This window comes from Amborella trichopoda, chromosome 5 (genome assembly GCF_054954075.1).
Source record: "Amborella trichopoda isolate Santa Cruz 75 chromosome 5, AtrichopodaSantaCruz75HAP2 v2.0, whole genome shotgun sequence".
NCBI classification, from domain to species: domain Eukaryota; kingdom Viridiplantae; phylum Streptophyta; class Magnoliopsida; order Amborellales; family Amborellaceae; genus Amborella; species Amborella trichopoda.
The window spans coordinates 45,436,802-45,574,590 of record NC_142340.1 but is presented as its reverse complement, the minus strand read 5'-3'; the positions used below and the strand labels follow the sequence as shown (position 1 = coordinate 45,574,590).

General features: G+C 34.4%; 9 protein-coding genes and 1 long non-coding RNA gene across 62 annotated transcripts; 5 read left to right on the top strand and 5 right to left on the bottom strand.

Moving 5' to 3' along the window:
- The first annotated feature begins 2,621 nt into the window (after positions 1-2,621).
- Positions 2,622-7,644, top strand: TRZ1 (tRNAse Z1). 6 transcript variants are annotated; one of them, XR_016056491.1, is made up of 8 exons: positions 2,622-3,316; positions 4,097-4,259; positions 4,354-4,424; positions 5,115-5,202; positions 5,373-5,486; positions 6,550-6,618; positions 6,788-6,862; positions 7,366-7,644. XR_016056491.1 is itself a non-coding variant. In XM_006842065.4 (8 exons), exons 1-8 carry the CDS (start codon positions 2,855-2,857, stop codon positions 7,438-7,440), a joined length of 1,125 nt encoding a protein of 374 aa, XP_006842128.3. In that variant the 5' UTR covers positions 2,622-2,854; the 3' UTR covers positions 7,441-7,644. The 6 variants fall into 6 exon arrangements, 2 of the variants coding, with proteins under 2 accessions (XP_006842128.3, XP_088724438.1); XM_006842065.4 differs by having other exon boundaries at positions 5,115-5,210; XR_016056493.1 differs by having other exon boundaries at positions 2,628-3,316; positions 4,097-4,255.
- A 3,525-nt stretch (positions 7,645-11,169) lies between these two features.
- LOC18431955 (5-methyltetrahydropteroyltriglutamate--homocysteine methyltransferase) lies at positions 11,170-21,068 on the top strand. 38 transcript variants are annotated; one of them, XR_016056479.1, is made up of 16 exons: positions 11,170-11,285; positions 13,761-14,123; positions 14,245-14,332; positions 14,838-14,965; positions 15,053-15,244; positions 15,342-15,544; positions 16,119-16,282; positions 16,358-16,438; positions 16,585-16,676; positions 16,808-16,974; positions 18,110-18,215; positions 18,383-18,633; positions 18,738-18,810; positions 19,204-19,249; positions 20,019-20,315; positions 20,838-21,068. XR_016056479.1 is itself a non-coding variant. In XM_088868309.1 (15 exons), the coding sequence occupies exons 1-15, from the start codon at positions 11,170-11,172 to the stop codon at positions 20,844-20,846; spliced, it is 2,367 nt and encodes a 788-aa protein (XP_088724435.1). In that variant the 3' UTR covers positions 20,847-21,068. The 38 variants fall into 38 exon arrangements, 6 of the variants coding, with proteins under 6 accessions (XP_088724435.1, XP_088724434.1, XP_011622504.3 ...); XR_016056473.1 differs by having other exon boundaries at positions 20,019-20,383; XR_016056475.1 differs by having other exon boundaries at positions 20,019-20,383; positions 20,835-21,068.
- Positions 21,069-29,344: 8,276 nt separating this feature from the next.
- LOC18431956 (uncharacterized) lies at positions 29,345-40,124 on the bottom strand. The gene is made up of 6 exons (XM_006842067.4): positions 39,938-40,124; positions 39,657-39,851; positions 34,625-34,897; positions 34,309-34,473; positions 29,762-29,845; positions 29,345-29,675 (listed from the first exon to the last, which is right to left on the bottom strand). Exons 1-6 carry the CDS (start codon positions 39,986-39,988, stop codon positions 29,556-29,558), a joined length of 888 nt encoding a protein of 295 aa, XP_006842130.1. The 5' UTR covers positions 39,989-40,124; the 3' UTR covers positions 29,345-29,555.
- Positions 40,125-46,461: 6,337 nt separating this feature from the next.
- On the bottom strand, positions 46,462-64,973 carry LOC18431957 (zinc knuckle (CCHC-type) family protein). 3 transcript variants are annotated; one of them, XM_088868305.1, is made up of 8 exons: positions 64,955-64,973; positions 57,462-57,517; positions 56,785-56,947; positions 56,141-56,229; positions 55,539-55,668; positions 50,450-50,542; positions 49,707-49,809; positions 46,462-49,234 (listed from the first exon to the last, which is right to left on the bottom strand). In XM_088868305.1, the coding sequence occupies exons 4-8, from the start codon at positions 56,224-56,226 to the stop codon at positions 47,085-47,087; spliced, it is 2,562 nt and encodes an 853-aa protein (XP_088724431.1). In that variant the 5' UTR covers positions 56,227-56,229; positions 56,785-56,947; positions 57,462-57,517; positions 64,955-64,973; the 3' UTR covers positions 46,462-47,084. The 3 variants fall into 3 exon arrangements, with proteins under 3 accessions (XP_088724431.1, XP_006842131.3, XP_088724432.1); XM_006842068.4 differs by lacking the exon at positions 64,955-64,973 and adding an exon at positions 60,812-61,130; XM_088868306.1 differs by lacking the exon at positions 64,955-64,973 and adding an exon at positions 60,812-61,130 and having other exon boundaries at positions 56,167-56,229.
- A 2,959-nt stretch (positions 64,974-67,932) lies between these two features.
- On the top strand, positions 67,933-75,047 carry LOC18431958 (B3 domain-containing protein Os11g0197600). Of its 2 annotated transcripts, none has more exons than XM_006842069.4 (4): positions 67,933-68,285; positions 71,312-71,846; positions 72,627-72,877; positions 74,517-75,047. In XM_006842069.4, the coding sequence occupies exons 1-4, from the start codon at positions 68,163-68,165 to the stop codon at positions 74,820-74,822; spliced, it is 1,215 nt and encodes a 404-aa protein (XP_006842132.2). In that variant the 5' UTR covers positions 67,933-68,162; the 3' UTR covers positions 74,823-75,047. The 2 variants fall into 2 exon arrangements, with proteins under 2 accessions (XP_006842132.2, XP_088724430.1); XM_088868304.1 differs by having other exon boundaries at positions 68,280-68,528.
- A 6,444-nt stretch (positions 75,048-81,491) lies between these two features.
- On the top strand, positions 81,492-100,678 carry LOC18431959 (MA3 domain-containing protein). 4 transcript variants are annotated; one of them, XM_088868301.1, is made up of 5 exons: positions 81,499-81,572; positions 86,115-86,345; positions 89,824-90,235; positions 98,264-98,358; positions 98,568-100,678. In XM_088868301.1, exons 3-5 carry the CDS (start codon positions 90,016-90,018, stop codon positions 100,341-100,343), a joined length of 2,091 nt encoding a protein of 696 aa, XP_088724427.1. In that variant the 5' UTR covers positions 81,499-81,572; positions 86,115-86,345; positions 89,824-90,015; the 3' UTR covers positions 100,344-100,678. The 4 variants fall into 4 exon arrangements, with proteins under 4 accessions (XP_006842133.2, XP_088724427.1, XP_088724429.1 ...); XM_006842070.3 differs by lacking the exon at positions 86,115-86,345 and having other exon boundaries at positions 81,492-81,572; XM_088868303.1 differs by lacking the exons at positions 81,499-81,572; positions 86,115-86,345 and adding an exon at positions 89,154-89,434.
- LOC148782149 (uncharacterized) lies at positions 98,539-102,400 on the bottom strand. The gene is made up of 3 exons (XR_016056458.1): positions 102,128-102,400; positions 101,370-101,676; positions 98,539-98,959 (listed from the first exon to the last, which is right to left on the bottom strand). It is a non-coding gene; the product is annotated as an uncharacterized LOC148782149 (long non-coding RNA).
- An 8,505-nt stretch (positions 102,401-110,905) lies between these two features.
- Positions 110,906-116,219, bottom strand: LOC18431960 (uncharacterized). Of its 5 annotated transcripts, none has more exons than XM_088868297.1 (4): positions 115,858-116,219; positions 114,679-114,774; positions 113,250-113,383; positions 110,906-112,571 (listed from the first exon to the last, which is right to left on the bottom strand). In XM_088868297.1, the coding sequence occupies exon 4, from the start codon at positions 112,528-112,530 to the stop codon at positions 111,280-111,282; it is 1,251 nt and encodes a 416-aa protein (XP_088724423.1). In that variant the 5' UTR covers positions 112,531-112,571; positions 113,250-113,383; positions 114,679-114,774; positions 115,858-116,219; the 3' UTR covers positions 110,906-111,279. The 5 variants fall into 5 exon arrangements, with proteins under 5 accessions (XP_088724423.1, XP_088724424.1, XP_088724425.1 ...); XM_088868298.1 differs by having other exon boundaries at positions 114,679-114,711; XM_088868299.1 differs by lacking the exon at positions 115,858-116,219 and adding an exon at positions 115,122-115,280.
- Positions 116,220-118,580: 2,361 nt separating this feature from the next.
- Positions 118,581-118,949, top strand: LOC148782148 (MA3 DOMAIN-CONTAINING TRANSLATION REGULATORY FACTOR 2-like). The gene has a single exon (XM_088866291.1). The coding sequence runs from the start codon at positions 118,581-118,583 to the stop codon at positions 118,947-118,949; it is 369 nt and encodes a 122-aa protein (XP_088722417.1).
- Positions 118,950-128,656: 9,707 nt separating this feature from the next.
- On the bottom strand, positions 128,657-131,399 carry LOC18431963 (uncharacterized). The gene has a single exon (XM_006842074.4). It carries the CDS (start codon positions 131,158-131,160, stop codon positions 129,139-129,141), a length of 2,022 nt encoding a protein of 673 aa, XP_006842137.2. The 5' UTR covers positions 131,161-131,399; the 3' UTR covers positions 128,657-129,138.
- Between the last annotated feature and the right edge of the window lie 6,390 nt (positions 131,400-137,789).

Genomic DNA, 137,789 nt, shown 5'->3' with positions numbered 1-137,789 from the left:
ATATACTATTTTTAAACTTTAAATCCAAACATTGAGAATATGAATTTGTAAAAATGAATAAAATTTTAAAACTAAAAATATTCTTTTGAAATAAATTTCTAAATCATGGTAGAATTTTTTTTCCTTTTTTTTGTTTTTTAGAGAGGACACATCACCACATCCATTTTTAAGATAATCGTCGGATGCCTTAAGGGATGCAAATATAGTTTTGTATCTCCTGACGTATAAACCACCTTATTTTAACTAGTCGAATTACTTGCGTTGCACGTAAAATTAATTGGTAGAAGAGTGGCCAAATATTCAATGACCAAAGAGATCTATCGAGCAATGGTTTGATATTAGAGATCTATTATGTTAAATATTAAAAAGGACAAAAAATCACTTTTCTTAATTATTATTTGTTACCAACGTTTTAAAACCTTTTATTTTAGTGTTAAAACTGTACTTTAATATGGTACTGTTTTTTGTTTTGGTTATCAAAAAGAAAAAATGTGCTTTATATGGGTTGTATGAAAACATTACAAATTTGGACTTGTATAATAAGAATTCTCCAATAACATATTACTTTATATTGTGAAAATCCTTAAGAAATATGTTAATGTGTTATGAAAAATTGAAATCATTTAAAATTTAGAAGTATAAAATATAAAATATTTGATAACAAACTTTTTATTTTAAACTTATGATTTGACATGAAAGTTTAAAAAATGGGAAAGTAAAAGTAGAATGAAAATAAAAAATATAAAAGGAAAATTGCATAAAACCCTAAAAAATGAACTTTTTACATAATTTACCCCCATCCTAACTTTGTTTAGCGAATTTGTCCCCAAAACTATGATTTCTAGCAAACACCCCCGGCTCAAAAAATAAAAATATAAAATATAAAAAAGACTAAAATACCCCTCCCTTACCTCACACGTAGACCATGGCGGTCCGGCACTTATTTTTGGATTAATGAGCGGTCTGATGGAATAGGCGGCCTGGCAGTATACAATTCCCATCAGGTATAATGGATGGGTCGGGCAATATACAATAACGGTCCAGCATAAATGATAGGATCTAGCAATATACAATCACGATCCGGCATAATGGATGGCTCTGGCAATATACAATCACGGTCCGGCGTTTTCTTTATTGGGATTCGAAAATGATTTGTTTTGTATAGGGAGGGTATTTTCATTAAAAAAGAAATGAACTTTTTGTATTGGAGGGTATTTGTTATAAAACTAGATTTTTGAAAAAAATATGCTAAGAAAAATTAGGATGGGGTAAAGTGCCTAGAAAGTTTATTTTTGGGGGTTTTATGCAACCCTCCCAAGTATAAATGATAAGAAATTCAGGCATAAACTATTTTTTAAGCCTAAAAGTACGCATGTTAAATTTTAATTTTTCAAAAAATAGAAAGAAAGAATAAAATTAATGTCCAAATTTTGTCCATTTCCTATATTTGTATTTTACATAACATAATTTTTCTAGTGTTTATTTGATTGTAATAAAAATTAAAGAAGTGAAAATTATTTCAAAGATTGAACAATTTAAGTTCACAATTTCAAAATTTAAGTATTAGAAACTGATTTGGTATTTTAAGTATTTGTTGGTTTTTATAAAATAACAAAAAAAAACAAAAACAATGTGAAAAGCACTCATAAAAATTTCATGAAAGAATTGAAATTCATAATTAAATGATAAATACCTAAAAAAACAAAAAACAAAAAACAAACTACACTCGATCTTGATGAAACATTAGCATTTTTACTGATTCTTCAAAATTATGTTAGTTTATAAAAGTTTTACATGCGATAACAACATTAAGCATCAAACTAAAATTACAAAAATTTCATTAAAAAATAAAAAATAAAAGTTTTGGAACATAAAATGTATTAGCAATTGTCATATCATGTACTCTAAAAAAAATATATTTTCACAATAAAATTGTGAAACAAAAAAAAAAGCATAAATTAGGTGACTGTGAAACTGAAATAAACTAACTACATACGTTCATGTGGCAAGCTTTTTCTAATACAATTTCACATTAAATATTTGAATGAAAAATACAACAACTTATCTCTGACGTTGAATATGATTATGCGCTTCATAGACGTGCAAGAGTACATACACATAAATATAATTACAAAAATATAAATATAAAAAATAATAAAAAATTAATACAAAAAATAGAAAGAAAAAATAAAGAATAATACAAAAATTTACAGGAGACTATACAAACCACACTTATTGTGTAACAAACAATTTTTAAAAAGTGGAAGGAAAATGTTTGATAGGTCTGCAACCCTATCAAAATGAGTAAAGCCTCCTCACCTCAAAACTCGCCAAAAAATTGTCACTCTCTGAAAAACTTTTAAATCGATCATCTCGGCTTTAACTATCATGGTTGTAAAATAAATTATGATTTTAAACCCCAAAAATAGTATATATTATAACACACGGCCTTAACTATCATGGTTGTGAAAATAAATTATGATTTTAAACCCCAAAAATAGTATATATTATAACACACGATGAAGATTGTTCATTTCACCCAAAAAATAAGTGTTCAATGATCAATAAGATCTTTATCATTTATTGAGCTATAATAAGCGGTGTAGATTGATTTCAGGTCCATACCCGATGTATTTTCTAGACAAAGGCTTTACTTCTTTCATGAGTCTTAGGCCTTACAGAAACCACGTCAAAAGGGCAAGCATCCTCAAAATGCTGTGAGGGTAAGATAGAAATATCAAATAGCGGTGTGGTTTCTCGCGGGAAGAACAAAATAATTATCCCCTTTTCCCGCGTTAATAAACCAAGTACTGTAAAATTCCATAATTTTGTTGTTTGATTTTTAGCTGTATCAATGGCGACTGTCAACCTTGAAAAAAATCCTAAAAATTCAGAACTGAGAGGAAGCATGGGCGAGGAAAACCCTAAAATTGCAGAATGCGAAGCTCATGTACATGAAGAGAACCCTATAATTCCAGAGACCAAGGTTCACGTAGATGGAGAAAACCTTAGAATTTCAGAAACCAAGAGCGACGCAGATGGAGAAAACCCTAGAAATATGGAGAACCACGGCATCGAGAAAGAGAAGAGCGCTAGTGTTTCGAGTTCATGCCCTGAAAACGACGCAAAAAACCCTAAAACGAAGAAGCAGAAGCTTGAAATACTGGGGTATTCAATAGAAGGCTTATCAATTGGAGGGCAAGAGACCTGTATAATGTTTCCAAACCTAAAGCTGGCATTTGATATTGGAAGGTGCCCTCAGAGAGCAATTAATCAGGATTTCCTCTTCATTTCCCATGGCCATATGGATCACATAGTCAGTATATAAATTCTAGCTTTCTGTAATTCTTTTTACTATTGTTCACCTTCTTTTGAAGTTTAGCGATGAGATTATGATGAATTGTTAGGATTTCAATTATTCACATGATTGTTGTGCCATTGTTTATCAACAGTTAACCATGTATTTAGTTGTGCATTGTTTGCCAATTGAAGGATAATTTAGCAGGGAGAACTTTATTGAATGGTTTTTTCTGTTTACTATCAATGCATTTATTTATGTCAATTGATGTTTCTGATAAGGATTGTTTAGCATGGGCAACTTAGTTTAATGGGTTTATTAATCCATGAATTGTTGTCATTTAACTGAAAATGTCTGGTTAAGCACGTGTTTGAATTTGAATTTTTTGAAAAATCATATATATGATTTGGGGATGTATCTCTCAAGAATACATTTTCTAGAATGCAAATATTCAGGGAGAACTAACATTACGGGTATTGAGTATTATGGGATTGATGGGGACTAAGTGTTGTTGTCATTTCCTTTTGGGAGTTGAAGCGGATTTTTAATTGAGAGAGGGTGGGAGGGAGGGAGGGAGGGAGGGAGAGCCATCATGTAAATAACTTGTCTTCATTAATCTTGCTTCTTATTAAGATAACTTCCTTTTCATGTAAATAACTTGTCTTCACTACTCTTGCTTCTTATGAAGTGCGCTGCTATATGCTTCGACCAGTGCTTGAATTTGACTTGTTTTCTCTCATTTCTCAAATAATTTGGTCTCTCTCTCCCTCGCTCTCTCTCTTCCCTTGTTAATATCAGGGTGGACTTCCCATGTATGTTGCTACTCGAGGCCTGTATCGTATGAAGCCCCCAACCATCTTTGTCCCGGCATCCATAAAACAACATGTTGAGAAGCTGTTTGAGGTTCATAGAGCGATGGATGATTCAGAACTTAAACACAACCTTATAGGCCTGAAAGTGGGTAATGTCTTGCCTTTTTTCATCGAGCTCAACCCTGAAAATCTTCCTTCATTGATATTTCATTTTTTAACAAATTTTATTATATCAAATTGTAGGGGAAGAGTTTCAGTTTAGAAGGGACCTTATAGTTAGAGCTTTCAAGACCTACCATGTCATACCAAGCCAGGTTAGAATTAGAGGACTGATTTCTTCAAGGTTTATTTTCTTGGAAATTATACTGTATATTTGAATACTGTCAACCATTGTTTTAAAACAGCTTCTTCAAGGTTTATTTTCTTGGAAATTATTTTCTGGGAATTGGTTGGGATTGGACCGGTTCTAGGAAGGTATTGGTTTCGGCACAATTCCCCCCAAAACACACCCTTTCATATTTTCTACTCCCCCCCCCCCCTGCCAAAAAAAAAAAAAGAGGAAAAAATTGCTCCCCATATAAACCCTATTTTGAATTCTTATTATTATTGTTCTGGATTGCTGATTCTGACTCATACAGACCGATGCGGATAGGCGATTTGCCTGTCCGATATGGATATATGAGGTGGACGATCAACCCCACTGAACAGGGTTTCAAAACCCTGATATGAACTTTTGAATAACCATAATCAATTGGCTCATCATTGTCAATTACTGTGATGGACAACAAGGGAGAGAGTTTGGAACCCAGCATAACAAGACAAGACTCCATTTGTGGGTCCCACTCTCTCTCAGTCATCCATTGTTTCCATGGATGATGATGGCCTATTGGACCATGGTGTTTTCATAGTCTGGATTATATTATGCTCTTCCTTTATTAAAATCCCGAGATACTTTTACATGTCCTTCTCATGCTTAAGTTTTGTGTTATTTGAACAAAATGCAGGGTTACATTATTTACTCTGTGAAACAAAAACTGAAGAAGGAGTATGTTGGTCTTTCTGGAAATGACATTAAGAGGTTGAAGTTCTCAGGTGTGGAGGTCTGTCTTGGCTGGCATTTGAGAAATAAACTTGCTAAAAGTAATAGCTGGTGTGATTTTCTATATTAATATGTTTGAAAATAGTAAAGAAAAGAAACGGGAGTTTGTTTCATTTTGTTTCCCCAGGTGGTGGTATTTATGAATTGGGTTTCTGGGTTTCAGATCACAGATACTGTGTTGGCCCCTGAGGTTGCTTTTACAGGAGATACTATGGCTGATTTCATTGTTGATCCAGACAATGTTGACGCGTTAAAAGCAAAGATTCTTGTCATGGAGGTCTTGTTCTCCCTCTGTCATCTTTTTCTTTTGAATGAGTGGAAGTTGCACTAGCAGTGCAACTCAAGGGACCAAACCCTAAGAAACTATTTAAAAGCGAATGATAAGTACTCATTTGGGGAGGGCATTTATTATCACTGTTGTTGTTATTGTTGCTTGATATCCTATTAGTTAATTTATTAATCTCCGTTTCTTGTTATACTGTTTTGTCAGTTTCATTTAGGCTCTGCTATAAGCATGTCTCAATTTCTCAAGACTAGAATTGGTCATGGTGCATATGATTTGAGGGTGTATTGCATGCATAATGTATATTTTCTACAACTAGTTATAGATATGTTGGATGTATTGAACCATAACTATTTTCACCGTAGATACTCATTTCTCTTTCTTAGGATGGTGTATTATTTGAAAACGAAAGGAAAACATGTGTTATGTTTCTTTTTATGGATCAAAAGTGTGAAGGCCTTTCCCTGCGGTGTAAATAGCAGTGAATCAATATTAGTCAAAAAGGGATTGCCGATGCAAATAATACATTTTAGGATGACATAGAGGTATTGTATATTCTCTAAAATAGTTTCACATTTGCCCTCAAGGAAAAATGTTTAGCGGCCCAGGACCGCTTGGAGTTTATGTACATAGCTCTCGATCTTGATAATGCCATGCTCTTTATCTGCATGCATATTTTAATAGGCAAGTGGTTTCAAAGTGGATTCTTTGCCCTCGAGGAGAGAGATTGAGGCTGAGTGGCTTTTCGCCCAATATTTAAGGAGTTTGAGAGATTATCTTCTATCATTTTCAGTGTGTGACTCATATAGGATCCTTGATAAGGGGCATATCATATTGTGAGATAATGGTAGTTCTCCAAATATTGGTTTTGAGCTGTTTCTCTAGTAGGTTTACTGATTCTGTTTTGAATGGGTTTAAACTTATAAAACTTCTCCAATAAATAATTAATGTATCTAACATCTTTCAGAGAACATACTCTGGTTCTTTTTTGATATTGTGTCCTCTATATTTTGGGCCATTATTCTACTTTGCTTTACCCTGATCATTGTTTTTCCAGAGTACCTTTGTTGACAGCATGATGACCGTAGAGCATGCAAGAGAGTATGGTCACACCCATCTCTTTGAGGTGATGAAAATTTATTTTGATGAATACTTTGTTGTTTTTTATTTTTTTTAAGTTGCGGATTTCTATATTGAAATTCTATACTCTTTCTTCACTCTTTTGATGTCGCATTTGAATTCGGGCACTTTTCTCAGTTTCATTTCTTTATGCTTGCAATGAACTATTATTGCAGATAGCAAAACATGCAGATAAGTTTGAGAACCGAGCAATACTGTTGATCCATTTTTCGGCTCGTTACAGACCAGAGGTATGTTTTTTTGCTGCTTAGCAGAAATTATGGAAATGGTAGTGGTTTAAAAATTGGCTTAGAATGTCACCAGTTAAAAAATTTGTAACTCGAGTCATACAATGAGTTTAATGTTCAAAGCAGTCTTTACCATGAGGGAAATTGCCCTCGCACATATGACCATTTCAATGACGTTGTTTCCCTGTTCTTCTTGTCACGGTGGTGTTTGTAGCATGGAACAGCAAAAATCTTCAGTCTGTGTGGGTGTGTGTGTTAGTTTTTGGGTCAATACCTGCCCCTTCTGTGCACCAACACGTACACTTGCATGCAATCACACACCACACACATGAGAGAGAGAGAGGCACAATAAGACGTTAGGTCTACATGTTTGGTTTTTCATGACAAACTTCCAAAGAGTTAGAACCCTTGACTTCCCTCATCCAAACTGGGATGTAGCCTTGGTACTAATAACTGATTGGATGGTTTATTGACTTGGGCCCTAATTTTTCTCTATTTTTCTTCAGGAAATAGAGGCAGCAGTGGCTATGTTGCCTCGAAACTTAGATGGCCGAGTTTTCGCTCTTACAGATGGTTTTTGAATCGAGCTCTCCTAGAACCGTTAATTATTTGTTTTGTTACTTATAGGTTAATTCTCCACTGATGCCAATATTATGTTTTCTTTACGTTATCTCCTTTGTTTTGTTTCTCAATTCTACCATGATTTATACTGGACTACTAACAATCATCTATATGGTTGACTGAGAAATTCCATTTTAAGGGACAATGTTATCGACATTGGATCAGAGCGACAGGTCGAACTGCCTGTCAGGCCTTTGGGTGTTCCAGTCAGATCATCAAACTAAAAATATCATAGAACTAGTCGAAATCAACTATTGACCCATTGGCCATTTGGACTATCCGGGTTTGCCAGATTTGCAAGCCCTTTTCTGTCCCATAATTTGGAATATTCGCCTTAGTTTCAGTTGGATTTTTCAAGTGTTTTTTTTTTTGGGTGCTTCATCTATAATTTCACTTTTCACTCCATTCTCCTACTAAAATGTGATCCCAAGAAACGCGGCTTAGTTTCTCTCTCTACCCTGATTTTTGCCTCTGACTTTTTTAAACAAATTGATTCATTATCGATGGTTTGGTTTGCAGATATATTATCATTCCCTGGCTTGCTAATTATGGTGGTTCAATATTTTTTGACATTTACCTGAGTTTTGGCTAAATTTCCCATGGGAAAACCTTACCTTTTTTTCTTTCTATTCTATTTCATTTAGCAACATTTTTTTTTCAATTTTCTAGCAATTGACTTTTTTCTTTTCGTTTTTTTTTCCTTTCTAATCTTTAACTCAGGCACATGTTCTGTCAAATGAGAGGTTCTATTCCCCTAATTTCGAGCTCAAAAACCATGATACTTGTTAGATAGGTAGTCGTATCCACTGCCTTCGAGCTAAAAAATCTGGTAACAAAATTCAAACCCTTTTGTTCTAAAAAAAGACTTGCAACCTAATATTATTTCGTACTTTCTTTATGATTCTAGTTAGTTCAATAAATTTTATGTATGTATTTTGAGAAAAATAGTATGACCAGTCCAACTTCCAGTTGGATAAGTTTCAACCGGCCTTCCTTATGGTTCATTGGCTGTTCTGATCCTCATAATACTAGTAAATTAGTTATTTATAAATGAATGAGAAATAAGTTATTCCGATCGTGATAATATGAGTAATTCAAAATGGACTCTAGGTGGTTAAGGTGATGAGGTGTTACAACATGATGCCTTGAGTTCCATTTTGTATTTTAGGTCAACTATAAAAAACAAAGGTGGGTAGTTTTTTTGTTGCTTAGATGTCATGAGTTTCATTTAAACCATTCTGTATTTTAGGTTAACTATAAAAAACAAAGGTGGGTAGGTTTTTTGTTGCTTAGATGTCTTGAGTTTCATTTAAACCAATGAGAGAGAATTAAGAAGGAAAGAGAATACTTATTGTAAGTAATGTTTTAAGAGATTTAAGGCCGATTTTGGATGCGTCCTACTATGATTTCTTTCAAAGGGGTCTATGCATGATTGCGGCTTTTTCTTGTTTGTTTTATGGGAAAGCAGGAAACACTATAGCGGCTGGGAAAGCTCGTTCCCAACCTTTCCATGTCTCGGGTAGTTTTTCGTGAACGCACTCACTTATGAAAGTAATTTCTTAAATGACTGAAAGCTCTCTCATGGAGTGAACTCCTTTAAGGTCTTCACAATGACATGCACTTTTGATTGTCTTAAAAAAAAGATATTTTAATGAAAAAGTAACAGAGAGATAATATGAGAAATACTTCAATGGATGAAATTTAGTCTTATCAGGAGTAATACTGTCTTACTTCAATGGATGAAATTTAGTCTTATCAGGAGTAATACTGTCTTATCTGAATTCAATATATTGTGAATAATATTATCTTATTTGGTGTAGAGTATATATTTTGTATTATATATAATATTTTTTAATTATTCAACTTTTTTTTACCATTTTTAGCTTTTTTTAGCTAAGAATATGTAAGTTTCAACAAATTATTGTGAATAAAGAAAAATAAAAGAGCTTTTCAAAAAGAAAAAAGTATTTTTAAAATGACTTATAAGTTTATCTCGGATAATTTAATCAGGAATACTTTCAAATAACAAATAATTCTTTGTTAGGATTGATTTTTAATTGAAATGGTGAATTATCAGTGACAAAGTGTACATCCAACAAGTCATTGCGAGGGATTCTAAAGTATGTCACCTACCCACCCAGCCAAAAAAATAAACGTGAATTAAACTAAATAAATCAAACTATAGAGATTAGCTAATTAAGATTTTAGCCATTTTCTCTAGCCTTCTACAGGTACCAACTAAACATCACAAGTATGGGGCAATTTTTAATTTTTATCCCTCCGTCCAACTTTTTTTTTGGAATAGTCTAATATTTTTGAATATTTATATCTCAGTCTAAATACCAATTGTGGGGCAATTTTTAATTTTTATCCCTATGTCCAATTCTGTTTTGGAATAGTTTAATATTTTTTTAATATTTATATCTCAGACTAAACACTTTAAATTGGTATTCTTAAATATCATTTGAAGGGATAGGCACCTCGTGTGTGACTTTTGTGGTTGACATTTTTTTTTACTTTATAGTTATTTGAAGAAATATTAGTATTGAAAAAATATCAATGTCCCGTAATGTCCGTGGAGTGAAATATTGGTCATTAACGCCTTTTACATTTAAATATTAATGTTATCCGGACTGGCCGGTGAAGTGAAAAGTAGATTCGATTGTTGTCGATTAATTTGGATTCGATTTTCAATAAATAACTAAAAATAAAAGATGCACAAAATTGTTTAATTGATCTGATCTATCAAAACTGATCAACCGTTGATTTTGATTAGTTTTTGACTAATCTGTTGGATTGGACTAAGACACTAATTAGTGGTATGACTAATTAGGCTAGAGGTCCGATATAACTATGCATCATATTCATAGGGCGTTCTAGCAATTTAAGAATTGCTACAAGGGTATTCTAGTCTGACCGTATATAAAAAAGGGAAAAGATAATTCTACACCCTCGAGAGTATACTATTAATTTACTCCCTTAGGTAAAACCTACTTATAATTAGTTTTAGGATTAGAACCAAAGTTTGGGGAAATAACATCTTTAACGCATAGATTTGATCTCAATAAAGAAAATAAAAAATCCTAATAGCAACTGCTAAGCGCTTGAAAAAAATAATGTTTCAAGATTGAATAGAAACTGTCCAATTTATAGAAGGTGATTAAAAAACTTAAAATTTCAAATTTTTTTGGAGAATAATCATCCATGAATTCTAAGGTTGTTACCAAAATTTAAGATTGAAAAAATCCCCTCACCTCAATAAAAAATAAAAAAATCCTAATTGTACCCTCTAAACACTTTTTTTTAGAAAAAGTATCAAGATTGAATAGAAACTATCCAATTTATGAAAAGTGAGATCTAAGTGCTAAAAAACTTATTATTTTTTTTTTTTTTAAGAATAATAATCTAATAACTCTAAAGTTACCAAAATTTAATATTGAAAAAATCCTCTCAAGAGTCAAGATGGTCACCTAACCGAGGGAGTAGAAAGTAAACCATGCTACCGAGAGAGCATACATACGCCCTCATACTAAAAATATAGACACTAGGGGGAGTAATTTTCAAAAAATATGTACTCAAGGGAGTAATGGATGGTTTGCTCCCGCGGGAGCATGAAGTCTTTTTTCATGGCAATTGCGAAATAAAGAGACGGGGTATACGTAGATGCGAAATAAGGAAGCGACGTTTGTATGTTCCCGCCCATGATGTCATGCTTAAAGCCCTCGTTTCTCTCTCTAAAACTCCGTTCTTCTTCTCTCTTCTCCGTTCATGGCTACCTACGTCATCGCCCTGTAAAAATCCACAGGTATTTAAATACATTTATGGCTTCTTATTTGCATATCTCCATGGTTATCGTGCAAATGGTTTGGAATCCATTTGTTCAGTGGTGTTCTAGTGGATTAAGCTTTGCTTATTTGTTGTCTGAAACCTAATTGCTTGTTCTTTAGGGTTTAGGTCCTTTAGGATTTGAGTCCTAGAAATGTAATATTAGGAACTGAATTGGTGAATTTTTTTTGTGAGAAATACTGAATTGGTGAGTTTTAGGGGTAAGGAATTTAAAGTATTGAATCCATGTCATTATCATGGTCTTTCCTGCTCAAGTTTCAAAGCATTTGGCGTTTGCACCCCCATATTCAGTCTGTAAAATAGTCCACTGGTAGTTTAGGTTTTCATGAATTATCATTTATGTTTTCTCCAATATTTATTTTATGAATGGTATGAAATCCCTTCATTTTCTAGTGTTGCTGTTGCTTGATATTTGAAACTCGATTGCTTGTGTTTTAGGTTTAGGCTTATGAATTCTGAGATTCTTGTGATTGAAGAATTGAACTGAATTTGTGAGGTCCAGGGAACTGGTATTTGAAATCTCGAATCCGTGGTGTTTTTACAGTCTTCACTTAGGGGTGGCAATGGACCCGGATCTGACCTGGGACCCGATGACTGAACCTGTCCCGGGTCTGGGTATGGGCCAAAAAATTGGACCTAGCGGGTTGGGTCTAGGTCTAGGTCTGGGTCCGGGTCCGGGTCCAAATATCGGACCGAAACGCTATTCCTGTCCAATCCAGGTCCATGTGGACCCGACCCGGACCCGATATTATTTAAATAATATTTAATATATAATATTTTTAATAATGTTTCATTAATATTTAAAATAAATATAACTATATTTTTTTTAGAATATAATATCTAAGTAATACATGTATATATTTAATGTAATATTTAAATATATATTTTTTTATATTTGGGTCAGGTCCAATCGGTTTCAAGCCCAATCGAGTTTGGTCTGGTCTAGGTTCGATAACTTTTGGTCTTGTTGGGTCTGGGTTCGACCAGACCCAGACCCGACCTAACCCGTTGCCACCCTCATTTTCTTGCATATCAGCTTATTGGGTCACTGTTTTAGTATAGATTGTTTCCATCATGCTTGGCAAATAACAAAAAATTTAAGCTGGTCTACAGGACAGCTGTGAGACCAGCTTTGCGTTTTCGGTTGGAGACATAGAGTTTTGGCCGGTCAAGAAACAATATTATCCTTATGATGTGTGTAGCTGAGATGAGGATGTTGAGATGGATGAGTGGCAAGACAAGGGATATAATTCAAAATAAATAATTAGATAGAACTTAAGTGTGGCTCCAGTGGCAGATAAGATGAGATAAACTAGATTTAGGTGGCTGGCTATGTGCAGCACAAATCCAGTACAACACTTGTTAGGAGGTGCGAGTTAGTTCAAGCTAAAAAAAGGCAAGGGGTTGGCCCAAAAGGACATGCTTGGAAGTAGTGAAAAAAGATATAGGGACTTCTGGCCTCACTGAGGGTATGGTCCTTGATAGAGCAGAATAGCAGACCAGAATTCGTATAGCTGACCCCAAATAGTTGGGAAAGGCTCTGATGATGATACTTTATGTTTTGTAAGTGTAGAAGATTATGCCCTTATTTTTCTATCTTCCACCCAAATTGTTGTGTTTTTTCTAAGAAAGGTGATCCGACGTCTGTTCACTCTATTTTTTAAAAATCGCTTTTAAGGCGTTTATTTTCTGGAGTTTTCACAGCTGAATTCTCATTTTTATGGATTAAACATCTAATGGTCTTAGAAGAGTGAGGACCTTAAACTTTCCTTTAACCCGTACCAAACCTGGGTAAAGGAGGTGGTTGTGTTAAGTAGGTAGCCAATGTAAAACTTTGCCAAAACTTTCAATGAATCCGGAATCTATGAGTGATTAAACATCTAAACTTTCATATTGATTGTATTTGTTGAGTACTTCCTAATACATTAACTGGCAAACAGAGCCTTTGATCCCTTCACTTTTTGTGACCTAAATAGATAGAATCATTAAACAACAACAGAATTAGATTATGTTATTTTCATTGTGTATAATTGTATTTCGTGGATTAGACAGAAGATATGGATTAGACAGACTATCTTTAGATTCCTAGTGTTTCTTTCGTATTTGTGCCAACCGACTGATATATAGGTCTTTAGCACCTTTCTTTGGCATTCCATGTTATTCTGTTATCATCTTAGTGTTTGGAAGAAAACAAGTTGTAATTACAATGCTCCTCTTTTCTTTCGTCTATGTATATATCTTACTTGGGTGGGTCCTTGGATTTCTTTTTCTTTATTGTTAGTCATAATGTTAATATATCGGAAGTTCCTCAAAAAACTATACATACTCCTCTGAATGATGCATGCCTTTAGTATTGTAGCCAGCTTTTTAACCTTAAAGAAACTCTAAAAGTTTCCTTCTGGGTTTTGACCTAACCATGTCTTATTTCAATTAGTTTCATAAGGTCCATGGCTTCTCATGTTGTTGGGTATCCGCGAATTGGACCAAAGAGGGAGCTCAAGTTTGCTCTCGAGTCCTTTTGGGATGGCAGAAGTAGTGCTGAGGATTTGCAGAAGGTTGCAAAAGAGCTGAGGCATTCTATGTGGAAACAAATGTCAGATGTGGGTATAAAATATATACCCTGCAATACATTTTCATACTATGATCATGTCCTAGATACAACTGCAATGCTTGGTGCAGTTCCTCCAAGATATGGATGGATGGGAGGTGAGATTGGTTTTGATGTTTATTTCTTCATGGCCAGAGGGAATGCTACTCTCCCTGCCATGGAAATGACAAAATGGTTTGATACCAACTAGTAAGTGCTCTCTCCATCTCTCTCCACCCCTTCCATGTTTTAAACACAGGAGTATGTTAATGTGCATATTGATGTAACTTTTATACTGATCACTGAACAGAAACTTTGTAATTTGACGCAGTCACTATCTTGTACCGGAATTGGGACCTGACATTAAATTCTCATATTCTTCTCACAAAGCTGTGTCTGAATACAAGGAGGCAAAGGAGGTATTCTATCAGTAATGCCATGGTTTTTTTTTACCAAGGGAAAGTATAACATAATCCCGTGGCTATGAGAAACCTTGGATCATTTTTACCAAGGGAAAGTATAACATAATCCCATGGCTATGAGAAACCTTGGATAATTTTTACCAAGGGAAAGTATAACATAATCCCGTGGCTATGAGAAACCTTGGATCATTTTTACCAAGGGAAAGTATAACATAATCCCGTGGCCATGAGAAACCTTGGATCATTGGGGTCATTTACATCCAATGAACTCATGGATGGTGAAAGGAAGAGAGGGAGTTGGGCCTATCGATGGGATCATGTCTTGTTCTCTCTCTCTCTATCACCATCTGTCATTTCATTGGGTGCTGATGACCCTTGCATGGACTATGATTTTTCAATTAATATATGTTCCCTTTAATTAGGATTTAGGAATTATCTATTGTGTATAGAGCAGTCCTCAGGAAACACTCTGAACAACTTCTTGTTGAATGGTGGTATCTAGCTTGGATTTGAGACTGTTCCAGTACTTGTGGGCCCCGTGTCTTACTTGTTGCTATCAAAACCCACAAAGAGTGTAGACAGACCATTTTCTCTTCTTTCATTGTTGGGGAAGATCATCCCTATTTACAAGTAAGCAATGATTTCAATGATTTTTTTTTCTTCTAGCATTTATCTAGGGGATGTTTGAAATCCTTTATCTGTTTTCTGTTGATATAGGGAGGTTTTGGCTGAACTAAAGGCAGCTGGTGCGAAGTGGGTGCAGTTTGATGAGCCGACGCTCGTGTTAGATCTGGACTCTCACCAACGAAAAGCATTTACTGAGGCCTATACAGAGTTGGAAGAATCATTTTCTGGTTTGAGAGTGGTTGTCGAGACCTACTTTGCTGATGTGCCTGCTGAGGCATACAAGTTAGTTCTCGATCTTGGAACTGCACCACTAAACCTTCTTGTTCACTAATCGATGCCATTTAATGCTATTATTGTTACCTATTTCTTTTGGTCATAGGACTATCATAGCATTGAAGGGTATCTCAGGTATTGGTTTTGATCTGGTGCGTGGAGAAAAGACCCTTGATTTGATCCAAAATGTAGGCTTTCCTTCTGGGAAGTTCCTCATTGCTGGAGTCGTAGATGGTCGGAATATCTGGGCCAGTGATCTCGGAGCATCAATGTCCATTTTAAAAGCTCTAGAAGGAATTGTTGGCAAAGGTATCCAATTTTTTTTTATAGTATTTGTTAGTCAAGTATGCTGTAGAGTTCTCTAATTTCTAAAATATGTGCTTGGTTTAATTTTGGCAATGCTTGGACCAAATAGGAAAGAAAGATGTAACATGGGTGGTAGTCGGATTGGGCTTGAGTGGATGAGATTTGTTTGTTGGGCAAAGAGTTGTTGAATTTGGTAAAGGTGGGTAACAAGATGTTGCCAACTGGAAGTTTGGTGCCATCGTAGAGGATAAATTGGGTTTTCCAAGGGTTGTGTATGGGGAGATTAACAGAACCAACTTCTTAACCACATGTGCTGACTTAGTTCTGCAAGAAACAGTTGGGGCTCATTTCTACCTTTGTCATATAGAATAGAACTTTTCTATGACTACATCCTTACTGACATATGATTATTTTTCAATGGAAGCCATGTGAAGCAATCAGTTCTCTATGCCAATTCGTAAAATTTGCATCGTAAAATTTGTTCATGTTGACCAATCAGCTGATCGGTTAATGTGTCATGAGTTCTTAGACACTCATACTAATGCCGCTGGCCAATATCGTTGATGTTATCGTTCAGAGAAGCTTGTCGTTTCCACTTCCTGCTCTCTTTTGCACACTGCTGTGGACTTGGTAAACGAAACAAAGCTCGATAGTGAGATAAAATCATGGTTAGCATTCGCAGCTCAAAAGATCCTTGAGGTGAGCACTTTAGCGAAGGCTTTGGCTGGCAAAAAAGATGAGGTATGACCACTACCTTACCTTTTGTTCAGAGCTGCTATCTTGCATTGGCTTTTAATGTATGTATGACATTTCCAGGCATTCTTCATGGCAAATGCTGCTGCTATATCATCTAGAAAATCGTCTTCTAGGGTGAACAATGAAGCAGTTAAAATATCGGTAAGTGAGAGAAAGTTCTATGTAGTTTGTTTAATCCTTTATTCTTCTTTCATTGCATAGAAGTCTTAGTAGAAACTCTCTATTAGAATCGTTGGTTTGACCGACGAACTACGTGGGAAAATAGATCTTCTTTCTTTGATTTTCAGCAAGCATCTTTGGAAAGTAACAATTCAGTCCCTTCGGAAAACTTGCCGGTCGCGGATTAGTTCGTTCCGCGCTGCCGGCGGCCTAAACGCAGGTTGATCTCTTTGGTTCCCCTCCCCCTTTCTCATTCCTCCAGAAAGTGATCGTAGTTCTCCTCCATCTCTCTGAACAAACTCTATTTTTGCTATTTGTTACTTTAGTTTTGCAGTCTTCTATGTGCAACAGGCTTTGGCATTAAAGGGCTCTGATCATCACCGAGCCACACCGGTGAGCACCCGACTTGATGTACAGCAAAAAGAGCTTAACCTGCCCATTCTACCAACTACGACAATTGGGTCTTTTCCACAAACCATGGATCTCAGAAGGGTTCGCCGAGAATACAAGGCAAACAAGTGAGTTACTTTAGGACCAGTGGGATCAATCTCGAGTAATTTCAATCCGAGGCATAATCTAGAGAGCTTGGCAAAAAATCCTGTTTTGGTATGTAATCTTTGAGTGGTGGTTGCAGCAAAGTGATTTGAAAGTCCTAACTTCTAAATCTCACTCTCATCTTTAGGAGTCATATGCAATAGACTCTGTAGTTTATTCCCTTCTCAGTTTCCTCTCAAAATTAGTAAGTCATCATTATCAGTGATTTATTCAACCTTAAATATAACCATTACCTTTTATGAGTCTCTTTTCAATATTAAGTACTCGATTTTGCAGCATTAGGTATTTATAACATTTATAGAGTTTTAAATACAGTTCATCTGAGCCTTACCCCAGCTATATGGGGTTGGCTACATGAATCTTGCTCTGCCATTCTGCTGTATCAAGGGCCATACCCTCAATAAGGCCATATATCACCATATATTTTCTCACTACTTCCATCAATGTCCATTTGGGCCTTCCTTTTTCCCTTTTAGAGTCTTCTACTTGAACCAAATTGCACCTCCTAACCGGTGTTATGTTAGGCCTACGCTGCACATCGCTAGCCCTAAGTCTACTTTCTCTTATCTTATCGTCTATTGAAGCCACACCTAAATTTCTCAAATGCATTGATTCTAGATAGAAATATTACCTAAAAATAAAGAACCCAAAGTCCAAAGCCACCACGGCTTTTAGAGACAATTGGGCAAATGATGGTTGTAGTTGGAGAAAGGCCGGCTACTTTTCATGCGGTTTTACTCTCATTCTTCTTTTTTCTTGATATATAATTACAATTGTACCCAGCCTTGCAATGCTTCTATTGCATCATACAGTCAGTGGAACATGGTATTGTTTGGAGAATCTGTTTATCTATATTTAACTGTTGATTGGTTTAGTAGTTCATAGGTGACTGAAAAGCTGGTACCTGGTTCTTCTTCAATTTTATTCTGGCACATCTTGTGAGGTTACTAAATTGTTTGCTATTTGTTGGCTGCTTTCCTTTCTTTTTACCAAATTCTTGGCTGCTATATGCATACCAAATGATGCTTGCATCTTATGAGGTGGTCGAGTAGAATTTATTGGACTATCTTTGTTTAACTGCCTACTTTTTATCATCAGTATCACTGAGGAAGAGTACATGAGGGCCATTAAAGAGGAAATCTGTAAAGTTGTCAAGTTGCAAGAAGACCTTGGTATTGACGTTCTTGTGCATGGAGAGCCAGAGGTACAAGTGCCTGGCCTTCACTCGTTCTCTTTCGAATTTTTTATGAAGTCTCCAATTTCATTTAAGTCAATTATTCTTTCCTGAATAACATTATGTGATAGTTATTGTCCTTATGTCTTCATCAAAAGAGAATATTTACTATCACTATATTGATCAAATGCATGCAGAGGAACGATATGGTGGAGTATTTTGGTGAGCAATTGCATGGCTTTGCATTCACTGTTAATGGCTGGGTTCAGTCCTATGGTTCCCGCTGCGTAAAACCCCCAATCATCTATGGTGATGTAAGTCGCCCAAGGCCAATGACGATTTTCTGGTCCAAAGCTGCACAAAGCATGACTTCTCGTCCTATGAAAGGAATGCTCACTGGACCAGTTACTATTTTAAACTGGTCATTTGTAAGAAATGACCAACCTAGGTTAGTGGTTATCATCTCTCTCTCTCTCTCTCTTCCCCCCTATATGTGTATGAGCTCATGCTTTCTTAGAATTCTTTTTTTCTACTTGTTTCGAATGTTTTCAGGTCAGAAACCTGTTACCAAATTGCCTTGGCCATAAAAAATGAGGTTGAAGATTTAGAGGACGCTGGCATTCAGGTTAAGATCTCTTCATGTGGAATAGACCTAATTTTTCTAGTCTTGTGAAACTTTCAATTCCTTTGCTTCTAAATTCTTTCAGAACCATAATTTAGTTTTGGAATTTGATCCATGAAAAAGAAGGCATAACCTTTGCAACATTTTCATGAATATATACATGCAGAGGAAAGTATGAATTTGTCATAGGAATTACAAATGAATATTCTATTTGCAATCTCTCTCTCTCTCTCTCTCTCTCTTTCTCTCTCTCTCTCTCTGTATGTGTGTGTATATGGTGGATGAGTATAATCATTTAATATAAATAATTTTTGTTATAAATTATATCGTTTAGTAAGTATAATTGTTTTATGTATCATTTAATAGTAGTAGTTGTTGTATGTGCGAATCATCCAGGTGATCCAAATTGATGAAGCTGCCCTACGAGAAGGTTTGCCTCTACGTAAGTCGGAGCAACCCTTTTACCTGGACTGGGCTGTACATGCTTTTAGAATCACCAACTATGGTGTGAAAGACACTACCCAGGTTTTTTTATCCCAATTACTTTTTTTTTTGGTCGATTATATAAAGTCTAAACTGTTTAATCTAGCTTCACACATCCATCACAAATGACAATGCATATTCATGATCACAAATTTTTCTTACAATAAAAAGCAAACAATTAGAAAACTTTTCTCATCGCTGAGAATCCTACTATTTAGAAATGTCTTTTTACTGTATAAATTTGCTTTTATGATGTAATTTTACTTTTTATTGTTACTGCTATTGCTTGGAAATTTAGTGGAGTTATACCATACATGAAAGCTCGTGGGTTTTCTAGGATGATTTTCTTGAAGTCCTGAATTTCGAAAATGACGAGTATTGCAGAAACTACATGCAATGGCATTGGTTTCAATAAATATTATCTAGAAAATGTTCCAAAATCTTAAAACTGCAATTGGTTTTCCTAAATTTGTGAAAGCTAACCTTATTTGCAAAACCGTTTCCTCTTATAATTAGCAACAAAAGCACTTCACCCTTGTCACTAATCGACCATTTTTCAACTGCCTTGCCTGTTCCAATCTGGCTTTGCTAAGCAAACTGATTTGCGAGTTGATCAATGTGAAAATTTCCACAACTCTCTCTCTCAGTTTCGAGAGACATTGCATGAAAAATTATCTATTTGTTTTTCTCTCCGAGCAATTTATCATTTTTATGCACTCCTGCCTTAGATTCACACACACATGTGCTACTCCAACTTCAACGACATAATTCTCTCTATCATGGACATGGATGCTGATGTGATTACAATCGAGAATTCAAGATCCAACGAGAAGCTCTTATCAGTGTTTAGAGAGGGCATCAAGTATGGAGCAGGGATTGGGCCTGGAGTGTATGATATACATTCACCAAGAATCCCAACCACCGAGGAGATAGAGGAGAGGGTTAGAAAGATGTTGGGTGTGCTTGAGCCGAGTATGGTATGGGTGAACCCAGACTGTGGTCTCAAGACCAGGAAGTACTCTGAGGTGATTCCTTCTCTAAGCAACATGGTTGCTGCTACAAAGCTTCTCCGAATTGAACTGGCCGATACCAAGTGATCTCTCTCTCTCTCTCTCTCTCTCTCTTTCTCTCTATCTGATGCACCCACACCAAATGTATACTCTCTCTCTCTCTCTCTCTCAACCAACTAGCCATATCCAAGCTCTCTCTATTTCTCTGTCTCATTTCTCGGATCAATTACGGTGTGGACCCTGATCAGACCCGTGATTGATCCGAGTAGATCCAACCCGGGTCTGGGTATAGATCCAAAAAATTGGACCCGAACTGGGACCCGACTTGACCTGTTGCCACTCCTAGAATAATCTCGATAGAGAAACTTTCCCAAGTAAACTCTCTAGAAACTAAAAACAGCTTATGCCTCAAGATTGAATAGAGAGATTTAAGTGTCAAAAAACCTTAAAATTCAACTTTTTTTCTTTTAAAAATACTTATCTAGTAATTATTATGTGTTTTTCAAAATTTTAGACTAATTTTTTTTTCTACAGCAGGTGTTTTGAGTTGGGGGCATAGTATATGCGCTCAGCATTTAATGGGAATACTCTTGGACAGAATAATTTGTCTGTGCTCTTTTCACGACTTTATCTCCGCACTTTTGACATGATCTTGATTAAATGCTTGTCCTTGTGATAATATTCGTACTGTACACTCATTTACGCACCGTAAGTGCATCTCATATAAATACATGGGAAAGGTTTCTATGCTTTTTCTACAGCACAAAAGTCCTATTATTTTTCTACCATCTAGCTGTCCAATTTTGATCAAGAAAGCTACTCACAGTTTGATTTTAGATCCGACGGCTCAAAGTATTTTATTTTTAGTTTTTTTAATACAAATTGTATGAATATGAAATTTGGTACTTGCCATTTTCTCATTGGGGCACCCCTAAAAAACATTAAAAATAATATTTTGATAAAATATAATGATCAAAATACCCTTTCAAACTTTCAGGGGTATTTTGGTTATTTTATTCTATTGAAATTTTTTTTTTTTTTTTTTTTCGTTAGTGGGAGTTTAATAGAGGGATGAGCGTCCAAAATTTAGTGTCAAAATAGTTTATAGAAAAAAAAGTTAAAATTAAAATAGTATAAAGATGTGACATTGTGATTGGAGCAATTTTAACCCTCCATTTAGAATGGACCGGTGAGGATTGAACTTCTATTCTATAGGGGAAAATTGCCCTAAATGCGTTGTGGACAAATGAATGATATAATCCTATAACTGCATCTAACAACAATGTATTGAAGATAAAATCGATACACAAATGGTCAAGGCAAATCGATGGAAAAGTAAGGAAGTTGAGATATTGGAGGAGATTGGAAAGAAAAGGTAATTGTTTTTCTAAAATTGTGGTTTGAATATGAATTATTGCATATATTTTGAAATTATCTCCATGCAAACAAAAACTAAAACTAAAAGAATCTAAATAAACAATATTGGATTTTTTTCCCCTAAATTATGTACAATTGCATGAGAGATATTATGGATTCTTTGTCCTCTATTTTTTTTAAGGTGAGAATGAGTTTGATTTTTTTTGTATTTTTCCCCAATTACTATACACATTTTTACCACCCTATCACAATTGTGCGAAATCAGAATACAAAGAGAAATAAAATCCTGCTGTCTAGAATGCCATTCGAAGAAGGCTGAACCTTTTTTTAGCATGCGGATCTCCCACCATGATCGGCAACGGGTCTTAAAAAAATATCTAAGGAGATGAAATTTATATATTTGCACCACGTCAAAGTAACGAACATGGTATATAGGTTTTTGAAATAGACTCCATTTTGAGAAATTTGGAAAATTAGATAAATATTTTATTTTTTCCTTTTTTCAAATGGTAAATATTTCTTAGAATATGTGAATCAAACCTATATTTGATAAATATTTGTATGTATCAAACCTATATTTGAATTGAGAAAATGAGATAGGTTTTGAATAAGATAGATTTAGATCCGAAAAAGGTTGGGAATAAATTCTTTCAAAATTTATTCTTTATTTGAAATCAGATAGATTCAGATATAAAAAGGGTTAATAATAAATTCTTTCAAAATTTACTCTTTATTCCTTTGTCGGAGGATCTGCGATTGAGAAAATAACTGTACCCTTTGTTTCTTTGTTAGAGATGCTCCAGAAATCTCTGAAAATAACTTTGTCAGAGGTCTTCCAGAAATGTTGCTAATGAGATAAAAGATTTTGGTGAAAATACTATAGAAATAGTATTGCCTATGTGGCTTTACAACCACAGGTGAACTGAATGACCGGTCAATGGTGGATATTCACAATCGAATTGAATGATGATGGATGTTTACTGAGGTAGAGACTGGTCAATGGTGGATATTCACAATCGAATTGAATGATGATGGATGTTTACTGAGGTAGAGATGGGGAATGGTTAGAGCAATAATGGGGAATTGATCAGCAATAATCTAAACCTCGCTCCCTCTTGCAATTTCTTTTAATTTTTAGAAAAATTACATAAATTTAGTGAAAATAATTGATGAAAATAAAATTGAAATAGTATCCTTTATTACCACAATCGAACGAAATAACCTACTAAATGGTGGATATTTATTGATGAAAATTGTTAAACTCCCAGCTCTCCTCTTGCGATTTTTATTATTTTAAAAAAATTACGTAAATTTATAAGACGAATTGACCTGGTCGACAGTGGATACTTTCTGAAGTGAACTAAGTAACCTGGTCAATAGTGGATATTTACTGAAGTGAAAGATGGGGAATTGTTCAACAATAATTTGTACTCGAGCTATTATTTTTAAAAAAATTACAAAAATTAGACTCGAACTATTATTTTTAAAAATTTACAAGACAGTTGAACTGAATAACCTGATATAGTTGATATTTACAGGGAATTGTCTAATAATAATCTAGACTCCCAGCTCTCTCCCTCTTGCCATTTCTATTATTTTTAAAAAAATTTACCTTACCTAAACCCTATGTGACCGTGTTATTTTTACAAAAATTACATAAACAATTCCTCTTTCATTAGTCTTCCCTTGGTTAATTTTTGGGCACTAGAATTAACTAAAGGTCTTCATCCCTGGGGTAATTTTTGGGTACTAAAATTAACTAAAGACCCGGTTTCTATGCGGCAAAGCCCGCATAGGCCTATTAATTCTATTAAAAAATGTATTTATGAGATGGATTTTTGGACTTCATTTCTAAAGATAAGTAATCTCTATTACAGAGATCATGAATATAAAAAAATAAGTAAATTTTAAAAACTCGAAATAACAATTGTACTGAGTCTAACGACTTAGATGTCATGGATCGATTCATGACCACCCCGTAAGAATAATTTTTTTTCCATTTTCTCTCTTTTCTTTCACAAAAATATGAAAGAGACTTAGATTTTCTCCCTCTTTTCTTTCATAAAAATACAAAAGAGACTGATATATAATCATTTTTATGACTACCCCGTAAGAATAATGTTTTTTTCATTTTCTCCCTCTTTTCTTTTATAAAAATATGAAAAAAACTTCTAGATTTTCTCCCTTTTTTCTTTCATAAAAAAACGAAAGAGACTTATACATAATCATGTTATAGAAAGAGACTCCTAGATTTTCTCCCTCTTTTATTTCATAAAAATACTAAAGAGACTGATATATAATCATTTTTATGACCACCTTGTAAGAATAATTTTTATTTCATTTTCTCCCTCTTTTCTTTTTCAAAAATACGAAAGAGACTCCTAGATTTTCTCCCTCTTATCTTTCATAAAAATACGAAAGAGATTGATACATAATCATGAAGAAAAATTTTTCTTTCATTTTCTCCCTCTTTTCTTTCACAAAAATATGAAAGAGACTTCTAAATTTTCTCCCTCTTTTCTTTAATAAAAATACGAAAGAGACTGATACATAATCATGTTATAAAAAGATATTCCTAGATTTTCTCCCTCTTTTATGTCATAAAAATATGAAAGAGACTGATACATAATCATTTTTATGACCACCCTCTAAGAATAATTTTTCTTTCATTTTTTCCCTCTTTTTTTTCACAAAAATAAGAAAGAGACTCCTAAATTTTCTCCCTCTTTTCTTTCATAAAAATACGAAAGAGATTGATACATAATCATTTTTATGACCACCCCATAAGAATAAGTTTTCTTTCATTTTCTCCCTCTTTTCTTTCACAAAAATATGAAAGAGACTTCTAGATTTTCTCCCTATTTTCTTTCATAAAAAATACGAAAGAGACTTCCCTCTTTTCTTTCACAAAAATATAAAAGAGACTTCTAGATTTTAATTTTCTCTCTCTTTTCTTTCATAAAAATACGAAAGAGACTGATAAATAATCACGTTATAGATAGAGACTCCTAGACTTTCTCCTTCTTTTATTTCATAAAAATATGAAAGAGATTGATATATAATCATTTTTATGACCACCTATAAGAATAATTTTTTTTTTCATTTTCTCTTTCTTTTCTTTCACAAAAATACGGAAGAGACTCATAGATTTTCTTATTCTTTTCTTTCATAAAAATACGAAAAGTCATTGATACATAATCATTTTTATGACCACCCTGTAAGAATAATTTTTTTTCATTTTCTCCGTCTTTTCTTTCACAAAAATATGAAAGAGACTTCTAGATTTTCTCCCTCTGTTGTTTCATAAAAATACGAAAGAGACTGATACATAATCATGACGAATAATTTTTCTTTCATTTTCTCCCTCTTTTCTTTCACAAAAATATGAAAGGGACTTCTAAATTTCCTCTTAAGGGACTTCTAAATTTTCTCTTTCTTTTCTTTCATAAAAATACGAAAGAGATTGATACATATTCATGTTATAGAAAGAGACTCTTAGATTTTCTCCCTCTTTTATTTCATAAAAATACGAAAGAGATTGATACATAATCATTTTTATGACCACCCCATAAGAACAAATTTTCTTTCATTTTTTCCTTTTTTCTTTCACAAAAATACGAAAGAGACTCCTAGATTTTCTCCCTCTTTTCTTTCATAAAAATACGAACGAGATTGATACATAATCATTTTTATGAAGAATAATTTTTCTTTCATTTTCTCCCTAGAGACTGATACATAATCATTTTTATTACACCCTGTAAGAATAATTTTTCTTTCATTTTCTCCCTAGAGATTGATACATAATCATTTTTATGACCATCCCGTAAGAATAATTTTTCTTTCATTTTCCCCCTAGAGTTTGATACATAAGAATAATTGTTCTTTCATTTTCTCCCTAGAGACTGATACATAATCATTTTTATGACCATCCGTTAGAATAATTTTTCATTTTTATGACCACCCCAGAAGAATAATTTTTCTTATACATAATCATTTTTATGACCACCCGTAAGAATATTTTTTCTTTCATTTTCTCCACCCCGTAAGAATAATTTTTCATTTTTTTGACCACCCTGTTTTCTGTCCTTTTCTCCCTCCCGTAAAATTATAATCATTTTTATGACCAGAATAATTTATAATTTTTATAACCAGAACAATTTATAATTTTTCTTTCATTTCACCGCAACAACCTCCTTCGAGCGCCTGCCTGCCATCCACGCGCATCAATGCTACAACCAGTGAACAATTTCTACTTACGTTGGCTTCGATGTGGGATTATCGGCTACGTGGTCTTAAGAAGTTAAAGCAATAAATATATATATATATATATATATATATATATACTTTTTTTTATATAAAAGTACAAAAATACGCTAGAGTGGTATGGTGAATAGCTCTTTCATTTCCTAAGTTTGAACCCTCTCGAAAAAAATATAAAATAAAAAAGTTGTCAAAAAAAATATAAAATAAAAAAAGCTTTTTTTAAAAAAGAAGTTATAAAAATAAACAGCATTGGATTTTTTGTCAAAAAAAAATTATAAAAATATAAAAAAAAGTTACAAAAAAAAGAAGTTATAAAATATATATATATATATATATCTTGAACAAAAAAAAGTTATACAAATAAAAAAAGTTATCTTGACAAAATAAAAATTATAACAAAAGTTATATTGAAAAAAAAATAAAATTTATGACAAAAAATTAATTTGTCAAAAAATAAAAGTTACTTTAGCAAAAAAAATAAAAGTTATTTTGACAAAAAAGTTACATTGACAAAAAAATAAAAGTTATGACAAAATGAAATAGTTTATAATTTTTTTTTTTTATTTTTAAGATTTAATCTTTTTTAAGATTAATTATATATTTATTTATTTTATTATGATATACAAATATAAAGTACATATAATATTTAATTAGATATAATTACAAAAATAAAATCTTATACAATAATTTACAAAAATTAATATAATTATATGAAATTGTTGTTTGTTTATGTGAATAACTTAAGTATAATTATGTTAATTTTTTGTCAATATAATTATTTTTATATATACTAACTTATTTTTAAATTATATGGAAGTTTTTTACTAATATTGTTAAATTATTTTGATTTAATATTATAATATTATATTATAATTAATAGTTATAATTAGGGATTTAAAAAACAATGAGTCAACTCGGTGGTGGTAATTACATTATACGATAAAAAATGAAAAAATTATAAATAATAATAATTGGCTGCTCATCACCCCTATCTTCAACCAAAAAAATCTAAATTTATCTACCCAAATAAACATAAAAATTCTATTAGGCTATTATATCACGAGATTATTTTATTATATGTTTAATAATTAATTAAGTAGTTAACTTATAGTAAAAATTAGTACTAGCTCATAGGATATTAAAAAAACAAAAATAATACTAATTCAAGTTTATTGAATATTAGAAAAATTAGTGTAGAGGATATTTTAAGAGAGAAAAATAACCCTAACTCATACCACTTTAGAATTTATTTCTACATTGATAACTAAATCTTTTATTTTTTATTTTTTAATTTATTTGCATTATAAATTATGTGATATACTATTTTTACTTCCAATTGTCAATAATACATTTTAAATTAAATTATATTATAAGATATTTTGGATTTTTTATTATTTGTATAATAAAATAAACTATAAAATATAAACCAACAATTTCAATTTTAGTATATAATACTATAGTTAGGTCGTAATAATTTGGGTTTTTTTTAGCGGAGTAGGGTTTTCCGCCAATTCAAGATTTTGGTGGTCATTTTTTCATCGATTTAATCCATTATTTATTATAGTCCAGTATAATTATATACTCCATCCATGATAGTTCTATTATTTTTTTTGTGATGTAAATTTAATAGTTAACATAAGTTCATACAGGAAAAGAACATCTCAATATTCGTATATTGATGAACAAAATAAAAGTTAATAATGTAGTACCCTCATTTTTTATTGGATTCTTTAAAAAAACATTTATATTGAATTTTGATAATTTTTTTAGATTTTTTTAAGTCTTAATCCGACCGATTCCTGATACGGATCGCAGAGTCACCGATCCGGATGGATTTTTTAAGTGCCCGATCCGGGACACCGATCCGTTTTTCAATTAACCACTCCAAGTCTCAAACTAACCTCCATTAATAAAGTAAAAAAAATAAAAATAATAATAAACTAGGGCACCATTTAGGGTCGAGTGTTCTCATAATGCATATGGAAACTGGGTTAGAGAAACAATGCGACATGATAAAACCACTGTTTTATCACGAAACAAGCCCTCCATTTACTAACTTAGATGTATCAGCAAGAAATTCAAGAACTAAATGCAAAATAAATTTCTCTAATTTTTAGTTTTGATTTATTTTGATTTCATTCTTAGATAAACATTTTAAATATAAAATGTATCGTTTTTTTATGAATTTTATTATTATTTTTGTTCTGTCTCCTTATATTTATACATGCATGGCATATTAATCGACTAGTATTTGCAATTCATAAGAAATTCACTGGCAGATAAAAAGCATACACCTCTTACAGAACTTGAAATTACAAACATAAGTTGGATAGACAATACCATATGCATTTAGTTAAAAGCATCAATCACCGACTGAATTTATAGCGGTTTCTATACTTCTTGTTGCCAAAATAGTATTCCATGTTTGAGCCGAGAAAGAAATTGTTGCCAAAATAGTATTCAATGTTTGAGCTGAGAAAGAAAAAGACATATCTACTTAGGAAGATTCGAAAAGCTAAGCAACTCGCTTGGATCATTTCCTTCAGTCACATGAGGCATATCAGGGAAAGGTTTCATTAGGCACATCAGGACCGTGTGATCTACATCTTACACTTCAGAGTAGTTTATTTTTAATATTTTTTCTACCTATTATATGAAAATAAAATTGGGTACATGTCATCGGGGCACACCTAAGTACAATATTTTAAAAATATTTTCAATGAAAATAAAATTACCAAAATACCCCTAAAGTTTTAAGAGCATTTTGATCATTTCATTTTATTGAGAATATTTTTCCTATATTTTTCTCCAGGTGTGAGTTTAAGAGATGAGTAGATGCCCAAAATTTGGTATCAAAATGTTCCGTAGAAAAAATTTAAAAATAAAATAGTATAGAAGCATGAGATTGTGATTTAGGTCCTCTCAGACATACATTAGAAATGCATGGTTGGATAGGGGGAAATACATAAATTTATGTCCAGTATAGAAAGCTTACCCATCACAGAAACCCAGTCAAACACTGTATCCTTGATATTTTATTGAGATACAATATATGTTTCTTTAGACAACTGTGAAGAGATAATATCACGCCCACAATAAATCTGAATTAATTAGGAAAAGTAATCTGGCGCTTTGAAATCATCTTTTCCTATGGAGCATTTGCATCCTCCCAATACAAGCATTAGAAAAAGGCTGCAACTATTAACTCTGTTATGTGTGGTGTAAATTACTGATCTCTAGAGCTTTCATAGAGCAGGTCATAAAACTGAGTCCGGACGGTAACTCCAGTTAGGCTCCAGTTAGACAACTTCAATAATCTACCTAAGGAACCTGTCCCAGCTTAGTGTCTAATATTCCAATGCCAAATGTAGCTAAATCAAGGTAACATGTATCAAAAGAATCCATTGAAAAATGAAGTCTCATATTATTGTCACATTATTGGAAAAAGCAAATCATCATTCCTTAAAGCAAATCATCCATTCCTTACACTGAAATAATTGCTGCCAAGTAGCACACAGATAATGTTTACCAGGTCATCATAGTTATCAATATACCAAGCTATCCGCTGCCTTAGCCTTCTTTATTGAATTGATCAAAAGGGTAAGATGCTGATAGTCAATATGCACCATGGTCTAAAAGTATCCCCTTCATTATTGTCACCGAGTGCCCTAGTAGCTTTACCCGGTTTTCAACTTTGTCATAAACAAGACACAGATTCCCACCACGCTCTGAAGCCTGGCAGTAGACAAAATGTTATTCAATAATGTGATCGGGTCATATGAAAAACACAGAAGAAATGCAGAATAGTAAGTTCTATGTACCTGGAAAGCATTCAGGATGTTCTTCTGAAGCTTTGACTCCCAATACGGTGCCAATGCACAATGAGCGCTTCCAGTAACAGGATCCTGTGGAAGAAAAATGATTCAAAAAGCTGGAGCTTAAACAGATTTGTTAAAGGTGCATGATGTGGGACTTTTACAAACCAAAGCCTATAAGTACAAACCACACAAAGTTCACAAGAAGAAAATTGGAATCATTGTAGTTATGGTCTGATCCTTCAATTGATGATTGATATTTTCCCTTGGGCATATGCTGATTTGCAAGCAGTGATTGTTATAGAGATTTCACCCCTGGGTGCATCATTGTCATAATGGTTGTTTATGTTTAACTCGTTCTTTGTTGTCTCATGGGCATGTATTTTGTATTGTTCCTTGCCATTGCCCTGATCCATCTAGTTTTTAATCATTACCTGTTGGATATATTTTATATTATACATAGTTGCCATTTAGGATTGACTCTTTTATTTAAAACATTTCCCGCTAAATTAGTTTTACCCTAAACTTTGGTGGCAATGACATCAGCTGTGTCTTGGTGTTTGGCTCTGTGATAGAGTTTTGTGAATTACTGACTCAGATTAACAATAGATTGCCACCTTTTGATGAACAATCCAAAAGGGTACTAGCCTCATTCTCAATACACGGTGATCAGCATTTTTTACCTGAAATTTGGACTGGTAGTATAGCCTATAGTGGGTCTGCTAACTATAAATGAAAAATAACCACAATTAGAAAATTCAAATGAAAGAGTACAAGACTTTTCACTCCTCACCTGATAGCACTTCTCTTTATCAAGCGACCTGCGGCCCACCACAAGTACACTCCCTTCCCCCCCTTCACCACTCTTTTGGACCACAATGATGTAATATTGTAATAACTGTTAGTGGCAAACACAACTTTTGAGGGCCACTTGTGCATTCTGCTTTTATTTTGGATATTATAAAGTTGACCTTCATAAGAAAAAGATCATCATCTGTGTTCACCTCCTCGAACTGGGATAGTACTTCTCTTTATCATTGAGAAAGACCTGCAGTCCACCTCAAGTACCCTCCCCCTAGCACCACTCTTTTGGACCCCAATGATATAATATTGTAATAACTATTAGCGGCAAACACAACTTGTGAGGGCCAGTTGTTGTGCTGATTTTATTTTGGATATTATAAAGTTGACCTTCCTTATAAAAAAAAGATCATCATCAGAGCTTGCTGCTCGAACGAGGACAGTCAACCGGCTATGGGCCAGTTCCGAGTAACTATGGTTAACCGGTTTGACTCGGAAAAGAAGTACACACTATTTTACCACGAAAACATACATTAGGGCTTTGCCTTAATTCTTATATTATAACATTGTTCAACAAGATTTTGAGAACAAAAAAAATACTAGATGAATGGAGAAAAAATATTGCGGTCCCTGCTTACAAAAATAAAAGAGAGACAAACTTATGAGCCACACTATGAAAATGTGGAAGAGACTGAATGAGCAACAACTAAGACACAAAACAAGTGTATCATAAAATCAGTTTGGGTTTATGCTAGGAGGTTAAACATTGAGGCTATTTTTCTACGAAGGCAATTGATGGAGAAGTCTAGGGAGAAGAGAAAAGATCTCCATGTGGTCTTTATTAATCTAGAAAAAATCATATAATAGGGTACCTAGAGATATAATTTAGTGGGTGCTGAAAAAAGAAAAGAGTCTTAAGAGGATATAATTGACATGGTTAGGTATATGTACAAGGAAGCAATAACAAATATGAAGATAACTAGTGGAGAGAAGTGAGTTTCAATGACAACTGGCCTACATCAGGGATCAATGTTGAGCCCATACCTTTTTGCTTTGGTTATTGACGAGTTAACTAAACCACTATAAGATGAGGTCATGTAGTGTATTTTGTCTGCAGATGACAGCTTTGATTAAGGAGACTAGAGACGACATATATGTGAAGTTAGAATTTTGGAGGGCTGCTTTATGATCTAAAGGTTTTAAAATTAGGATAATATGATTATAAAATAAAGTTAATAATAATAGGAGTATAAACAAGGAATTAGTTAATATTGACGACCAAAAAATATCTAAAAGAGTTTACTTTCAATATCTTATGTCGACAACCCATGAGAAAGGAGAGATTGTGGCTCATAGAATTAAAGCTAGGTAGACAAAATTGAGATGTGCTCCTAGAGTTTTATGTGATCATTGTATATCAATGAAACTTAAGGGGAAGTTTTATAGGATGGCTATAAGATCAATCATGCTTTATGGGACGGAATGCAGTGCGGTCAAGAAATATATCCATAGAATGAGTGTAGCTAAGATGAGGATGTTCGGATAAATGAGTGACAAAATAAGGAAGGACAGAATTTTACATGAATATATTCAAGGGAACCTAATGGTAGCTCCAATAGGAGATAAAATGAGGGAAAGTAAATTTAGGTGGTTTGATCATCAGCTGATCAACTTAGAACAACACCGGTTAGAGGGGGTGATTTGGTTCAAATGGAGCATTCTAAAAGGGCAAGCAAAAGACCCCAAAGGATATGGATAGAAATAGTGAGAAAAAATATGGTGATTTATCGTCAAATTGAGGGTATGGACCTTGATAGAGTGGAATGGCAGAATATAATTTGTGTAGCCGATCCCAAATAGTCAGGATAAGGCTTGGATAATGATAATGATGATGATGATAACATATGCAATGTTATATATTGAGTATGGACAAATTCTCCTTATACATTGCAACAAGTGACTTTACACTATATAAACCACTTATTTCTTTCTTTTTCTTCAAATCAAAAATAGATGAGTTGAGTGAATCCAAAATCCAAAGGAGGATCATGGGCAAAGGTAAAGATGCTAGAGTAAGAGTTATTTTGTAATGTACCAGTTGTACTCGAAATGGTGCTAATGCGAAGAAGGAATCACTGGGCATTTCCAAATATATTACTGCAAAGAATCAACACAATACACCTAGTCGATTGGAATTGAAGAAATTATAGATGCATTCTAACAAAAACAACAGACATGATAGTTATGCAATATTCGTCCACTCGATACATAACATACACATGAACAAGACTATTGATTGTGAAATGTACAAAAAAAAAGGTCCTCACTAATAGTCAATTCTCTTCAAGAACTTTAAGATGACTTTTTAAATGATAGTCCCAAATTTTCAAAGATTTCGAATGCAAATTTTATCCCTTTTTTTTCTCCCCTTACCTTTTTTGAGGAATTAAAAGAAAAATGCTTAGACTGCATTCTTTTAGGCAGTCTTTTTCCACATGAGAAAATGAGAAACACACACTCTCACTTTTAGACATGAAGCAAGAATCTAATGCCAAAATATAACCACTGATGATATGTGAAGAAATTTAGTATTTCAAGGGAATGTATATAAATGATTTTTATAGAGGGAGAACACTATTGAAATAATTGTTTGTCCCCAGCTTATTTAACCAACAACAGAATTATAAATTCTTTAAGAGATTAAGAACATGTTCCAAAATTGCTCTAGTTCAGAATGCTTTAATAAGAAACTTCGGAAAATAGCCCTATTCCCCATGCAAAGTATGCTTAGCTAAAATACGCATCAAAGAAATTTCAAAGTTGAGGAGAAACTCTGCTACTCATTTTAAAGGATTTCAGAAACTTTTTTAAATGTTTAAAAAATGTATATGATAATAAGTATGTCAAAACTTCGAAAGAAAATGACATGCCCAAGATGTACCATCTTGGGAAGAAAATGGCATGCCCCAAATGTGCTATAGGACAAGATGCATGATCAGGTATAATAATTCTAGAAGGCACATAATCTGGAAGCAAATCAGAGACAACACATTAACCTTTTACAACATAATTCATTACCACTACCTAGGAACCAAAGACTGGCAAGACTTCGAAGCGATAGACAAGTTGGAGAATAATAACTCCAGCAGTCTACAAAAAAATACCAGCAAAATTCAGAGAGACAACAATAAAACAGAGTAAGTGACTAGCTACAATCCATTATACTAGTGAGCAGTATATGATAAACAATATCAACCAACACTTGCAATAGTGACATATAGCATTGAGAAACATAGCAAAGACCAACTATAAAATCACACATGCCATTCTTGTTTGTGCTTTACTAACAGCAGTACCAATGATCCAAATAATTTTTTAGCATTTTGCTTGCGATTTGGATATGATGAAGCATTGAAACCTATACACCAGATAATAAAGGTCAATCTTGAAACTTTCAATCAAATGCAATTAACTAATAATATTCAGAAAAATTTATCAGTGCCATTGGGTATCACTGCTAATTTAATCATTCTGAAGTTCAACCTTCTGCTTCTATTATCTGAAATTGAAATACAACACATTTCATCTCAACTTCATTGAAAACCTTTTGTTATATCATGCATCCAGCTAGTATTTCCATCCAAAAAACATAGTCACATGGCTCAATCACCAAAAAAGAGGTTGATTCAATCAATCCTTGAAAAAATAAGGCATCTTCTTTTCTATTAATCAAGACTAAAAATTTCAATTACCTCTAAAACACCAGCCTTAGGACAGAAAAATCTGGATGTCATATCAAGTTTATTGTCATGGCCTCCAGCAGCTGTCACAGTAAGACCTCCGTTGCCATGAAAATCTAGCATTTTATCAAAGCGGGGCTGCAACCTTTTCACCTCCTCGTTACTAGAAAGCTCAACCTTTGACAAATAGAAAAAAAAAAAATGCAATTTTTAAACAATCGAGAATGGATGCAGGATAAAATTCCCTCAAATATATTATAAGCGGAGAAGCCTTCAGCATATGGAACACGAAAAGCTCTCTTTTGTGCAGAGGGGTGCATGAAATTACCACATAACCACCTGACATGGGCTTCCCGGACCACACCATCTCTACATCACCAAGTGCGCTCTTCAACTTCTCCACATCCTCTGCATCACATTCTAACAGTGGAACCACTGGAAAGTCAAGTTCTATCATATCTGGAGACCCTGCGCCATCTCTAGCCTTCTTGGCTGTCAAAATCCCAGATTTTGTGTGGAATTTGATGATCTCGGTGTCAACAAACCCGTACGTGAAGAGAAAATGGGCCGATGCCAATGTCGCATGCCCACACAAATCATACTGCTGCAAAGTTAGAAATATAGAGGACCCAAATGGCAAATACTACTCATTTGAAAAACAAATCAAATGAAACTCAAACATACACATGGCCCACATTATTTCCATTGACCCAAAGTGAAAGCAATTCAGACTGTATAAACTAACATCCCGGTATCAATTTGTATTAGTACAATCAGAATGTACAAGGATAGTGAAAATCAAACAGAAAACATGATAAATTCAATCAAATGTGACAAAATACAATATTAATTAATTCCTCTATCATAAGGTGTAATTTATTGTATGAGGTGCCAAACAAGTTATCATGATCCCTCATAGAAAGCAATGAGTTCAATTGAATTTCTTTACAAAGTAAAGTTGAGTGTTGAAGGGGCTCTCTCTCTCTCTCTCCCCCTACCTCTCTCTCTACATATATATAGATATATGGTGGAGTGATTTCTTCTCACTGTTCATTATGAAATTACACTTCTAAAAAACCATGTTTGTGGCGTTTGTGTCACCCCCAAAATTTGCATAGGCTCTAAAAAACCATGTTTGTGGAATTTGTGTCACCCCAAAATTTGCATAGGCACCCCCGTCATCCCAACAATTATTGCTCAAAAAGTAAAATTCTGTAATGATGATTGGGTTACTGGAGAAGCATCACGGCCCTTTAAACACCGTGATGCCTTTCTTGACGATCACGATATTTTAAATATTGTGATGGTTATGAGCATATTATAACTTTAAAATCATCACAGTCTATAAAATTCCATGATATTTTCCTTGTACATCACAACCTTTGAAACACCATGATGTCTCCCTTGACCACCACAGTATTATAAACATTGTGATCATTATGAACGTGCCGAAACTTTAAAATCATCACAGTCTGTAGAGTGTCGTGATGTTTTTCTTGTACATCTCATGTGAATTAGCCCATTATTAGACCACGGCCTTGCACCATGCATGCCCACGTGCCTCAGTGAGGCTCGCACGAGCCAAGACACAACACATGGTGCATCGCCATTTTGCCCTCTTCATCAATCTTTTGATTCCCCTGAATATGATATACAGGAGCAACTCCTCTTTCAACAGCAAGAACAATCATTGCCTGGTGGTGGTATGTGTGTACCAAAACCGAAAGAACCAAAAAACCATGTTTGTGGAATTTATGTCACCCCAAAATTTTCATAGGCACCCCTTCATCCCAACAATTAATGGTAAACAAATAAAACACCGTAATGATTATTGGGTTATTGAAGAAGCCTCACGACCTTTTTAACACCGTGATGCCTCCCTTGACCATCACGGTATTTTAACCACTGTGATGGTTATGAGCGTATTGAAACTTTAAAATCATCACAGTCTGTAAAATGCCATGATGCTTTCCTTCTACGTCACGGCCTTTGAAACACTATGATATCTCCCTTGACCACTGTGATATTTTAAACAATGTGATTGTTATGAGTATACTGAAACTTTAAAATCATCACGGTCTGTAGAATGGCGTGGCTGTGGCTCAGTGATAGGTTAATTCACATGGAATATATAAGAAAAACAACACGACACTTTACAGACCATGACTATTTTCAAGTTCTGGTACGCTCATAACCATCACGGTGTTTAAAACTGTGATGGTCAAGGGAAGCATCATGATATTTCAACAGCCGTGATGTAAAAGAAAATCATCACGACACTCTACAGAGATGATTTTAAAGAATATGCTTATAACCATCAATGTTAAAAACACTGTGATGGTCGAGGGACGCATAACGGTGTTTAACAGGCCGTGATGCTCTACAAGCTCTAGCAATCCAATAATCATTACGATGTTTAAAATTCCATCACGATTCTAGGTCGACCATGGTGCCTTCACAAATCTAAGACTACCATAAAGGGTATTTTTGTTAAAAGATTAAAATAATGGAGAAAAAGGGCATGGATGAGGTTTTTGAAAATTTGGGGTTTATTTCTAACAATCTAAAACTATATATTTTTGATAATTTCCCTTTAAATATTTATTACTTGGACCATTTTCCTTGAGCACCAGCAAATATTTATAACAAAGATGGATCAATCCAAGAACACATGACAAGCAAGAGATTGTAGATCAAAGTCATAAGTAATAAGATTGACATTGCATTCCATGTGCAATATGAGAAAAAAAATTTCATGGACAAAAATTGCATGATCTGTTGATGCTGTTACTAACGCAACCACAGCTTGACATTGCCAAAGTGAGTTCTGAAAAAGATGATGATGAAGAAGAGGAAAGAGGTGAAATTTTCCAAAAAGATGAATAAGAGAAATGTGAGAAGGCTGAACTCCCTTGAGAGAGAAGGAAAAGGGGGAGTGAGAGAGCAGAACTAAAAAGAGATAGATTGCAAAAGAAATTGAGATATACAATTGTTGGATTTGGTGCTATCCAAAATCACCCACATATGGAAATCCCATATTTTGTGGGATTGATTGAGATCAATCCATATTTTGTGGGATTGAGATATTCCTATATTTTTTGGATTTATATTTCTTTTAAGAACCTTATCAATATCAATATCAAACCCACAAAATATGGGAATATCTCAATCCCACAAAATATAGATTAATATCAATCAATCTCACAAAATATGGGATTTCCATATGTGGGTGATTTTGGATAGCACCAAATCCAACGATCTCCACCTTGATATTAATATCACTTGCTCACCATGCCAACATCAAGTGGATAGCTTCACGGATTTTTCATCTTTTGCCAAACAAATTTCTTCATCATTCTTGCTGAAAAATTCATGCTTGTCATCATATTTTTCCACCTTGAACCTTGCCTTTGAAACCTTTATTGCCTTACTGAAAACCCAAACCACGGCTCTGATACCACTTGTTGTGCGTGGAAGCTCAAAACCCGAAGGGTTGATTTTTTGGCAAATAAAGTACGAGAAAAAGAATCGACAAAAAAAAAACAATCAACAAAAATAAAGCAGGAAATAAATAACATAAAAAGAACACCAAAAATTACGTGGTTCGTCACAATTGTGACTACATCCACAGGCGAAGGCGATCGATGTTTTAAACTAAATCAAAAAAAGAAAATTACAAGGCAACTAAATATTAACAAATCTCCACCTTAGCTTGAATTCCAAAAGAAATTCTCATCGACTGTCTTCTCCACACGCGCCTCCACAGGCGCTTACTTGGGCAGCACATTAGTCAAGTCCAAGCATAGCTTGAACTTTTGTAATGGAACTGTCAACATATCTGCAACATTCTTCTTAATGTCAATCTTTAGTAACAAGAAATCACCTTCAGCTATGATCTCACGAATAAAATGGTATCTGACATCAATGTGCTTCGTCCTTGCGTGATACACAAAGTTCTTCGCCAAATGCATTGCACTCTGACTGTCACAATAAGTGACAGTCCCATCCTGTCGTAAGCCCAAATCGCTTACAAGCCCTCTAAACCAAATGACTTCTTTTACTGCCTCAGTAACAGCCATGTATTGTGCTTCAATCGTAGACAAGGCAACAACGGTTTGTAGCATCGACCTCCAACTAATCGGAGCTCCTCCAAATGTAAACAAATAACCTGTAATAGATTTCCTACAGTCTAAATCACCTCCAAAGTCAGCATCAACATAACCAACAACCTTGTCGCCAAACTTGCTATCTCTATCAAACATCAGACCCACATCTGATGTACCCTTTAGGTTACGCATAATCCATTTTCCCATATATTAATGCTCCTTTCCTGGATTAGCAATATACTTGCTAACAACACTAACGGCATGAGAAATATCTGGACTCATTGCAGGTGCTATCCAAAATCACCCACATATGGAAATAGAAATAAAAAAAGATTGAGATTAATCCATATTTTGTGGGATTGAGATATTCCCGTATTTGTGGGATTGATATTGATATTGATAAGATTCCAAAAAGAAATAAAAATCCAAAAAGATTATGACTCTTGGATTTATCTCTTTGTCTTTTAAGATATATGTTATATCAATAGGAAGTTTCCAATTGTGGATTCTTAATTATATATATGGGATAAAAATGTAGAAAATTTGTGTGCCCAATTTGAGTTACCATAGGAATGGTAGTTCATCTAGAGAGAGAGGGAGGTAGAGCCTCTTGTGCATAAAATGCGATTTCCTTCTAGATACAATTTCTTTCTAGATGCGATTTTCTCCTTTGAACAAGAAAATTGTGATGGGGACTCTTTTGGACTTTCAAAAATTGAAAGGCTTGTTTCTTGAGAAACGGTTCTCATAGAGATTTTGGATTGTTTCCCCTTTGAGTGTGATAAAATCTTGTTTGCTTTCAAAGTTGTTCTCTTCCTTGGCTTAGTTATGGAATAAAAATAAAAGATCAACCGTTGTTCTCTTCCTTGGCTTAGTTATGGAATAAAAATAAAAGATCAACCGTGGTGCCATTTGTGTTCTTGTTGTAGGTGTTTCATGCTTTTCGTCTCATACCTTATTTATCAAAATATTAACCCATCGGGTTTAGAGTGGTATCAAAGTGCTACAACATAACCCATCAAAAAACAAAAGGATGATGAAGAAAACGAAGAGGCAATAAATATAGATGTAACTGCATAATTCAGAGCCAAAGAAGAGAATTAAAAGAGAAGCCTTCAATAATGCCCAGCTCTCTCTATCGATTTAGCTTATAAGGAGGTTTGCGTCGTCCCTAGGCAAATTCAAACAGAGTTATTAACCTGTTACTCATTCTCAGTATCCTCAATATATAATTGGTGAAGGGTTACAATTTACCTCAACTTTTGGGGTGAACCATCGAAGACTGAATTCATTATTTGCAGCGACATCAGGGATCTTCAGGAGGAAAGCGGTCTCAGAGAGATTGAATTCCCTGGCGACAAGCTGCATCCACTTGTCTGACTTTTTCTCGGTCAGATAACACACAGCGGCCGGATTTCCCCCAAATGGACGATCACTGAAGGCATTGATCTGAGACAAACAGACAGCGTATGAGAGTCTCAGAATCGGTGGCGGAACAAAGGGAAAGAAATCAGAGAAATAAACAGAGGACGCACCTGTGCATATTTGGTCCCGGGTTCATCAGAAAGCCATGGGCCGCTGTCCATCTCCAAAGACTCTGCTAATCTCTATGTCCGGTACGTGGGATGGGCAGACTGTACGGCTGCTGCTGCATTTATAGCGACGGAGAATTCAATACTGGATGGTAACACGGCATGGCCAGACTGTGCTGCTGCATGGCGTGGCATGGCCAGACTGTGCTGCTGCGTTTATAGCAATGGAGAATTCAATAAATGAGCGACGGCGGCGCCGGCGGCTGCTTTGTTGTTTTCCTTAAAAATAAAGTTTTAAATGCGCTTTTTTTATAATAGGATTTAAATCAGGCCAAAATATCGTATTTTTTTTACCAATAATTTTTTTGAAAGAAACTTTTTTTTTCTTGTTTTGTGTATTGCGATTATTGCTACTCCCATGCTTTCGAAAAAAAGAAAATTTATTTCAGTTAAAAAACCAAAAATATAAATTTTTATCTCGATTGTGTTCCTTAAAGCTACAGTTGCAGATGGAAAATATGAATTTTTTTCCCCTTTTTTTTAAACTTACACGAATAAATGTAGATTTCAATTGTTATTATGAAAAATCGTTGTGTAAATAAAATATTGTTTATAATAAATCATTTGTAAAGTAAATAATTATGTAAAAAAAAATATAAACATGCATATTTATGTGATTATTTATGAAAATCGTTTTTATAAAACTATTGTTGAGCCAAATAATCAATATTTTGTTTTTGATTATATGATAATAAAGAAAAACAATATAGATAAACCTACCAGAGCAAGCAATTGTATGGACAGGATTAGTTCCCCAAACGCAATATGTTGTTTTCTTAAGAAAATAAAAAACCCTATTCCTTTTGTCTCTCTAACAATCAATTAAGGCCTCTTTACGGTATACTTCAAACTTTCTCTCAAACAACATCCCAAATTAAAAAAAAAAAACCTCTTCAAAAATTCCCAAATCAACATCTCGTCTTTCTTTTTTCTCTCTAAAAACCAATAAAATAATCAATAAAATAAGAAAAAAACCCTCTTCAAGATATTCCAAATCAATATTCCTTCTCTCTCTCTAAAAATCAATAAAATCAGTTAGAACCTCTTCCATTAAGGTTTGTTAAGCTGATTACATCTTACTTCTTCCTTCTTCTCTCTTTATAAACCCTAATGGCTATGAGCACAGGCTTCCTTCGTCTCGCTCTAAACCGTAAATATAGAGATGTGAAACCCAAATTTCTATGAGGCTCTTATAAAACTTAATCATTGTTATGGACTCACCATAGTCACCATACTATAGTTAAATCATTGTAAGAGAAAACAAAAATCGTGTAGTTATTTTGGTTCTACTAAGCAAGTGTGATGTTTAAGTAATTAAGGAATAAATTTATATAGTATATTTGTCACCATACGATAGTTAAAGCATTTAATAAATAAATTTATATAGTATATTTGTTTTTGGTATGTAATAAGTAAGTGTGTTATTTCTTAAAGATTTAATGGGTAGATTTATATCGTACATTTTGTTTGGTATATACTAGTTAATTATATATTTAATATTGAATGAGAGTCGTGATGCATCTAAATTAATTAACTTAATTATATTAGTCTAATAAATTTTTGATGGATGAATTAGTTATTGATGGCTTTGATATACCTTTTATTTTTTAAAATTTTAAAATTTATAATATTACAAATTTATTCGATTTTTTTACTCCGAGTTTTTAGCCTAATCCGATATATTAGTGATATTTTTATATGAAGTATTTTTTCCGAGCTATATAATTTACTCGATTTTTTCATCCGACTTTTTTAAATAAAAACGATTTGTTTTCGATTTTATGGTGAGCCGATTTATTGAAAGTCCCCACTTGCTAACTATGCTTGTAAATAAAAGGTCTCCAACTTTTCTATCTTATAACCCCTAAACCCTTTTGAGCATAAATTTTTTATCCAAAAAATACTAAAATGACACCCTATCTAAACTTTTCTTCTCCGTTAATGTCAATCTTTCTAACCACTCTCACTCTCTCACATAAGGTCTCTCTCTCAAAACTCCATCTCTCTATCTCGCTCTCTTGCGAAAACTAGAGAAGCTCTCTCTCTCTCAAGTGATGTTTCAATTACAGAAACGTGTCCAACGGGTTCGACCCACATCCAATCCGTTGCCATCCCTGTATCCCGGCCCATGTCTGATCCCCCGCCCATATCCAATCTATCGTCATCACTCTATCTAGTGTTTGAGATATTTCATGAGGCCATATCTAATAGGAAAAAGTTTATATAATAATACAACTTTATAACGTAGAACTACAAATGTTTCTAAAAAATCCATCGGAAAAGGTAGTTTTAAGGTTGAAAAACCCTTTGATTTATCATCATACATCGAGATGTATGACCAAGAAAAATAAAAAGATTTTGAGTCTAAAAAATAGTGCATTTTACAACATATCATCTTCAAGATTTTCATATGTTTATAGATCTACTTGATTTTAACTATTTTTAAATTTAAAATTTTATAATTAGTTATAAAAATGAATTTTGAGATAATCCTAAGAATATTTTATATCAAAATTATATAGCATGATAAAATTTGAAGGTGCACTTTTACCTCTAGAGCTAGAGCTACGGATGCATCATATGCCAACTATACCCTATCTATTATCCCATCCGTTGTCACCACTAGATATATCCAGTGGTGGAGATATTTCATCAGACCATATCTAATATCTCATCCGTTGTCATCACTATATATAGTGGTTGAGATATTTCATGAAGTCATATCTAATAGCTAAATATTTATCTCATTTTATTTTTTATTTAAATAATAATTTTATTTGTTTTATGTAATTACATATAAAAAATAAACCTAAAGCTGAAATTTAAGATTAATTTAATTTTAAAAAAAATTATAAGAAAAAATATACTTTAATTTTCTAAATCTTGGCTACACCTTTTTTTTTTTTGAAAAAATTACAAAACCCTTTAAAAAATACACTATTCACTCAACGTACCTCCACCTAAATTTCTCCTCACACTTTTTTCCCCTCAACAAGTTTTCTTTACAAAACCCCAAAAGTAAAAAGATATAATTTTTTGGACAAAAATGACGTTATCGTACAATAAAAATTCAATTGGCAGTCCCAAGTTGCCTATTACCGGAGTGAAAAACAACAACGCCAGACCGCTTTGAAATGACTGCCGGAGCATACTGTCACACCGCCTGAGCAATGTGCTCCAAAAGAGTATTGTCAGAGCGCATGTAGATATTGCTAGAGCGCATGTAAAAATCGTCGGAGTGACGTACTAAACCCCCGAATCAAAGTGGCTTACTATCGGAGGGGCTGATCTGACTGTCGGAGCACTCTGGCTCCAAAAGCTTGTCTGCCAAAGTGTGTTTCTATGGTGCTGGAGTACGTGGGAAAAGCTTGAGGTGCATAGAGAAAGGGTATGAAGACAAAAGGGTATTTTTTTACCCTTTTTAACTCTTTTTTTTTTTTTTTCGGGTTGGGAGGTATTTACGAAGATAATTTGTTGGAAGAAACAGATGAGAGAGAAAGTCCGAAGGTGGTAAGTTGAGTGAATAATATATTTCGAGAAGTTTTTATAATTTTTTTTATTTTTAATATATATATATATTATTATATTTATTTATTTATTTTTACCAAAAAAAAAACTTTTATGGCCGGTAATAAAGACAAAATGCATCGTTACGGTACATCAGTACAGTGATGACTTCCGGACCACTCAAAGGAATACCATGGTACTGAAAGGCCGTGATATTCTTCAAAAACCCCTTTCTTCCTTGTTTTGCCGGTTTAGGGTCTCCATTCTTCTTCTCTGGCGCTGAATTTCTCAGGGGCTCTTACTCTCTGAAGCAAAATTTCTCATGGCCTTCTGATTTTTCGATAGATTCAATTTTAACAACACCATTTTTATTTCCTCCCTCTATGGGTTCGATTTTCCTCAAACTTTGATGGGTTTCAAAGTCTTTGATGGTCAATAGAACCCCCTATTTCCTCTGGTTTATTACTTCCTTCCTCGTTCGAGCAATTTTTGTCTTTGAAATTTTTTGCTCTGGTCATTGAAGAACCCCTCCTGAGAAGCACGGAGACTCTCATACATGCATAGGCATTTTCCATCCCCATTCTTTTGCCTGAGAAACACCATTTTTTCTTTGCAGGAGAGAGATTGGGATCGAATTTCCCTTTGAGGAGTCATCCTCGGGAGATGGTATCGTATTTTATGAGGGAGAGATGGTATTTAGGTTTTTTACCGTACTTTTAGTGCATGTGCAAATCAATATGTGAAAGACATTTATGAAGTTTAATTAGTATTAAGATAATTCGAGTACCGTTATATTAAAAGATAATTTTTACGATATTTTAAATAGAGTATAAAGTGTGTTAACTATTACGGTATTTTAAATATTGTAATTATTTTTTGCTAACCAATACTTTAAGTACCGTAATTATTTTTTGCTAATCATTATAGTACTTTATGTATATAATTATTTTTTGCGATAATATACGACAATTATGAAAGTTATTTTGATTACAAATGCTGAAAATTGAAGAAAAATAGTGTAAACAAAGTTTATGGAAGTTCGAGTTTTTTTTTTAGATAGATAAAAATTAATTTAGTACAATAATTTCCCAATTTTTAAACAAAATAAAAATAAAAAACAAATTCATTTTTAGCGCTTGGGTAAGGCTGGTTGCGTCCACAGCAAAGAGGCTTATACCACCCCGTTTGATTGAATTGACTCGTTTACTTTGTTAATGTAAAATTTGCCAAACTCAATCAATGGCAAACCCCTAGAAATAATACCTCAAATATTTATTTCTCAGTTCTCAAACTATGACTTCTTTTTCAAACTGTAGTTTCACACTGTAGACACCAACAACTTGGAAACCTCTATCTCCATATCCAACAATTGAATTCACATAGCCCCCTGATGACCTTTCTCTTGCAGGTTAGTTGGATCCAGAGTCCGAGTCACCCGGTTCAATTCAGGCGAGTCTTGAGTCAGGCTGGGTATATATATATATATACAAAGAAATTGCTCATCCGATTTAAAAAGAAAAAAATGGTTTGATAGGGTTGCAGCTTTATAAATATAATAAGTAAAGACTCACCTTATAACTCATTGAAAATTGTAATTCAATCATTATAAAAATTAGGAATTCAAGCTCTAAAAATAATGTATATCGTAACCATTTCGCCCTAAAATTAAGTGTCCATAGACCCGCACGATTTGTACAATTTTTTGAGTTTCAAATTTCATTGTCAGTGTTAGAAATTGATTTTAGAGCCATCATGAAAATTTCCGTTGCCGAAAGTGCTTTCTAAATGAGGATTTGAGGTGAAGCTTTATTTTGTTTTCGTAAAAGCAGAAATGTCATCCTTAAAAACTTGCCAACTCTAGCAACTCTAGGCGAGTCTCAAGATTTCACCTCAAGATTCTCCAAGCCACTGATCCAAGGGACTCGGATGAGTCCAAAGATGAGTTGGCCAATTTTTTTATCAAAGGCTTGAACCCAAGCCCCTTGAATCCCTTCTTATGCAAAACCATGAACAGGTGCTTAAAATTTTAGGAAGCAATTGTCCATGGCTCAGTTTTTATCAGTTTTGCTGATGGACCTTGCTAAATCCCCTTGCCCAAGTTTGAATCCATTAAGCAGTGAAATTTGTACCCCTTGCCCAAGTTTGAATCCATTAAGCAGTGAAATGTGGTACATGGAAGTTACCAAATCTATGGTGTCTCCCATATCTTTTTGGCAGAAGTCTTCGGGTCTTCGCCCTAGACCCAAGTGAATTGAACTTCTAAGCATCCGCTTCTGTTAGATTCGGCCTCTTGTGCCAAAGCTTTGGCCTTTTTGACTGAAGCACAAAATTGTCTTTCAAGAAGTTTAAAAGACAATTCCATGCTTTGGCCTGCTTCGGTATGATTCAACCTCTTCAGCCGTATAGAATTCTCTTTTTTACTTAATGCTTTTTATTTTCAAAATTTTTATTATTTTAATATATTTTTATATCAAATATATACTTTGAAGGGTGTAGTTTCTATAAGTTGCAACCAATCCAATTAAAGCACACCTCCAATTTTTTTGTAATTTTGGTGTAAATTTTTTTTAAGATTATTTGAAAACTTATTTTCATATCCAATTACAAAATTTTAAACTCCCAAAACAGCTAAAATCAAATAGATCTATAAATATATGAAAATCTTGAAAATGGACGGTCTAGATAATGGATTGCAAGATGCACTGTTTTTGGGACTCAAAACCCTTTTTTTTTTTCTTTTTCATATTCATACGTCTCAATGTTGAGATGATTAATTAGAGGGTCTTTTTATATTAAAACAATATTTTCCAATGGATTTTTGAGGTGCATCTTTAATTCTACATTTTAAGGTTGCAACCATATATAAACTTTTTCCTTTAAAAATTCCAAAGTCTTCCTCCGAATCGGCCGAAACACCGAATTGCTTTGTTTTTCCGACCAAACCAAAGAAGACTTCAAAGTGAATCTAAACAACACTGACAATAATACTGCTAATAAGTTTGCTACATGAAGTGAATCATACTGCTAATAAGTTTGCTACATGAAGTGAATCTAAACAACACTGACAATAATACTGCTAATAAGTTGCTACATGAAGTGAATCTAAACAACACTGACAATAATACTGCTAATAAGTTTGCTACATGAGTACACAGGAACTACGAGTTTTCTAGAAGTCACCCCATTACCCATCCGATTTTTCTTGCGAATGTTCAGAAGAAAAATGATGTGACTTTATTTGTTTACTCTCAACCAAATAAATAACTATGATAAATAACTGAATTAATTAGTGATAATAATATCAAAGGGCGATCATACAACCTCAACCAGTTTTTGAACTTGGTCTTGTTGGGGAATCATGAGCTTCAAGCAAACACATCTTGGAAGAATCAGCCAAGCATTTCAATCTAGAGTTCTTCTAAATCACCAGCTCCAATTCCAATCATGAGTTCCCCCCTAATCACCAGTTCACTTTCTCTCTCTACTACATGTACCAAGTTTAATCCTAGGTTCCCCCTGATTACCAGTTCCACTTTTCTCTCTCCAGGGCATGTCCTAAAATTGGGCCCACTGTCAACATGTCCTACAATGATCGCCTATGACCTCTTTTCATAGAGTGAACTGATCCACTGGGCTCAGCCTCCCCGCAATCCCTTTTAGCCCCTCTCTCTGTACGACATGTCCTACTATTGTGTCCACTCTCACCACATATGCTACAATTGTAATCCCTATGACCTGTTTCCTCCTGTTGAACAGAATCACTTGATCGGCCACTTTCGACGTTTTTTCCTCTAGGACATGTCCTACTATTATGCCCACTCTCACCACATATACTACAATTGTACTCCCCATCAACACTTTCAACTTCTCTAACTCTAGGACATGTCCTTCTATTATGCCCAGTCTCACCACATATACTACAATTATATTCGCCATCACCCCTTTTAATCTCTTCCCCTTTAGGGCATGTTCTCCTGTTATGCCCAGTCTCACCACAAATACTACAATTGTACTCCCCATCACCCCCTTTAGCACCTGGCCCTCTAGGACATGTCCTCCGATTATGTCCGACCTCACCACAGATACTACAGGTATACTCCCCATCACCTCCTCCTTCCTCTCCCCCTTTAGGACATGTTCTACTGTTATGCCCACTTTCACCACAAATGCTACAATTGTACTCCCCATCACCCCCTTCAATGTCTTTCTCTTTAGGACATGTCCTGCGGTTATGCCCAGTCTCGCCACAAATGCTACAGTTGTACTCCCCATCACCCCCTTCACCCTGTCTCTCTTTTGGACACGTTCTACTATTATGCCCGGTCTCACCACAAATGCTACAGTTGTACTCCCCATCACCTGTCTGAACTCCTTGTCCTCTAGGACATGTCCTACTATTATGCCCACTCTCCCCACAAATACTACAATTATACTCCCCATCGCCTCCTTCCTTCCCTCTCCCTCTAGGACATGTTCTACTATTATGCCCGGTCTCACCACAAATGCTACAGTTGTACTCACCATCACCCACTTCCCCCTCTCTCCCCTTAGGACATGTTCGACTATTATGCCCTGTCTCACCACAGATGCTGCAATTGTACTCCCCGTCAACCCCTTCATTTTCTCGTACTCTGGGACATGTCCTACTATTATGACCACTTTCACCACATATACTACAATTGTACTCCCCGTCACCCCCTTCAATGCCTCGCCCTTTAGGACATGTCCGGCGATTATGTCCAGTCTCACCACAAATGCTACAATTGTACTCCCCATCACCCTCTTCATCATCTCCACTTCTAGAACTCATAGAATTATGACTGCTCACACCCCTTTCATTATCTTCCCCTCTAGGACATGTTCGACTATTATGCCCTGTCTCACCACAAATGCTACAATTGTACTCCCCATCACCCCCTTCATTTGCTTGTCCTCTAGGACATGTTCTACTATTATGCCCACTCTGGCCACAGATACTACAATTGTACTCCCCATCACCTCCTTCCCCTTCCTCCTCTCTCCCTTTAGGACATGTTCTACTATTGTGCCCACTCTCACCACAAATGCTACAATTGTACCCCCCGTCACCCCCTTCATCCTCTTGCCTTTTAGGACATGTTCTACTATTATGCCTGCTTTCACCACATATACTACAACTGTACTCCCCATCACCCTCCCCAACATCTCGTACTCTAGGACATGTCCTACTATTATGTCCACTCTGACCACAAATGCTACAATTGTACTCCCCATCACCCCCTTCTTCATCTCCTCCTCTATAACTTGCCGTGCCGTTATGCCTGCTCTCACCCCCTTCATCATCTCGCCCTCTAGGACATGTCCTGCTATTATGCCCAGTCTCACCACAAATGCTACAATTGTACTCCCCATCACCTCCTACATCTTGTCCCCTGGGACAAGTCCTACTGTTATGCCCACTCTCACCACATTTACTACAATTGTACTCCCGATCGCCCACTTCAGTCTCTCTCCCCCTAGGACATGTTCTACTATTATGCCCGGACTCACCACAAATGCTACAATTATACTCCTCGTTACCTGCTTCCTGGGGGTGAAGCGCTGCCCTCAGTTTCCCACATGTTTTCCTGTTGTGTCCCCGATCCCCACATAGGCTACACCTGTACCTGAAATCCTCCGACCGGCCCTTCAAAGAGGGACAATAATGCCTTCTATGCCCTTCCTTTCCGCAGATTTTACAGTAAAATTTTGCATCTGCATCAATGTCAAAACTGTTTTAGTCCTAGGCATCAACGTCTGTGCATGTGTGCAATTGTGCCATTTGCTTGCATTATTGGCATCGTTTTAGTCAAACATTCTCAAAAAAAAAAAAGAGCATTGTTTTAGTCTAATGCACCCTCCCTCCCTCTATCTCTGCGCACATGAATGTCATGTATGAAGAAATACTGGTGGGAAAATCTCTCAAAGGTGATATGGAGCTCTACTATTATCAGGATTGTTGATCGAGTGTAGCACAAAGAGACCATATGGACACTGTTTGTGAGATAGGAGGGATTGTGGCAGGAGGGTGTTTTTTGTTTTGTTTTGTTTTTGTTTTTTTTTTTTTTGGGAGGGGGGAGGAGGGGGGCACTAGATCTTGAACACATGAGAGATCAAAGTTAACTTAGCATTAACAATGAAATGAATTGGATGGATCATATCAATTTAGGAGAAGTGATTTACTTACTTTTCATGGCAATGCTCCTCTTGAGGCGGTTCTCCGGATTGCTAAAGAACACTTTCAAAGTTTCAGATGCCCGCTTCCTTGCCGCAGCAGTCCCCTTTGCCCTCTGACGAAGAAGTGTAGATTTGTGATGATGGAAAACACAGCTACTGATATAGTATGCCAACCATAAGTCAAGACATTTACATGCACTATCATTTCCTAAAGCAAAAATCAGTTTCTTGGTTTTCTTGGTCTAGGGCATTCTTTGCTAAAGGTTTTCTCAGTGTAGGGCATTTCTTCACTGAGGATTCTTTATACTTCTTGAAGAAAACTCAGGGTTTCAAACATAAATACACCGTAACATTTTCATAGAAACAGTAAAAGTGTAAATAACACCTATACATGTAAAGGATTTTTTTAATTATTTTATTTATATGGATTTTTTTAGAATTTATTCCTTTAAATGTTGATCTACTTCCATGATTCGATGATTGATCTTCTCTAATAAAATTGGTAGAAATTAACTTATTTAAAAGAAAACAAGTTACAGTAGTCTTAAAAATGGCCACATACATATACAAGAATTTTTTAAGTGGATCTCTTTTAGATTATTTTCCTTTTCTTTTTAACCACTTCGTTCTATTGGCTGGTTGGACAGGTTTGAGTACAAAGTATCCTTTTCTATTGGATAGCTAGTCCACTTTTGCCATTGGTTTTGAACTAACATATTGCACCTCAAGACAAACCAAACTTTCTCATCAAACCTTAATTGCAGCTATTCTTTGAGCACGTAGAATCGGATCTCGGTGAAGATTCTTCATTCTTTTGCTAAATATTCCCGTTTTCTCATTAAGAATCTGCAAGAATGGTAGTTTACAATGCTTACAAAACCAAAGCTCATATGAAAAGGTAAGATTACAATCTTGATACATGGTCAAACAAACTTAGCTTGCAGTTCAGAAATGTAAGCACTACAAATAAAGAAATATATATGAATAACATAAAGAGAAAATAAAAAAACCACTCTGTAAGAGGTGTACATATCAGAACTACGTTCGACTTACCTTTCTTTCACCTTCAGGCCTCCATTTAGAGGCTCCTCGTTAATGGTGTTCTCCTTATGGAGGCTCATTCACCATGGAGAGGCACTTCACTAAAGTGCCAACTTATTTCATATGCATTATAAAGAGGCATTTACTAAAATTGCCTTTAATATTAATAAATAAGTAAATGTTTGTTTAATCCTTTAAAATTTCTTTAGATATTTAATATTTTAGATAACTACTTTTCAATCAATAATAGTTAATTTGAGTTTACTTAATGTTCATAGGCTATTGATAAAATAAAATCAAATACTTTTTAAGAACCATCTCTTTTCATATTCAATAAAAGCATTCTAGTTGTTTTAAATTTTGTTAGACATCTCAATTTTTATCTTTTTTGAAAAAACTTAGACAAATATTCTTTAATTAAAAAAAGGTTTCAATAGTCATTCAAGTGAAAAAATCATCATCATCCAAGCCTTATCCCAATTATTTGGTCTAATAAGAGTGAGGACCTTAAACTTTCCCTTTACCCATCCCAAGCTTGGATAAAGGAGGTGAGTTGTGTTAATAAAACTTGGTCACATCTTATCTTATCATTCAAGTAAAAAAATATTCAATTAAAAACATAGGGCATTTTTAAGTAAAATAACCTATGTAGTCTATGTAGTATGGGAATGGCACTCTACAAAAGTGTCCTCCCTTGACGAATGGGCTTTGTGAGGAGATCATCATCAATTAGGGACCACCTATATGGAGAATAATGGGCTTTGTGAGGAGATCATCATCTATTAGGGACCTCCTATAAGGAGACTCTAAGGTGAAAAAGAAGTCATACAAGAAAGCTTCCTCACCTAAAGAAATAATATCATATAGAAGCACAAGGATTCATGAAAAGATGTGGCAAAGTTTTACAGTTGCCCACCTAACACAACCTTCCTCCTATACCCAGGCTTGGGACTGATATGACCATCATGGGACCGGCCAAGGCAGACTTATATAGAAGCACAGGGCAAGGCATAAAAGAGGAGGCCTCTCATCCAAGGAAGATATAACTACTACATCTACATCTTACTTGACCTTTTGCACCTTGGACCTTCATCATGAGAATGACAAGAGTTGCCTAAGTGTGAAATTAGGTTCCATAGATAGAGGGACAACAAAAATGTAGAGAAGTGCAAGGAATAAAAGAAAAGCTCACTCATCCAACCAAAATTAAAAATGTGGCTGCCACATGGGTGCATCTCCCTTTCTCTTTGAACCATAGGGAGCGAGAGCAGATGCCTAAGTGCAACACTAGGCTCCTCATTACAACTAAACATAATGCCCCATGCAAGATTTAAACAAATTTAAGGAAGAACCATGTAAAACACCAACAAGGTAATCTATGCCACACTATAACTATTGTTAATGGTACTCCAATTCATGTATACAATCTGCTTTCACCAATGTTACAAGGATGTGGACACAAGAATCTGTCTTAACAAGGATTCAAAGAATCTGACTCACCCATATTTGTCAAGTCTAGTATGACATGTGTGCACAGCACATATGTGTTTATATATATATGGAAAATGATCTTGCAAGCCGGTGGGCTTACAGGTAAAAATAAGCCCAACGGCTCAGATTGAATCTGGGCCGATCTGACGGTCACGACCTTATTTTGTATTTTAATTTTAATTTTTTTTCTACAAATCCAAATAACTTGAAATTTTAGGCGTGTGTTCTTCAAAAATAGGATAATCTAATAAAAATATCAAAAAAATAATTTACATGAAATAAATTGACCAAAATACCCCTGAAAAGTTTCAGGGGTATTTTGGTCATTTTCTTGAATTATTTTTTTGATATTTTTATTAGGTGCACCTTGATGAGAAGAACACACACCGAAAATTTCAAGTTATTTGGATTTGTATAAAAAAAATTAAAATTTGAACACGAAATGAGGTCGTGACCGTCAGATCGGCCCAGATTCAATCTGAGCCGTTGGGCGTATTTTTACCTGTAAGCCCACCGGCTTATATATATATATGTGTTAGGGGACTTCTACACATGGAGTATTTCTTTAATGTACTTGACATTTTTTACCATTTATTTACCTTGCTTTGTAATAAAAAATTACTCAAGCAAGGGCATTTTTGGCCATTAAAAGGGGTAGAATAGATATTTCTATACAAACTAGTGGTAAATAATGTTGCATGTGAGTGATGTCACACCTTATATGGATGATGTCATTATCCAATCTTGTTGATAAATGCATTTGTTTTATTCAATAATTTCTACTTTATCTTAAATTAATTACCTAAAATACCCTAAACAAAAAACTACTACGTTGTAGAGTAAGGATATCAATTGTCCAAAAATGTTGAGTACATTAAGGAAATACTCCATGCGTAGAAATACCACAAAATAATAAATATATATATATATATCCAAATATGTTGAGTACATTAAGAAAATACTCCATGCGTAGAAATACCACAACATAATAAATATATATATATATATATAGAGAGAGAGAGAGAGAGAGAGAAACACATAGAGATAATTATATAATTATATAATTTATGATGTTTTAATAATAAAAATAACTTCAAAAAAAAACATGTTGGGTCCAAATCAACAACACACATATCCCTACACATGTCTTACAAAATGCACACACATCTTACAAAGTGGAAACATGGGCTTACAAGACAGATTTCGTGTGCCTTGCTCGTTCAACCTGTAGACTAAAGTATCCACAATGCAAACGCGCTGTGTGGCACACTTAGAGAAGCAAAATTTCCAGAAATGCATGTAGAAGTAGCATTGGATTTCTAGTGTCCGTATGCATCTCTTAAGTGTGAACGGGTCACATTCTCCTAAACATGCACGACATGCATGTGGTTGTTATGTAGGTTCTTACCAATGGATGTTAGAGATTAATTGGAGTGAGATCCACAATAAGATTGACCTAGGTAGATTTAGTTTCTTTAACCTCCAACCATGTGTCAATTGGAATGGAAAGAAACTGTAGATTGGAGTAAATACATATCGTAGTTCATCAGATTGTGATATACTTGGCCCACCTGCAAATGGTAATATTGACCTTGGAATATGGATGAACTTGTGTTCGACATAACACCAGAGAAATAGACAACATACAAAAGATGCACATATTCAGTTTTTTTCTTTCGGACGAGGCAACGTGCTCACTATTTCTTCTTTTCTTTGAGAAAAAATATGCCCGTTTCTTATGAAGGTTGTTTTCCAAAACCACAACATGTCCTGCCACCCCCTTCCCTCCACCATCTCCTCAGGCGAATTTTTTTTTCCAAAATTGCTTGGATGCAATCATTAATCAGGATGCAAATCTTGTAATCTTTATATAATACTAAGAAATTATCAAAAAAGGAAATAAAAAACCAATTTGGATGGGAATAATACCAATTTAGTAATTCATCCACATGATTTAAATCTCATACGACTCTGACAATGGCAGAGAGGTTGGAGAAATCAGGTTACATCATTCCAAAAACCATAAATATGCATACAACTTCTGAGATATCTCCATAATGTATCAAATAAATGCAAACTAACAGAAAGGAAGCAAGAAATCAAAACTATAAAGACAGACGACCACAGAAAAAAAAGTTAAAGTACCACTCACAAGAACATGACTGAATTGACATAAACAGAAAAATGCTAAAAACTAAAAACTAACAGAAACACATGCAAAGCCTTGCCCTCTAAGAGATTAAACAAGAAAATCAGATATCCATCTCTCAACCCAGAAAATGTACATGTTGGACTAAGAGAGACTTCCTGAATATAACTTCTTGCTCTCTTATCCCCAATCATGACTGATCAGATGCACAATAATCAATGTGAAATAGGGATTGACAACACTATGCATTAAAAGGTATTCTTATACGTATTTCATCATTCTCAGAATTATCTTTAATTTCATTTTTCTTGAGAAAAAATTTTCCTTGAATGGCAACATATGTTTACAAGAGAATTGCAAGTAGGTTACTACGTGTGATAAATATAAATTATGACAATATAAAAACTAAGTCTACAAAAGCTTAAATTAAAATTTTTATAAGAATACTCTTTTGTTTTGATTATAATTTTCTTTTCTTTTTTATTTTCTCCAAGGGATTCTCTTAAGAAATGTCAAATGAAAAGCCAAAATTTGAGAAATCTCCCATAACGATCAACTCATTTAAGAACTCTTGAGAATGAGAATCCCTGCGGCCATAACAAGAACATGAACAAGCATACGAGACAAGACTCATGCTGGAACATGTATGGGCTACCCTGTGGCCATAACAAGAATACAAACAACTATACGAGACAAGACTGATGCTGGAACAAATATGGACTATGGACTTTAATAACTTAACAGGTACACCATCTGTACAGATGGGGGAGGTCTGGAATGACGAATTTTTGGCTTTATAAACCAGATAACATCCAAACAGAATGCAACAGTTAGCCAACATATTGTTCTAAATCAGCAATAATTTTACTTTAAGTACAAACTACAACTCTATGAAACAGTTATAGAAGCCCCAAGAGAATCACCATGCATTCAATTCATAATAAGCTGTATTGTTTCCCAACAATGTATTTAAGTGGAAGACTAATCCATATCACATAAGACAGAGGGAGATCTAGTAAAAAAGAACAATCCACACAGTGCAGTTTTATACTATTTAAAAATACAAATAATTGAAGAGATAAGCTTATACAAATCAGCAACAATTTCTGCATTTTATGTAGCATAAGTGGACATAAGAAAGTTCTAAGAGATTTGACTAACTTTTAGAGACCGCCTGATCTTCTGCCTAACTTCTGGTGATAGTGATGCGTACACACGTTTTGATCTTGTCTTGGCTAATTTGATATCAAGATTGTCAACCTCATCATCTTCCTTGACTTTCAGGGGAGAACTGCACATTGATATGATTAGAATTAGTGCGTAAGAAAACAAGGATTCATGTCAGGACTCGTTAGGGTCCCAAGCCCCAGTCAGGTTTGACAGAATCGGGTGAGTTTGTCAGAATCTCAACCAAGTCCAAATGGAAAACAAAATTAAATTTGGGAACCAGCCAGACACAAGCAATTCCCATACGTTAGGTTCTGGGCTCAGTAGCATGCCGAGCCCAAGTGACTCAGGTCAGTCCTCTCAAACTCGCCCAAGTCTTCAATCGCCGATTAGAGTTCAAAAAGACAATTCCTATTTCGAACCATGATTAAAAATAATAAGAATAAAAAAAAAGGCTATAGATATACTGTTTGCAAATAAAAAAATAAAGAATATCAGATGATTAAAAAAATAAGAATAAAAAAAAAGGCACTAGATATATTGTTTGCAAATAAAAAAACACAGAATATCAAATCAGAATTTTGGTGAAACCAAACCTGGAACGTGCTTTTTCCCATGGTACCTCATCAATTGACTCTTCCCATATCACACGGTCCCCAGAGCAGTGCAGGCATGTTCTCATTCCCTGTTTTCATTGGATTTTGGTAAGTAGAAACAGACGTAATAGTTATAAAGTATAAATGTAAGCACCTGTTAGAAATAAGGTGCATCCCTTTATCCAATTTGTGAAGTCTTAAACACACCAATGTGCTGCTATCTAGGATGTACTTATAAGTATGCAACTTGGGTAACTTCATATTCAGTGTGGACATCATTTCAATCTTGATTCATATATTAGCAGATATTAGTTCTGAAAATTGTATTTTATGAAAAACTAAGGAAATAGAGAGAAAATGGAAAAAGAAAAAAGGAATTAGACTAACATTTTTTCCTTTGGTTCTAGCCACAAACACAAGAAGTTTCTTTGGCAATAAATTCTGAAGTCTGTTCAGAGGAGATGGATTTTAAGATTGGTCCATGACACTCAAAATCTGATAGAGGATATCTAATTTTAAAATCCATTTAAATCCAATATTTCTTAAGCAGACATTTTTATTTATTAGAAAGAATTTAAAGCATTTGAATATAGAAAGAATTATTCAAAAACAGATATATAGAAAGGATTAAAAGCATAGTATACCTTGCCATTGCACTGTGAGCAACCCAACCTAGACCGGTCGATTCCACAAGCTGAACATGGTGTATAACCCCTACCCCTACAGTTAGGGCAGGGCAATTCCCTCACATATTGTCCGTTGGGTCCAAACCAGGACCTTGGTTCAGGTGTAATGAGGGTAATACTCCTAAAATGACAGTCAGAACAATTGTGAATAGACAAAAAATGCCTCATATCCTACATAAGCATTTAGAACTATATGTTAAGCATAAATTGCCAAAAGGAACGGTTTTTTCATCATAAATTTTAACCAGAAATCACCTCAATTGAGAAAAAGAGTTCAATTAAATATTAGAAAGTAGTTACCAAATTTGACAATAGTTAAGATTTGCAAGTAATATTAAACCCACAAAAGGTAAAATAGAAGTATGGGGTGTATGAAGCACTGTCGTGCATTATAATGAGGAAAGCCAAGAAACTCATGATAGATTAGTGATATCTTTTCTGTGTTCTTTTTTTTTTTCTTTCTTCTTCTTCTGTTTTTCTTTTTTTTTTTTCTTGAGAAATACATTAGTGATGTCAATTGTTAAAAATTCACCTTTAGCTGACATGTATAATTTGTACTTCACTGAAACATGAGCATGACTTAATTTCTTGGGATTTAAATGAATTTTCTACTGAGAGGACAATAGAAGTTAAACCTGGCTGGTGGATCTCCTTCAAGCCCAAGAAGCTCCTCAGAAGGATTATAGTCAAGCTGCAAACCCATGGTAAAAAATATAAGAGGGCATAAGTACTAAAACCTCCAACTGATTTAACAAATTAGTACAGCTCAAAAGTCCATCTCGACCAGAGTATTGTTGCAAATGATGACAGTATTCTTGTACAAAATGTAAGTTTTGTTTATGAGTATTTATTTTGATAGTTGAGTTCTATGTATGAGTAGGTACGCACAATTAAACCAATAATTATAAAAATATAAAAAATGCCTAGCACCCATTGACATATGAGTACAAATAATTCCTGAAGGGATGCTTCAGCAATTTGATAAAATCCAACTGTCAAGATACATGTAAATGTATAAGTAGGAGGATGCATCTAATGGACAGTAACCCACAGTCCAATGGACTACCGAAAACCTTAGCCCATTGAGCTCCCATCCATCAGTCAAAACCCCAATGTACAATGGGCTGTCACAGGCCATAGGACCATAGTATACTTTCCTTTCATTTAATCCGGACAGTTAACACTCATAAATTCATCAAATAATATTCTAGTAACATCAATTTATCACAATTTTTTAGGCTTCCCATTATTATCCCAATAATAACACGTGTGCAATCTAAAAGCAAAATTATTAATTTGAATTTGAAAAGAAACATGTTACTTACCTAATATGGCTCTAAAATCTCAATAATTTGAACAGTTATAGAAACTGTACATTCATGTATAACTGTGAATTTATACATGAATTTACAGTTTCTATAACTGTGAACAGTTATGGATGAATTCACAGTTTCTATAACTGTTCACAAATAAGACAAATGTGAAGCAATAAGCGAGGAATTCATGATCGATAGTAAGTCAAAGATATTAAGATGGATAGTAACTTTTTGATATTTTTATTTAGATATACATTATAAATTATTGTCAGCTTTGTTCAAAAAGAAAATAAACAAACAACTTATTGTGAACTGAATTTATCAATTTAAAAATTTTAACATATCTATATTCTTTATTTTGTATCATTTAAATTCATAATTACTAACCTTAATAAATATTCACTCCATGATAAATAGGATGAAGTTTTGGTGCCTCAGTCCCTTAGCTAACACACCTGCTTAGCTAACACACCTGCTTATATCTGTCCCCTTCCAAAATCCTTCTCACATATGGATTTAGGTTCAAAAACTTCAGGGGATAATCTCACCACCAAATAATATTTGAAAGCGATATATTTTGACCTTTTTCTTGCACTGTTCAGTTTACTCTGATCTAAGATGGATATGTATTTTCAATGATTTAGGACAATCAAGGTGGACTCATGAGTTCAAAGATGCATATAGACTGTTCCTAACAATTTAGATATTTTATATACTAATTTAGTACTTTAAATTCCTGGTATTTATTCAATAAGTACCCAATAAGAAGAACAACACCAAGCCAGGCTAGTTTGTTTGCACTATTTCAGACAAACTTCAATGGTTCAAACCGATGACCTCCCTCATCCAAACCGATATATTTATACCAGGCAAAAACCTAATGGACAAAGGATAAAGACAACAATATATGGGTTAAACTACCCACCAATATGTTGAAAATATGGCCTATCAGGTCCTTTTATCAAGGGAATTTATTTTTCAATAATGGTACAAAAGTCATATTGAATAGTATATGTGAAATCCCATGTGGTTGACACGAATTACTAGGATCTACTGGAGGAAAAATCTAGTGTCACTAGAGGGAAAACCAAGTGACGTGTTTGGATTCTTTGTAAAAATTATTATTTTTTTATTATAGCTGAACAAAATTATTTAATTTCTAAATATCTTTTATCAAGTTGTAGAAATGCTTGGATGACATCCTATTATGAGAGTCATTAGCGCACTAATGACATGTTTAACTCATTGCATAGGATTAACAGTTTGGTGACAACTTGTTAATCCTAATTGGCTGCACTTAAGGAAATTAAGGCAAGAGTTATACTTGGATCTCAACTCCTATAGACCATGTGAGAGTTACAAAATATGATTATCTATAAAAAGTGGTTAACCCCTCTAGAAAAGAAAGAGAATGATAGAAAAAATGTGAAGAGATTCACCAAGAGGACTCTTAAGGTAGCATGTCACCGGATGGCTTGATCTATAGGTTTTGGTATGAAACCTTAAGTCCCTCGTGTGATTTAAGGACAGATCCGAGTAAGTTATTTATTTATTTTATTAATTTTTATTATTGGGACTAACATAATATCATCTGGATAGTAATAATTCTCACTACACAACACCATAAAAAATTTGTTGTTAGAAAAAGCTTGTAATTCTTCTTTGTCAAAAAAAAAAAAACTTGTAATTCTTAGACAGGGAAAATGGAAACTAAGACTAAAAAATAGTATATGAAAACACTGGAAAGAGTGAGCACAAAAATTAATCCCAAAAAGTACATGCTAATAGCATTTATACATAGAAAGGTGTGTAACTTAACAAGATCCATATTCATTTTGGGGTTATTTCAAATGCTGCATTCTATTGCTAAGATTTCACATATAAAAAAGGATGGGTTTCTATGAGTCAGCCGACTCATACTGTACATAGACGGGCCCCCACTTAACCATATCCTAAAAATGGATTTTTAATCCAAAATTTTAGAGATCCATGATCTAGGTTGGTGATGAATATGAAAATAAAATAAAATTTTCAATATTTAAAATGTGTTTTTTTTAAATAAAATTTCTACACCATCTAAATTCATTTTAGCCTTTTTTACAACATCCATCTTAGAGATGGACGTAATAATAACTTTTCTTATAAAAAATCATCAATATATCAAGTTTCTTATTCAGAAATCAAATGCATACAAAACAATTTAACCAATATATCAACCTTCTTATACAAGAATCACATGCATGTAGACATAGTTCACAGCGAGTGTCAGAATCTCGGCTCCGGCTTGGGAGTCTGTCCCTGCCCGCTCCGAGTGACTCAGGTGAATCAGAGTGGACTCGCCTGAGTAGTGTAGGAGCCCTAAAAATGCTAATTAAAATAAAAATTTGCTAAAGTAATAATTAGGGGAAAAAAAAGCAAGTGTAATTATAAAAAAATTTAAAAGCTTAAAAAAAAAAAAAAAAAAAAGGGAAAAAACTCTATAGAAGATGGAATTTCAAAAAAAAAAGAAAGAAAAGAGATACACATGAGAGAGATAGTGAGAGGGAGAAAGACATCATCCCACAATTACCCCTACATTCAGAGAAACTCAGGCAAAAATGAGAGAGAGAGTATTCACAAGTTTACTGCATGTCATTCCTACGGAGGGAGCAGAAAGGAAACCACGGTACCTGGTTTTTCTTTGGCAAAAAAACCGAGCCATCGTTAAGTGGGGAGGGGTTGCACCAAGAGATTATGCCCATTCTTCTGTTACAAGCCCTTAAGAAAACCCAAAATGTATCTCTCTTCAACTTCCTCTGATGAACCCATGTCCATAAATTAAGAGTAATCGAGCGAGGGACAGAAATAACCAGAGCTGAAGCCATGAATTGACCGGTTCCTATAAATAAGAAGTCGTGGACTGATTATTAGAGACAGAAAATAAATGGAGAGAGAGAGATTGTTATGTTACAGAGAGCGACATGGGGTTCTCAGACCAAGAGAGAGAATATTGGTTGGGTTTGAGAGGAGAGAGAAAATGAAATGTTAGAGAGAGGTTTCAAGAAGGGAGTATGTGGCTCTGCAGGGCGACACGACTGCCATTCTCTCATCTTCGTGTATAAATGGGTCTTTGGGCCCACAAAATTTCTCTCTCTAGGCTCGCCTGGTTGGATAAGGAGAATTTAGTGAGAGAAACACTGCATAAGTATGCCTAGAGAGAGAAACAAATAGCTTCTCACTCTCCACCTGATTGGCTAGTCGAGGCGGGAGGCGCGCATAATCTCTCTCCCTCTGGATGGATAACTCAGATTTAGTGAGAGAAAAGAAACACTGTAATAACATGTAAATAGAGAGAAAAACAATGCTAGAGAGAGAAACATTCTCTCCATTGATGGCTTTTTGGATAAAATGAGCGGGAAGACTCTGTACGGGCTCTTCTCTCTTTATGAAAATGGAAAATCTCTCTCTAAATTACACAAGAGGGAAAGCATGCTACGTTCTCCCTACAACATAGAATTTAATTGAGGTTAAGATTGCCTCAATCACAATATCACATCTTATACTATTTTTTTTTTAAATATAAATTATTTTGACATCCAATTTTGCACCTCCATTCCACTATTAAACTCGCACTATAGAAAAGTAAAAAAAAATATATTTTTAATAAAATAAATAACCAAAATACTTTTGAAAGTTTTAAGAGAAATTTTGATTATTGTTTTTTTATCGAAAAATTATTGTTAATATTTTTTATAGGTGTGTCCCAATGAGAAGATGGTACGTACCGAATTTCATATTCATACAATTTGTATTAAAAAAATAAAATACTTTGAGACGTTGTATCTAAGATCAAATGGTAAGTAGCTCTCTTAATAAAATATGGACGGCTGAATGGTAAGGGGAAGATAAAACTTCTATATTGTAGGGGGAACATACAAAGCTTTCCCTAAATAATAATATCTCTCCAAAAAGACACTAAAAAATCTCTCAACATTTATTTTTATTTTTTTTAGAGTACAAATTGAGCCTAGATTCCGGGTTGTAATTCAGCAAGCCTTTACCAATTAAGCCCGGGCTCTCTATAAATCTCTTGCTCTAGCACCCCAAGACTCTCTTCCTCTAAGCTGAAAAATCTCTCAAAACCTCAATCTAGGGGTGCCAATGGGCTGGGCCAGCTTTGCCCGGTCGAATCCAGTCCGATTGGCCCAACCCTAAAAAATAGAGTCTATGACCATAGTACCACAAATACCAGCCTACCACAAATACCAGCCTAATTCGACTCAACCTAGTTTTCTTTTTTTTTCTTACTTTTTATTTGTGTTTGGCCAAGCACGGCCCTATAAAAACAAAGGTCAAGCCAGGGCCAAAGCTAGCCCTGACCAAGCCCTGCCTATTGCCACCCTTATCTCTCTCTCGAATGAACCGCACATTCGAGTTAAAACTTTCTCTCTCTAAACCACCGTTAGAAAAGTTATCTCTTTATTGCAAAATCTCTCTATCATTTCATATGGTCTCATGGGGGAGTAATAAAAGTGGTAATATTTGTCAAAAAAAATTAAAAAATTAAAAAAAAAACAATAAAACATGTTTAATTCATGATATATGAATGGAGTACATAGACCACAACTTTTGGGAATCAAAGGTGGGGAAGCGTCCGATATTTCTTCTTCACTCATTAATTTAGGCACAAAAACAACGAGCCCTTTGTTTTTTTGTGGATCATTGTATATAGTGAAAAATAAACAATAACTCGTTTTGGTGGGTGTTTTCTTGTGGACGATGCTTATATGGTGAATAAATATATTTTATGCCTAAAATTTTACAATTTTTTTTTTGTAAAAGTACAAATTAAATATTATTTTACGCAACATCATGAAAAAATCACATCTGTCGATTCAGATCAAACGGATGGAACAGGAGTCACATATAATTTACACGTGGCAGCCGACTCCCAGTCCAATAACTAGTTTGGATCCAACCCATTTTCAATTCCGATTGGTGATCCAGTTCGAGAACCACGAGGTTTTAAATCACTATATGCTTTAAAACACCAGCAATTATTCAAGACCCATATTGGTTGGGTAGATAATCCACCCTACAGAAATGTGTCGGAACTTTAGGGAAAAAAACATTGGTTTTAGCTGCATTAATATCCTAAAAAAAAACAATAAACTTTAACGATCATATGGATACATAGATTGATCATATATTACAATATAATACATATGCTTACTTAAAAAATGTAAATATATCGAATATAGTCAACTCTAAAATCACAAAAAAGAAAACAGTTGACTTAATAGATAACAATGATGAAAATACCAAAAAAAAAAAAAAAAACATAGGCTCTAGTCTACAATAAAAACAAGTTGACTTTATGGATCACAGGATTACATACAGTACCATCCCATAGTGTAGCAGACATGCTTAGTTAAAATCCATAAAATGTCAAAAAACATCAAATCTAGTCTACTTAAAAAACCCTAATAAAGGTCCCCAAAAAAACTGGTAGTCTTTATGTATCACATTAACACATTGGTCTTCCTGAAAATTTAATAAATATGAGCAATTAGAGTCAGGAAAATCTCAATGCATCTAATCTAATCTACAATAAAATCTCTAAAGCAAGTGGTTTTCATGGATCACATGAATGCATGTACTGGTCATCCTAAAATTTAATAGATATGCTAACTAATTTTCAAAATATCTAAAAATATTGAATACAGTATGCATTAGAAGTCCCAAAAAGCAAGCTATCTTTGTGAATCACTTGATTACATAGTCAAACTAGCATTCAATAAATATGCCTTGCTAAAAATCTAATAAAATATTGACTTTTAATGCAAACATAACATTTCCTCAAAAAAGCATGGAACATAAGCTACAATAAGAAGTTATTTGTTTTTTTTCTATTGTAAACAATCTACATTATTGAATGTGTGAACTCAATAATATTTTTATATTTATTCAACCCAATATTTTTTGTTGGAGAGAGTCAGGTCGTAAACATGGATCAACAACATCACGTCTCATAAATTCTTACAAGCCACATGATCATTATCATTGTAAGTAACACATATCATCATCCAACTTGAATAAACAATTGAGGATGCTATACTTCAAACTTTAAATAAGCAAGTCATGATTCATTCTGTAAAAAAATTTGACAGACCCCCAAATCAGGTTTGTCAAGACTCGTACCATAAAAAAAACCCCAAACAAAATCCTGATTCATTTTGTGAAATGGTTTTGAGCTCATGAAATTTTTTATACCATAAACAAGCATCACTCATCCAAAAAACCCAAAAAAACATATCTATGCTTATAGTTTTGTTGTTTTGTGTAATAAATTCAAGCACTAAAAAACCGATACCCCAAATGTGGCCAAAAATTATGTGAGATACCAATTTCTAAATAAATTTCTACGCTTATAATTTTGTTGTTTTGCGTAAGACATTCAAGCACTGAAAAATTAAAACCTCCAAATGTGGCCCAAAATTCTGTGAGATACCAATTTCTAAAAATAATTATATGATCATAGTTTTGTTGGTTTGTATACGACATTCAACCACTGAAAAACCAAAACCCCCCCAAATATGACCAAAAATTTTGTGATTGATTAATTTGTACAGATCATAAGCAAGCATCACTCAGCCATAAACAAGCATCACTAAAATGGCACCACTCATCCATAAGACAGCATCAATAAAATGACATCACTTATCCATAAGCAACCATGGTAAAATGGCATCCATAAGAAACATCAGCAAAACTGTAAACTGGCCGTGGTAAAATGGGATCCATAAGAAGCATAAGTAAAATGACATCCATACCTGAAATGGCGTGCTTCAGATTTCACAGAGAGGGGCGTGCTTCCAATGAGAGAGAGAGGGGGGCGGGCGTGCTTCAGAATCACAGAGAGGGGTGCGATGAGAGAGAGAGAGGCGCGTACTTAAACTAGAGAGAGAGAGAGAGAGAGACCGTTTTGAGTGTAGTTGGTGGCTCTGAGTAAGAAGTTTGTCTTGGGGCAAGCTGCAGGGAAAGTTAGAGAGAGAGATAGGGCACAGAGGGCAGAGACGGGGCTAGCTTGCTTCGAGTTCACACAGAGGGGCGGGGGCGCGATGAGAGAGAGAGGCGTGTGCTTCAACGAGAGACAGAGAGACCATTTTGAGTGTAGTTGGTGGGGGCAAGCTGCAGAAGATGCTATCGAGGAGAGAGAAGCTTTTTGAAGTGGACCGTCCATTTGAGGGGCGCGATCAGAACCGTTGGCGTAAATCGCCCATTCTAACTGGTAACCGCCTGCTTCAATCGCTTAACTCGAAGCCCGCCACTGGCTTTTGATGATCGTCCAGGTATTTAAAAATACAATTTAAAAAATTTATACAACTTTAAAAAATAAGGGATTTTGTTTGTAATGTATTTTTAATATTTATCATCATTATAACAAATATTATAAATTGTTTTGGCTATTAATATTTATTTTTACATTTTGCCATATTTTAAAAAAATTAAAAAATACCTTTGAGCCCAAATCGATAATTTAAAATTCGTTTTTTTTTCATTAATTTTCAACTTCATTTGGATGTGCTTTGTTAAATCATTATTTAAATATATTTTTCATATTTTAGTATATTTTTATTTTTTTGTAACACTCTTTTGACCGCCTTGGGACTTGCCTGGTTATAATGGTTGGACCAGCCGGTTTACCGATTAGGCCGGTTGAACCGCTTCCAAGCCCATGTCCATTAACCATTCCGATATTATTTTTCCAACAATGATATATAGGAGAATCTAAGGTCGGACCACTTGCTGCGAGCTATAGTAAACGCTCAATGGTCCTTTTGAATTTTAGTTTATCAAATGATTGTAATTACAATTCGTATTTGAATTTTAATTTTTTTACAAATTTAAATCACTTGAAATTTGGAGTGTATACCTCTTCCAAGACCATGTCCATTAACCATTCCAATTTTATTTTTTCAACAATGATATATAGGAGAATCTAAGGTCGGACCACTTGCTGCGAGCTATAGTAAACGCCCAACAGTCCTATTGAATTTTAGTCGATCGAATGATTGTAATTACAAGTCGTATTTGAATTTTAATTTTTTTACAAATTTAAATCACTTGAAATTTGGAGTGTATATTGTTTAAAAATAGGAGAATCAAATAAAATATCAAAAAAATAATTCATTAAAAATAAATTAACCAAAATACCTCTGAAAAAATTAGAAGTATTTTGGTCAATTTATATTTTAATATTATTTTAATTTTTTATGAAAAAAGTTAATATAGTGCTAAGATTCTAAACAATCAAATTAGAGCCCACCTCAAAAATTTAACTATAAGATGTTGTTTTGATGCCTAAATATCATCAAATTTATCATCTCGATATCAAGATGCATGGGCATAAAAAAAAAAAATAGATTTCAAGTTTTGGAAATAGTATATCTTGTAACGCGTTTTGTGATCGTCAATTTTCAAGTTTTCATATATTTGCTTAATCTACACTATTTTTTAAGCTTTGAAATTTATAATTAAAGATAAAAATGTATTTTAAGGCCATCACAAAAATTTCCAGTATTGAAACCACATTCTCGCCACTATTTAAAGGTGTGCTTTACTTTGATTGTTTAGAGCCTCGGTTCTAGACAAACCCATCCTATTTTTTTTAAGGTGCGTATTGATGAGAAGAGTGGAACGTCCCAAATTTAATGTGATTTGAATTTATAAAAAAATTATTAAAATTACATTATAAAATATAGTTGTGACCACCAGATCAGTCAAGATTCAATTTAGGCTGTTAGACTTACATTATTTCATAAGCCTATAGGTTGATAATATTTTTTCCATTTATATATATACATATATATATGAGTAATGATCCTATAGGACTTTCCCCCATTCATATGTGTAGGACCCAAAATAATCACTATTAAAGTTGATACGGATCTCTATAAAAGTTATCACATGGATATAAGACTTGGTTTTTAAATAGATCCGTGCCAAATTTAATGGTGATCATTTGAGGTCCTATACACATAAGTTGGAAAGGGTCTTATAGGATCATTTTTTTTTTTCCTCTCTATATATATAGAATAATGATCCAATGAGACCCTTCCATACCCATATGTGTAGTAGGACTTCAAATGATCACCATTAAATTTGGTATAAAAATTTAAAAAAGTTATCACATAAGTGTGAGATTTGACTTTTTTAAAAATATATAACAAATTTAATGATGATCTTTGAGATCCTGCACATAGGTGTCAGAGGGTCTCATAGGATCATTACTTTTATATATATATATATATATATATATATATATTTGAAACTTGTTTAATGTCTTGTTAAGCCCGCTGTCGGCTCCAAATCCCTATCCTATAAACCCTATTTTTAATTTTTATTTTGATTTATTTATTTTTTAACAATTTTTAGATCATTGATTTAAGTTGATTCAAACCTGATTTGGATCATCGATCTAACGATTCGACACACAAATTTGAAGGTGAACAATCAACTTCACCAATCAAGATTTTGAAACACTAAAAATTTACATACTGCTCTTTTCCCTCCCTCTACTGCGACTCTGACAAGTGGAGTACGTATCACCAATGCTGTGAAAAATGGAGGCTCCAAACCTTCAAATTTTAAATTTGCAGTGCCCCTTTTTCACGATTTTGTGTAAAGAAAAGGCGCGGGAAAGGCAATATTTTTCCATCTGAGTCTTATCCAACAATGACAACAAGACCCTCACCTTCCAAATGGCCAAATAGCAATAACAGTCGTATAGAACTTCTTAGGCATTTAGGAAAAGTAAAGGGTTTCTCACATTTTTATGCCCCTATATCTTTCTCACTCCTCAGGACCACTCTACTCCAAAAGTTGAACTTTCTTACTAAAGCGGAGTATCTACTCTCTCTCTCTTGTCTTATTCCCGCCACTCTGTTGATTCTCATTTCCTCTCTCTCTCTCTCAAGAGTTAGGTCATATTCATCTTTTCATTTTCTTAGACCTTGATCCCCATTTATCTGATCAGTCATGGAGGATGATAGGACCTGTCTAAAATGTGAATTGCACTGTCACAAACAAGACCCCTTTCAAGAGTGCAGAACTAGGCCTCATTTTCTAGTAGCTTTGGTGGGTAACTTCTCAAATGTGCTGGTAAGCTTTTCTCTCTCATTCAAGAAATACCCCCCATAGTTTTTCTTCCTTGTGTGATAAAATTTTCAGTCAGGGTTGCTATGGTGTATATGAATTAGTCCATCTCATTCATCCAAGAAATACCCATTTTTCCCTATATCAACTAGTCCATCTTACTCATCTGAGAAATACCTATTTTTCTAATAACTTTTTTTTCGCTGTTATAAATTTAGAGTACATGGTTCCATCTTAGAGAAAAAGAAGGTATTGGTCATGGTTGATATGCTGCACGTTTATTAATATTTCTCACTCATCTCACTCTCCCCGGCAATACCCATTTTAACTTTTTGATCAGTGTTTTGAATTTGGAATAACTGGTTTCATCTATTAAAGGGAAAAATAGAGTTTTAGTGTATGGTATATATTTATCTGACTTTCTAACTCATCCAAGCACTACCTATTTGTTTATTATATGGTTTTTCATTCACAAAGGGGAATTCAAAGGAAAGGTTTTTTGAGTAATTTTTTTTGACGCATTTTCATTCACAGTGAAAAAGGGCGACCGTTTTTATCTATCAATAGAAAGAAAAGTCTGAGTATGGTAACTGGTAAAAAAAAAAGTCTGAGTACGGTACGGTGCAATTTTTTTGGCATATTTCATCTCCCAAGCAATATACATTGTTCTTTTACAATTTGTCAGTCACCAACTGAGGTTTTGGCTTAAATGGTTTCATTTCTGAGATTTTAGAGATGTGTGTGCGCTTGTGTGTGTGTGTGTGGGTGTGTCCAAGCATGCGTGTATGCATGTGTGCTTGTGTGTATGTGTTCAAGCATTAATAATTCAGGTATGTCTTTTGTCATTGTGTAAAATTATCTCATGCCATTTCTTCTTTAGATTTTCCTAGATACAAAGTTTAACTTCCTATAACAGTACAAAGCCATTTTTAGTTTACTATGTTTTCCTTTGGATGAATGTGTATTGTCTCCATCTTTGTTATTAGTATTTAAATTCCAAAATTTTTGAGCTAATGGGTACTCATTATTTATCTATTAACTCAACATGATTATAATCAGGGCCATTTCCACTCTAGGCCAATAGCATGTATTTAAGACCACATTCTATCAAGTATAGGGATCATCGGAGGCATTTCCCTAAAAAATCATCTATATGCTATAGTGAAGCAACTGTCAAACTCATGAAGAAATTGTAAAATTGGTTCCTTTTGTGGTGGATGCAAGAATTTCATTTTGGGATATATCTCTACCGAACACATAGCTTGAAACATTGACCCTTTAATATGCAAGAATCAATGAGCCAGTGATCATTTCAAACATCGTTGCTTGGATAGTTATCTGACCTATATGCTTAATTTGGAAGAACAAGATAAATTGACCTATATGCTTAATTTGGAAGAGCAAGATAAATTGACCTATGTGCTTAATTTGGAAGAACAAGATAAATTGACCTATTTGTTAGCTTTGCACCGACTTATTTACTTAACCATTTGAAGGTCATCCAGCATATGTGCTGATCAATGCTTTGGATTTGGGATACAAGTTTAAAAGATGCTTATACAAGTTGGAAAAAATTGACACGATTTCTATTGTTCTATTGGGATTGTTAGTGAAAATGAAATTTGGCATTCAATTACAAGTTTGTAACAATCTTTACTGTATTTGAATTTGATAACTGTATAGTGCTTATTTAGTTCTTAATTTGTTACCATTTTTGCCATATCTACTTCACTGAGCCCATCTGGAAGTGAAAGAAAACAACTCTCATTTTTCAACTCTATTGTTATTGTGATATGATGGGTTAACATTTTGATACATTTTTGCAATGTATTTTGTAATTTTTTTTTAGCAATTTATAATGGAGTGTGTATAGCATAGTGTTTTAGAAACTGATAGTTTAGATTGGGAATTGTTGATTCTGACTGTGAATTGGTTGGACTGACTTGGTTCCTTGTCAGACCACATTGGTTTGGTTCCCTTGGAGTCTCCCAGTTTCGTTTGGGAATTGGGTGCATCTGTTAGGGAACCTTGCGATTAGACTGGTCTGATTGTTAGGTTCGCACACTTTTCTTATTTATTTAATTATTATTTTCCCTTTTTTTTTGTGTTTTTTGTTTTTTTTCATTTTCTCGTTTTAGTTTTTGTGATTGATCTGTACACTAGAGAATTGGTATGAGTCGCCGATCTGGATTGGTGATTTGTTGTTGCAGACCAGATTTTCAGATGTACGGTTCACCTTGTTGATCCAGGTTTTAAACAACTGGTATAGCATGCTCTTACTAGAGCACACTGTACAATTACTTTCTTGGGCTAAAGAGCTACTTAGGAGGACTTTTTTGACCTAAAATTTTTGGCATCCTTTTTAGAGTCGTTGCAAATATTTCAATAAAAGATTTTGATTTCCTAAACATTTGGATTTGGCTGTGCCAATCTTGGACTTTCTTTGTTCCATTGAAGGGCATTTTTTCTTTTCAGGCACATAAAGAGTGTGTTTTAATTTCTCTGAGGTTAGTTACCGAAAAGCAATCAAACTTTCCAAATTTAGTAAATAATGCTGGTTTTTTCTTGTGTTGCTGTGCATAGATTTTGCAAGGTAAGTCTTTATTGCATTGGACTGTATTCAGTGACCAAGTTACAAGCAACAAATGGATTCCCTTGTCCACAGTTAGAATTTATTCATTAGGTGAAGTATGCTATATAACTTATATTCCCATGGACTTTGATAATTGCCTTCCATGGTGGTTGTGATAGTTCCATGAATAGGTGAATGATGATGGAAATTGACGCCCACTGTTGGGGTTGTATGGTGATATGGTTCGTCCCCCCCTTCTCTCTTTAGTCCTATTCAACATTTGTTTGGAAATTTATTACACAATAAACTATCCTTTTATGTAAGGATTATATTATACTTCCCCATTTGTAATTCTTGTTTATATGAGGATGGACTTACAATTTAATTCAGTTATTGGGGTTTGCGTTATATTGTGTTGTTGTTGCCAAGCTTACAAAGATTGATTCTAATGTAATTGTAGGCTTTGCCACTGGAGTTGAATGCACATATCAAAGAAGAAATATCTGAAAATGCAATTTTGGTGAGTCCTAGTGGCAAAATTTGGCTTGTGGGTTTGAACAAAACAAAAGATTGTGCCTTTTTACAAAAGGGATGGAGTGATTTTGTCAAAGGTCACTCCTTGGAGAAGGGAGAACATTTAGTCTTGAGATATGATGGTGGTTTGCGGTTTGCCGTAAAAATTTTTGATACCAATGGGTGCCATAGAGGAGAGGCGGTGCATAAGGCAATTGAACAATCTATTAATGTTTCTGAAAGTAAGAGTCGTAAAATTCTCTCTACAATGAAATGCCTTGTAAAAAGGAAGTCTTCTCCAAATGAAGAGGAGGAGCAAGAGCAGGGGATAGATATTTGTATAGAGGGCAAGATCAATGCCTGTGAAGAGTCGTCCAAAGAGAATCACCATGAAGAAAACACATTGATGATTTCTCACTCTTCGTTGCACAAAATATCTTGCCAAGATACCGATGCTCAAAATAGAAGCATTATTTTATCAGGTAATCCCTTGTAGTATTATTTTCAGTTACTTCTGTCATATGCAATGAACAAAAATTCGGCTGCCTTGTTGCCTAGGCAGCCTGGCCGACAAACCGTTGAGGTGTAGGCGAGCATGTCTAAGGTGGGTACGTCTAGGTGCCTACCTAGTGCCATCTGTTAAAAAATAAAATAAAAGGTCAAATCCATCCATACAAGAATAAGGCCTCCAAGTGCTACCCCACTCTCTCTCTCTCTCTCTCTCTCTTGTCCATGTGTTACCTCTACTTATGAGAAGAAGAAGATGGACTCAAGTGTGTGATGCACGGCCTCTCTCTCTCTCTCTCTCTTTCTCTTATACACACATGAAGATACACATGGACCCATATGCTCCCTCTTTACATGAAAGAAGAAGAAAAAGAAGAAGAAGATCTCCAAGTGTTTGATGTGAGATGCCTCTCTCTCACAGACTCTCTCTCTCTTGGCATATCCTTCAAGTGTTTGAGACCTCTCTCTCACAAATACAGATCCAAAAGAAAAAAATAAAGAAGAAAAAGAGGATGATCTTAAAGAATTTTATGCAAAACCTCATGCACACATACATGTGTATGCACATACACACACTAAACACACATTCACAAAACACACTCACAAAACAACATGTAGCCCCCACCCCAACCCCCTTCCTTTAGGGCCACCCAAGCATCTAGGTGCCTAGGCACATCCTCCTTCTTGAGCAATTGTTCGTATGAATAGCTTATAAATGTCCAGATTTGGCAAATTTCATTGGAAAATGGTTGCAGATAAAGAAGTAGTGCCTTCACGTACCAACTATTATACTCCAAAGAAAAAATATTATACTCCAAAGAAAAAAGAACGGATGACAAAGGTAGGGAGTGATACTTCCAAAAATAGGTATTTTGTGTCTAATCGAAGAATGGTGACACAAGATGAAAGGGAGCGAGCAGTTAAAGCAGCCAACTTGTTTGAATCGAGCAGTCCATACTTTATAATGGTTATGAAGACCTCTCATGTCTATAAAGGATTTCTCCTGGTAAGAGTCCAATATCCAACCCATTATGAGATTATTGGCATATCTAGAAACATTATCAGTAGTGTTTACTTATGTAATGAGATGGATCCGAAAGTTATGCGGAGCTTACATGCATGATGTTCTTCCAATTGTTTTTATAAATTGATTCATGTGTTCACAGATAAGACTTCAATTGCATTGTTGCTTAGTTGATCATTTTGTATAATTTGTCCTCCCTATGGTGGAGTCAAAAGTTCTATGTGTGCATGTGCATGCCTTTTTGTGCATGTGCAGCATGTGTATGCATTTATATACAGAGTGAGAATTCTAAGTGAGAGGAAATTGGGGGACTGGGAGCCCCTGTTTTTATCTATAGTTTTGTGTGTGATCTTTTGCATCCAAACAAATGGGCAGCATATATCGCTGCAGCCCTATCTCAGCAATTAAGGCTGAAGCTTTATCAAAACTATGTTGCTATAATTTTCATATTCTACTTCTTTATTTGTTTTCCACTGGTAAAAGGTTCAAGCATGACAGAGTACTTTGCAGAAAGAAATTGTTGTGTAAGGGCTGGTGTCGGTGTGTTCCTTTTTTAATTAGTCTAGTTTTTATGCTGTGCTTGCTTGAAATAGGAAAAGGTGCTTGCTTTGCTCCAGCATTCATGAGTAAATCCTCTGCTTACTTGAATGCCATTTTCCCCTGCCTGCCTGTCTGCTTGGAATAGAAAGCATCTCCTTTTTCTCACATACAATTACCCCAGCCATCAATAGAGTTATGCGATGCTTCCAAACTGGCCCCAGAATTGATATCAAAATTTCCTTCACTCGAGCTTGTTGCTGATTGTAAGCCTTTGACTAATCTTCATCTTGCACTGTGATTTCATTCCATTTTTTTTTTTCCGGGAAAAATGTTTATTTAAGGGTGAGGTTCTCAACAAGAAAATGAAGGCACACCCCAAAAATTCACTAGAAGAGGTTGTTTTGATGCCCAAAAATCCTCAACTCTATCATCTCAATCTCAAGATGTATGGACATGAGAAAAAAATGATTTTAAGTCTTGGAAATAGTGCATCTTGTAATGCATTTTTTGGACCATCAATTTTCAAGATATTCAAGTGTTTATAGATCTGTTTGATCTACACTAATTTTGAAGCTTTAAATTTTATAATCAGAGATAAAAATAAATTTTCAGGCCATCATAAAGTTTATCTTTTGACTCTATTTGAAGGTGAGCCTTACTTTGATTGTTTAGGGCCTCAGCCTTATACAAGCCACCACCAACCCCTCCCCTCTCCTTTTTTCTTTCCCCAATGGAATCTAACTGTTCATGCTCTGTATGTTAGTTTAATTAGGTTACTGAGCAATGGGTGATTTATAATCGTTAGACTATGATATGCACATCATTTGTGGGGCATATAATACACAAAATGAAGCATATGCTGTCCACTTTAACGATGTAAGGTTAAAGGCAAACAATAGTTCCTGGATGAAAGTTTGTCATGGGAACTGTGGTGCATATTGATCATTTGTTTTTTAACAGATGGTGGACTCCCTGCTTATGATACTTTACTCCATACACAGGACTGTATTGTATGGTTGACATTTATCTTTTTTTGCTATTTGAACTGATAAATGAGGCATCAACTCATGTATTCATGCAGAATATTCCTTTGGATTTTGTAAAGAAACATCTTCCAGATGAAAAACCAGCCATGGATCTTCTCGACCCAAGTGGGAAAAAGTGGAAAGTGAAGTACATTGTCTCAGGTGGATTTCGAGGTGGACTGAGTGGTGGGTGGGGTGCTGTTTCTTTGGGAAATAATTTGGAGGAAGGAGATGCGTGTGTATTCGAGCTCAAAGGGGATAATCTCATGGTACTTCACATATTTAGAGTGGTTGAAGAGATTGTGCCACTTACTAAGTATCCAGCATCAACATCAGAACGAAAAAGGAAATTATGGGCCTAAAATTTCTTGCTTCTTTTAATTATGAAGCAAGTGAAAGCTTTGTCTTCTGAGAGCTGGTAACAGACTTGGGCTTTTCCATTAACTTTATTTGCAGCTTGGTATTGAGAATTTGCTTCAACTTTGATGAAATGATGTCTTAGTTTGATTTGTTGCAATTAGTTTGTCTTTTTTAGTCTTCCTCTTTGCTTGTATTTCTGGGAATAAAAAAAAATGTTACAATTCACATCTGATTTTGTGATCAGTTGTGCCTTTGAAATGTCTGAATTTAAATTAGTGTATGTGTGTTGCTCATAGAAAGGTGTCTTATGACTTAGGCATTGACACCAAGTATGATGCTTAATACTGTTGAAAGTGTCTAATTTGGCCTAGAAAGCCAGTATGGAAATACATATTGTTTTTGTTGTTATTATCATTATTGTTATTATTATTTTATGATAAATAATAGAATTTTAATGTATGTAATAAGTAATTCATATTTGATACATTTAAACGTGGTTGGTGCAACAGCAGCAGATTGTATGGGCTTGGTACAATGTCTTTGGTTTAGACCTTGTTCTTCTCTCTAAAAGGGATTGAGATCTAGCACTCGGGCCTGGATCTATTTAAGTTCTTGAGCTCGAGTCATTTGTTCTGACTTGGGTGAGTCTCGATTTTGAAGTTAGATTTATCATTTTTAACGAATAATATGGAGCTTAGGGTGAAACTTTGTCTCCAGGATTGTGAGGCTAACTCATGTGGTCTCAAGTCTTTAATCACTTGCATTTAGTGTTTGGAATTGTTGACACAATGTTCAAGTGTTGACATGCCAGCAACATAAAAATTGAGATGGCTATTTAACATATTATAAGGTTATTCATTATTTCCAGTAGAAAAACTTGTGCACTAATGGTTTGTAGGAGAAAACTCGATCCAGCTAGAGTCCCAAGTGTTGGCATGCTAGCGGCAGCAAAAATGAGGTGTCTAGGATACATATTTCAAAATAATTCATAATTTTCACTAAAAAGGGATGGCCATTGAAAGACTGAAAATGTTGGATTAAGCAACTCAAAAATAATCTAGGGTATAAAATCTATTTTTATGGAAATATATATAATAAGCTATTTATTTTTCATACAAGAAAGTCAAAATCATTATTGATTATTGAATGTGAAATTGGGTAGTTGTGGATGTGCCATTGATTGGACACAATGTTTGCAATAAAATTTTGGGAATTTTGTGAAACACTTCAATTTATTGGATTTTACATTCAGTCCTAAAATTGATTTTTACTTCCTTGTATAAAAAATAAATGGCCTTATAATTTACAATCCCTTTTTTATTGTAAATTTTTTTTAAAGTTATTTGATCTCAAATAGTTAAGAAAAGACTAGATAAGACTTCGATGATGGTGATAATTATATAGAGTAGTGTGTGAATCTAAAATGTATTCCAATATTAAAAAAGAAAAAGAAAAATCTTACTAAGTGGGTCTTCTATTTGAGAGATTAAGTGTATGGTATGCTCCAACTTGAGTATACTATTCATGCCAGGATCATTGGAGTGGCATTTTCACTTATCCGAGTCATGTACAATGGCCTTCAAAATCTCACTGCCCATGCAGAAGTCCTTGTGCTAAAAAAACAATATATGCTATCTTTGACTGGCCATGTAAACATTACCCAAAATTAGCTAGATATAATCACGCGTAGAAACATTCAAATAAGTAAATATTGTATACCATAAACATTTGAGAAGCAATATTTTAGTGGGGAATTTATCAGATTATTCATGAAAGATTAACAATTTAACACTTTATCCATATTTTTTAATTTAATTTCAGAAGACCCATGAAATAACACATGGTCTTGAGTTGGAATAGTTTTAAAGGGTAAATTTTTAAGGGAAAATATCCTATTTTTAGTTTCAGTAATGATTTTATAGGACCATCCCCCACTCAGGTATGTAGGATACCAAAAGATTACCATTAAAGTTGCACAGATCTCTAAAAAAGTCATCACATGGGTGTGGGACTCGACTTTTTTATAAATTTGTGCCAAATTTAATAGTGATCTTTTAAGGTTTTACATACATAGGTGGGGGAGGGTCCTATAGGATAATTCTCTTTTAGTTTTCATATATCAATAGATTCAAAGATTCAAAATATATCTCTTAACTCCTTGATTAACTTTACATACTTTTAATTATTATTTTTAGCTTTAACTAATATAAAAAAGGCATGCTTTTTCTAACGTGATAAATTTCTCTCTAACATTCGCTCTTTTTGTCTCTCTAATGGGGGAGAGAGAGAGTGAGAGACACAGGGGGAGAGAGAATGAGAAAATAGGTAGAGAGAGATTTAGGGACAAATCATGTGAAGAGAGAGAAAGATGGTGTTTAGAAAATATATGTTTTTCTTACATATATTTGGGGCAAAAAAATAAGTTTAAGGGGATAAAGTTAGTTTAGGAGGTCTAAAGATATAAAACTTCGAATTTTTATGACTCGAGATATGTTTTGAAACTTTGAGTCTATTTAGATATAAAACTTAAAAATAGAGAGTATGAAGATTGGGTTTAAAGTGCATTAGTATATCTGCATGAGTTCATATTGATTTTATGTGGAGATGGGGTTTAAAGTGCTTCCTAAAATCATTGAAAAACATTTTTATTACTTCCATGAATTTGCATCTTGAAAAATGATGCTTACCTTAAAATGCATGAGTTCAACAAAAAAGTTTGAAATGGACCATTTTTTTGGGTCTGAAATCACTTTTGCAATCCAGTTTGATTGGGGTGGTGGGGATTATCCACCTAGTAAATTTTTGTCCAAAATCCATCTCATAGTTGAGACACTAAATAGGTGTTTTAACAAATAAATTGAAAATGGGGTTCTTCCTTTGAATTCATTCAAATGTGGTTCGCTTCCAAAATTCCATCGGAAAGAAGATTATAGACACATCCACAGCTCAAAAATAGTAAAAATTCAACAGTTTGCAAAAAATCGAGATGAATGTTGATAAATGTCCAAGACCTAAGGGTAAACTTTAAAATAGTCTTTTCAGCCTTATTGGGCAGTTCAATTGGGAAGGGATCCCTTACTTGTTAAGGTGCCATGTGATTCTTTGCTACCTTGATCACATAGCCGTATATTCTAAAGGAAAGGTATACAAAGAGACCACTTAGTTTTAATACAAGGAGGTTATAATCACTCTTGTCTATCAAATTTCGAATTGGTTAGCTGTGAGTGCCATTGGCTAGACTCATCGTTTCAAAATAATTTTTCGAACTTTGTGACATTCCCCAAGTCGTCTAGTTTGACATGTAATAGCTAGTAGCCATTGTGGTATCCTTGTAACAAAGATAAATGTTCTCATAGTCTACAACCCTTTCTTTAAAATGGTCCATTATTTGTCTATTTCTATAATTCAAAATCCATTTACAAATTGGTCATAATCACTCTCATATTTCAAATGGGTTAGTTGCGTAACTAGCTAGATTTAATGTGTAAAATGAATTTTTTGAACTATGTAATATAACCAAAGCTATCCAATTTGATATCTAATGGCTACTAACAGTTGTAATTTACTTGTAACAAAGATAAATATTTTCATAGGGTACAATCCCTTCTTTAAAATGGTCCATTACTTGCCTATTTCTATATTTCAAAATCCATTTTTCATTTCTCCAAATTAATGACAGTTTTAGTTCAACCACTACAACTATGGTTTTCTAGAAGTGTGGTTGCATTCTACTATGATACAACCGTTACATAAAATCACTACCGTTATATATATATATATATATATATATATATATATATATATATATATATATATATGAAAGATGCTAGGGTGAGCTCACTAGCTCACAGGAAAAAATGAGCCCAATGGCCCAAATTGAATTTGGGCTGATCTGACGATCATGGATGTCTGATAGTGTTTGACTTTTAATTTTTTTTTATACAAATCTAAATCAATTGAAATTTGGAGCATATGTATATAAAAAATAGGTGAATCTTCTAAAAATATAAAAAAATATTTTATTTTAAATTGACCAAGATACCCCCAAAAATTTTTGGGGGTATTTTCGTCAATTGTATTTTAACGAATTATTATTTTTATATTTTTATTTGGTGATGCTTGATGAGAAGAACGCACGCCTAAAATCTCAAATGATTTGGATATGTAGAAAAAAAAAATTAAAATTCAATCATTACCAGACATTCGTGTTCGTCAGATCGGCCCAGCTTCAATCTGGGCTGTTGCGCCTATATTATTTCATGAGCTAGTGGGCTCACCTATATATATATATATATATATATATATATATATATATATATATATATATATATATATATATATATATATATATATATATATACCACAACCATGGTTTAGAACTGAGGCTCTAAACAATCAAATTGGAGCCCACCACAAAAATTTTCAATAGAATAGGTTGTTTTGATGCCAAATATCCTCAAATTGATAAGCTCGACATCAAGATGAGAAAAAAATGGATTTCAAGTTTTGGAAATTGTGTATTTTATAACACATTTTTTGATAGTCACTTTTCAAGCTTTTCAAGATTTCGTAGTTCTGTCGAACTACACTATTTTTGAAGCTTTAAACTTTATAACTAAAGATAAAAATATATTTTAAGGCTATCATAAAGATTTGCAGACTTGAAATCACATTTCCCGACTCTAATTTGATTGTTTAGAGCCTAGGCTCTTTACAAACCACACCCTATAAGGTGAGTGGTATTTTGTAAGTCTATGTAATATGTGAACATTATATTATAGAAGTTAGGCACATCATAAAACTCCAATGGAAAAGGTTGTTTTAAGATTAGAAAATCCCCTAATCAATAATCTTGACAGGGCGATGCGTGGGGTGCAAAGGGTGGTTGCATATGTTTGGACCATCCATTTTCAAGAGTTTCACATGTTTATAGATAGGAAAATTGTTTCATGCGGGTTGAACCACATGACTACATATACGGTCCAAAAAATGTAAAGCATCCATTTTTAAGATGTATGCAAGTAGGTGTTCCATCTATAAACAATGGAAACTAACGGTCCAAATGTTTTCTTATTAGAATTATTATTTCTAGTTTTTTAAATTTACTTATTTTTCCATATTCATGATATCCATGTTAGATATTACACTTCTTTAAAAATTAAATAAAAAAATCCATCTCAAAAATAAATTTATCAATAGGCCCATATTTCTACATATGCAAGCTTGTCCGTATAGAAACCGGGTCCTCGTAGATATGCTTGATAGACGTCATTTTTTGAAATTTTAAATTTCATGGTGAAGATAGGTATTCAAGTCTTCATAAGGTTTCTGCGTTAGAATCTGATAAAGTTTGGAGGCATACTGTACTTTGATTTTTTTAGGTGTATGCCATATATAAATTGTAGAAAAATTATTTTCTACTTTGTCATTTATAATTTATAGTATATTTTATATCTTTGATCGTAGATAATTTAAATTGATACTCATTCGTCCAATTATAATTTGAGCATATATGTCCTACAAAAGCATAGAGCATATCTATTTCCCAGGAATAAAGGCCTACTTGGGAGATTTTTTTAATAAAAAAATTTGGGATCAACGCAATAAATGAATATTTTCAAAAAATAACTATAATTATTAATTAAAAATAACGAGAGTGATTGTAATATTTTAGTCAATTATAATTATAAATTATATTATTATAAATATAATTATATAATAATAATAATATTATTAAAAAAATATATTCCACATTAATTTTCTTATTTCTGGAGATACTTTTGGTTGACATTATAAATGTGATCAATATGTGTACATAAAAAATAATAATTATACTTATAAATGATATTAAATATAGTTTTATTAGTGATAGATACAACAATTATGTCATAGAATTTTAACTCAATAACATCAATCTATTGTTTTGTGTTCTTCACACTAATCTATTTTAATAATATATGAATAACTATATAATATAAATTTATTTTTATAAGTAATAAATATTACTATAACTGAATTAATAATCATAATAATATTCTTTTTATGTTACTTTAATTTGATATATTAAAATTTTATGTGTTATTTAACATAATATATAAATAATTTATGTATTTCACTAATTTACGTCTATTCAATCAAATAGTAGCTAAGTCATTGTTGTTTGTTTAAGAAAAATATTTTCTCCCTCTTTCGCTATAAAAAACATTCTCTCTCTTTCGCTTTTCTCGTACATTGGTGAAAAACTATATTATTTTTATTTTATTATGGAATTTAGTTTAGTTTTTGTTTCATTTTAAATTTTGTAAATTTATTTTTCTTATAAAATATAATTATAAAAACATTACATGCATGATATTTTAATAATACCTGGAATGTAGGTGCATTGTACTAGTCCCAAATAAAGCAATGAAAAATTGACCCTTAGGGACACTTTCGTCTTTCTAAAAATATGGGTTTTGTCAATTTGTCAGGGGTATTTAAGACCATTTCCCAGCCTTTATTTAGAGCCTGTTTAAGTGGAGTTAGATGGTTATCAGATCTGCTACATGACGTGGAAAAGTGACACGGTCAATCCTCACAACTTACACGTGTCTGTCTTCCCTCCCAAATTGACACGTGCCATTCCCTCTGAACACCTCTGAGAAAAGCAAAGGTATAAAAATGAAGTATTTGATTTCATTTGAGTTTGGGTCTTTCTCTTTATTTAGAGAGAGAGAAAAGGGGAAAAAGGGAAATATTTTCTTCTTTCACAGGTATGAATGAACTGTGAATTTTATGTGCTTGAATTTTTATGTTTCAGTTTCTTAGTGTTTGTTTCTGTATATTATGAGTCATTATTGCTGTTGAGTTGTTTTATTGATCTGGTTTTTATTTGTGTGGTGAGATATCAAGTTGAAGTGGATGCATTGGTTAAGTAGAATATTTTTCTTTGAATTTCCTTTTCTGAAATCCTTTTTCCTCCCATTTTTACTCTTTGTTACTACCAAATGTTAGTAAGGAGCGGTAATGTTCATTTTTAGATCACTTGTGAGGGATTTTTATTCGATATTGAAGCCCCTTGTTTTTCTTCTAGTTTCGAATTTTATTTCTCTTGATTTTTACCTAAATTTGTTGATTTTTTAGTAGTACTATATTTTGTGTTAATTGTTACATAAATTTGTTTAGGTTTAGTTGGTCTGGTTCCTTGTGTTTTGTTTATGTATTTAATCTATTTGGTTTGATTGTGTTTCGAAAATGATGATTTTCTTGTATAACACAGTTAAAAGAAAGCATATTTCTTATTATTATTGTTATTATTTATACTCTTTTATATATATATTACCGAAAATTGATCTTTGTTTAGCATTTTCTTGTTTGATTGTCTTTATCTATGTGCATGTGTGTGTTTTTTTTTTTCTTTGTTTTTGGGTTAGATTTGAATGAGGAACAAATTGTAAGGTTTGAACCCTGAAAACCATCGTACAAATCAGATTTGGCACCGCTGGAGAAGATTCAAAGGCCATGTTGAGATGTTCTACAAATTGTTATGGGCTTTTTTAGTGAGATCTTTTGTTTTATTCTAATTTTGACATGGTTTTTTGCGAGATTGTGATTTATGCCCATATACCAGTTAATCGTGGATGTTGCCAAATTTTGAACAAAATGAGTTTTTATTTATTTATTATAATTTAGTGCTCTATTTATTTGTGTTGTTTGCCATTTAACCTAAGTATATTTTATTTATTAAATATATAAATTTGATTTATTGTGTGAATCAGAAAAAAAAAATAAAAAATCATTTGGCTTGAGTGATTGTGGTCGAGTAATTTGAATAATGACAATAGTATTTTCTAATTGTCGTGGTTTTATACCAAGTGGTCATAGATCTCTAGACACTGTCAAATTTTAAACACCTTTTTAAAATCGTAAGTAACAAAATGAGTTTTTTTTTTATTTACTGTAGTTTTGTACTATATTTTTTTTGTGTTGTGTGTCATTTAACTTAATTATATTTTATTTAATAAATTTATAAATTTAATTATACTATATATTAAGCAAGGGGAAAGGTTTCTATGCTTCCCCTACAACATAGAAGTTCTATCCTCTCCCTACCATCCAGCCGTTCAATTTTGATCAAGAGAGCCACTCATCGTTTGATCTTAGATCCGACGTTTCAAAGTATTTTATTTTTAATTTTGTTAATACAAAATTTCTGAATTTGAAATTTGGTACGTACCATCTTCTCATTGGGGTGCACCTATAAAAAATATTAACAATAATTTTTTGATAAAAATTAATGACCAAAATACCCCTTGAAATTTTCAGGGGTATTTTTGGTCATTTTATTTTTATTTGAAAATAATTTTTTTTTAATATTTTTTGTTAGTGCGAGTTTGATAGATGAATGGACGTCCAAATTTTGGTGTCAAAATAGTTTATAGAAAAAAAATTAAAGATAAAATAGTGTAGAGACATGACATTGTGATTGAGAGATTCTTAGCCCTCCATTCAGAATGGACGATTGGATAAGGGCAGGATGGAACTTCTATGCCGTAGGGGGAAGCATAGAAAGCTTGCACCCTTAAGCAAGAAGGCAACCTGCGGTATTTTTTTTGATACATGTCCCTCTCTCTTTCTTCTCCTTTCTCTCATCTCCCACTCGAGGCCCTCTCTCTCTCTCTTTCTTTCCACACACCTCTCTCTTTTTGTCTCTAAGCTTTCTTACAATATCTACCTTCTTTCCCTTTTAAAGTCTATCTTTGTATTTTCTATCTTAATTTTGCTTTATTCTAATTTTGATTTTGTTTTTTATATGTTGTGATTTATGCCAATATACCAGTTAATCTAGATCTCTGGACGCTGTCAAATTTTGAAAACCCTTTTAAAATTGTAGGTAACAAAATGAGTTTTTTTTTTTTTTTATTGTAGTTTGGTGCTATATTTATTTGTGTCGTTTGCCATTTAGCCTAATTATGTTTCATTTATTAAATAAGTAAATTTGATTTATTATGTGAATAAAAAATACAAAAGAAATATCATTTAGCTTGAGCAATTGTGGTTGAGTAATTTGAATAATGACAATAGTATGTTTTAATTGGTTTGGTTTTATACTAATTAGTAAGAGATCTGTGGATGTTGTCAAATTTTAAACATATTTTTAAAATGTTAAGTAACAAAACGAGTTTATTTATTTGTTTATTGTGGTTTGGTACTATATTTTTTTGTGTTGTTTGCTATTTAACCTCATTATATTTTATTTAATAAACTTATAAAATTAATTTATTGTGTGATTCAGAAATAAAGAAAAATATCATTTGATTTGAATAATTGTGATTGATTAATTTCAATAATGATAATAATACTTTCAAATTGTTGTATTTATTTTCATAACTATAGTATTGTATACAATTAATAATTAATTATAATAATATAATGACATTTACATAAATAATATATTAGCATAGTTCATTATTAATAACAAATTATATATAATATATTATAATGAAAACTTATATTCATAATAATTAACATGATTATATGATATTAATATGCATAAATTTTAAGTTATTGAAGATTATAATATTTTCTATTTATTTAAAAAATTATTATTATATATTATAATTTCATTAAAGGAGACTACGATAGTTATGTTGTATTATTAATAAATTATAATGGCATGAATTTATTGATATTAAATAAGTTTTTTTCTACTTTATATCAATTAATAATATTTGTCAATAAAAATTAACATGGTGATGATTAATAAATTTGATTATATTAATTATAATTCATAACTGTTATAATATTTGTAACAAACACTAAGCATAATTATTAATTAAAAATAGCAGGAGTATGATTGTAATATTTTACTAAATATTAAACCTATTACAACAATAATTATAATTATAGATTGTATTATTAGAAATGTAATTATGCAATAATAATAATATATAAATTAATAATATTTGTCAATAATAATTAACATGGTGATGATTAATCAATTTGATTTTATTAATTATAATTCATAACTATTATAATATTCATAACAAAAAATAAGTATAATTATTAATTAAAAATGGCAACAATGATTGTAATATATTATTAAATATTATACTTATTACACATATTTTTATAATTATAGATTATATTCTGATAAATATAATTATATATTAATAATAAGATTATTATAAAAATATATTCCACATTAATTTTTTTATTTCCTGAGATACTTTTGGTCGACTTTATAAATGTGATTTGTATGTGTACATGAATAATAATAGCCTTGCTCTAGACAATCAAATTAGAGCTCACCTTCAAATAGTGTCGAGAAATGCGGTTTCAATACTAAAAATCTTTGTGATAGCCTTAAAATTAATTTTAATATTTAATTATAAAAATTCAAAGCTTAACAAATAGTATAGATCGAGCAGATCCATGAAAACTTTAAAACCTTAAAAATAGGCGGTCCAAAAATACGTTACAAGATGCACCATTTCTAAAACTTCAAATCCATTTTTTTCTCATGTCCATGCATCTTGATGTTGAGATGATCAACTTGAGGCTATTTAGGCATCAAAACAATCTCTTCTAGAGAAATTTTTGAGGTGGGCTCTAATTTGATTGTTTAGATCCTCGGCTCTACATAAACTTTTTCTATAATAATTATACTTTGATAATTGGAAAATATATAATAATTCATTTGGTCTAATGATATTAAATATAGTTTTATTAGTCATAGATACAACTATTATGTTATAGAATTTTAATTAAATAATATTAATCTATTGTTTTGGGTTTTTCATATTAATCTATTTTAATAATTTATGAATAAATATATAATATAAATTTATTTTTATAAGTAAGAAATATTACTGTAATTGAATTAACAATAATAATAATAATATGTCTATGTTACTTAATTTGATATATCAAAATTTTATGTGTTATTTAACATAATACATAAATAATTTTTTCATTTCGCTAAATTTATGTCTATTCAATCAAATAGTATTTGGTGTTTGTTTAAGAAAAGTATTTTATCTCTCTTTCGTTATAAAAAATATTTCATCTCTCTTTCGCTTTTTTCCTACATAGGTGAGAAACTATTATTTTTATTTAAGTGTGGAATTCACTTTAAGTTTTATTTCATTTTAGATTTTATAAATTTATTTTTGATAAATATAATTAAAAAAATTACATGCATAACATTTTAATAACACCGGAACACAGGTGCACTCTACTAGTACCAAATAAAGCTATGAAGAATTGGCCACTTTCATTTTTTTCTAAAAATATGGGTTTTGTTAATTTGTCAGGGGTATTTGAGATCATTTCCCAGCCTATATTTAGAACCTGTTTAAACAGAGTTAGCAAGTTATCAGATCTCCCTGATGATGTGGACACGCGACACGGTGTCTCCTCACAACTTACATGTGTCTTCCCTCTGAAACTGTCACGTGCCATTGCCTCTGTTTTAGTTTGGGTCTTTCTCTTCAGTTATAGAGAGAGAAGAAGAAGAGAGAGAGAGGGATTTTCTTCTTTCACTGGTATGAATGAAGTGTGAATTTTGTGTGCTTGAATTTTTATGTGATACTTCCATGTCAAGCCTGAAATTTCAGTTTCTCAGTGTTTGTTGCTGTATGTTATGAGCCATTATTATGAGTTATTATTGTTGTTGAGTTGTTTTATTCATCTGGTGTTTATTTGTGTGGTGGGATATCATGTTGAAGTGGATGCATTGGTTAGGTCCAATATTTTTTCTTTGAATTTCTTTTATAAAATCATTTTTCCTCCCATTTTTACTCTTTATTACTACCAAATGTTAGTGAGTGGTGGTAATGTTGATTTGTACATCACTTGTGAGGGATTTTTATTCAATATTGAGTCCCCTTTTTTTTTTTTTTTTTTTTTTTGTAGTTTTGAATTTTATTTCTCTTGATTTTTACATAAATTTGTTGAGTTTTCAGCAGTGATCAAGGTTTAATTGGTTTGGTTGCTTGTTGTGTTTTGTTTATGTATTTAATCTATTTGGATTGGTTGTATTTCCAAAATAATTATTTTCTTACATCTCACTGTAATATGAAGGCTTCCTTATTATTATTATTGTTATTATTTATACTCTCTCTCTCCCTATATATATATATATATATATATATATATAGTTGTGAATGGTGGATTTATTAATTCTGATATCTATTTTAAAAAAAAAAGTTGTTTTTTTTGGAACAATTTTGTAAATATTAATATAAGACAACATATCATTATCTTCTACATAAGGGGTAAAATTGAAATTTTAACTAAAGAACAAAGAAACTTTATAAATAAAGTTCCAAGGCACTAACTTCCAAAATACTATTGTCCTCTTGTAAAAATTGTAAATTTGCCATTGCTTAATGGTAAATTTACCTATTTAAATAAATTTTTAATAAAAAATAATAATTGTTTTGATAAATACACCCATCACAACCTTTTCTAACTTGAACGTTTGTATTTTGAGGGGTTGTTAACTCTAGACAAACCCATATATATATATATATATATATATATATATATATATATATATATATATATATATATATATATATATATATATATATATATATATATATATATATATATATATATATGCTGAGCAAGAACGAGGAGTTCCACGATTAGTCATTAACTATAAACCCCTCAATAAAATCTTACAATGGATTAGATATCCCATTCCAAATAAAAAAGACTTACTCGATAGACTTTTACATGTTGTAATCTTCTCTAAATTCGATTTAAAATCTGGCTTTTGGTAAATCCAAATAAAAGAAGAAGATAAATATAAAACTGCATTTAATGTCCCTTTTGGACAATATGAATGGAACGTTATGCCTTTTGGTCTTAAAAATGCTCCACTCGCTGACCGCTACAGTAAACGTCAATAGCTCAGATTGAATCTTGGTCGATCTGACGGTCACGTCCTCATTTCGTGTTTGAATTTTAATTTTTTTTTCTTCTACAAATCCAAATCACTAGAAATTTAGACATATGTTTTTCTCATCAAGGCATACCTAATAAAAATATAAAAAAATTAATTCGTGAAAAAAAATTGATCAAAATACCTCGAAACATTTCGAATGTATTTTGGTTAATTTATTTCATGTAAAATATTCTTTTGATATTTTTCGTAGATTCACCTATTTTTGAAGAACACACGCCTAAAATTTCAAGTGATTTAGATTTGTAGAAAAAAATTAAAATTCAAATACTACCGGACATCCGTGGTCGTGCTGTGGGTGTTTACTACATGATCATATATATATATATATATATGGAAGATACTACAAAATGCCTATATGCGAAAATAAACAGTGTTTTCGTGTACCCTCATCAATATCCAAACTTCATCGCACAGTCACAATTGTTCGGTGGTGTTTCAATTTTTTTTTTTTTTACTAATCGGAATGATATGAAAATTGGATTGCGTGTATATTTTTGTGAGGCGCACCTAATAAAAATATGAAAAATTAATTCGTAAAATATAAATCGACCAAAATACCTCTGTAAATTTCGGAGGTATTTTGATCAATTTATATTTTCTTATTTTTTTAGGTGCGCCTCACTAAGATGTATGCACGTTCCAAATTTCAAATAATTTGGATCTGTTGAAAATAAAAATGAAAAATGAAACACTATCAGACATCTGTGACCGTGCGATGAAGTTTGGACGATAATGAGGGTAGGCGAAAATGAACAATGAAATCACTGTTCATTTTCGCCTATAGACGTTGGGAAGAGGTTTTATATATATATATATATATATATATATATATATATATATATATAGTTGTGTGTGTGTTGTGTATTGTACGTCTCTTTTCTTGACGGTATGACACAAATTTCATAATTTGAACGTTTTGTACCTCTCTTTTCTTGACAGTTTGACACGAATTTCATAATTTGAACGCCGCATAACCCAAAAGAATTTCCCTTAATATGCATATATTGAAATTTTTCGTGTTTCGCTATTTTGTTTTTAGCATATAGACACTCTCGTTTGCTTTATTATTTTTCAAGATCTCATCATAAATGCAGTATGCATGATTTGAAGAAAAGGGTTTTTCTTGATTTATCATTTTGATCCAATTTTTATCTCACCCACCTCTCTCGTGTTGTTTCTAAGATCCCTTTAGATTATCTCCCTATCGATTGTTTTCTAATGTTTTGGATAATTATTTTAAACCTTGGACTCTGTTCGGGAGACACAATAGTCCCGAGCCCAAGTCCCAATATTTTTTTTATTTCGAAACGGTAGTCTGTGATGTCTGAGTAACTTGGTTGAGTATGAGACTAATTTGCCAAGTTTTAGATTGATTTTCATGTTTTGAATTGATCGAAGCCTCCTTTTAATTCAACATTTCTTTGTATAATAGTATCTTGTCTTTCCAAGAGAAACAATTGAAATCACACCTATATTAAGAACATAAATATGAACCTCCCAGCGCTTGGATCCTATTTCTTGTCATGACAGGCCATGGATTTTCAACTGCTAAGAAAAGTTAGCTTTTTAACTGCTAAGAAAAGTTAGCTAGTCAGAACTTCTCAATCCGTCAAGAAAGGATAAGATCAAGGGCTAGAACGATATTTCTTCATTCTCAGTGTAGGGATGTGAGGATAATTCTCGGCTAATATAATTTTGTATTTTTTTTTTACCTAAAATAGATCTTTGTTTATCATTTTCTTGTTTGATTGTCCTTATTTATGTGCATATGTCTGCATGTGTGTTTTCCTTTCTTTGTTTTTGGGGTGAGGTTTGAATGCGGAACAAATTGAAGGTTCAAACCCTGAAAACTCTCGTACAAACCAGATGTGGCACCTCTAGAGAAGATTCAAAGGCCGTGGGACACCTTTAATTGTATTTTATGTCATGTGGAGCGGCTTGTTGAGATGCTCTATAAATGGTTAATGGGAGTTTTTAGTGAGATCTTTAATAGTTTTCTTTCTATAGTTTTTTCCATTTTACTGATTTGGGTTTCTTGTTGTATGAAGCCATGTTCGACATAGTTTCTCTCGATGAATTCTAGTTGCTTGCAAGAATATATCGATTTCAAATCATCGAATGCGTGATGAAAGAGTTGGCCTCATTCTCATTTTGGAATCTCTAGAGCCTATTTTGTTTGGGAGCTTACATTAGCTCTGGTTTTTGGCCATATATGAGCAAATAAACTTCACAAGTGTTCAATGGAGTACAATGATGGGAAACTTTCAGAAGAGCATCGTGAATTGTTCAGGTCTGCAACTGAGAGTGTGGATCCAACATCTGTTTCTCCATTAGAGGTCATCACATCACCGAGAACACCAAGGACCCCAAGATCACCTGTCAAACATGGATCCAACAAAGGTAGTCCAATAAAGCATGAGCGGCACTCGCATACTGGAAGAGATGGTCGACCAAAAAAAGGTATAACTTCTCGTTTTTGTTTTGATCAGACTATGTCCTTATTTTTTATACATGATTGTTTGATTCACTTGCTTTCTTATGTTTCTTGTCTAGATAAAGTAATCTATGGTGGCCAAGCCTGGCTATGGACATGCCCATGAGTTATTTGGTTATGTTTTATGTGAAAAATGTGTTTTATGTGAAAAAAGTGTTTTAAGAGTTCCATAGATGTAATTCTTCTTTTTAGGCAGGCGTGCGCTTACTTCATGGCTTTAATGAATTTCTTCTTGAAATTAATGGATGTTTTGAAATGTGAAAACTTATTTGGTGGAGTCCAGTCACTATTTTTGAGTTATAGCTTGCAGAGCCGACTCAGGACCTGTGTGATCGGCTAGGACCGGATCTTGGTCAGGCTCGAGCCAGTAACTTGGAACTCGTCGCACCCTTTTTTGGCCCTCCTTTGTCAATTTTTCGTTGAGTTGACCAACTCTTGTTCAGACTTGGGGTCGGGATTCCATGAAGTCCCTAGTGGAGTCTGGTTTCCTAAACACTGAGTTATATATTACGTGATTTAATACTGTTTTAATGTTAAAATTATCGTGTGTTTCCAAGTTTATAGGATTACTAAGCTGATAACAAGTTAGGAAACATCTATCTATAACCACCACATACAAGTAAACTTAATACAAGTTGATTTCTATTAAATAAAGGAAAATCAAGATGCTTGGGCGAATTCAGGAAAAAATTAAAATGCCCACTAGCACCTGCACTGCTGTAGTCCAACAAAGAAAGATCTCCCTGGAAGATTGAAGAAATTCGTTATTACATTTGATGATTTCAAACTGTTTATTTTAGGCATATACAACCATCTTCCACTTGTCCCTGCAACTATGCACATTTTACATTGATACATAATTCATGTGATGTTGTGTTTACAAAAATGCATCTTTTAGATTTACAGAGAACTTAAAAAAAAAAGAAAGAAAGAAAGAAAAAGTATATCACTAGGAGGGTTTTCAGTCCTATGACCCTAATAGTTTGGAGATCTCAACCCGGCGCTTTGATTTGCAAGTTAAAGTCCTTTGTTACCTATCAAAAAGGGAAATCGGTTACAATTACCGACGAAGTCCCAGCCCATATCTGGATTTTCATTTGTTCTTGTATTAGTAACTGTAACTCATAATCAGAGATCATAGACTATTGGTTATGTTGAAATTTTGTTAATTTTCCATGACTCTACAACCGTCTTTCATCCTCGGAGAGATGATCGAAAAGGAAACGAAACTTGGGCCAAAGAGATTTGGAAAAACCAGAACTCCAGTGCAAACAACTCTCCAATGGCTCTTTCCTATTCTCATTCCCCTCAGAAGGAGCTATTCTCGCCCTGAGAACCACTCGCAACTTTTGGTTTCGAGGGACCTCAGTTCATTTGTCCAGGTTGACCGCTAACTTGGGGGCCTTTGACCGGCAAAAGGTTTGGCTCACGGTCTCCTTTGAGCCAAACCTCTATCCCTCTACACGCTTGGTGCCTTGACACCTTCAAGGCCATTGGTAACTCTTGTGGGTTCTTTGCGGTTGTTCATTAGAAGTCCATGAAAAATCTGCCTCTAGGCACTCTACTGCTCATCGTTGACATGCTTGAACCGAATCACAATCCTCCATTCCGTTGCTGGAATTCGCGTGAGCTTACTTCCAGGTCCTCCTTTCCTGGCCTTCTGGCTCACCGCCCGCTCTTAGGTTCATCGCTTCGGGAAACAATTCAAGACTGTCAACTACTCCCATTAATCAGGAGCAGTGGAAGCATGTTGTCAAGAGAAGGCCAAGACGCGTACAGAGCCGATGAAACAATCGCCACCCCCTCCCAAAGGCTACCCACCTGCGCGCCACCCAGGTCTGCCTCCTCCACCCCACCACCCCCTCCCACACTACCATCTCGCACCATCCAAGGAGTCTCGCACTGTCCAAGGAGATGTAGTGCCGATTCCTAGAGACACTCGACACCTGTCCCCCTCCCACACCTACTACCACCACCTGTCAACATACTTCGTCCTTCTATCTCTCCTTCTCCCCTTCCCCCAATACTCTTCAGGACAATTCCCTTCTCCCTGTACTTCAATGCACCATCCCACCCTCGCTCTCTGCCCATGCCACCAGTCCTCGTGTCTTCTCAACACAAGCCACACCTACATACACAGCCCAGGCTCGACATTCCCACTTCATCATGCATTTCCCCTGGCCTACCTCGGAGGTTACCCCACCGCAACAGCCACCCAACTTGCTTGATCTTTTCCTCTCATCTTGTTTTGCTGGACCCGGCCTTCGGCTCCATCATCATCTTTGCTCATAGATTTCCTGGAAGAAGTAGAAGCATCACCTGAAGGTGACACAACACCATCTCCTTCCCCATAGAAGGTGGACACTACACTGGCGGACATAGAGGGTATCCTGGTTGCTAATTTAATCTCAGCCCCCCAGGTTATTATAAGCTACACTGCAGATCCCCTCAATGATGACCCTATTATCATCTCTGTCCCCATCCCTGCTGGCCTGCCTCCGCCCAACTTTATCCTCCTCTCTCCACCACCTCCTCTTTCACAGAATGCAACCTCACCCTTTATCCTCTTGGGATCTCCTTTTCTCACCCCTGCTTTTCCCCTACCCCCTTTTCTCACCACCCCAGTAAGCCCCTCTTCATTTCTTCACCCTACTGATGCCATTGACACCATTTGTCCCCCCTTTCTGCCACTCCTACCTTCGATGCCATTGACACCATTTGTCCCCCTTTCTGCCACTCCTACCTTCGCTCCTTCACCACCTGCCGCATTGTTTATCCCTGGGAATACCCCTCCTCCAGCAGGCCCTTGCCCCAACCCTACTTTCTCTCCCTCTCTTGCATCCCCATCAACTCCCGACCTTCACATACCCACACTCAACCCACCCCGGTCTAGTTTGGTTGAAAAAGGAACAACCCTTATCCTCCCTCATATATACTGGCAGATTCATCAAGGCTGAAATTGCTTGTGGTATTTTACAGGTTGTCTTCTATGGGGCTGCCGGGTTTACCTTCTCTTGCAACTGTCTCGGCTTCATCTTCTCACTCTCTTCTCCTGGGCTGTCGGGTTTACCTTCTCTTGCGATCGTCTCGGCTTCATCTTCTCACTCTCTTCTCCTGTTTGTCGACACAATAGGGGACCCTATCTCGCCATCGTCAGTGAACTCAGACTACGTCAACGGCATTCTGGACGTCATGAAAGTAATGGCCTTCCCCCATTCAGGACAAGATGCCCAATTCCATGAACACTTCTTGGCTGGTGTTCAGTCGCGTTTTTTGGGTAAGCAAGAAAGGAAGCCGAGAACTCACTCTCGTGGTCTTGGCCAGGACCAGAAAAAGTAGATGCCCAATTCCATGAATACTTCTTGGCTGGTGTTCAGTCGCGTTTTTTGGGTAAGCAAGAAAGGAAGCCGAGAACTTGGCAGTGAGAGATCCATGTTTCAAACAAACAGGCCCACAATTTTGGCCCTCACTGAAACTAAGTCACCCCATCCTACCCTATTCCAAGTTAGGCAGGTATGGGGACGCCAACCTTGTCAGTGGTCTCTTTACTTGCGGAAGGGGCATCGGGTGGCATTTGGGTCGTCTGGGACCCCACTGCTCATTCCCTAACCTCCTCTCACATTGCGAGTGTTTCGGTGACCTTACTTTTGTTAAGGATATCCGATGGCTTGCTTTGGAAGTTCATAGCCATTTACGAGCCCAATCAAGACACTCTAAGGCACCGTCTTTGGGATGAGCTCAACATCGCTACCTCCCTCCCACACCCCATTTGGTGCTTAGGAGGGGACCTCAATGTCACAAGATGGTCCTTCGAGAGGAATTCTTCCTCTACGATCACTCCAGCTATGTCGGCCTTCTCAAACTTCGTTAGCCTTAACAACCTCCTTGACCTACCCACTGAAGGATAACAATATACGTGGTCCAACCACTCCACCACCCCATCCCTCTCTAGACTCGACAGGTTTTTGGTCTCTATAAACTAGGACTCCTCCTTCCACGGGACCCACTCTTTAGCCTTACCCAAGCCCACCTCCAATCATTGTCCCCTCCTCCTGGACACCAACCTTGCTTAGAGAGGTGCAAAACCTTTTAGGTTCGAACTTGTTTGGTTGGAAGAACCCACTGTAGCCTCGCTATTCCCTGTCTAGTGGCAAGATTTGTCAGCCTTGGTCCAAGGCTAGGCTGGTTTCAGAATTTAATGCAAACTTCAACTGCTCAAGACTTGCCTCAAATCTTGGAGTACAAGCTTCCCGAGGTTCCTCGGCCCCCTTAAAAGAGCCACCCTTGAAGCCATCCATGCTCTCGACATCACTGAGGAATCCAGGAACTTACCAGAATCATAATTCCTTCATAGAATCGAACTAACAACTCTTTACCAATCCCAACTGAAGCAAGAAGAAATATTCTGGCATCAACGATCCAGAATAAAATGGTTGAATGTTGGGGACCTCAACACAGGCTTCTTCTAGGGAACAGCCAACTGCAGGTGCAAAGATAACACCATCTCGCACCTATTAGTGGAAGATCACCTTATAGACCAACCACTTGATGTCGAGCACTACATCCTAGTCTACTTCAAAAACCTCTTCTCCACTCCGGCAGGGCCCAGAACTCCCATGGGGGATCTATCTTTTTTGGTCTTACGACCTGAAAAAGCCTCCTGCCCCGAAAGACCATTTTTCGAGCATGAATCTTGTTTGCCCAGTTAGACTCTGACAGAGCTCTAGTGACTGACGGATACCCCATTGCCCTATTCACACAATTTTGGGAAGTCTTCCGACATGATTTTCTAGCCATGTTCGAAGAATTCTTTTCCAGGGGAGTTATCCATCGAGCGCTGAATGCCACTTTTATAACTCTCATTCCCAAGGTTGAACGAGCAACCCACCTCAAAGACTTCCGACCTATTAGTCTGGTCAATTCTACTTATAAAGTCGTAGCCAAGGCTTTATGCTCCCTGACTTAAGTCGTATCCTTGGTAATCCCCCCCCCCCCCCCCCTCAAAGTGCATTAATTAAAGATCATCAAATCCTTGATGATGCTTTGGTGGCTCATGAATGCATTTATTCTAGACACCTTAATAGGGAACCCATAATTTTCGTAAAGCTTGATTGGAAGAAAGCTTACGATCACGTGGATTGGGACATCCTTGAAGAAACCCAATCTAGAATGGGATTCGGTTCGAGATGGAGATCTTGGATGAAGGCCTGCTACTCTCATCCACACTTCTCCATTCTCGTCAATGGTTCCCCTAAGAGATTCTTTCCATCTACCAGTGGCCTTCGTCAAGGAGACCCCCTCTCCCCTTTTCTCTTTACAATCTTAGCCAAAGTTTTCAATCTATCTATCTCAAGAATGTATTTGGTTGGCCTATTATATAGGTTCAAAGTTGGTCACCAAGGGCTAACAGTCTCACATCTCCAATATGCGGATGACACCTTGGTTTTTTGCAATGCTGATTCAGAAGATGTGGGAAATCTATTATTGTTTCTTAGATGTTTTGAGTTTGTAACGGGATTCAAGGTTAATTTTGACAAAACCAAAATGCTGGGATTAATATCGATTAGATCTCCCTCAACTCTTTCGCTGACAGTTGGGGATGTGTGACAGATACTCTTTTGTAGCCTACCTCTCTGCTTGGGAAAGCCTAAAAAGAGACCTTGGTCTCACATAATCGACAAGGTAAACCGTAGGTTAGCCGGATGGAAAGGTCGATTCCTCTCTCTGGGAGGCAAACTGGCCCTCATTAAAGTCGCCCTTGCTAATATACCAGTTTACCCAATGTCCTTCTTCCACATGCCGGTAGTCGTTAGCGTAAGATTAGAACAATTGATGAGAAGGTTTTTTTGATATGGGAATGCCTCCTCCGACAAATTTCATCTTATATTCTGGGATATACTCTTCCTGTCCAAAAAATTGGGGGGATTAGGGAAATCCTGGGATAAACTCTTGTCTATCCAAAAAATTGGGGGGCTTAGGGATAAAAAATCTTAAGAAGCAAAATGTGGCACTCATAGGCAAAGGGAGCTAGCGCCTGGCCACCCAAAGGGACCAACTGTGGAACACTATCCTTCATCATAAATATCGAATACCCATCATATCGCGAGTCCTGACTTCAAGCCCAACCAGAGATCTTCTGGAATATGGCGATCCATTTGTGCTGCTCACCATCACTTCCAGTCTCGCATAAGGTTTTATCTCAGACAAGGGGAATCACATCCTCTTCTGGTAAGACCTTTAGCTTGGACACACTCCCCTCAAGGACATATTCGCAGACCTGTATTCTCTATCTTGTACACAATAGGCTATTGTTGAAGATGAGATGGTCCTAGTGGGGTCTTCAAGATCTTGGAACTGCGTGTTTCGAAGAGCTCTTAATGACTTGGAAGTTGAACTTCAGGCCATCAATCTTGCAAACAGTGGTGCAGACAGAATCATTTGGTCCTCCTCAGCCTCCGGGAGCTTCTCGGTACCCTCATTCTGTCGTAGTCTTTCACAAGTTTCAACTACTTCTACAACACCTTCCACTTCAATTTCTCAGGCTTGGGTCTCCATACCCCCCCCCCCAAAAAGTCTAGATTTTTATGTGGCTAGCACTCTATCAAAAAGTGCTAACAGTTAATCAAATATAGCGCAGGGGCATTCCACTCCCCAACCGATGTCTCTTGTGTATGGCTGCCGAAGAAACAAATGGCCACCTACTAAATTGTCCCTTTGCTCATAATCTCTGAGGGGGCATTCTCCAACTTTTTGACATTCAATGGGTCACACTTGAGCATGTCCCATCCATTCTATCATATGTTCAGCCCTTTCCTTGGCGTCTATCATATGTTCAGCCCTTTCCTTGGCTTTAACCTAGGTTTCTCCTTTGGAAATCCAGGGTGGCAGCTACCATTTGGGCTCTATTGATCGAGAGAAACAATAGAGTATTTAGGGGTGAATACTTCACGTGAAACAAAATTTTCACTAGGCTAAAATCCACAATTGTCTTTTGGGCAACAAACCAACACGGTTTTAAAGGAGTCACCACTATGGCTTTCTTTCAGGATTGGTTTGCAATCCTAAAACACAATTGCAAATGACCAGCTCATGCTTCTTGTTGGATTCCCCCATTGCCATACCATTCAAACTGAACTTCAATGGATGCTCCCTTGGGAATCCAGGTCCTTCGAAAGTGGGAGCCATAGTAAGAAACTATTTAGGTAACACAGTAGCTTCGTCTTCCAGTTACATCGGGCACACCAATTCGGTGGTAGCCGAGGCCCACGCCCTCTTGGAAGGACTAAAGCTACTTCAAACTCTAAGCCCACACGCAATTGTGATAGAGGGCGATTCACAAAATACTATTATGTGGGCCCAAAGAATACCCTCTTCACCTCCAACCTGGACCCAAGCACACATCTTTGATCACATTCATTACTTGTGTAGGGGTATGGACGTCTCATGGAAGCATACCTGGAGGGTAGGAAGCAGACGCCCTAGCTAAAGAAGCGGCTTTGCGAGAGGAATTTTAGCAATCTACGTGTTTGCCTAGCTGGGAATTTTGGACCACTTTCTTTTATTAGTTGCGGTTTGCACACTGTTACCATCTTCTAGAAGGATTTTGGCCTTCTTTTTTGGTTCTCTTTCCCTTGAGCACCCAACTCTGTGGTCTGCCTAGGTTTTTGTACTCTTCCTTTCACTCAATTTAAGGCTAACTTTCTAAACAAACTTTCAACATTATGTTTTATTGACGTTCCTTGTAAAGATTTATGAGAAATTTATCAAAACTCCCATAATAGATTAACTATTTAACATTTTAACCTTTTGCAACTATTCCATGTCATAATCATGTGGCTTTTGATGGTATTTTGAAATTAAATCAAAACACGTGCAAAATATAAATAGTTTGCATCTCATGGTTACTTTGATAATTTTCCAAACATTTACTGATAAAAGATCGAATTGATTAGTAGATACATGGTATTAAATGCAATGACATATTTTGCTTGCAGGTGGCTCAGGTGGTAAAGGCATATGGGGAGGTTTATTGGAGATTGATGATGATCATGTCCTCGATCGAAATGATCCAAACTATAATAGCAGTGAGGTAGTCACGAAAGCATTCATACCTCTCATTTGCTACTGCATTAATTCGTGTATGACACGCATAGTAGTTGGTAGACATTTTTAACTTCTAAGTACCTGTCCTGTCGATTTGTCTATTGCAAGCAAATGTTGCAGGTTAAAAGCAGGTTCATGTCTGTTCAATTTGTTTAAACTTCTTCACTTTAACAAAACCTTCCTTTTTTATTTCAGGAAAATAGCCAACCCAATGAGATTAAAAAACATTCCCCTGCTTTCGAAGAGTTCAGAGCAAAAACCAGACTGATTATTGAGGAATACTTCATCACTGATGATATTTCCTCGTCTGCCAATGAACTAAGAGACCTCGGCCTTCCATGCTATCACTACTATTTTGTCAAGAAGCTCGTCTCCATGGCTATGGATAGGCACAATAGAGAGAAGGAAATGGCAGCTCTCCTCTTATCCTCTCTCTATGTCGATGTTATTGAAGCACCCCAAGTTTATCGAGGCTTTGGAAAACTAGTCAAAGCCACTGATGACTTAGCAGTAGACATACCTGATGCTATAGATATCCTCGCTCTCTTCATTGCTCGAGCTGTTGTTGATGATATTCTCCCTCCTGCCTTCTTGAACAAACAAGTTACCACTCTCCCGAAAGACTCGAAAGGAATTCAAGTAATAAAGAGAGCGGAGAAGAACTACTTATCGGCCCCTCTTCATGCTGAAGTTATTGAAAGGAGGTGGGGAGGAAGCAAAAGCAAGACAGTAGAGGATGCCAAGTCTAAAATAAACGATCTTCTTGTTGAGTACATAGCAAGTGGTGATAAGGTAGAGGCATGTAGATGCATTAAAGACCTTAAAATGCCATTTTTCCATCATGAAATTGTTAAAAGGGCTTTAATCTTAGCGATGGAAAGGAGAACAGCAGAGTATGCTTTGCTAGATTTATTAAAGGAGGCCTCTGAAGAGGGAGTGATAAACTCTAGTCAAGTATTGAAAGGGTTTGAGCGGCTTATCGATACGGTAGATGACTTATCACTTGATATTCTTAGTGCAAGGGATATGCTTCAATTACTTATTTCCAAGGCAGCCTCAGAGGGGTGGCTCTGTGCATCTTTGCTGAAGTCTCTCTCTCCTCGACCAAATGGGTTTCTCGAAGAAGGCGATGCAAGGGCCTTCAAGTCAAAGGCAAACTTGATAATTCAAGAGTATTTCTTGTCAGGAGATGTGGCCGAAGTGGCTGAGAGGCTCGAATCCGAGAACCTCCTCTCCCCTTGCTTTAAGGTCATATTTGTAAAGAGGTTGATTTCACTGGCAATGGATAGAAAGAATAGAGAAAAGGAGATGGCCTCAGTATTATTATCTTCGCTAAATTTTCCTTCAGACGATGTGGTAAATGGCTTTGTCAATCTGATTGAGGCGGCCGAGGACACCTCATTGGACATCCCAATTGTGGTCGAGGATTTGGCACTATTTTTAGCGAGAGCAATGGTAGACGAGGCCATAGCTCCGCTAAATTTAGAGGAGATTGAGTCACAAGTGAAGCCCAACTCGATTGGGTCTAAAGTTATTCGAATGACTCGAGCCATGCTTGGGGCGCGGCTCTCAGGTGAGAGAATATTAAGGTGTTGGGGTGGAGATGGTAGTGGAAGCAATGGTCGAGATATAGAAGAAGTCAAGGGGAAAATTGGGAAACTACTCGAGGAATATGATTCGGGAGGAGGCGTAGGCGAGGCTTGTCGATGCATAAGAGAAGTAGGTATGCCATTTTTTCACCACGAAGTGGTGAAAAAGTCGTTGGTTATGGCAATGGAGAGGAAGAGTGAGAGACCATTGAGGTTGCTTGAAGAGTGCTTTGCAGTGGGGTTGATATCGAGTTATCAGATGGCGAAGGGGTTTGCAAGAGTGGCTGAGGGCCTTGAGGATTTGGCATTGGATGTGCCCGATGTGGGCCATGAGTTTGCGAGTTGCGTAGAGAGGGCCAAGGCTGCCGGGTGGTTGAACTAGTCATTTGGGGTCGACCGTGACGACCCCAATGGGCCTTGTGTCCCAGCATAGAGAGAGCAGAGCATGTTGCTGTGCCTATGCAGCAACAGGCTTTGCTCATGGGAGTTCATGACCAATTTCATGGATATGGTTCTTATTAGGTCTCTTATCTTTTGCACTTTTTCTCTTTTTCTCCTCCTTGGGCCTTAGTTCTTTTCTATTTTTATTTATTTATTTTAACCACGAGGAGAAAACAATCTCAAGGGTGATGACACTGATGAGCAATGTACTATTTATATCCACTTGGGCCAAAGTTTGGTGCTGTTCTTATGATTAATTGCTCCCTAGATGTTAAATGGTGGAGTATTTTTGTTGTTTTTGGTGTATTTTATTGGGATTAATTTCAATACTCTTGTATTGAGAGAGTACATGGGCCGAAAGCAGTTTAACTGGCCTAATTGGTACACTACCGACTGATTCAACTGTCCTAACCGGACAAATTCCGGAGGGTCAAAAAATTGTTAAAAAAATAAAAAGATGTAAAAAAATTCTAATAAAATATAAAAACATATAAAAAATGATTAAAACAAAACACATTCAAATGAAATTGAAAATTAATGAAAAAAATAGATTTTAAAAATGAATATTAATGATCAAAATATTTACCATAATATAAAATATATTAAAAAATATATTACAAATCAAATTCTTTATTTTTTTTAAGCTCAACTTCTTTTAGAGAGCTCAAATTCTTTTAGAGCTGTTGTGTGTATGAGAGAGAACCACGGTAATGATGAGGTAGAGAGAGCAATGTTTAAAAAAACTATCTAATGCTTGCCTAGGCGGCCTGAACCAAAAATCTGCCAACCTAAATTGGCACGGGCGGAGTACATGGGCGGGCGCTACACGTGCGCCCGCCCGCCCACTCTGCGGGCCTAGAGAGCAGCTGCATTAGACTGAAGACCTCATCAATTTTGAAATCATATCAGGCAAATAAGTGAGGCCAATAGCAATTGATGTGAATAACCAGGGGGTAAAATATCTTACCAGTTAGGCTAATCACTCGTGATAGAGATTAAGGCTTTCACTTGTGAGCTAAGAAAAGCACATGCATTGCATTGGCCTCATAGCATATTTTCGTGAGAAAACGGTCTTAACAGAAGGCTTTTCAGATTGCCCGCTTTTGCTGCTTCGTGAATTTTTTTAGCACTCATGATCTCAGAATTATGATCGACCAAACTGTTACCTTTCTCACCATAGCTTCATCATCTGGGCTGAAGGTTTTGGAATATTTCATTAGAATTTGGGGTATTCTGATGAAGCATTTAGGGTTTTGGGGGGGCCTTTGTGATCACTGGTTAAAGACATGGTTGAGGAGAATGGCAGTAAGAAAATTAACCCAAGTGAAAAAGTAGTCTTTGCAACGAGACCCAAACCCTGCCTCGAGAAAAAAAAATTGCAAAACAAACGCTCTCGTACACCAAGTCAAATAAAACCTCAAGAAAAAAATTGCAAATTTGTTTTTTTCCATTTCTAAAAAATTGTCTCTTTACAAAAACAACCCTAATTTCCAAACTTCAATAAAAAGCAGGTTTCTTATTGAAAACTAGAATACTAAGAAGCTTGAGTTATCTTCAAAAATTAGGGTGTTTGAAATAGAAAACAACTGACCCATTTGAATCTTCAAAAATTAGGGTGTGGGTGTTTGAAATAGAAAACAACTGACCCAATAGAATATAAAGATATTCAGATCAGAACTCTGAAATTTAAGAAGAAGAATATGATGATTTTTGAGAAATTCGTACCTTTTCTGTTTCAAATAGGAACGGTGAGAGAGAAATGCGAGTATAGCTGGCAGAAAATTTGGGGGTTTCCATGCTTTTCTTTCCCTCTATAACCGTTGAAAAGACATGACAGAGACGCGTCAGTTAGGGTTTTTCTTCTCTCCCCTTTCAGCCTTCTGGAGCAAGTCTTAGAAGCCCAATTTTAGGATGCAATATCAGCCTTTTCTCAGCACAAATTTCATTGATGTATATACTCATGCCAATGTTTTGAAATTCGGATGATCAGTCCCTACTTGAATTGATAGAAATCCCCAATATAGTCACATTTAACTGATTCATAGGCGTGAAAAATCCACATTAAATTGAAAAAAAAATTATCAAATTACTCATGAGTGACGAGGCATTTAAAACTTTTTATATATATATATATATATATATATGATTCAATTTGAAAATACCCATAAAAAAAAAATTGTATACTATATAAAGAAGTCATATCATTCTTAGGCATGGATGTATACTATATAACGAACTCATATCACTCTTAGGCATAGATGTGAAATCCTACTGATTAAAGTGAATAATAATAATTGGTAGATTTTATTTTGAACTTGTGCCCAGTGAATAACACATCTCATTATTCTGATTTTATATGGAAGGTTAATAATAATTATTACATCATGATGTTAGAAGTAAATGGTCTTATTGTATACATTTGTATTTATATATAAACTAATTACTTTTCATGTTGGTTCTTTGTGATAGAATTTTACTATAGCACGCTATAACCTCACAATAGTAAAATAGAAGCTAAAAAATTTATTTGATAGATTTCCACTATTGATCACTATCACCTCTCAATAGTCAAATAGTAAATAGAATGTAGAAAATTAAAAAAAAGGTTAAAAAAAGAAGAAAGAAAGAAAAAAAAGACAAAATATCATCATCAAAAGAACTTAAACTTTTCTTTAATTCGTCCCAAGCCCCTGGATAAAGGAGGTGGGTTGTGTTAAATATATAGCCAACTTAAAATTTTGTCAAAATGTTTTATGAATCCTGAAAAGAATCCGCAAAAGACATAACATACTTTGCGAGTTTATTGTATATTTAAATAAAAAGAGCACCAATGCTGGGTAGGATAAATAAAAAATAAAATATGAGGAATGAGCATCAATGCTGGGTAGGATAAAGAAAACTAAATATTTAGTTTGGAGTTGTAAGAATTAAGGACTGGTTAGATAAAGGAAAAACTATACTCCTGTGATGAAAATAGCTGGAAAAAGAATATGGAGTATAAAAAATCAACATTAACATGCACCTAAAAAATCTATCGTAAAAGGCTGTTTTGAAGTTGGAAAACCTTCTAATTGATTATCTCGACATCGAGATGTAGGAATATGAAAAAAAAACAAATCTTGAGTCTAAAAAATATTGCAACTTGCAACACATTATTTGATTTCTATTTTCAAGATTGATATATATTTATAAATATGCTTGATTTGAAACTTATGGAGTTTAAAATTTTATAATCAATAATAAAAATAGATTTTCATAGCATTCAACACAAAATTGCATCTCATGACAAAATATGGGTGTGCACCTTAATTTGATTATTTAAGGTTGCAACCATATGCAAACCACACCATTATATAATCCATGCAAAAAGAATACTTTTTCTTTGACAAAAAATAAATTCTATTAAACTTGATCCAGATGTATGCAACTCAAATGCAAATAAATGTAGCTCATATGCTTGAGTAAAGCCCAACCAAAGCAGTAGCAACATATTGAAATCCTAAGTTGTCAGTTGTATTTAAATACTGTTTCCCAAATAATATCTAAATGATAAGTGGAATAACAAATTTTTTGAGTATTAGACGGCTAAGGGTATCTAAATTTAGTGGAATAACAAGTTTTTTTAGTGTATTAGGCGGCTCAGAGTATGCATTTTCATACAGAAAGTCTAAATAAAATTTCTAGCACTTTAAGCATGGTAAATGGCACACCCCATGGTAATTGGCAAGCGATTGTGAACTTTTTGTACCGACTGCAAATCATCTTATTGCACACTTTCCATTAAGAATTACTATCTACTTAAGAATTTATTCATAAACCATAAAAACTTGCCAAATACATTTTTTTTGGTTGGTTCCAAATATTTAATGTGTACAGCCTGTTAGGATGATTGATAGTAAAGAATATAACAATGTATGATCATGAGAATGGGGCCAGGATTGTGGTCATGGTACCATCGTGCCCTACTTGAAGGTCATTGCTTCTTTTCTCACTGATGCATTAAAAAATTTGACTATTTCCAAAAACAGATAGGGCTTGTAAGCCCATTGGTCTACCCAAAAAAACATGTAATCCCCATTGATCTACCCAAAAAAATCTCACTAATGTATTAAAAAATCTAACTATTTCAAAAAATGGATAGGGGCATTTAATCCCCCATTGATCTACCAAAAATAAATTGTAATCCCCTGATTTACCCAAAAAAAAAAAAAAAAAGAGAAGTATGACCATGAAAGAAAATACATGGGTTAAAACATGCAATGCACGTTTGAGCTGTTTGTTCAAAATATAGGTTCGATGCATTTCTAAAGCTTTTTTTTTTCAAAATAAAAATTTAGAACAAATTTAAGACGTCTTCACTTTTACATATGTAAAGATGATATATCATCATAATATTTGAGGTCGGCTACATAAATCCTAATTAGTCATTTTGCTCTATTAAATATTATATTCTCAGTGATGCCAAAAGTCTCCATATCTCTTCGGATTACTTGTGAACAGATATGAAAATATGATATACTCAAACTTATCTTATTTACAATTCAGAACCAACACCCCTCTAATTCTAAAATCCAATAAAATAAAAGGGAATTATCGTATGGATACTATTTTTATTTTTATTTTTAAAAAAATGATCTAAAAAGGTGAACCGCATAAAATTCGAACAATTTTTTGGATAGTTAAATGAAGATGAGTTTCTATACTTATGGTAGAAAAAACTGGGGAAAATATCTCATTATCCTTTCTTTTTTACTTATATATCTCTAGAGACCCAATGATTGAAAATATTAAAGGTCTCCATCTTTTCTATCTTACAGTACACTGTACTCATTTTACCATGAATTTTTGACCCAAAAAAACACTAAAATGACACCCTCTCCTAAAAAATTTTCTTTTCCATTAACATTTTTATCTCTCTAAAAATATATTTCATTCCACCCCGTCTTCAAATCCCTCTTTAGGGGTGGCAATGGGTTGAGTCAGGTGTGGGTCCAGCCAGACTCGGACCCGAACCCGAAAAATGATATGGGACCTGGACCCGGACCCAGACCCAATCCAAAAAATAAGATATCCATATATTTAACTATATTTAAATATATGAGATCCAAAAAATATTACTGGACTTGGACCCGAATCCGATCGGACTTGACTTGGACCCATACCTAAATAGTGTTCGGATCCAAGATTTCGATATGGACCCAACCCGTTAGGTCAAACTCAGACCGGGTCTCGAGTCCCAAGTCAGGTTCAAGTCTATTGCCACCACTACGGTTGGGTCCAATTTTTAGACCCATGCCTCGACTCAGACCGGGTCTACCCCTCGGGTCCCAAGTCGGGTTCAGGTCTATTGCCACCACTACCTCTTATGATCTTATTTTTATCCCAATAAATACCGTTTCCCGCCCTTTCCTCTCCTTATGAACCCTCTCTTCTCTCTCTTCATTCTCGTCCTCCCTTCGTCAAAGAGAGATCGAAAATGCATAGCCAATCTAATGAGACTTGAGAAAACAATATTCCTGTAACATTCGACAATAAATAGGGAAAATTACTGTACCGAGGCTGGCTCGGCTGGGTAGCCTGTGTCGTGTGTACAACTCGAGACATTTTAAAAACAAAATCAAAAAATAAAAGAATGGTAAAAATAAAAATATGTTTTATAAAAAATTTTCACTTGATTCGGATGTATTGGCAAAGATTGATGTGTGTTTTTTTTTTTTTTCCCATAATCACATTTTATATTTTTTTCTTGAATTCTTTTTAAAATATCCCATAATATAAATTGGGATTTTCTTAAATCCATGTTTCTCTACTCTCTTTTTTTAACTTTATTTTAACTTTTTAAAGGTGAATTTAGGTCTGAACTTACTTTTAATACCTATTTCTTATTTTTCAATTTTTTTTTAAAATTCTACGTGTTCTCTTTTTTTTTCTTTTTTTTTTCCTGTGATCTCTTTTTTTTAAAACTAACTTAACTCCTTTTATCTTGCATATGGTCAGAGAAAATGCAATGCATAAAAAAAAATTGTGAAACTCATTTATCCAATGTAGCACTAATCACCCTGATCCAATGTAGCACTAATCACTTTCAACAACATTGAGCATATAATTCTAAACACAACTACAAACCAATAGGAAATAACATTGAACATCATACTTCAAAACACCACTATAAACTACCAATAAGAAATATGATTTATGAGTAACTAGCATCAAACTACCAATAAGATATATATGATTTATGAGTAATTAGCATTAAGTTACGTATGATCTGATTTTACCATTGCTTAAAAAGAGTTCTAAAAATAGTATTAAGTTGCATTGCATGTGATTTTTTACCCTCCTCTCAATGAGTAATTAGCATTAAATTACCTATGATCTAATTTTACCATCCCTAATTAGTTTAAAAAGAGTTCTAAAAATAGTATTAAGTTGCTTATCTTTTACCTCCTCTCAATTACTTTTAATTCTTTTAATAGAACCTTGTATGATACATTCCCCTTTTTTCTGTTTTTTTATTTTATTTTATTTATAATTTCCTATCTTTTTTAGGAAATTTCACTCCTCTTAACTAATTAAGGTTTGGTTTATTGTATTAAAGGGTATCGAAATTTCACTCCTCTAACTAATTAAGGTCTGGTTTATTGTATTGAAGGGTATCATGATGATTCGACATACGTATCATCATCAAAAGTGATAGTTCCACCTTTTACTTAGACTAGATCTTGGAAGGTCTAGTGATAGTTCTACCATATACTGCCTCAGCCAAAACACAAAAAAATTAAAAGTTCAAAAATTAGATAATTCACTACTAAATAAAAAAAAGGTAAAAGAAAAAAGAAGAAGCTAAAAGTAAAAAGAAAATAAGAAAGAAAAATAAATGGAAAAAAAATAGTAATATATCCATAATATAATTCTAATCAAATTATATTATTTGCAATTAAACACAAATCAATACCTTCTCATAAATCTCCTATAATCAGCCTACCCCAATGTCAAGTTGGAAGAAAATAATCCAAGTAGAAGGTAGCATTAGGAAAATAGCAAATGGTTATTTAAAAAATGAAAATAGCAAACGAAATACGGTTAAGCAAGCATAAGCATGTTAATATGAAGGAGACCCAATCACAATAAAAGCATCTACTCATGCATGTGTGATTTCCAATCACAAATCAAAGCATTGGGTTCATGCAACAAATTGTTCCTTGCATTTTGGGGGACGTATTTCTACATTTGCGTCCCCATGGGATAAAGCATTCATGTTAGAGTAATGATTTCATGTAACCATTGTTTAGTAATGTGATAGCATCAACCTATGCAACCATTGTTTAGTAACATGATAGCATCAACCTTTACATTTGCGTTCCATGGCATAAAGCATTCATTAATGATTTCATGTAACCATTGTTTAGTAATATGACAGCAGCAACCTTAAAAAAAACCATCTTAGAATCATTTGTTTGATCCAAATTTTGAAATACACACTCTTTTCATTCTAATAAACAATTGCAAAAAATAATAATTGAAATCATAACCTAGAAAGTACTTTATTATCATTTGATAAACAATGTTGAACAAAAAAAAAATGATTTTGAATTTATAAAATTTAAGATATTGAAATTCACAAAATGAATGGTCTAGATACGTTTTTGAAGGGGACTCATTTTGACCATATCGAAAGTCCAAAATGAACTTTTTGTTTTTTGAGGATTGATTATTGAAATGAAGAGAGTGTGTATGTAAAATTTGGAATCATAGAAATACCACAAACATGGCTTTCTAGAAATGTCCTTACATTACAATCGTTGCATTAGATCATTGCTTTTAGATATATATATATTCATCTTTTTTCTTTCCTTAAGAGTTCACGGTGTACAGTGAACGAACAGAGTGAGGTCAAACGTACTTCGTTAGCAACAACGGGAAGGAACTGGTGCTAGTCTAGCTAGTAAAATAGCTTCTAACATATCCCTGTGTGGAAACAAAATATATAGTAAATCTTACTGAGCAGCAATAATGAATAGTAATATAGGTAGAATGAAAACCATCAATTTTTATCATAGTTCAAAATACATAGCACTATATGAATTTTTATATCTTTTCTAAATATCGGATCATAATGAAATTTTAAACTTGTATACTAAAAAATAAGGTGCACAATTAAAAAATATATAAAAATTATTTTTCAAAATATAAAATGGCCAAAATATCTTTGAAAAATGACAGGGATAATTTGATCATTTTAAAATATTGAAAATAATTTTTTTAATTTTTATATGATGTGCAAAAGTGATAGGTATATACACCCAAAATTTCATTGTAATCAAATTTTTTTTAAAAAAATTAAAATTCATATAGTGATATGCATTCTAAACCACATAAATCTTGGATCTATACCCAGATCCAAATAGGGTATGAAATCCAAGGATTCAGGTAAATTGTCAACCCTAGCCAAGGAGATCAAACAACCAGATTCACTAAAATTGAGAATGCTCATGGTTGCAAGAAGTCGAAATACTAATGGCAGTAAAAAATGAAAATCCTAGAAGACACTTTTTTTTTTTTTAGAGTAAAGTACTAAAGTCTTCAATATCTCAAGGCAACAACATAAGCTTCTAATGGCAAGGCAAGAATATTTTAGATAAAATAAAAGGCTTTGGGTTGCCTTACGATGCCAAATAGCCAATGAGCATGGTTAAAGCCTATAGCATGGAAACCTCACCATGAAGAGGTTTGGATTGATCATGTTCCATCATTGCTCATGAAAGTAAATAGAAAGAAAAGAAGCATTAGAATATGCATGATACTGTTTTTTGAGGCCAAAATACGCAAAACAAGGCCGAGTCAGGAAATCAGGGATTCATGAAAAACAATACAAAGTTACAAGGCAAAAGAACATAAGTTTGAGAAATAATAAGCCATGAATTTCATGTAAGCATATGAACAACATAGCATACGACATCAAGTGGGTGAAAGATTCAGATTCCCACGCACATTAACAAAATAGATTTTGATTTTACCAAGGTTTAAACGTTCAGATCAATGACCCGGATCACCCATCTTGAAAACTGGTCCAATTCGGTGGAACAATAATCCGCCTAAGTGAACCGGCCAATAATAATTAAAAAAATTGAAAAATTTTAAAAATAAAAGTGGGGTAGAGGGAACCGGCTGGTTCCTAATATTCAACAAGAAATGGATTGGCCCCTCCGGTTCCCGATTAGGATTGGCCAGTTATGATCCGGATCACCATTTTTTAAACCCTGTATTTTACATTAGGAATAGGTAGAATTTTGTCAACAGCCACAAAACAACAAACCGTCAGCAAATGAATCGTAAGGCAAAGGGTCAAAAGTAGAGCCTGCGATCCTTATGTACTCGGTGAGGGTGGGGTATACCTCTCGGGGAGAGACGGGTGAAGTTGTTACAAGGTAGCCGTAGGGGAACCAGTGGTTGGATTGAATCCTCTCCCTGACCGAAGCGAGAACTGCTATCATACAGTCTGCTAAATAATTCAAGTGTGCTCCTTGCGGAATCTCGCTTTACGCTTAACACAACCCAGGATAAGCTTCCATCCAGTCACGCTTAGAGAGCAACATGATCAATGGGGCAGATTATAGAAAACCATTTGGAATGAAGAACCCCTAAAATATGCTTATGAATGAAGAGAAGATTGCTGTATCAATAGAGCAGATTATATAAAACCGTTTGGAATGAAGAACCCCTAAAATATTCCTATGAGTGAAGAGAAGATTGCTGTGTGTCGCTGCTTTCTGAAGAAAACTAATCATAAGACCTTCACACAAATAAAACATTCCTTTTGGATGGCCTCTTGGCTGAGTGGTTCAGGCATAAAGGGTAAGAACTATAGTCCAAGTTTTAAATCCAAAACTACACCAAAATTAAAAGAATTAAACAGAAAGTGTAGAATCACTGAATAAAGAAAAGACCATTCAATCATTCACATTGATCATCATTTCCCAGAAATATGGTAAATTCGTTAGTGTCGTCCATTATACACAACAATAAATAAAAATTTAGCTCCACAAAAGCTATAACATCCAAATCAAGAAGCATCTCGAGTAGGCCATTGTTCTTTATCAAGCAAACAGGATCTAGGTAAACATGCCATATTAATAACTGAAAGTAAAGCCACTAATTTCCTGAGATATAAAGTAACCGGTATAATGTTTGTTCTGTCACCAAAAATACTTGGAATTCAAAACCAAACTCACCAAATTTAAAACACTCAAAGATAATGAAAAGAGAACAAGACCAGATTGATTATGCTATTTTGACAAATGGAACAAGATAACTCATTACAATCAAGAAAACTAAAGGAGAAACAAAAGACAATAGAACGTAAAATAATACATCTGAAAAAGATTAGCTCGATTTTGCGAGTAATATTAGACTATCATTTTTGCAAGTTGGAGAGGGAGAGAGAGAGATGGGGTAAGCTACATTAGAGACTGTGAGAGAAGAAATCGATGGGTAGCAGCTACATTGGAAAGAGAGAGAACCTCATCAATTAAAAAATCTTATCAGGCCAATAAGAGAGAGGCCCAACCTCATCAATTAAAAAATCTTATCAGGCAAATAAGAGAGAGGCCCACAGGGTAAAATATCACCCCAGTTAGGCTAACAGACTTGGCTAATATCCACTGCAAATAAGGCTAACAAGTTTCTCTTCATCCTCATGTATCACATTTAAAAATCTACTCAATCATCAGAAAGAGAGAGATAAAATTACAGAGCGGCGTCTAAAAGCTTACCTGCTCAGAATTTTATAGAGCGAGTGAGTATGATCAAAACAGAATCCAAACCCAAAACCTCAATACAAAATCACTTTCTCTATCTTGGGTTAGAACCTTAATTCATCATGATTCGCACCTCAAACTCTCCAGCAAATTCGAGACTGAGCATGACACATTGCCTTCAGATACTAAAGGCATTACCGTCTCCTGTATCGATCTCAATTCTTCATGAAACACCGTATCCAAAACCAAATATGAGTAATGCTCATCCAAAACCACCCCCAAAACCTTAATAATTGATTCAAGGGAAGGAACCCATTTGCAAGCTTCGAACTCTGAACCAGATTCTGGAGACCATGGCACAAGACCTGGAAATCTCGAATATTTTTTTACCCATTTGCGAGTGTACCTTATCAATCTGTATAACTGCACAGATTGCAGTTTTGATATAGCATACGATAGAACAAGGCCTTCGAGAGAAGGGGAAAAGAGAAAATGAAGGCAAGTTTCAAATGCAGAGAACCCGTCATAGGCCATGGCAAGAAGTAAAGCTGCATCGTCTTGAACTGAATTGGTATTGTGGGTTTTGAGAAAAGAATCAGAGGTTTTATGGTCTTGAACTGAATTGGCATTGTGGATTTTGAGATAAAAATCAGAGGTTTTATGGGGAAGTGATTGGGCTGCTTTATCAATGGCCCAGAGGGCCTGGTTTTCCCAATTCTTTCTAACACTGTTGATGCTCAAATCATGGTCATTTTTGGGGGATAAAAAGTAGTTCAAGATCATGGCAATCTCCGAATGCCCCAAGTCTGGTGTGTGCCTGATAATTTGGCAAAGGAGGTCACCTCTCTCGGCATCAACGAGCTTTCGAACCAAATTGTAATGAGATATACCTCTAATAAACCCTAGAAAAATAATAGCTTCCATCAATTCCCAATGTTCTAATCGAACACAACATTCTGAGATTAAGGCTTTCACTTGTGAGCTAAGAAAAGGGCATGCATTCCTCAGCATTATAAGAGTTTTCTCATCTCCTGGTTGAATATCACTGACCTTACAACAGATTTTCGTGATTTTCGTGAGAAAACGGTCTAATGACTTGGTGAACATCTTTATGTCGAATAGAAGGCTTTTCAGATTGCGCTTTTGCTGCTTCGTGAATTTTTTTTCAGCACTCATGATCTCAGAATTATGATCATTGATTGACCAACCTGTTACCTTTCTCACCATAGGTTCATCATCTGAATCTGGATTTTCAGGCTTAAGGTTTTGGAATATTTCACTAGAATTTAGAGTTATGGGGTATTCTGATGAAGTATTTAGTATTTTGGGGTGGTCTTCTGCTGCCTTCGTGATCACTTGGAGTAAAGACATTGTTGAAGAAAAGGGCAGTAGGAAAAAATATCCTAAATATCCTGTAACAAGCACCCAAACCCTAATTTAGAGTAGTGCAAATATCCTCTACGACAAACACCCAAACCCTAATTTAGTGTTAGAGAAAACACTCTGTAAAATAAAACCTCGAGAAAAAAATTGCAAATTTGTTTTTTTCCATTTTGCATCTTTCTCTACTAAAAGAACCTTAATTTCCAAACTTTAAGGCCTATTTGATAACTGGAAGCAACTTCATAAACTGTAAAATTAGAAGTTCCTGAAGAACTATGAACTTAAGAAGTTCCTAGTTTCTGTGTTTGATAACCTCCCGGGGAAGTTAAAAAGTTCCTAGTCGGGAAGTTAAAAAAGTTAAAAAAGTTCCTGGTTTCTGTGTTTGATAACTTAGGAAGTTAAGAAGTTCCTGGTTTCTGTGTTGGATAACCTCCTGAGAAGTTAAAGAAGAACTGTATTGGATTAGATGGATTAGAGAAAGACTGGTTTTCATCCCATTGGGGAGAGTTACATTTTTCATATGTCCACCACGATAAAAATTCCTATTGGTTTCCAAACCGGACTATTGTCCTTACCAAAAGAAATGTCCTTACCAAAAGGAATGGTTTTTTCATATGTCCACCGCGATAAAAATGAATATTGGTTTCCAAACCGGCCTATAGTCCTTACCAAAAGAAATGGTATAGAAGCCAGGGTACAGTCCTTACCAAAACAAATGGTATAGAAGCCAAGCCAAAAGAAATGGTATAGAAACCACGGTATGGTTTAGAGGCCAAGTTTGTAAGTTTGTGAATATATGAATTCCTCTGCCCAGTTCTTGTGCCACTTCTATAAGTTTGGCCTGAAATTGTACACAAAATAGCGATAATATAATTATTAGATATGCAAAATGGTAAGTGAATGTGCAAAAGTGAAAGCAATGCAATTGACCAGTTCATCATGCGTGCAATTGCACAAAAATCAGCATACAAATGAACAATATAAGAGCCAACACCCCATTGCAGAATTCAACCACAAGTACCATTCTTCCAACATGAAGAGGGTACAAACCATCTCAAGAAAATGGAGAAAGAATCGAAGATCATACTGTTACATATACATATACATGGGCTCCAAATTTGAAATCGAAGTTCATACTGTTACATATACATGGGCTCCAAATCGAAGATCATACTGTTACATATACATAATGACTTATATTGTAAGCTGCAGACAACAATAAATAGGTTTAACATTAAAAGAAATTAATGGAAAAAAAAAAACACCAGATGCAAGAATGTAATGGAACAATAGTATAATAAATTTACTATCAAACCCTATGAACTATAAAATGTAGGTAAATAACCTCAGAAAATCTAAAATCCAAAAAGATATCACAAATTAGATGGTTTAAGTGACCTATATGCATCAAAACAAAAAAGTTAGGTGATCAAGAAAAAGGCTTCAGGGCATCAATTTTTGGCCCCCGAGATGCATGCGATGACTATAGCCTTTCTTCTCTGAAAATGAGCTTTTCACAGACTAGATTCCACTGAAAAAAATTCAATTCCAATGTCATGGAACTTGATAGATGTGAATGTGATTAGTCTAAATAAGCTTTAAAATGGATATCAATTGTTTTGCTTTGTTTTAGTTATAGGCAGGCCAAAACCGTCATATAGTAGCCATGTTTTGGAACAAATTCCCCTGAATCAATCGGGCCATATCATAGTTGAAGAAATCGCATTTCTGACTTTCTTGTGTACAGAACATCTGTTTAAATGACAATTGAACTTAAATTTCAGTAAATAAACCCTGAAATGATTTAGTATAAAGATACACAGAAGGAATCCAAACATAAAAAAACCCTTTTCTTCTTTAAATGAGCAGTTTCATCAAAATTAAGAACAAAAATTGAAAGGAGCTAGGTTCTCCTTCCATGAAGGTATTTTCTCACCCATTTTTTAGCAACAAAACAAACAAAAAATCCAAGTATTGGAAGAAAATGAGGCCTGGCAAGGAAAATTACACAGTGAAACAATCAAATTAGTTCAAAAACATGCAATGAACTATAACCAAAAATTTCAAAGCAACATGAGAAGCAAGATGATCAACTCACATAAAAATAAGAAATTACCAAAGCAGGAAAGCAATCACCTTGCCACCAAAGGGCATAAAACCTAAAGAGCCCTAAAATGCCAAAGACAAAATTCCAGGTCAGCACTCTATACTGCAGAACGTGCATGGAAAGTGCTGAAATCCATCAAAAAAACACAATTGAGAAACCAGAATTTCTAGGGCAAAAAGTAAGGCAGAGGGATAAAACAAAAAACAAAAACCAAAAACAGAACCAGCAAAAAAAGAGAAAGCGAGAGAGTTCTTCCACTGATCTTAACAGAGGAAACATAAAAAAAAAATCTAAGTCACTGGAGCAAGCTTCTTCTGGCACAAGCGGTGTGAGCAAATGGAAACCATGAGAGAGAAAGAGAGATTTTAGAGAGAAAGGAGCAAGCGCATTTAATGGGTTAATGGGGGCATGAGAGAGAAAGAGAGATTTTAAAGAGAGAGGAGCGTGGGCATTTAATGGGGGGAAGCGTTACTTTGTATCGCTGGGTTTCTCAGCGGTGAAGATGGGAAGCTGCGAAGAGAGGGCTGCTCAGCTCAGCGGCGACGAAGAGAAAAGAGGCTAGGGTTATCGAAGGGGAGGAAGTTACGGACTTCCTATTTTAGTTTCCAACTTTTTTTTTACAAAAGGGCGTAGGAAGATCAACAGTAAACTAAAGTTTTTATTTGGACTTCTCAATTTTTATTGAACTGAAAGTTGAGAAGTTCTCACCTTCCAGAAGCCATTTTATATTATCAAACACGTAGCGAGCAGGTTTCTAACCAGAAGCCACTTCCTATTATCAAACACGCCCTAATAAAGAACACTTCCTATTATCAAACACGCCTTAATAGAGAAAACTTCCTATTATCAAACACACCCTAATAGAGAACACTTCTTATTATCAAACACACCCAGGTTTCGTACTGAAAACTTGAAAACTAATCCTCCCTGATAAGAAACAGGTTTTGAAAACTAGAATACTAATCACTAGAATACTGAAAGATGAAGCATGAGTAAGTGGAATACTAATCCTCCCTAATAGGGGGTTTTGAAAGAAAACTTGGAAACTAGAATACTTTCGATAAGGGGTTTTGAAGGAAAACTTGAAAACCAGAATACTTTCGATAGAAAGAGAAGAGACCAACAACTGACCCAATAGAATATACAGCTATTCAGATCAAAACTCAAATTTATGAAGAAGAATAGGATGATTTTTGAGAAATTCGTACCTTCTTTCTGGATCTAGTCAAAACCCTAATTTCTCAGTCTCTGTTAAGGCCTGTGAAGCTGGTGGTGGTATTGGACTCCGTTGCTGTCCTTTTTAGGTCTGAGTTCGACAACAACATAGCTGATCTACCTCGAAGTTTTTCTCTCTTCTTCAAGATCGCTTCAAACCTCAAGGCTTTAACGTCAAGGCTTTTGCGTCGAAATTAGAGGGAAAAAGGTTTCCCCTGCTCTGTGCTTAGCTTGGGCTAACTGCGTCAGCTGTAGGGTGTTTCCCTGCTCTGGCTTAGCTTTCTAGGGTGTTTCCCCTGCTATGGGCTTAGCTTGGGCTAACTGCATCAATTCTAGGGTTTTTCTCTTAAGGAATGAGGAGTAGCAGAGATTACGAAGTAACAAAAAGTGAGGTTATGATCTTTTGAAGGCGAAAAAACAGGTGTGGTTTCTATAATGTTGCAACCTTAAACAATCCAATTAAGGCGCACCTCTAAATTTTACAGACTTAGTATTATTTCAAAATCTATTTTCATATCTAATTATAAAATTTTAAATTTTAAAAATGGTTAAAATCAAATAGTTCTATAAACATATGAAAATCTTGAAAATAGACGGTATAGATAATATGCTACAAAATGCACTATTTCTAAGACTTCAAATCTTTTTCTTTTTTCATATTCATACATTTTGTTGTCGATAAGATCAATTACATGGTTTTTCCATATTAAAACAACCTTTTCAAATGGATTTTTAAGTTGCATCTATAATTCTACATTTTAAAGTTGCAACCTTATATAATCTTTTTCCAAAAAAAAAAAAAAACCTAGTTCGATTTACTCAACCGTGGTAAGTTGAAAAAAAGAAATCAATGTGGCCCGTATGTAATTTTTCCAAAATTATATTAAAGAAAAAATGTTTTATTTAGTTAGTTGAATCGATTAAAACTAGCCATTTCAATTTACGAAAAACCGATCAAATATGTATTTAGAGCAGTTTCTTGATCAAATATTTATTTGGAGTAGTTTCTTTACCAAATCTAGTTTCCACCTTGGACCTAATTGGTCAAGACAGTAGTTGAAGGTCCAACTAGTTAGACCACCAACTCGGTCATGTCTTAATAAGTATGCTAAAAAAGATGAAACAAAAAAATTTATATAGAATTGACTTGATATTATTAAAGTAAGGTGGACATCAAAAATCCTATAGAAGAGTGTTTCGGTATTGGAGAACTCTGTGATTCATATTGTGAGATGTACAAGCATGAAGAAAAACATTCCAAAAGTTAAAAAAATGGTGCATCTTGTGACAAGTTATTTAAAACTGAACTTCGATAGATGTTCCCTCGGGGATCCAGATCCTACGGGAGTGGGAGTCATAGTAAGAGACTATTTAGGCAACTTCCAATTACATTGGCCACACCAATTCGGTGGTAGCCGAGGGCCATGCCCTCTTGGAAGGACTAAAGCCACTTCAAAGCCGAGGGCCACGTCCTCTTGGAAGGACAAAAGCCACTTCAAACTCTCAGCCCATACGCAATTGTGATAGAGGGCGACTCACATAATACTATTATGTGGGCCCAAAGAATACCCTCTTTACCTTCACCCTGGATCAAACGCATATCTTTGAGCACATTCATTACCTGTGCAAGGATATGGACGTCTCATGGAATTTTACCTGGAGCGAGGGCAACAAGGAAGCAGACGACCTAGCTAAAGAAGCGGCTTTACGAGAGAAATTTTAGCAATCTACATTTTCCCTAGCTAGGAATTTTGGAGTACTTTCTTTTATTAGTTACTGTTTGCACACTGTAACCTTCTTCTAGAAGGATTTTGGTCTTCTTTTTTGGTTCTCTTTCCCTAGAGCACCCAACTCTGTGGTCTCTCTAGGTTTTTGTACTCTTCCTTTCACTCAATTTAAGGTTAAGATTATCAAAAAAACTTTCAATATTATTTTTTGTTCACCTTCCTTGTAAAGATTTATGGGAAATTTATCAAAACTCCCATAAGAGATTAACTATTTAGCATTTTAACCTTTGGCACCTATTCCATGTCTGGCTTTTGATGTGTATTTTGAAATTAAATCAAAATATATGCACAAAATATAAATAGTTTGCATGTGTATTTTGAAATTAAATCAAAACATATGCGCAAAACATAAATAGTTTGTATCTCATAGTTATTTTGATAATTTTCCAAATAAAAGATAGGATTTGATTAGTAGACACATGGTATTAAGTGCAATGACATATTTTGCTTACAGGTGGCTCAGGTGGTAAAGGCATATGGGGAGGTTTATTGGAGATTGATGATGATCATGTCCTCGATCGAAATGATCCAAACTATGATAGCAGTGAGGTAGTCACGAAAGCATTCATACCTCTCATTTGCTACTGCATTAATTCGTGTATGATAGGCATAGTAGTTGGTAGACATTTTTAACTTCTAAGCTCCTATCCTGTTGATTTGTCTATTGCAAGACAATGTAGCATGGTAAAAGCAGGTTTATGTCAGTTCAATTTGTTTAAACTTCTTCACTTCAATAAAACCTTTCCTTTTTTATTTCAGAAAAATAGCCAACCCAATGGGATTAAAAAACATTCCCCTAGTTCAGAGCAAAAACCAGACTGATTATTGACCAATACTTCCTCACTGATGATATTTCCTCATCAGCCAATGAATTAAGAGACCTCGGCCTTCCATGCTATCGCTACTATTTTCTCAAGAAGCTTGTCTCGATGGCTATGGATAGACACGATAGAGAGAAGGAAATGGCAGCTCTCCTCTTATCCTCTCTCAATGCCGATGTTAATGAAGCACCCCAAGTTTATCGAGGCTTTGGAAAACTAGTGGAAGCCACTGATCACTTATCAATAGACATACCTGATGCTATAAATATCCTCACTCTCTTCATTGCTGGATCGGTTGTTGATGATATTCTCCCTCCTGCCTTCATGAACAAACAAGTTACCATTCTCCCGGAAGACTCGAAAGGAATTCAAGTGATAAAGAGAGCCGAGAAGAACTACTTATCGGCCCCTCTTCATGCTGAAGTTATTGAAAGGAGGTGGGGAGGAAGCAAAAACAGGAACAGTAGAGGATGCTAAGTCCAAAATAATCGATCTTCTTGTTGAGTACATAGCAAGTGGTGGTAAGGTTGTAGATGCATTAAAGACCTTAAAATGCCATTTTTCCATCATGAAATTGCTAATTCTAGTCAAGTTTTGAAAGGGTTGGAGCGGCTTATCGATATGGTAGACGACTTATTACTTTGATATCCGAACATGCTTCAATTACTTATTTACAAGGCAGCCTCAGAGGGGTGGCTCTTTGCATCTTTGCTCAAGGATCTCTCCTCGACCAAATATTTTGGGTGGCTCTTTGCATCTTTGCTCAAATCTCTTTCCTCGACCAAATGGGTTTTTTGAAGAAGGAGATGCATGGGCCTTCAAGTAAAAGGCAAACTTGATAATTCAAGAGTATTTCTTGTTAGAAGACGTTGCTGAAGTGACTCAGAGGCTAACCTCCTCTCCCCTTGCTTTAACGCCATCTTTCTAAAGAGGTTGATTTCACTGGCAAAACCCCTCAAGTATATTTCATATCCCGCTAGAGCAAGTCTCGAAATTTGTATATACTCATGCCGAAATTCGAATATATATACTTATGCCGAAATTTGGATTGGTGGCTAGATCAGTCACTACGTGAATTGATTGAGATTCCCAATCTAGTCACATTTAACTAATTCATAGGTGTGAAAATCGGGCCAAAAAAATTGAAAGAAAATTTATCAAATTACTCAAGAGTGATGAACCATTTAAAGCTAGGGAAAATATCTCATGGACCCCATTTTCAACTTGCATTTCTTCTTGAACCCAAATTTTCAAACCCTATCTTCTAACCTCTCAAATAATTTATCTATTTTTATCTCAACTTTAACCCAAACAAATTAAAAAAGACATATTTTTTTAACTCTCTTTCTTCTCACGGGTTTCACACTATTTCCTCATGTTTTTCTCTCTCTAGATTGTCCAGGAGCTCACCGGAAACCTTGCATTGTGGCGACAATCTTCATCAAAAACCTCTCTCTAGGTAGGCTAAAAACCCAATCGGTAATGGTGGCTGTTGCAGGTTGCTCTGTTGTTTCTTCGAGGACCAACACTGTGGAAAATCAATTGTTTCATGGATTGAGATCTCAGATGAAGGGATTCAACCTCTCATCCTCAGCTATAGCAATAACAAGAACCTCGCCTTCATCTTTAAAAGAAGCTTCCGTGGTTCATGGTACTGATAGGCCTGAGGTGAAGAAGGTATTGACGGAAGGTGATGCTAGATCTTCGCTAGTTTTGGAGGATGAAGTGATGAGGCCTCTGAATTTTCAAGATTATTTGGAAAGATACAGGGACTTCACAAAAAATGGTGATGACCCCCCTCACTGGTTGACTCCATTAGAGTGTGTCGCAGTTGGGGACTAGTCGTTTACTTGTGGCAGTAGCTGCTGGCATCGAATCTTTCATAAAGGCAAGGTCGGATAATGGTTTGGGGGAGAGGGTACGCTGGGAGATAAGACATACCCGCTTTATTAGCCAGAGAGGCTTTTTCGGATCCACGGGGTACTGAAGCTGGAATGGATCGAGATGGGTATATAATATTCAACAAAACTCCACTATCCCTACTGGAAAGAAAGTGGGATGGCGCCGAACTGCTTCTTCATGAGCAGGGCCATTTCTGGGGACTCGAACAGAACCACCCACCGACAATGCAAGCTATTCCTCACTACCGGCCTACAGCAGCTTCCTCATTAGCGGTAAGGGAAGGTGAGGCTGGCGATCCATGAGCTAGTCGCATGGCTCCCTTCAAATCCCGATCAAAATTCCTGCCAAATGGTGGCTGGCCAAAAAGATTCAGTCTATGAAACCCTAAATCGGAAATTTGTGGGTTCTCCCTGTAAATCCCGATCAAGATTCTGGCCAAAATGGTGGCCGGCCAAAAAGATTCAGTCTGTGAAACCCTAAACCAAAAATTTGTGGGTTCTCCCTGTAAATTCCGATCAAGATTTCTGCCAAAATGGTGGTTGTCCAAAAATATTGAAATTTGTGGGTTCTCCTTGCAAATCCTGGTCAAGATTCCGGCCAAAATGGTTGCCAGCCAAAAAGATTGAAATTTATGGGTTCTCCTTGCAAATTTCGGTCAAGATTTCGGCCAAATGGTGGCCGGCCAAAAATGGTTTATAGCGAGCAGGTGAGGGGGGAGATAGAGAGAGAGAGGGGTTTGGGAGGTTGATGGGAGAAAGAGAAAGGGATCACGTTAAGAGAGAGAGGGGTTTAGAAATCAAGTCTTTTTTAGGTTTGTTTGGGATAAAAAAATTAATAAAAAATGAATAAAATATGATCAAGGAGTCAGGAAATATAATAGTGTGACTTCTATGTAGTAAGATAGGTTTTGCAACTTTAGGTCAATGGAAAAATAAAGTTGAAAATGGAGTTTATGGAGATATGTTCCCTTAAAGCTATATATATATATATATATATATCTTTTGATTCAATTTCAAAATACCTCACTCTTAGGCATAAATGTGAAATTCTACCAATTAAAGTGAATAACAATAGGGAAAGGTTTTTATGCTTTCCCTACAACATAGAAGTTCTATCCCCCGCCTATCATCCAGCGGTCCAATTTTGATCATGAGAGCCACTCACCGTTTGATCTTAGATCCGATGTTTCATAGTATTTTATTTTTAATTTTTTTTATACAAATTGGATGATTATGAAATTTGGTACGTGCCATTTTCTCATTGGGGCGCACCTATAAAAAATATTAAAAATGATTTTTCAATAAAATATAATAACCAAAATACCCCTTGAATCTTTTAGGTGTATTTTGGTCATTTTATTTTATTGAAAATATTTTTTTATATTTTTCACTAGTGCGAGTTTAATAGAAGAATGGACGTCCAAAATTTGGTGTCAAAATAGTTTATAGAAAAAAAAATTAAAAATAAAATAGTGTAAAGACTGGCATTGTGATTGGGACAATCTTAGCCCTCCATTTAGAATGGACGGTTGAATAAGGGGAGGATAGAACTACTATGCTTTAGGGGAGGCATAGAAAGCTTGCCCATAACAATATTCAAGAGATTTTATTTTCAAATATCGAAGGTTAATAAGAATTGTGACATCCTAGAAGTAAATGGTCTTATTGTATACATGTCTATTTGTATACAAACTATCACCTCTTAATAGTAAAACAGAAGGTAAAAATTTTATTTGAAAGATTTCCACCATTAATCACTATCACCTCTCAATAGTCAAATAGAATATAGAAAATTAAAAAGAAGTTTAAAAAAAAAAAGATAAAATATCATGATCATCATTAGAGGACCTTAAACTTTTTTTAATTCGTCCCAAGCCTCTGGATAAAAGAAGTGAGTTGTGTTAGATAGAAAGTGAAAGTAAAATTTTGTCAAACTGAATACTGAATAGAATCAGAAAAAGAGATATGCTATGCGAGGTTATTGTATATTTAAATAATAAACTAAAAAGAGATATACTATATGAGGTTATTGTATATTTAAATAACAAATTATGCAAAGCCGCTGAGTGAGAGTTCAATAGTTGAAAATTTCAGTTACAGTCAATGAGGGACAGTATTTGAGCATGTTATGCTCTATGAATCTTCATGCATTAGAAAGAATACGAGGAATACCACTGTATGAGAAGAATACGAGGAATTTGAGCATCATGCTGGGTAGGATAAAGAAAAATAAATATTTAGCTTGGAGTTGTAAGAATTAAAAAAAAACTATATTCCTGTGATGAAAATAGGAGGATCCACTGGAAAAAAAAATATGGTGTATAAAAAATCAACATTTCATTTTGGAGTGTAAAGTAAATTACATAAGGAAAAAATTATACGAGATTGCAACCTTAAAATATATAATTAACGTGTACCTAAAAAATCTATCGTAAAAGGCTGTTTTGAAGTTGGGAGACCCTCTAATTGATTATCTCGACATCGAGATGTATGAATATGAAAAAAAAATAGATCTTGAGTCTAAAAAATATTGCAACTTGCAACACATTATCCGACCTCTATTTTTAAGATTTACATATATTTATAAATATGCTTAATTTGAACTACTTATGGAGTTTAAATTTTTATAATCAACGATAAAAATAGAATTTCATAGCATTCTAAGATTTTTCAACACAAAAATTACATCTCATATAACAAAATATGGGTGCGCACCTTAATTTGATTGTTTAAGGTTGCAACCTTATGCAAACCGCACCATTATATAATCCAATGCAAATAGAATACTTTCTCTTTGACAAAAAAGAAATTCTATTGAAATAAAACAAATGTAGCTCATATGCTTGACTAAAGTCCAACCAAACCACAAAAGTAGCAACATATTGAAATCCTAACTTTTCAGTTGTATTTAAATACTGTTTCCCAAATAATATCTAAATTATAATGGGAATAAAAAGTTTTTTGAGTTAAGGGTATCTAAATTATAGGTGGAATACCAAGGTTTTTTAGTGTATTACGCTGCTAAGGGTATGCATTTTCCTACAAGAAAGTCTAAATAAAATTTTTACCACTTTAAATATGGTAAATGGAGGACCTATGTTTTCGCATAAATAGCTGAGCTGATTGTGAACTTTTTGTACCGACTCCAAAACATCTTATTGCATACTTTCCTATAAGTATTATTCTCTTATCAACCACTTTGGGTATTAGTAAAGCATAAAAACTTATCAAATACATTTTTTTGGGTGGTTCCAAATATTTAATGTCTACAGCCTGTTATGATGATTGATGGTAAAGAATATAACAATAATGTATGATCATGAGAATGGGGCCAGGGTCGTGGTCATAGTACCATCGTGCCCCAGTTAAAGGTGTCATTGCTTCCTTTCTCACTGCTTCATTCAAAATTTTGACTATTCCAAAAGTGTGTAGGGGCGTGTAAGCCCAACGGTCTACCCCAAAAAAATATGTAATCCCCACTGATTTACTCAAAAAAATTTCACTAATACGCTAAAAAATCTAATTACTTTAAAAAAATAGATAGGGGTGTTTAATCCCCCGCTGATCTACCAAAAATAAAATGTAATCCCCACTTAATTATCCAAAAAGAAGAACAAGAGAAGTATGATCATGAAAGAAATTACAAAAAAAAAAAAAAAAAAGAGAAGTGTGATATGAAAGAGAATAGGGTTAAAACATGTAATGCACGTTCAAAATATGGGTTGTTTGTTCAAACTTTGGGATTCGAGCCATTTCTCGATTAACTCAATTGGAAAGCTTTTTTTTTGAAATAAAAATTTGGAACAAATTTAAAACGCCTCTACTTTTACATATGTAAAGATGATATATCATCATTACTTTTTTCCAGTTAATTGGGGTTCGCAATACAATTTTAGTCCGTCATTCTGCTATATTAAAGGTCATATCTTCAGTGATGCCAAAAGTCCTCATATTTTTTCAGATTACTTCTGAAGAGATATGAAAATATGATATAACTCAAACTTATCTTATTTACAATTTAGAACCAACACCCCTCTTATTCTAAAATCCAATAAAAGAAAAGGGAATTTTGTACTTGAACAACGCAACAAAATAAATAATTTTAAAAAATTAATGAATTTTTTAAGGCCTAGATATGTTGTGCACCCGATAAAAAATAGCCAGAAATGGCAAACTGGATTTTCCCTTTCCATTTTCAACATTCGATAAAAAATAGCCACAAATGGCAAACTCGATTTTCCCTTTCCATTTTCAACATTTATTTTGACTGACATGTGCAAAATTTGGGGTCCATTAGGTCTGAAGTGACTCAAGCAATAGTATAAGCTTATTCATCACCACCATCTTCAGCTCATTGCTTTTACATGGTATAAGTTTATTGACTTGCATAATTTTCTTGCAAGTTATACCATGAGTGTATTCTCTTCCGGCTTTCTTATAAGCAAGTAAGTATGTTTTAACCAATGGTTTAAAAAGCGGATTGGTGACCCTGATCGGGCACTTCAAAAACTGATCCAAATCGGCGAATCGACGATTCGAATCGGGAATCGACTGAATCGGTCGGATTAAAGCTTCTAAAAAATCCGAAAAAATTATTAAAATTCATTATAAATGTTGTTTTTTAGGAATCCAATAAGAAATGCAGGTACTACATTATTAACTTGCAGTTTTTTCATCAATTTGTGAATATTGAGATGCTCTTTCCCTGTATAAACTTAAGTATTAAATTTGCATCACATAAAAAAAAAAATCATAGCATTATCATTGATAAAATTTATAATTATATATAGACTATAATAAAAAATAGACTAAATCAATGAAAGAATGGCCATTAAAATCTCGTTTTGGCAAAAAACCCTAATCCGCTAAAAAAACCCAAATTATTAATCCCTAACTAACTATAATCCAAAATTATTACGACCTAACTAATTATAATATTATATACTAAAATTATAATTATTAGTTTACATTTTATAATTATTTTATTAGATAAATAATAACAAATTAAAAATATTTTATAATATTATCTAATTTAAAATGTATTATTGACAACTGTAAGAAAAATAGTACATTACATGATTTATAATATAAAAATTAATAAATAAAATAAAAGATTTGGTTATCAATGTAAAAATTAATAAAATGCGTACAAATTTTGGAAATAACATTTCAATTTTTCAAAAATATATATTTTTAAGTTTCTTTAATAAATTTAGTGAAAGAGATTGTTAGTAGAAAGATGGAGATTTCAAATAGAATAAACTTTTTATTTTTTTATGCCTTTCATATTATTTACAAAAATAATTATACCACAACACCCAAGGGGGGATTCGACCTTGAGCGGTGAAGTGAAGAAGCAAGAGACATAACCACCACCCCACCTCACCACATGTGGTTATAATTTACTGATTAATAGAATATATTTACATTTCCTTTTCATTTAATGATGTTTGGGAATTATCCCACATCGAAAAATGACTATTCAACTTTGGTATATAAATACCTATGTAATATGAATTAAAGCATACGCATGAAAACATTGGAGCAACCTCACACGTGCGTGTGCGCACGTGTTGGTGCACACGTGTCTGTGCGTGTGGCACGTGTGGAAGTGCGACTCGTGTCACACGTACATACATGTGTGAGTGGTGTGTGTGGACACGTGTGGCACGTGTGGGAGTGTGTACGGCTTGTGTCACACGTACACACGTGTGAGTGGTGTATGTGGTAGTGACGCGTACACACGTGTGAAGGCTAGAACCGGGAGGGAACCGTTAGAACCGGGAGGAAACCGACGGTTCTACTCTAGAACCGAGCGGTTCCCGATTTTGTGCTGGAAACGGCACGGCCTGTGCCGATTCTCGAGTCGAACTGGACTCGCCCGATTCGACTCGACGATTTTTAAATCATTGGTTCTAACTAATTTTGTTAGAGAGCTACGGATAGGAAAATGGGTCGGATGGAGTCTGGATCCATAAATAAGTAATATGTATATATATATATATAATAAACCTTATAATAGCTGTACAACTACTTAGATTACTATTCATTATAGCTGCCCAACTATTGTTAGCTTTTTCCATATATATATATATATATATATATATATATATATATATATATATATATATATATATATATATATATATATATGGAAAAGTTTATATAAGGATACAACCTTATAATGTAGAACTACGGATGCACCTCAATTTTATCTACACCATCCATTTTCAAGATTTTCATGTTTATAGATCTACTTGATTTTAACCATATTTAAAATTTAAAATTTTATAATTAGATATAAAAATAGATTTTGAGATAATGCTAATAACATTTTACATCAAAATTATAAACCATGATAAAATTTGAAGGTGCACCTTACCTCTACAGTTACATATACATCCATATGCCAAATGCACCCATATATATATATATATATATATATATATATATATATATATATATATATATATATATATATATATATCCGATCCGAATTACTATTCGGATCCCAATTTTCGATCTTGATCCAAATCTTGGATCCATACCCAGATCCGAATAGGGTCTGAAATGAGCATCAGATCCAAATAGGGTAAATTCTCAGCCCTAGCCAAGGAGATCAAACAAACATATTCACTAAAAAAGAGAATTCTCATGGTTGCAGGAAGTCGAAATACTAATGGGACTAAAAATGAAAATGCTAAAAGACACTTTTTTTTTACGAATAAATATTAAAGACTTCAATATCTCAAGGCAACAACATAAGCTTCTAACGGCAAGGCAACGATATTTGAAATAAAATAAAAGGTTTTGGTATAAGCAGTGATTTTCCCATTTGAAATTTCAAAAACATAAACAAGATTAAAAGCACAATAGAGCAAAAATTATGAATCATCAAGAGGCACGAAGAGATGGGTTATCTTATGATGCTAAATACCCAATGAGCATGGTTAAAGCCTATATAGCATGGAAGCCTATGGATTGTCCAATGGCTCACCAGGCAGTGGTTCGGATTGATGATGTTCCATCATTGCTCATGAAAGTAAATAGAAAGAAAAGGAGCATTAGAATATGCATGATACACTGTTTTTTGGGGCCCAAATGCACAAAACATGGCAGAGTTAGGAAATCAATTAGGGATTCATGAAAAACAATCCAAAGTTCCAAGGCAAAAGAACAGAAGTTTGAGAAACAATATGCCTTGAATTTCATGTAAGCGTATGACATCAAGTGGGTGAAATATTCAGATTCCCATGCACATTAACAAATAGATTTTGATGTTACCAAGGTCTAAAAGATCAGATCAGTGACCTGGATGGCCCATCTTGAAAACTGGTCCGATTCGGTGGAACGGCAATCCAGCTAAGTGAACCGGCCAATAAAAATTTAAAAAATTTAAAAAAATTTAAAATAAAAGTGGGGCCAGTTCATAGAGGGAACCGGCTGGTTCCTGATATTCAACGGGAAATGGATTGGCCCCTCCGGTTCCCGAATCGGATTGGCCAGTTCTGATCCGGATCACCATTTTTTAAAACCCTGTATTTCACATTAGGAACAGGTAGAATTTTGTCAACAACAGCCACAAAACAACAAACCATCAGCTAATGCTACGCTTAGAGAGCACCATGATCAATGGAGCAGATTATAGAAAACCATTTGGAATGAAGAACCCCTAAAATATTCTTAGGAATGAGGAGAAGATTGCTGTATCAATAGAGCAGATTATAGAAACCCATTTGGAATGAAGAACCCCTAAAATATTCCTATGAATGGAGAGAAGATTGCTGTTCGTCACTGTTTTCTGAAGAAAACTAATCATAAGATCTACACACAAATAAAACATTACTTTTGGATGGCCTATTGGCTGAGTGGTTCAGGCATAAGGGGCAGGAACTATAGTCCAAGTTTTAAATCCAAAACTACACCCAAATTAAAAGAATCAAACAGAAATTGTACAATGACTGAATAAAGAAAAGACAATTCCATCATTCGGATTGATCATCATTTCTCAGAAATATGGTAAATGTTATTGTGGTCCATCATACACAACAATAAATACAAATTTAGCTTCACCAAAGCTATAACATCCAAATCAAGAAGCATCTCGAGTAGGCCATTGTTCTTTATTGAGCAAACAGGATCTAGGCAAACATGCCACATTAATAACTGAAAGTAGAGCCACTAATTTCGAGATATAAAGTAACTGGTATAATGTTGGTTCTGTCACCAAAAATACTTAGAATTCAAAACCAAACTCACCAAATTTAAACCACTCAAAGCTAATGGAAAGAGAACAAGGCCAGATTGATTATGCTATTTTGACAAATGGAACAAGATAACTCATTACAATCAAGAAAACAAAAGGAGAAACAAGATACAAGAGAACGTACCATAAAAATAATACATCTGAAAAAGATTAGCTCGATTTTGCGAACTGAAGTACAGGAGGGGCACTATTCTTCTTTTGACGTTAGGAACAAGATGAACTTATCTCAAAAAAGAAAACGAAAGGAAAAACAAGTATAAGAGAGCTTACCATGAAACTAATATAACTCTTGGGGATCTGAGTCATAAAAAAAGATGAAAGGGAAAAATCAAAGTAATTCTCAGAGAAAATTGCAGGTAATTAGTAGTGTCACAGAAAATATTGAAACAAAATGACCAAGGATAACACCATAAGAAAACATTGAAACACAGATAATTAACATTGATATTGGAATTTGATATCCGAGTTTAAAAGCTTGTCTTCTCTCTCTAAATGCACATCAAAACTGCTTCCTTTTGCTCCTGAAAATCTGATCTCTCTTCGAATACACATAAAGTAGAGCAGCAAAAGCCCCCAAACTCATAGAAGCTGAAGCCCAAGGAAAAGGCGGGTCTTGGAAACAAACCAAGATCCCCTCAAGCTCTTGCGATGCAAGGTAAATGATCGTGTGAATAGCATAAACATCATGATCACCAGACCTTACAAAATAAAGAGCAGTCTCAAAATCTAAATGGGACATCGCAGAAACAGCTCGGTCCATTTTATACCTCAAAAGGTTCCACCTTTGAGTAAATTCAACAAATCTCTTTGGTTTAAGCACCTCTTTATATCCACCATGACTTTCCAAAGACTCAAGAGCATCCATCAGACTAGTTATCGTATAATTCATCATTGTTAAAACTATATTTCTTTTTGCAGCATCCTTTTGCACAAAGGATAGAGAGTAGAGCCGTGAAAAAGGTCCAAATGGTGTTTGCCCCATGCTCCAAGTATAGTCCACCAGTGTATTGTTATGAAGAGGGCTCCATGACAAATGGGTAGGTGAAACTCCCCATAATGTTTGCAAAAGAGAACCCACAATTGGCCTTTCAAGCTCTCGGATTTGGGTTATAACATGGCGGCCGTTACAGCTGTAGTCAGTCACACTCTGGGAGCTTCTAGTCCTAACAGCTATGACCATGTCCTTGAAAGCAACAGCTTGGTGGAATCGATCGAGCAACAAAGTCCTATCGAGTTCGAGATCAAAAACATAAACAGGAAGAATCCTGCCCCCAAGCTCATCATCACTGATTCCAGCCAATTTCTTCAAATTTTGAGCGGATTCAGACAGTAACGAATGCAATCGCTTAGAATCCAAGTACTCGCTCACAATCAAAGTGTAATTATCAAACAAGAACCTCGAGGTATACGAATTCATGGACCTCAATATCGCATAATTACAAATCGGGCAATCTGGAAACTTCAATTCCGACCTCCTAAACTTCAGCTCTTGTTGCCCCAAAAGCGAACCACCATTTTTCACCTCATCCATGAAAGCACTCTCTATCGAATCCCAATCCAAGCCCCTCAAGTCCTTATCTCCTGACCCGTGAATATGAACAAACTGAACAATCAATGGGTTATCGAAAAAAGCAGGAATTCTCAGAGATGGGGCGAACAAAACCCTCGAAGCACTCCAAATCAATGAAGTCAAATCAGCTAAGAATCCGATATGAGACTTGGGCTTTCCATGTAAAGCAGTTAAAGGGTGGAATTCACCTCTAGGTAAAACCCCTTCTCCTGATATAGAAGGCCCATAATCAACAGGACCAGCAGCTAAGTCAACCCAAAGATACCTATCTTTACCAGTCCACAAACTACCTAAACACTTAGGAAAGGCAGGAGAAGGATCACCAGGAGTGTAAGAATAAGCATAAGTCTTCGACTGAGGTTTCAAATTGAGCAAATAAAGCGTATATTCATTGTTTTCTCTCGATTCATGGCCAATTATATCATCAATCACGGAGTAAGGAACAGGGTGAAGGCCGTAGAGCTTACCAGAAGTTGAAGCTTCGATGTGAGCTTTAATGGCTTCCTGCAACCGAGAAGCAATGCGAGAAGGAGCCCTAGAAACCTCGAGGTGAAACTCCCTGCTTATTATGAGGCGATGCAAAGGATCAGAGGAGAAGATGACAGGGAAATGGGGGTCAAAATGGAGTGAAGAGAAGAGAGATGTTAGGGTTTCAGAGGGATCCGCCCCACTGAAATCGCCGACAAGGATGGCTTTTACAGGGACTGTTAGGGTTAGGGAAGTGAGATGAGAGAGTAATTGGCGGTGAGTGTGGATAGAGGGGAGAGAAAGGGATTTGAGGAGAGAGGAGTGTAGAGAGAGAAAGGAGTCGTTTAGGGCTTGTGGGTCATGGCGGAGCTCGTCAGAGAGGAAGGAGTCGATCCCAAGGTGGGGAACAGAGGAAGAGGTGAGACGAGAGAGAAAGAGAGAGAGGAGAGAGAAGAAGAGGGGGAGATGACTTTTGGAGTACATATTTTAGAGAGAGAGAGAGAGAGAGAGGAGAGAGAGGTTTCAGAGTTTCAGTGGTGGCTTTGTGCTAAGTAGGCTCTCTGGTTCGATATTGTAGACTTAATCGGGATCGTGGAAAACTAATGCCACGTGCGATCTCTCTCTCTATATTTAAATGCCTCTCTCTCTCTAAATTTATATGTGGATGGTGAAGGTATAATGGATGCGGATTATTACACCATGCAGCAGACCGGATCGGCCATTGAGTCGGTGAGAGGTTCACTCCAATGGTTTAAAAAATCGATCGGTGGCTTAGATCCGTCACCTCAAAAACTCATCCGAATTGATGAATCGACGATTCGGATTGAGAATCGACCGAATCAATCCGATGAAGCTATAAAAATAAATATAAAAAAATTATTAAAATTTATTATAAATATTGTTTTTTAGAAATCCAATAAAAAAGCGGGATACTATATCATTAATTTTAATATTTTTCATCAATATGTGAATATTTAAATATTTTTTCTATGTATGAACTTATTTTAACCATTAAATTACATCAAACAAAATAAAAATCATAGAACTATCATGGATAAAGTATATAATCATACATGGACTACAGTAAAAGAATGATTTTTTATAAAAACATTTTAGTTTTGTTGACAAAAACCTTTTATTTTTTTACAAAAAATGTTTGTCGTATTACTTTTTTTTTTGTTTTTAGCAATAACCGTTTTTTTGACAAAAAAATACTTGTTGTATTTATAAGAACTTTTTTTTTTAGAATAACTTTTTATTACTCTTTATTTTTTTGACAGAAAAAGAAATTTGACAAGAAAAATAATTGATAAGAACCTTTCATTTTTTTATAAGAAAATTTTTATTTTATTGATAAGAAAAAAATTTGACAAAAAGAAAAATTGATAAAAAAAAACCTTCCATTTTTTTTATAAGAAAAAAATTTGACAAAAAGCGAAATTGATAAAAAAAAACCTTTCATTTTTTTCTTATGACAAAAATACTTGTTGTATTATTATTTTTTGTTAATAACTTTTTTTTTTGACAATAACTTTTTCTTACTTTTTTTTTTTGACAAAAAAATAAATTTGACAAGAAAAATAATTGATAAGAACCTTTTTTTTATAAGAAAATTTTTATTTTATTGATAAGAAAAAATTTGCCAAAATGTGAAATTAATAAAAAAACCTTTCATTTTTTTGATAATAAAAAAAATTGACAAAAAGCGAAATTGATAAAAAAAACCTTTCCTTTTTTTATAAGAAAAAAATTTGACCTAAAAAAAAAAAATTGACAAGACAATAGTTGATAAGAAAACCCCCTTTCGTCCAAGGAGAATGTAACCCACACCCTCAAGAAAAATAGTTGATAAGAGAACCCATTTTGTCCTCAAGAAAATAGTTGATAAGAGAACCCCCTTTCGTTCAAGGATAATGGAACCCAAGAAAAATAGTTGATAAGAGAACCCCCTAGTTGATAAGAGAACCCCTTTTCGTCCAAAGAGAATGGAACCCACACCCTCAAGAAAAACAGTTGATAAGAAAACCCCCTTTTGGCCTCAAGAAAAATAGTTGATAAGAGAACCCCCTTTCGTCTAAGGAGAATGGAACCCAAGAAAAATAGTTGATAAGAGAACCCCCTTAAAAATAGTTGATAAGAGAACCCCCTTTCGTCCTCAAGAAAAATAGTTGATAAGAGAACCCCCTTTGGTCCTCAAGAAAAAAAGTTGATAAGAGAACCCAAAATGGAACCCAAGAAAAATAGTTGATAAGAGAACTCGTTCGTCCAAGGAGAATGTACCCACACCCTCAAGAAAAATAGTTGATAAGAGAACCCTTCCAAGGAAAATACACAAAGAAAGTTATAACCAACAAGCCACATGTTACTTAGTAGTATTAAAAGCGCGAACAAAATATATAATATATTAATGTTTCAAGTTAATACCTTCACATTATCCCATATCAAAGAGGTAGAACGAAGTTGTAGTGAATAAATACCTCTTTGTAGTTAACAAGGATAACACGTACGAAGTGAGGAGAGTCACGTGACGTGGTGTGCGGACCTAAAGGTTAATGTACTTTTTAAAATTTACAAAATGCCCATTGAAGAATCGGTGGGCCATGACGTCATGAATCGAAATGTTTTTTACAAAAATGCCCATTGAAGAATCAGGAATCGACAAAAATGCCCATTGAAGAATTGGGAATCGGTGGGCCAAGACATCATGAATCGAAAATTTTTTTACAAAAATGCCCATTGAAGAATTGTGAAGAATCGGGAATCGGCGGGCCATGACGTGAATCGGGAGAATAATGACGTCACATGGCGATTTACGGCATGGAATCGTCGGTTCTTCTTTAGAACTGGGCGATTTTCGATATTTCACTAGAACCGGCTCGGGTCTGCCGGTTCTCGAGTCGAATCGAACGGAAGAATCATGACATCACATGGCGATTTACGGCATGGAATCGCCGATTCTAGATTTACAAAAGTGCCCATTGAAGAATCGTAGAAGAATCGAGAATCGACGGGCCATGACGTCATGAATCGAAGAAAATTTTACAAAAATGGCCATTGAAGAATCGGCTAGCCATGATGTCATGAATCAAAGAATCAAGAGAATCATGACATCACATGGCAATTTAAGCCATGGAATCGCCGGTTCTTCTCTAGAACCGGGCAATTTTCGATATTTCACCGGAACCAGCTCGGGTCTGCCGATTCTCGAGTCGAATCGGACGGGAGAATCATGACGTCACATGGCGATTTACAGCATGGAATCACCGATTCTTCTCTAGAACCGAGCAATTTTCGATAGTTCATTGGAACCGGCTCGGGTCTGCCGGTTCTTGAGTCGAATCGAACGAGTTCGATTGGACTCGCCAACTTTTGAATCACTGCCCTCACCTAACAAAAGTTCTAAACCTATGACCATTTTACCCCTTCCTCTCCTCTCTCTTCCTTTAAACAAAAGTTCTAAACATATCTTTTCCCCTTAGGGCCGATACTTGGAAATATATTGTTTGTGAAATATATTACGCTAGTTTGTGAAATATATTACTGGCGTAATAATTACTATATAATACATTACCTGTAAATGGATTGTTACTATTTGGGTAGTATTTAGATGCAACTCGAGAAATGCATTGTTATTGTTTGGCTATGTCTGAAAGACATATAAGAAATGGCCATTTTACCCCTTCCTCTCCTCCATCTTCCTTTTAACAAAAGTTCTAAACCTATCTTTTTCCCTTAGGGGCCGATACCTAGAAATATATTGTCTGTGAAATATATTATTGACGTAATACATTACTGCATAATACGTTACCTGTAAATGGATTGTTATTGTTTGAGTAGTATTTAGATGCAACTGGAGAAATACGTTGTTATTGTTTGGCTATGTCTGAAAGAAATATAGGAAATACATTACCAATATTTTACCAGCACGTGCCTATAAACTATCATTTCTTTCCTTTTTGTCACAAAATTCCACTAAAATGCACAATTATTATTTCTTTCTTTTTTGTCACAAAATTCCACTAAAATACTAAATTAAAATCATCATCACACCAAAGATTTCTAATAATAACATTATCACCCTTCCAAAAATATTTTCTAATAATAACTTGTACCATTTTACAGCCATGACATGTTTTAAGTGCCTTTGGCACTTATATGCAATCACATGTTTTCTAATATGACATTGGTTTCAACATGATAAATCATTGGAACAATGTGATTGGAATAACATGATTTTATTACGACAAGCCTTATTTTTATTTATTTTTTATAGAAGTCTTTCAAATGTCTCTCTACATAACTTCAAATAAACGACAAATTTATGATACTAAATTCAAAATTGGTAGGGTACGAGTTAAAAAATAGGAATAAATTTGATTAGTAAACTAAAAGGTTTGGTAATTGCAGTATAAAATTTTGAGGTATTGGAGGAGACTATGTCATTTCAATTGAGATTTTTGTAATCTCTTATAAGGATTATGTTGTGTGAAATTTTTTATTATAATTGTGTTGTGTAATTTATTATTGATTATTTATTTTTATTTTTATTATTTTTGTTTTTACATGACACTGATGTCTTCAGATGAGAGGACAAGCTTAAAAAGGGAGGGATCATATTATGTTGTGTGAAATTTTTTATTATGACTGTGCTATGCAATTTGTCGTTGATTAATGATTTTTATTTTTATTATTTTTGTTTTTATATGATAGTTGATGCCTTCATATAAGTGGACGAGCTTAAAAAGGGAGGAATCATCTAGTTATTATAAAGAGAGAGAGATTAGAAGAATTTTTTAATCAGGAATAGGGTAGACAAAAATGTACACCAGCTCTGAAGTGGGGCTCTCTCTTCCGGTAGTGCTCTCTCTCTCCACGATTTACCCCTCAAACAGGCCCTCTCAAACGAGGTGAATTTGTGGAGCTCAATTTTAGCCCTAAATCAGTCCATTGTATGAAATCTGAGAAATAAAATTGATCATGTGCATGTATTGAATATTTTAATCTGAGTTTTTAAATTGATCAAGGAGTATAAATTTAATCCATGTGTATCTGTCTCAATGTTGATTATCCACTTTGTTGAGATTATCTAAAAGAATAGAGATTGGTTTGAATGTGTATATTTAGTGCATGAATGTTTTTAATAGTTGTAAATTTTTATTTCAAACTGTTTTGTTTTGTATAAAAAATTGAATGTGGTATATTTAAGGTTTGAATGTTTTCATAGTTGTAAATTTTTGTTTGAAACTGTTTTCTTTTGTATAAAAAATTGAATGTGGTGTATTTAGGGCTTGAATGTTTTCGGTAGTTATAAATTTTTGTATGAAACTGTTTTCTTTTGTATAAAAAATTTAATGTAGTATATTTAGGGCTTGAATGTTATTGGTAGTTGTAAATTTTTGTTTGAAACTAGTTTATTTTCTATAAAAAATTTAATGTGGTATTTTTTTTAAATTAATTTACCTCTTCAATCTCCTCCAATGCCCCAACGTAATTTTTCCTCCAATACATCTCATTTAGTCATAAAGCATTCTAGGTTACTAGTCAAATTTCTCCAAACATTTTTTTGTTTTGAATTTGCCCATGGAAGTTTTTTGAAGAGGGATGATCGAAAGGCTTTAGCACAAGAAAATAAAACATAAAAAAATTGATGGCTTATCATAATAAAAAGTATGTTATTTCAAAGTGTTAACATCTTGAAAACACTTATCCCAAGTCAAGACACAAAGGCATACAAAAGGTGTGGCTAATTCTTATGCCTCATGCAATTATAAAGTTTAAGCTACATACTAATAGGGATAAAGATTGAGCTACATACTAATAGGGATTGTATGCTCAACCATGGCATAAAGCCAAAAAAGAAAAAAAAATGTTGGTAATGCATTTCCCATATTTTTCTGGACATAGCCAAACAGTAACAATGTATTTTTCATGTTGCATCTAAATACTACCCAAACAGTGACAATCCATTTGCAAGTAATGTATTACGCAGTAATGTATTACGCTAGTAATATATTTTACACATAATATATTTTCAGGTATCCAAACGGCACCAATATCAATGCGTATATACATTATGTATTAGTGTCCACACTAATATGGCAAATGTATCAACGTGCATCCAAACAGTGACAATCCATTTGCATATAATGTATAACGCAGTAATGTATTACGCCAGTAATATATTTCACAGACAATATATTTTCAGGTATCCAAATGGCCACAATATCAATGCGTATATACATTGTGTATTACTGTCCACCCTAATACGTATCAATGTGCACGTTGATATAAGGCTGATAATGGGTCAGATCCGGATCCAGATATGAACAGCATGGGATCCCGATTCAAATCCAACCGGATCCAAAATATTTGGATCTGGATTTGGATCCAAAAAGTAATGGGATCTGGATTCGGATCCATTCTTCTTCTTTTTTTTTTTGAGTAAATAGGATCCAAAAAATTATTTTATACATTATTTAATGGGTACAGTTTGTATAGAGCCTAGGTTCTAAACAATCAAATTAGAGCCTACTTTCAAATAGCGTCGAGAAATGTGGTTTCAATATTGGAAATCTTTGTTATAGCCTTAAAATAATTTCATATTTATTCTCTTATTGATAAAGTTTTAAGCTTAAAAAATAGTGTAGATCAACACATCTATGAAAACTTGAAAAATCTTGAAAATTAACAATCCAAAATGCCTTACAAAATACACTATTTTCAAAACTTGAAATCCATTTTTCTCATGTCCATGCATCTTGATGCGGAGATGATCAATTTGAAGCTATTTGGTCATCAAAACAACCTCTTCTAGTGAATTTTTTGAGGTAGGCTCAAATTTGATTGTTTAGATTCTCGGCTATTTCCAAAACTTGAAATCCATTTTTCTCATATCCATGCATCTTGATGCCGAGATGATCAATTTGAAGATATTTGGGCATCAAAACAACATCTTCTAGTGAAATATTTGAGGTAGGCTCAAATTTGATTGTTTAGATCCTCGGGTTTATATAAAATTTTCCTTTATTTAATATCTAATAAAGAATATATATAACAAAAAATAGTATATAACATATGGGCAAGCTTTCTATGCTTCCCCTACAACATAAAAC

What these genes read in the sequence shown, in the direction of transcription:
- LOC18431959 (XM_006842070.3), top strand. Translation starts at nt 90,016, where the DNA reads ATGGAGTACAATGATGGGAAACTTTCAGAAGAGCATCGTGAATTGTTC. An exon ending in AGATGGTCGACCAAAAAAAG is followed by an intron (nt 90,236 to 98,263) that starts GTATAACTTCTC and finishes TTTTGCTTGCAG; the next exon opens with GTGGCTCAGGTGGTAAAGGC. An exon ending in CAAACTATAATAGCAGTGAG is followed by an intron (nt 98,359 to 98,567) that starts GTAGTCACGAAA and finishes TTTTTATTTCAG; the next exon opens with GAAAATAGCCAACCCAATGA.
- LOC18431956 (XM_006842067.4), bottom strand. Translation starts at nt 39,988, where the DNA reads ATGGACAGCGGCCCATGGCTTTCTGATGAACCCGGGACCAAATATGCA. An exon ending in GGTTCACCCCAAAAGTTGAG is followed by an intron (nt 34,898 to 39,656) that starts GTAAATTGTAAC and finishes ACTTTGCAGCAG; the next exon opens with TATGATTTGTGTGGGCATGC. An exon ending in ACATCCTGAATGCTTTCCAG is followed by an intron (nt 29,676 to 29,761) that starts GTACATAGAACT and finishes GTCTACTGCCAG; the next exon opens with GCTTCAGAGCGTGGTGGGAA.
- LOC148782148 (XM_088866291.1), top strand. Translation starts at nt 118,581, where the DNA reads ATGGCTATGGATAGACACGATAGAGAGAAGGAAATGGCAGCTCTCCTC.
- LOC18431958 (XM_006842069.4), top strand. Translation starts at nt 68,163, where the DNA reads ATGGAGGATGATAGGACCTGTCTAAAATGTGAATTGCACTGTCACAAA. An exon ending in GTAACTTCTCAAATGTGCTG is followed by an intron (nt 68,286 to 71,311) that starts GTAAGCTTTTCT and finishes ATGTAATTGTAG; the next exon opens with GCTTTGCCACTGGAGTTGAA. An exon ending in TAGAAGCATTATTTTATCAG is followed by an intron (nt 71,847 to 72,626) that starts GTAATCCCTTGT and finishes AAATGGTTGCAG; the next exon opens with ATAAAGAAGTAGTGCCTTCA.
- LOC18431963 (XM_006842074.4), bottom strand. Translation starts at nt 131,160, where the DNA reads ATGTACTCCAAAAGTCATCTCCCCCTCTTCTTCTCTCTCCTCTCTCTC.
- TRZ1 (XM_006842065.4), top strand. Translation starts at nt 2,855, where the DNA reads ATGGCGACTGTCAACCTTGAAAAAAATCCTAAAAATTCAGAACTGAGA. An exon ending in TGAAGTTCTCAGGTGTGGAG is followed by an intron (nt 5,211 to 5,372) that starts GTCTGTCTTGGC and finishes TCTGGGTTTCAG; the next exon opens with ATCACAGATACTGTGTTGGC. An exon ending in CAAAGATTCTTGTCATGGAG is followed by an intron (nt 5,487 to 6,549) that starts GTCTTGTTCTCC and finishes TTGTTTTTCCAG; the next exon opens with AGTACCTTTGTTGACAGCAT.
- LOC18431960 (XM_088868297.1), bottom strand. Translation starts at nt 112,530, where the DNA reads ATGTCTTTACTCCAAGTGATCACGAAGGCAGCAGAAGACCACCCCAAA.
- LOC18431955 (XM_011624203.3), top strand. Translation starts at nt 11,170, where the DNA reads ATGTTCCCGCCCATGATGTCATGCTTAAAGCCCTCGTTTCTCTCTCTA. An exon ending in AGAAGGAATTGTTGGCAAAG is followed by an intron (nt 15,545 to 16,118) that starts GTATCCAATTTT and finishes GTTATCGTTCAG; the next exon opens with AGAAGCTTGTCGTTTCCACT. An exon ending in GTGTGAAAGACACTACCCAG is followed by an intron (nt 19,333 to 20,018) that starts GTTTTTTTATCC and finishes CTCCTGCCTTAG; the next exon opens with ATTCACACACACATGTGCTA.
- LOC18431957 (XM_006842068.4), bottom strand. Translation starts at nt 61,006, where the DNA reads ATGGCTTCAGCTCTGGTTATTTCTGTCCCTCGCTCGATTACTCTTAAT. An exon ending in GCTCACAGTGCAATGGCAAG is followed by an intron (nt 56,230 to 56,784) that starts GTATACTATGCT and finishes CAATGAAAACAG; the next exon opens with GGAATGAGAACATGCCTGCA. An exon ending in AGATCAGGCGGTCTCTAAAA is followed by an intron (nt 50,543 to 55,538) that starts GTTAGTCAAATC and finishes CCATTCTTGCAG; the next exon opens with ATTCTTAATGAGAAAACGGG.